General features: G+C 32.6%; 1 pseudogene; it reads left to right on the plus strand.

The window, feature by feature from the left end:
• The first annotated feature begins 17342 nt into the window (after window positions 1–17342).
• LOC149563420 (pyruvate decarboxylase 2-like) lies at window positions 17343–88028 on the plus strand (annotated as a pseudogene).
• Window positions 88029–144179: the final 56151 nt, after the last annotated feature.

The raw sequence follows: 144179 nt of genomic DNA on the forward strand, positions 1-144179 counted from the left end.
TTTATATGTTAAATCATTTATAAAGGAATGTTAAATTTTGATTTCTTTTCTAGATACTGACCAATCTGTCGCTTTCTATTGAAAATGTTAAAATAAAAGGTGGATCCCTTCTTTACCATAGCTTAATTTTTAGGCTCTATGAGTTTCACCATAATTTTACTCCCTAGATTGCATTATCCCCTGACCTTTCTATTAAAATTAACAAATTGATCTTAACCCCTATGTCATCCTCATCTAATTCCTTTTTCCTTCTATTTGTAGCATGAGAGTTAACCCCTCCCATAGAGTCAAATTAAAAATTCTTCTCAACAAGAAGAGACATTGTAAGTGTTAGACAACTCATCTTTGCCTTCTTCTTCATCTATAGAGTATACCTAGACCTCTAATAATTATAACCCCAACTTGGTTTGAAATACACCCTTGACCACGTTCTTCCTACCTCCCCTAAAAGCTAACCTAATCATCCTCAAGACCCTCAAATTCATATGTCTTCTATCTCTATCCAAATTATTTAGTCAATTGATGGTATTGATCACAAGGCCCTTCCCTAAAAAGGGGATGAGTATTGATCACAAGGCCCTTCCCTCAAATTCATATGTCTTCTATCTCTATCCAAATTATTTAGTCAATTGATGGTATTGATCACAAGGCCCTTCCCTAAAAAGGGTATTGTGCATTTTCCACAACAAGCTCATGACTCATCTTCTAACACAAAAATAATAGAAGGAAAAATCAACTTGAGTTGGAAACCTTGATGAAGGCTAAGCATTAAGTAGAAGATTGGATTAAAGGTAAGAGAGATGCTACCTTATGAGAGGTTAGGAGATATTTCTCTAAGAAGATGCATAATTGGAAGATTCTATAAGAATAAGTCATGAAAATTAGGGATGAGGTTCCCTAAAATGAAGAAAATAATGAGATTTTGATTGCCTCATCTTTAAGGTAAGAGTCCTAGATGAAGTGGTTGAAAAAGTTATACATTTGGGTAGTCAAAAAAATAAATCTTAGGATAACATGGAGAAAGATATTGGGGGAATTCGGGCCGAGTTGGAGGAGAGAAATAAAAAGAGCAAACATACAGAGGAAAGTCTTAACAAAGAATAGGGTATGTGCAAGATCATGGTCAACCAAACTATGGCTTTAAGTGGCAATGAAAAACCAGCAAATCAGGATTATGTCAACTTGACACATAATTTTAAAGTGGTTCTACACTTTATATCAAAAATTTGTAAGAAAATAATCTATAGGAAATTGAATTTAGTTTCTAAACTACTAGGCCTTATCTAGAGAAAAAAAAACATTAATTGGTCAAAAGTTTGGATCTTAATGCAATACTAAAAAAATTTCAGGGTGAAAATAAAAAGTAGGTGTATGTCTAACCACCTTAATCAAAATCAAATGATAATATTTTTTAATATGATTATAGATATAAAAAGTAGACTCATGCCTGGATGTGACACATATTTTTGGGTATTTTTATTTCAAATAAATTATTAAATATCAATTTTCTACTATAACTTTTCCAAAATAAAAAAACTCCCATGTCTAACCACCTTAACTAATTGAAAACTTTACGAAATTATTTTTATTTTTTTCCTTATACTAGGTGAAGCATAGAATGTGACGCAACTTTTGGATTTCAAAAATGTTATACAATTTGAAAGTTATAGCTATTTTGCAATCGGTATGTCAATTAGCACTTTACAATCATCTTCATTAAAAATTAACTAATAAATAATTATCAAACTTATAATTTGATAGCAATTATATCGATGGAATCTTGAGAGTGTTATAAAAAAACCCTTTTCATTTCATTGAATTTCAATGAAAATAATATTGTCAAATGGCTATTCGAAATTTGAATGTTAGTGAAACCTTTCTCAAACACATTTTTTGAGTTGACCAAACAAGTTTGGTAAATACTAAGCCGAATCGGGTACATGATTTCAAATCGGGTATCTAATTTTAGATTGGATACCCGATATGAAATCAAGTACCTGAAAACTCTAAATTTTCCAATTTTTGAAATTTTGGAGGGAAACAAGAATTCGAGAAGTGTGGGCATTATTATTATTATATATGATTATGATTATTATTATTAACTATTATTATTATATATGATTATGATTATGATTATTATTTGTTGGCATTATGTTATTTTTTTCATTAGTGATAACACTTATTCGATTCTAAATGGCTATCGAGCTCATCACTCAATCCACAGTTTATACCAAGCATTCAATGGTTACATTGTAAGTTTAGTAGTTAAGCAGTTCACACCAAGTATTCTTGAAGCTACCAAGTGAATGTGCAATTCAATAGTGTTTACCTAGCTTACAGTGTTCACCGAATAGATAATATTTATCGAGCTTTACAGTATCTACCGCATCATCAGTTTGCATGATATGAAGCAAGTTTCTACCGAGTGATGGATCTGTAGTGTTTACCGAGTGACAACAAGGTAAATGAAGGATTTAGTATTTATAGAGTGACACTATATTTACTGAGTCTCCAATAGTTACTGAGTTCCAAGCTACATTATGTGATTAGTATGGACCGAGCTTCTACTTCTACCGAGTGCATGAGGATGCCGAGTTATGCAGTGGATGCTGAGTATCAAAAGGTCACCAAGTCAGCTTGAAGAGCTTGAGTTTTCTACTATTTGGTTGACTCAGTAATGTTTTGTTTACTTGTGTTTTAGCCGACCTTGCAATTGTAAATATTGAAGTGGTATATATGTAATGTAATGCATCATATGAAATGCAATATTATGAGTATGTTAAGGAATGGACATGTAATGTTTTGAGAAGAGTGAATACAAATCAGCAGTAGAGCAGAGTATCCAGCAAGGTCATTAAGGAGTAGCAAAGACATATCAGTCACAAGAGGTGATCTGTACTTCAAGATCTATTCAGCAATTAAGTTGTAAGTGAGATCTATTCTTTCATCCTAATAGGTGAATCAATTTTCCAAATCCTTTAATAGGGTAGACTTAACAGTCTTTGTATAGATCTCCTAACAGAATGCATAATTCAATGTATGTTTGTAAAACCTCTAACAAGGTGGATCTAGCAATCCAAATTGCTCTTAACAAGATCAACAAAAGTGGTCAATGTAAGCCCTAACAGGCCAACTTTATACTACAATAGTGAAGTTTTGTGGGTATCATCCCCACCCTAGTTTTACTTTCTATTTGGAAGGTTTATGGGTCACCAAAATACTATGTTCATGTGTTATGAATGTTTATCTTTTCTCATGCATGTAGTTGATCAGATAAATTAATAGTGAATGATTTATATGGTTAAGTGCTAAATTGATTTAAAGTTTTTGAGGCTACTAATTCACCCCTCCCCTCTCAGTAACCTAGCTAGTCTTGATTATTTTCAACAATTATTATTATTATATATAGTAATATTATATTATTATTATATATAGTAATATATATATATATATAATAATTATTATAACTAAATATAATCTAGTAATATATACGATAATTATTATTATTATTAATTATATATAGTAATATCATATCATTATTATTATTATATATAGTAATATATATGGTTATTATTATTAAATATAATATAGTAATGTATGATTATTATTATATAATATAGTAATATATTTTTATTATATTAAAATATACAGTATTATATTATTATTAAATATAATATTATCATGAAATGCATCGAAAGAGGTCATAGGTTAACCTATGATCCCTTTCGACTCATTTCATGACAATATATGTCACCTATGACCCCTTTCAATGCATTCCAAATGGGTCCCTAGGGGCCCTAGGGCCCCTAGCAACATATGTTGTCATGAAATGCATCGAAATGGGTCATAGGTTTTTGACGCATTCGAACCAATCAAATGGGTCCCTAGGGATCTTAGGGCCCTTAAGGACATATGTTGTCATGAAATGCATCAAAAGAGGTCATAGGTTAACCTATGACCCCTTTTGATGCATTTCATGACAACATATGTCCCTAGGGGCCCTAACCTATGATCCCTTTCGACGCATTGGAACCAACCAAATTGGCTAGGACCCCTAGGGACATATGTTGTCATGAAATGCATTAAAAGGAGTCATAGGTTAACCTATGACCCCTTTAGATGCATTAGAACCAACCAAACAAGTCTTTAGAAGTCCTAGGGTCCCTAGTGACATATGTTGTCATGAAATAGGTTGAAAGGGGTCATAGGTTAATGTATGACCCCTTTTGACGTATTGGAACCAACCAAATGGGTCCCTAGGGGTCCTAGGGCCCCTAGGGACATATTTTGTCATGAAATGCATCAAAAGGGGTCATAGATCAACCTATGACCCCTTCAGATGCATTTGAACCAACCAAGTTGGTCCCTAGGGGCCCTACATATGTTGTCATGAAATGCATCAAAACCCCTTTTAACACATTGGAACCTACCAAATTGGTCCCTAGGAGTCCTCAGGCCCTTAGGGACATATATTGTAATGAAATGCATCGAAAGGGGTCATAGGTTAACCTTTGACCCTTCTCAAAGTAGTGGAACCTACCAAATCAGTCCCTAGGGGTCCCAGGGCCCTTAGGGACATATGTTGTCATGAAATGCATTAAAAGGGGTCATAGGTCCTTTTGATGCATTTGAACCTACCAAATCAGTCCCTAGGGGTCCTACGACCCCTAGGGACATATTTTGTCATGAAGTGCATCGTTTGATGCATTAAAACCAACCAACTCAGTCCCTAGGGGCCCTAGGGCCCCTAGGGACATATGTTATCATGAAATGTATTACTTTCAATGCATTTGAACCTAACAAATTAGTCCTTAGGGGCCCTAGGGCCCCTAGGGACATATATTATCATGAAATACATCGAAAGGGGTCATAGGTTAACCTATGACCCCTTTCGATGCATTTGAACCAACCAAATGGGTTCTTAGGGGTCCTAGGGTCCCTAGGGACATATGTTGTCATAAAGTACATTGAAAGGGATCATAGATAAACCTATGACCCCTTTCAATGCATTTGAACCAACCAAATGGGTCTCTAGGGACCCTAGGGCCCCTAGGGACATATGTTGTCATGAAATACATCGAAAGGAGTCATACATTAACCTATGACCCCTTTCGACACATTTGAACCAACCAAATGGTTCACTAGGAGCCTTAGAGCGCCTAGGGACATATGTTGTAATGAAATGCATCGAAAGAGGTCATACGTTAACCTATGACCCCTTTCAACACATTTGAACCAACTAGATTAGTCCATATAGGTCCTAAGGCCCCTAGGGACATATGTTGTCATGAAATGTGTTGAAAGGGGTCATGAGGTCATGAGGTCATAGGTTAAACTATGACCTCTTTCGACACATTTGAACCTACCAAAACTATCCATCATGAAATGCATCAAAAAGGGTCATAGGTTAACCTCTGACCCCTTCTAATGCATTTGATCCAACCAAATCGATCCCTAGAGGCCCTAAGGCCCCTAGGAAAATATGTTGTCATGTGAAATGCATCGAAAGGGGTCAAAGGTAAACCTATGACCCCTTTCAACACATTTGAACCAACCAAATGGGTCCATCGGGGTCTTAGGGCTTGTAAGGACATATGTTGTCATGAAATACATCGGAACCTATGACCCCTTTCGACAAATTCAAACCAACCAAATGGGTCTCTAAGGGCCCTAGGGCCCCTAGGGACATATGTTGTCATTAAATGTGTTGAAAGGGGTCATAAGTTAACCTATGACACCTTTCGACGCATTTAAACCAACCAAATGGGTCTTTAGGGGCCCTAGGGCCCCTAGGAACATATGTTGTAATGAAATGCATCAAAACCTATGACCCCTTTCGACACATTTCAACCAACCAAATCAGTTTGTAGGGGCCCTAGGGCCGCTAGAGACATATCTTGTCATGAAATACAACAAAAGGGGTCATAGGTTTCATAGTTTAACCTATGACCCCTTTCGACGCATTGGAACAAGTCAAATGGGTCCCTAGGGGTCCTAGCACCCCTAGGGACATATGTTGCCATGAAATATGTCAAAAGGGGTCATAGGTTAACCTATAACCCCTTTTGACGCATTCAAACCAACCAAATGGGTCTTTAGGGCCCCTAGGGACATATGTTGTCATGAAATGAATTGGAACCAACCAAATGGGTCTTTAGGGGCCTTAGGGCCCCTAAGGACATATGTTCTCATGAAATGTGTTGAAAGGGGTCATAGGTTAAGCTATGACCCCTTTCAACACATTTGAACCAACCAAACCAGTCCCTAGGGGCCCTAGGGCCCCTAGGGACATATGTTGTCATGAAATGCGTCGAAAGGAGTCATAGGTTAACCTATGACCCTTTGGACAAATTAGAACCAACCAAATGGGTCCCTAGGGGTCCTAGGGCACCTAGGGACATATGTTGTTATGAAATGTATCGAAAGGGGTCATAGGTTAACCTATGACCCCTTTCAATGCATTGGAACCAACCAAATGTATGTTGTCATGAAATGTGTCAAAAAGGGTCATAGGTTAACCTATGAGCCCTTTCGACATATTTGAACCAACCAATTTGGTCCCTAGGGACCCTAGGGTCCCTAAGGACATATGTTGTCATGAAATGTGTTGAAAGGGGTCATAGGTTAACTTTTGACTCTTTCCGACGCATTGGAACCAACCAAATGGGTCTCTAGGGGCCGTAGGGCCCCCAAGGACATATGTTGTCATGAAATGCATCAAAAGGAGTCATAGGTTAACCTATGACACCTTTCGACACATTTGAACTAACCAAATTGTTCCCTAGGGGCCCCAGGGGCCCTAGGACATATGATGTCATGAAATGTGTCAAAAGGGGTCATATGTTAACCTATGAACCTATGACCCCTTTTGACACATTCGAACCAACAAAATGGGTCCCTAGGGGCTCTAGGGACATATGTTGTCATGAAATGCATCAAAGGGGGTCATAAGTTAACCTATGACCCCTTCTGACACATTCAAACCAACCAAATGGGTCCCTAGGGGCACATATGTTGTCATAAAATATGTCGAAAGGGGTCATAGGTTAACCTACGACCCCTTTTGATGCATTCAAAACAACCAAATGGGTCCCTAGGGGCCCTAGGGACATTTTTTCATTAAATGCATCAAAAGGGTTCATAGGTTAACCTATGACCCCTTTCGATGCAATCGAACCAACCAAGGGACATATGTTGTCATGAAATATGTCGAGGGGGGTTATAGGTTAACCTATGACCCCTTTTGACGCATTTGAACCAACCAAATTAGTCCCTAGGGGTCCTAAGGCCCCTAGGGACATATGTTCTCATGAAATTACTATATTATATTTAATAATAATAGTAGAAATCATAATAATATAATATAATAATTATATATATATATTAATATATTATATTTATATCCAATAGTGGCATGTTGTGATGGTTCAGTTGTTGTGTTGATATCCTTGCCATCAAGGTTCAAATCTCATGGGGATGAGGTCCCCATTTGTGGCCTCACTGGTTCATAGCTCCAGGTCAAAGTGTTTACCCCTCTTATATATATATATATATATATATATATATAATATTTATAGGTCATAATAATAATAATATATATTACTATATTATATTTAATAATTATAGTAAAAATCATTATAATATAATATAATAATAATATATATTAATATATTATATTTATAAGTCATAATAATAATAATAACAATAATAACATATATTACTATATTACATTTAATAATAATAATAATCATAATAATATAATATAATAATCATATATAATAATCGTATATAATAATAATCATATATTAATCATATAATAATCAAATTTGTTCACATTGCCCACCAAATTTGTTCACTTCCCTCCAAAATTTGGGCATCCATTTTGGGTACCCAATCTCATATCGGGTATCCAATTTGGGATTGGATACCTGATATGAGATCGGGTACCTAAAATACTGGCATGATTTTCCCAACATATTCCCTATCACTACACACCCGACAATCACGTAATCACATTTTTTGTGGGCCGTTGTCACAGGTGTGGAGAAAATTGATTTTTTGGGGCCCATATGATCAAAAAAGGTTCTATAATATATGATTAGGTGTCTGGTATTATTTTCTGAATGGGGAGCAGTAGTCATCGAAAGGCTAAACACAAAACGAATGTATCAAATTGAGACATTGCAGCATATAGGGAAAGGGACAAGCTAAATCACTGAAGGAAGAGACAAGGTATGTCAAATGTGAGTCAAGTTGACGATGTATTGATCGAAGGTGAAATCATAGAGTTAGATAATGAATATATATTGTTGGCGAATGAAAATGTACCAATTAATAACAATAGCATCGGGATTGAAAATTTAGAGAATGAAATGCTACTAGGTCATAATGTAAATTACATGATTGACCATGTCAAAAATGACAATGCACAAGAATGTTACATATCTCCTAATTATAATCGACATGAAGGTTCTAGAACACCAAAATAGATAATTGAAATTGATGAAATGATTATTACTAATTTGGAAGGGAAAAATTTAGAAATAACTATTCAATTATGGGCTTCAAGACTCTATAAGATGTTTTTCAACAACAAGAAAGTGGTGGAGCAATATCAACTTTTTATGCACTTAATAAAGATGAAAAAGATGAGACCTATGCTTTCCAAATTGAAGATTTGTGTCAATAAAAAATTGGAAAGAAATGTCATTATTGTGAAGAATCTTTTCAGTGCTCTCAATAACATTGGGAAAATAGCAAGGAGAAGGATAAGCAAGTTGCTTGAAGGGTTATTATAACCTCTTTGGTAAGTGGCCATTTGAGAAAGATTTTATATATGAGACAAATTTGTATTGACTTGAACCTAAATTATACTACTTTGAGAAGAGCACTTAGTAGACGAGAGAGAATTGATGATCCTCTTCAAAATGAAACATGGGCTGTTGGTGGGAGATTTTCACATTTTGATAAGAAGCTATTCGATGATGTGAAGGAAGAAATTACACAATTTTGGCACTCTAGCTCAAGAGTATCACCCAATGCTAAAGATGTGTTAAAGTTGCAAATTGGCATCAGAGACTATACGCCACATCCTAAACATTATTTGGAGGTAATTCAAACTATGTTGTTCAAAAAATTTAGAGAGTCATCCAAGATTTCATATATCACAAAGGGCTTTGGAATCTTTGAAGCCACTTTATTGTGTACCACTTAAAATTTGAAATATATGTTGTTGCAAATATCATGTTGAGTTTTTTAGGCACCATGAACTATTACGCTCCATCCGTTCTATTTTACATAGTAAAGAAATGTTTGAGAATTTTAGTGCTAGTGATCTTCCAAAATCATTAAGAGACTTGCTAGATCAACTTTTATGTTGTAGAGTTGGTGGTTGTTTCTTTTATAGAAATGCTTGCTTAAATGAGAAGTGTTCATAATGTGTTGGCTTATCCATGTTTGACACATGTTTCCATGAGGGGTGCGAACAAGATCTTGGGAAGAAAATAGTAAAAAAAATGGTATATGAAATGACGAAATACACATTGAAGAGTGGGGGTGAGGGCTTTAGACGTGAGTTGGTTGCACAAGAAATTAGTGTGGCTAGTTTTATTTCAAATTTCAAGACAAATATTTTCTACAAGTATGCAAGACATAGTCATAGGTCTCAGTGGTTGGATCAATAATTTAGAATGTGTAAAGAGACTTTTCCCATTAGCACTATTATATCAGTTATTGACTTTGCTGAGAACTACACATTGCAGCCTCAAAATGAGAAACAATCTTAGTATTAAAACTCCATTCAAATTGTTATTTTTGTCCACAACATTTAGACATGCCCCTGATAGTGCAGAAGATTATTAGAGAGTACCATATTTATATGAGTGATGATATATCTCACTCTTAGGCATTTGTACAACATTATTTTGAAAATTATTTTGATTTCTTATAGGAGCATGCAATTGCTATGGATAGACATATCATTTGGTCAGATAATTGTACAGGTCAATTCAAGAATGCTTGTATGTTTTATTGGTTGTGTAGGATGCATGTAGAGAGGTGGGTGCCTCATATTTTGAGTTTTTTTGAGTCTAACCATGGGAAAGGGGAACATGATGGAGTAGGGGCATGTGTGAAGCGAGCTCTAGTTAAGGAGCAATTGAAGATTTTAGGAGCAGAGCTTCTTGATGCTCATATCATTGTTGATTGGTGTAGTTTAGCATTATCACAAGGGGGGACTCTTGATTCAATAGTACGCAAGTTCTTTTGGTTGTTTGAGGAAGGGTTCATAGGTGATAGATCAGATTGTGCTATAGTGAGAGACTCATCAAAAATGTATTCATTTTGAAGCTCTAATTCTAGTACATGGACCATTTGGACATGATAACTAGCTTGCTTTTATCCTAGTTGTTTTCAGTGTGATTGGACATGATAAGGCCTAAAATAACCTATCTCATTTTTGAGAGATCACATTCTATTTGAATTCAGCATAGTAGTCTTGCTCGATGCCAAAACTCGTAGTGTACCTGAGTTCATAGGTGCATCATAGCATAACTTTGAAACCACTAATCTTGGCATCAAATTGCTGACACCATTAGCTTTGGATGGGTAGGTAAACCCTAGTGATAGCATTTTTTTGGTCATAGAGAGCCTCCATCATTCACGACCATCCTGTACCAAAGAGTCTCCAAGGTGCTCTAAGTGCGTGTCGAGGTCGATCTTCTAAGGGTCATAACTCAGAGCTCATGGGGGCTATCGATGAAATGTAAAATGCTATAATACCTTCATGCCAAGGCCTAAAATAATCCATCTCATTTTTTATAGATCAGATTACATTTGGATTCAGTATAACAATCTCGCTCGATGCCAAAACTCGTAGTGTGCCTTAGTTCATAGGTGCATCACAACGTAACTTTGAAACCATTAATCTTGACATTGAATCATCAATTCCATTAGCTTTGGATGGGTGGGTAAAACCTAGTGACACCCTTGTTCCAACCGTGAAGAGCCTCCATCATTCATGACCACCTTGTACCAAAGAGTCTCCAAGGTGCTCTAAGTGCGTGTCAAGGTTGATCTTCTGAGGGTCATAACTTAGAGCTTGTGGGGGCTATCAATGAAATTTTAAATGCTACAAGACAATCATGTTGAGGCCTAAAATAACCTATCTCATTTTCAAGAGATCACATTATATTTAGATTCAGCACAATGATCTCACTCGATGCCAAAACTCACAGTGTGCCTCAACTCATAGGTGCATCACAGTCTAATTTTCAAACCACTGATCTTGGCATTGAATCGTCAGCACCATTAGCTCTGAATGGGTTGGTGAACCCTAGTGACACCCTTTTTCTATCCACAAAGAACCTCCATCATTCACGGTCACCCTGTACTGAAGAGTCTCCAAGGTGCTCTAAGTGTGTGTCGAGCTCAATCTTCCGAGGGTTGTAACTTGGAGCTTGTGGGGGATATCAATGAAACATTGAATGTTATACGATGATCATATCAAGGCCTAAAATAACCTATCTCATTTTGAGAGATCACATTCCATTTGGATTTGGCACAATAATCTCGCTTGATGCCAAAACTTGTAGTATGCCTTAGTTCATAAGTGCATTACAGTGTAACTTTGAAACCATTGATCTTGGCATCGAATCATCAGCACCATTAGCTTTGGATAGGTTGGTGAATTGTAGTGACACCCTTGTTCTAGTCGCAGAGAGCCTCCATCATCCATGGCCACCCTGTACCGAAGAGTCTCCAAGGTACTCTAAGTGTGTGTCGAGGTCAATCTTCTGAGGGTAGTAACTTGAAGCTTGTGAGAGGGATATCGATGAAATGTCAAATGCTACATGACAGTCACACCAAGGCCTACAATAACCTATCTCATTTTTGAGAGATCACATTCTATTTAGATTCAAAATAGCGATCTCGCTCAATGCCAAAACTTGCAGTGTGCCTCAGTTCATAGGTGCATCACAACATAACTTTGAAACAGTTGATCTTGGCATCAAATCATCAGTTCCATTAGCTCTAGATGGGCAGGTGAACACTAGTGACACCCTTGTCCTAGCTACGGAGAGCCTCCATCGTCTACGACCACCTTGTACCAAAGCGTCTCCAAGGTGCTCTAAGTGTGTGTCAAGGTTGATCTTCTGAGGGTTGTAACTCAGAGCTCATGAGAGTTATTGATGAAATTTTGAATGGTACATGATAGTCATGCTAAGACCTAAAATAACCTATCTCATTTTTGAGAGATCACATTCTATTTGGATTTAGCACAACAATCTCGTTTGATGCCAAAACTCACAGTGTGCCTCAATTCATAGGTGCATCATAGAATAACTTTGAAACCACTGATCTTGACATCGAATCATCAGCACCATTGGCTCCATATGGGTGGGTGAACCCTATTGACACCCTTGTTCTATCCATAGAGAGCCTTCATCATCCACGGCCACCCCGTACCGAAGAGTCTCTAAGGTGCTCTAAGTTTGTGTCAAGGTTGATCTTCCAAGGGTGGTAACTCGAAGCTCATGGGGGCTATTGATGAAACTTCTAATGCTACATGATGGAGATTTTGAGGCCTAAAATAACCTATCTCATTTTTGAGAGATCACATTCCATTTGGATTCAGCACAACGATCTCGCCTGATGTCAAAACTCGCAGTGTGCCTCAGTTCATAGGTACATCATAGTGTAACTTTGAAACCACTAATTTTGGCATCGAATCATCAGCACCATTAGCTCTAGATGGGTAGGTGAATCCTACTAACACCCTTGTTCCAACCACAAAGAGCCTCCATCATTCACGGCCACCTTAGTGCCGGAGCACCTAAGTAGTCTAGTTTGTACTTAGTGTTTTTTTCTTATCATTTTGGCTTGTAGTTATGCTAGCCACATCACTAGTGGTTTAATAATACCTATTAGGTCCTTATGTAAGGTTGACTTAGTTGCTAAGTGATTTTTTGCTCCTAGGTTGTTGTTATGCCTATAAGTTGCTCAAAAGGAGTTAGTTTGACCAAAGTGGTAGAAAAGTTTACCAAGGGTTAAAAACCATCTTGGAATGTCTAAATTAACCTAATAAGATCCCTTACCAAGTTTTATGAACTCGTCTAATTAAGAATTTTAAGTTATAGCAAAAATTGCTCAAAATTGCAAAAGTTGCAAAATTGTTGCAACTTTTTCTTGCAAAGTTGAAAATGAGTGCAAAGAGTTAGTTACAGGTTTGAGCATGACCATAAAAGGCTGGAAAAACCTATATAAGATGTGAAATGACCATGCTATAATTGTGATTTTAATGTGCTAACAACATCTAGTTGAAATTTTTTTGAGATATTGATTTTTAGTTATTGTAGAGTTATTGGTTGATCCAAACTCATATATATCAATGTCATGATGTTGCTGGAATCCTTGAATCTTTCTTGCATTTCCAAAATCTCATGTGGGCTTGGTAAGCCGAATGTGTTGTAAAGTCTCATAATAGCACTTGTTCTCATTTTTCTTTGTAAAGTTGATGTACCAGGGTGAAGGAGGTGGATCTTAGTTGGATCCAAATTGAAAGAAGCAAGAAGAAAACAACAAGGTCTTGAAATTGGCCTTTGGAAGTCCTAAGAAGGACAAGTCGGTGTGAGCAAGCCTTGTAGTACATCACACCCCATACCGAAGAGTCTTCGAGGTGCTCTAAGTGTGTCTCTAGGTCGATCTTCTAAGGGTTATAACTCAGAGCTCGTGGGGGCTATCGATGAGATGTCAAATGCTACAAGATGGTCATGTCAAGCCCTACAATAACCTATCTCATTTTCAAGGTGCTCTAAGTGCATTTGGGTGAGTGAACCATAGTGACAACTTAAGGGATTGTAGAGATCATTTCAAATTAAACATATATGATAGCATTTCAAATTAAGCATTGCATCAAAATTTGATAATAAAGGTTGTTAAAATGTTATTCACAAATTATTTTATTTGAATTGAATATAACAAACATTATCAAAATGAATGATATTCCATAAATATGAATAATACACATGATCCATGATAAATTGAACAATACTAAATTAATATGTATATCATTGTGTACATAAATGACAAAAATATATCAAAATACATGTATCCACAGACAAATTACACAAATATATATCAAAATACATAGATCCATATACAAAATGTGGCTGACTATGCCATCAGAATGTGTATAATATCAATGTTTCTATAAACAACGTGGCATATGCTATTTCAAAATGTCTCATGACGCATCCTATGACAACTATACTATCCTAGGCTACTGGTGGATGATCAAAATGTAGCCTCTAAGCTGCACTAGGTGGATCGGATGCCTCCTACATAAACAAAAATGAAAAACCCAAAGTTAGACTACTAAATTTATATGATTCTATGTATCTAACATTGAATTACTTAAATGCATAATAATCTTTTTTTTAATGAAGATTTATAGTATTAAACTTTCATCATAAATACCTCTCTCATCAACCTTGTTAGAGCTTGTAATCTTGGTCATCCCCTAATAGGTTTTGGTCCCAATTCTTCCCTTACAAGTTGAACTTGAAGTCATAATTTACTTCAACTTTAGGTTCAAAGTCTTGTTGGTCTGCCATGTGATAAGTGCACTAGTTTATCGAGTTGAACTTTGTAAATTTGAAGTCCAAGTTGATGTTGAAGCCGATCACTCAAAACTTCAACTTCAATTTCAATGTTGATTTTGTCCGCTAACAATTTTTGTATGTAGATTAAAGATTGCCGAGCCATTCCAAAGTGGGTCCCAACGTAATATTCTTCCAAAGCACCTGAAGTCATATGCAAAGAAATTTAAGGCAGCACGTATTCAGTTTGGGCAATACTTAATGGAGTATTAATAATGTCATTTCATGATTACTTGTTATGGGAAGGTACGTGCTAACAAGAACACCCACGGCACCTTTTCCGATGAATGTCACATGAATGAGCAATCATGATTTTTACTTGCTAAATCTATCCCACAATTCTCGTTCCATGTCATTCCTTAAATTCATGCAATAAGCCTTTCCCACTCATCTCATTTTCTCTAGAAAAATCTTGGCGCTTTTGGGTAAGAAAGGCGAATTTCGAGCTATGTCTTTGTCAAACTGTAAGTGCATCTCCATTCCCCTTTGCATTTCGGTTGTGCTTTGCTTCATTTTAAAAGTATTTTAAAACCTGGTCCTGTAGATTTGTTGTCATAATGATCATGACGCTTTTTTGGCCAAAAATGCCCAAATTAGAGAAGCCGCCATTACTCAGTCTCTTGCCTGAAATTCATGATACATTTTTGGTTAATAGAAATTTGTCTGAAGTTGTTGAAAGAACCAAAACTACTCTGTCAAGTCCCATTTTCCCGAGGCTAGTTGATAGTTATTTATTAGAAGCCGCAACTTTTCTCGCTGCAATCCCATGCCCAGAGCTCATCCTCGAATGTGCAAACCACTATGGCCCTGTTTCAAGATGCATTAAGAAAGCCTCAGGGGAAGTAGTTGTCAAAATTAATAGGACCAATGTCAATTCTGCCCTCAAGATTCCTCATAAAGAACCCTATGAGCCATGGATGTTTGAAGAAGCTGAACACATGTATGCCGCAAACAAAAACAGCTATGACACCAAGATTGCTCATTCCTAGCTCTTGAAGCCTGCAAAAGGAGGTTCTAGGTTGCCTAAACCATTGACCATCGAGCACTTCATCAAGGAGATTGCAGATATTGTATTCTTGTTGAATAGAATTAAGGGAAACGAACATGCTTTCCATTGGGAGTCTTGGATGTACTTCTTCATACAGAAGATAGTTGAAGGTGTCAAATTCATCAATTGGTCAAACCTAATGGTAGAAAACCTACATAAGGGCTTGATAGATGTTACCAATTGCGGTCCATTTTTCTTGTCCTCTTACTTGATTTACACCCTAGCTGTGTCCAAAGATTGGGATTATCTTCCACATATACCTTGGGTAGATGACATGCCTATCTACCAATATTACAGAGATCTTCAAGAAGATATATCATGCAAAGAGTTCAAGAAGGTCAATGATGTTTTTCTAGGGAAACTGGTTTTTGAACTACAAGGTCGAGAAAACAATAGGATGTCAGAGGAGGCCATGCAGGTTGTGCAAATTTATGGTTGTTATTTCATCCAATTTCCCAGATTTACCTATATTAGAGTGGGTGGTTTTCTTGGTGAACCTTTGAAATTACCACGCTATTGCTCAGATTCTCTAGTGTTGTCAGAAATGTGTCGGCAGTTTGCTTCCCTTGTTGAGTCCTTTCAAATTTCCAAAAAATCCTCTTCAGTATTCTTCCCAATTGAAATTGGACATTACAGGTGCCCCAGTTTGAAAGAAGCCATATTATTAGCTAAATCTTTAACCCTCTTATGTCTTAAATCTTTCACCTCTCGGTTAGATTTTGACTACATCGGCTTTATTAGAAACAATGTCAAAAATGCAGCTTCTCTCTTTCATTCCCTGCAACTAGAGGATTTTTGGGCGAACTGTCATGATGAATTTGAAGTAAGGAAGAGACTATGGTCATGCTTAACCATTAAACAAGTCACCATGTTCAATGTGGAGTTAGATACCTATGGGTTGAAAGATGATGATTCTGAAGGTGTGCTTGATCAATTTTACATGGATCAGATTGAATGCATGCCTATCCCTGAAATCAATTGGGAGAAAAGGGAAGAAAATGATATATATGCCCGTACCAAGGATGTAATAGTAAGAACTGCCAAATGGATAAAATCAAAAGTAGTGGCTACTCCAAGCTTTTCTGAGAAGTCTTCAAAAAGCAAGGGTAAAAGGACTGCTCATAAGAAAACTAATCGAAGTGTCCCTGATTCTATTGCAGGTACACTTGAAGTTGAACTTCAAGCTGTTCCAGAAACACTTCAACTTCAAGTTCAAGAAGAAACTCCAAAAGGAAGGAGAGTAACCCGCTCAAGCACGAAGAAGGCATTAGCTATCAAAAGTAAAAGCACCATAATGGTGGACTTGGAGATAGCCAAAGACCTATCTATGGCGGATAATGTACCTGAATCCCAGAATTCTCCAATGGATACAAGAAATCAGGAAAGTAATCTCCCCTTAGTTAAATGTTCCCCTGCTACTGCAAAGGATCAAACTACTCCTAAATGGCTTGAGAAATCAATTGCCTCAAGATTTCCAAATAACAAAGGTTGATTTGGGAAAAGGAAACCGTGAAGTTGATATGAGATTCTTTGAGGTATCCAATAAGAAGATCGCAAAGAGAGTGTGGAAAGATGGGCAAGACAAGCAAGAAATGAAGGAGACAATAAAGAACATGGCATAGTACATTAACACTATCATGCATCCTAAAGCAAAGCTGATCCATGAGATGTTAGCCATTGTTGACGTATTCTCTACAACCAATCAGCAATCGTTGGAGAATCTACACAAGTGCAAAGCAGTAGCCAAAGTAGCAGGTGAATGGGTACAAGATGTTTTGCTTAATACTATAAAACACATTGGACATTTAGATCACACCTCAAAGGAGATATCAACTATTACTAAAAAGGTGGAGGTAAGTAATGATGGATATAAAAAAGAGAAGAATACCTGGGCAAAAGTGGTAATATCGCTAGAAGATGTGCAAGAATTTGGGTTGCAAAAATTTCAAGCTGAATGTCCTGTAGTAGGTCTTGATGAAAAAACTTTGTACATCATAAAATATTGCATTGAATGGAGAAATGGAGCACTAGCACAAGGAGTATCTAAAATCAAAGAAGCATTACAAAAACTTAAGGTTATACATCAGATTATTCAGAATAACCTTAAGTGGTTTGTAAAATAGTTCATGGAAAGAGAAGATGACTCTGTTGCCCAATCAGATGAAATAATCAAAGAAGTCCAAAAGAAATTTAAGGAATGGTAGGACAAGAGGAAACCATCCAAGCAAGATTTCTCCAACGTGGCTCACACTGAAGCTATGTTGATTATCAATCTGAAGCACTTGGAGATGCACGAGGAAAAGGCTGTTGAACTGAAGAAGATGAAGGAAATTTGGAAGCAACAGCTTGCCTACATTGGTCTTCCACATCAATCTGTTATTTTTGCCTTTTCAGCTGCCTACAAAACGTGGAAGTTGGCAAGAGGAGCGGTTGGTGGCGACAGTGCAACCTGATCAAGAACTGCTTGGTTGTAGTTTCTTTACCATTTGGTTTTCTTGCAATTTCAGTTATCAGTTATTTCCAAATGACAATTAACTCCTGGCGGGATAATTTTGGCTTAAGTCCAGCCCCATTCCTATAAATGTAATAATTAGTATTGTTTAGGGGGTTCAAATTTCTCCAATAAACTGATAGACAGAACTACTTTTGTTTATGGTTTTATTTCCAGTTTAGAAGTAACATTTCAAAATCTCAGCAGATACTTGAAACTCTATAATTTGAATTTGGGTTGAAAGCTTTGTAAGTGGACACTATTGTCTACTTATTTTTGGTATTTCTATAGATACTATTTAAGCTTTTAGCTACACCTGTTATTGATTTTGAAACTGTGAACTCTAAATTTGAAAATTCTGTGGGAAATTAGTTCATGAAATTTGCCTGCTCGATTATTTAATTATTCAGCTATGTGGATCATTTTGATAATTAATGTTGAGTGGTTCTTCTGCATTAAGGTTTGTTTCATATTGATGAGATAGAATAATTTGTTTCAACATCTCCAGCAGATTACATTCTTGGAAAGTTATTTTGTTGAGTTTATTTAGTTAAAACTTTCAATGCAATAAAGGTAGCTGCACCTGTTTCATTTGAAGAAATTTTAAGCAGAGAATTTATAGGTTCTTCGAATAGGAGTTCATTTGTTAGTTTACATTATTTTCTTAGTTTTGATATATGAACATGCATGGGAAAAATTGTTCACTAACAAACCTCATGTGCCAGTCAGGCTTCCTCTCATATGTCCTCAGAAATGCTTGAACCTTGTTGATTGTGGCCTGTGTATGTTCAAGTATGTTTGTCATATGAATCTACAACTTAAACTATAACATTATAATTCATAGCATGCTAAATTTATAACATATAATCAAGAATTCAAACTACAACTTACCTATGTCAAATCCTCCTCTAGATATAATAGTTGTGTCAGCAAAGATATAAAACTTTTGCATCCAACCTCCTGTGCACTAGGTGTTTCCTATGAGACACAAAAAACTAGTTGTTAATATCACGAAAATTAGTTATAAATTTATTTTTAAAAATAAGGAAAAAAATAATAAATGATACTTATACATATGATGGGGCTCTCAGTGCGAATGAAAATGCCAGACCATCTGCGACGTTGAATCTGCCTGGACTCATCACCAGTAGCCATGCCCTATACAATAAAGAATGTATATAAATTTCACCACCACAAACATTTTACAAGAATGAATTGATATTTAATCAAATATAAAGCACCTAATTACCTTTCCCTTGTCAATGGGTTGTGCCTCATCCCCTGCACTCTGCCCCCAATTGACAGGTGATACCTACAAGAGAAAAGAAAGATTAGAAACCATATATGCTACAATATCAAATATAAAAATAATGAGAATACAACATAATGTACAATAGATGTCTCAAGGCCAAATGAAATAGTCAAGAGCATGAATTATTAGCCTATATAAGCTCATCCTCAATTATCAACTAAATATAAATGAAGATCACATACATGTATAAGTCAGCATGGGTTAAAAATTATTAACTTTAAATCGCATATGTCATAAAAAAAATTTATAAACGTACCAACACGAGTCCATGCCTTTGCATTCCCCTCTCTCTTATGCCAAGGTGTGTAGCCTCTATATGCACATCTGGTGTATCCTCCTTAAATACAAACTGATACTCAAAAAGATCACCTATGGGACCTAGACAAATATTCTTGCACATTATGCAAGTATGGGGCACACAAACATGTGATGAGCTTGTCAATGATGAACTTGCACCAGCATCATCAACATGGGGAGGCAACACTAACCTAGCCTAGGATATCAATAGGTTACTCAATCTATGGATGGCTCTAATAGTCTAAGAGCTGGCCTCTACAATGATATTAGGATGCTGCACTCGAGGAGGGGGGAAGACATCAATAGGGGGGACAAAAGTGCCAACTTTCTTCCACTGGGCAAAGGGTCTATCTTGAGGAGCTCCTCCTCCTACACCCATGTTGGGCTTCATACTTGAATAGTTCACCTTGAGGCCCAACAAAAATTCTGCATACAATTTTCTAAGGAAATAAAATGGCACCTCTAAATTTTTGTGTAGAGGGCTGTCAAAAACCATCGACCAGAAATCCCAAAAGTTCTCACACATAGCCTCATTTGTGCACCATTTAATTGATAGTTTGGGCTTTGTGTGTTTTTCTTGTTTACCAATTGTTGGGTCCACAAAAAGGCTAACCAAATCATCTTTAGTTTTATTTAGGGCCACAACCTCATCATAGTCCAACCCCTTATCAAACATGGCATGCATTTGGTCATGCTAGGAAAGCGTGACATTTTGTTCATTGGTAAGTGTTTCAATATTATCCACTATGGTGTTTAATGTGGATAACATGGCACTAGTACATTTGAGGTGATTTTGCAACCAAAATTTGCGACCATTTATTAAAATGTTTTAGATTGGTCGCAATATGGAAGGAAAAATCTCTTTTTTCTTAAATCCATGCCTGTGTTGGTCAAAATTTTGACCAACACTTAGTTGAACATAGAAAAATGAAAAAGGGCATTGTGCTCGCCCATTTCATTGTTTTGTGAAATAGGGAATTTAATGTGTTGGTCAAAATTTTGACCAACACTTAGTTTTACATGACAAAATGAAAAAGGGCATTATGCCCACCCATTTCATTATTTTATTTAATAGGGTTTAATAGCCGCCCATTTCATTGTTTAGTTAAATTGGGAGGCAGTAGATTAGGGCAGAGGGTGGGAGGTATATCACTCATAGGGCATGTGTGCATGTCAATTTGGATGTGTTATTATGCATGTGCGGGGGAGCTGGACAAAAAATTTAGGAGAAGAGGCAGAAATTGAGGAAGAGGCAAGGAATCAAGGTGCTTATCACATTTTTCTGCCATTTTTTGTTCAATCTTAGCCATGGCACCCATTAGGTCATTTTGAACAAAGTTTTTCTCTGCAATCTCTTTAGCAATTTCTGCCACATGTATATCACGCTTCATTGCCAATTGATGCTTTCCTATGTATGAGCACCCAATTCGCTTAATCAACCTGCTACATAAACTTTTCTAACTCTTCCAAGCTCATGTATGGTTGAGAAAAACAAAAATATCTCCTATATCATTTTGGACATTTATGGAGTCTTGGAGTAATGAGGGGGCCAATCAGAACCAATCGCTAGTGTCCCCTACAATTCTATGGGGCAAACTCTTATTCCTTCAGTAGTTCCTAGTCGTATAGCAGGGAAGCACCATCCATATAGCCTATAGAATAGTAGGGGAAGCACCATATAGTATAGCATGGATACATAAGAATAGTGTTCTTGATGCTTTCTCATCCCCCTACTATTCTATAGGCTTCTAGTTGTCACAATCTGATTGAATCCTAGGGTCTTAGCGTGGCCCCTTCAGAATAGCTCTGTTGCTTGAGCCCACTAAACCACTCCACTTTTGGATGGTTGTGTTGCCTTCCCATATCATACCCGCTGCCTTTCTATAGTACTACAGTATCTACAAAATTCTTCATAAAACACATAAATCCTTTTGTTTCCTAGATATTTCTATGAATGGGCACTAATTCTAGCTAAAAAGGAAAGGTTTGAAACCCATCGAGTCACTTTTTCAATCATCTGGGATTCTAGCCTGAACAATTGAGATGCCCACTGGGCATTAAATTTTTGATAGTTGATATATGGAAAAAATGATAGTAGTTATATTTGAAGGTTATGTTTTTAGTATTTAATTGTTAGATGGGTTAAACTATTCAAGTGAAGGGATAAGTTTCCCTATACAACTAAATCCAGAAACTCTTGTATCAAATCTTTTAGGTATGTTTTGCTTTAGCACCACATAGGTCACATAGCATCAACTCAATGAATATTAAATATTATGAGTTAAATTTTTAAAATAGAAAATTTGGTACATGAAAAATGAAATGGCATTTCAAACACCTAAACAATTGATGGCAAGGAGTCTATTCCATCTAACAACGAGCCTCCTTGGCATCAATGTTTTGATTGTTGATGCATTGCATGAATGGCAATAGCTAGATTTGATGATTATGTTTGCAGTGTCATAAAAGCAAGTGCAGGTGGAGCAACACCCCTGCCTAGTGAGTGATCCTCTAATGAATGAAATAATAATGTATAAAGTCATTTGTGGTTCACATCTCTAAAAAGAAACAAAATGTTTGATAGGTTCTTGAATCTTTATTAATGAAACAATTAAGTTATAACATAGGTATGATAGCTTCAATGACTACACTTACTATTCTTGGTGTTAGGATAAACCACAGACAGAAATAAAAAATACATGCAAATATAACCAATAATAGAAAATAATAGATCACACCAAAAAGAACACAAGGCACCAAGATTTAACGTGGTTCACCCAATCCCTGGGCTACGTCCACCAAATAGCAAGTCTAATCTTATTACAATCTAGTGATTACAACCTGATTACAATCTGTAATCCCTTACAGCTCAATACCGCTGCAAGAACCAATTTCGCATCACAACATAATGAAAAATACCCAACCCTAAACCCTTTTATACAAGTATTAAACCACTTCAGGGTTATAACATGTCGGCCATATGTCGGCCATAATATGTCAGCTACCATGTTGGCCATAATATGTCAGCTACCATGTCAGCCCGAACCCCACTATTTATGAAGTATGTATAGTACTTTCCTGATTAGTCACCACAATCTAACAATCTCCCACTTGGGGACTGATCAGGCTCCACACTAAACAAAAATCTCCCACTTGGAAACTAATTCTGTAGCAATACCACTACTACATGGGGTCCCACTGGATCAAACCACCCTGGACTCTGCTTTTATATTATTCATGTTCAGTCAAAAAGACCAACCGAAGCTAAAGAGGAGTTTAGCTTCTCTTTTGTTACAACCTTTGTCAACATATCTGCTAGATTGTCATTGGTATGTATCTTCTCCAGCTTTAATTGTCCATCCTCCAAAACTGACCGAATGAAATGGTACCACAACTGTATGTGTTTGGTCTTAAAATGCAGAGCTAAATTCTCAGCAAGATGAATGGCACTCTGACTATCTATGAAAAAATTATTATCCTTCTGAGGAAGTCACAATTCTTCCAAGAAGAACTGAAGCCATATCATCTCCTTGGCTACCTCTGTAGTAGAAACATACTCTGCCTCTGTAGTGGATAGAGAATTAATCTTCTGTAACCTAGAAACCTAGCTCATGGCTGCCCCACCAACAGTAAAGACATAACCTATAGTACTCCGCCTGGTATCAATATCCCCAGCCAAATTTGAGTCAACATAGCCCTATAAATCAATAGTAGAGCCCCCAAAATGTAAACACTTATTGGATGTTCCTCTCAAATATCTGAGAATCCACTTGACAGCATTCCAATGCTCAAATCCTAGATGACTCATATACCTGCTAACCACTCCCACTGCATGTACAATATCTTGCCTAGTTCATACCATAGCATACATCAAGCTTCCTACAGCTGAAGCATAGGGTACCTTGGACATCTTATCCTCCTCTTCATGTGTCTTGGGACACATCTCCTTAGTCAATTTCAAATGACCAGGTAAAGGTGTGCTGACAGCTTTAGCATTCTCCATAGAGAAATGTTGCAACACCTTCTCAAAATAATCAGCTTGAGATAGCGTCAATGTTCTGTTCTTCCTATCTCTGTAAATCTTCATACCAAGGATTTGTTTTGCTATCCCCAAATCCTTCATAGCAAATGCATGTGCTAACTGGCATTTTAACCCCTTAATATGATCCATGTTAGACCGAGCTACAAGCATATCATCAACATATAAACATAAAATAATGTAGCTATCATCATCCAACCTCTTAAAATAAACACATTAATCTGAATGACACCTGTTATATCCATGCTCATGCATAAACCTGTCAAATTTTAGATACCATTGTTGAGGTGCTTGCTTCAAGCCATATGAACTTTTCTTCAATTTGCACACTAAGTTCTCCTTACCTTTGACCTCAAAACCCTGTGGCTAAGCCATATATATTTCTTCATCCAAATCACCATGAAGAAAGGTTTTTTTTAACATCCAGCTGCTCTAAATGCAAATCTTTAGTAGCCACAAGACTTAAAATAGTACGGATAGAAGTCATTTTAACAACAGGAGAAAATATCTCATCAAAATCAATTCCATGTTTATGTGCAAATCCTTTTACAACTAACCTAGTTTTAAATCTTTTCTTACCTCCTTCCTCTTCTTTCAACCTGTAAACCCACTTATTTTGTAAATCCTTTTTACCTGCAAGCAACTTGCATAAATCCCATGTCTTATTTTTCAACAAAGAGCCCATTTCATCTTTCATTGCAGACTCCCACTGAATCTTAATATCCACCTGCATAGCTTCATCATAACTTTCAAGTTCACCAACATCAGTAATTAAAATAGAATACAAAGAGGGAGAAAACCTTTGTGAGGTCTAATTTGCCTCATTGACCATCTAACATTCACTGGTGTGTGTGGTATTTTTTGTTGCAGTTTTTGCACAACATGAGGAATGGCTGGAACATCAGCTTTTGGAGTATCATCCAGCACTACATAATCATCTTCTTTCTTCTCATGTTGCTGCAACAGATCTTTGTACAACACTTTCTCATTGAATATGACATCTCAACTTCTAAAAATTTTAAGATTTTCAAAATCCCAAAGCCTATAACCAAATTCATTAATGTCATATCCAACAAAGACACATTTCTTTGATTTAGCTTCTAGCTTGGTTCTATTTTTAGAGTCTATATGAGCAAAAGCTTCACAACCGAAGGTCTTGAGAAAAGAATAACTCACCTTCTTACCAGTCCATGCTTCCTCTAGAATACCACAACCCAAAGGAGTAGAGGGACCTCTATTAATCAAATATACGATAGTATTGACAGCCTCCACCCACATGTGTAAGGGTAACCCAACATGCAACCTCATGCTCCTTGCGCGCTCCATTATAGTCCTGTTCATGCGTTTAGCCACTCCATTTTTCTGTGGAGTCCCTAGAACAGTTTTCTATCTATGAATACCATTAGTGGAGAAATAATCTTCAAATTCATGATTGCAATACTCACCACCATTATCAAATCTGAGACATTTTAATTTCTTACTAGTCTCATTTTCAATCAAACATTTCCATTTCTTAAAATTTTGAAATACATCAGATTTCTATCTAAGGAAATAAATCCATACTTTTCTAGTTGCGTCATCAATAAATGTAACATAATAATGAGAGCCACCAAGGTAAGATACCTGAGCTGGTCCCCATACATCTGTATGCACAAGCTCTAATTTCTCCTTTTTGTTTTCCTTCCCAGTCTTTACAAAACTCACTCTCTTTTGTTTTCCATACACAACTTTCACAGAAATCCATATTCACACATTTTAGACCTAGTAAAAATTTCTTTTAATGAAGTACTTTCATACCTTTCTCACTCATGTGCCCAAGTCTATTGTGCCATAGCATTGTATCAGAATCTACAGCAACTATTGGTTCTCCCTGCTCAACTGTAGCAATTGTTCCTGAACATTCATTTTTCTCTGAAACAATCAAAGTAGTAGGAAGAATATGACTTGTACAAAGATATAAAGTACCTACTTTCACACCTTTTGCTACTACAAGAAAACCTTTTGAAACCTTCCAAATTTTATCATTAAAAGTAACTACGCAACCCTCATCATCGAGTTGCCCTGCTGAAATTAAATTTCTACTTAGTTTTGGAACATGTCTTACCTCATGTAGTAGCCAATGATTCTCATTCTGCAACTTAATCTTAATTTGTCCCTTTCCAACAATCTGACAGGGTTCATTATCCCCCAAATAAACAAGCCCAAAATTTCCTTGGACATAATCAATGAAATAACCTCTATGAGGTGTAGCATGAAATGAAGCACCAGAATCTAAAACCCATGAATCATCAACACTCTCTAAAGACAAAAGCAAAGCATCCTCTTCGAATTTTTTACTTACCACATTTGCCTCCTTGTCTCCATTTGATATATCTCCTTCATTTTTCTTTCAATTCCAGAAATCTTTCTTTTTGTGCCCTGGTTTCCCATAGTACCAACAATCATTTGGTCCTCTCGATTGAGACCTCCTCCCCTTTGACTTTCCTCTTGATTTTCCACGATTTTCAGAGTTTCTTCCTCTTTCAGTTGTTCTGCCCCTGCTTTGTGCATTCAAAGCACTTCCTGATGTAGATCCACCTGAGGATTTCCTACGAGTTTCCTCACTCAAAACAACACCGATCACATCATCATATTTTAGGGTACTAGATCCAGGAACAGAATTACTCACGGCCATTACCAAGCGATTCCAGCTTTTAGGCAAAGAACACAAAATCAAGAGAGCCCTAATTTCTTCATCAAAATTGATACCCACAGAAGATAACTAACTAGTAATAGTATTAAACTCATTTAAATGATTTTCAAAAGATCCACCTTCTGCCATTTTCATATTAAATAAACGCTTCATGAGAAATACCTTGTTTGAAGCAGAGGGCTTTTCATATAGTGTCGCTAGGGTTTTCATCAAATCTTCTATCATCTTTTCTTTTGTAATATTAAATGCCACCGATGGTGCCAAGTATAACCGAATGCTTTTGAGTGCCTTTCTATCCAAAAGATTCCATTTAGCCTCTAACATAGTTCCCTGATTCTTGGCTTTGCCTTCCAATGGCTTCCATAAATCCTTCTAATATAGATAGTCTTCCATTTGCATCTTCCATAACTAGAAGTTCTGCCCATTAAACCTATCAACCCTCAGCTTACCTCATCTGCCATCACTCCCACTCAACCATGAGACTTTCCTGTAGAGGATAACTGAAAGACAACCTTGCTCTGATACCACTTGTTAGGATAAACCACGGACAGAAATAAAAAATACATGCAAATATAACCAATAACAGAAAATAATAGATCACACAGAAAAGAACACAAGGCACCAAGATTTAACGTGGTTCACCCAATCCCTGGGCTACGTCCACCAAACAGAAATTCTGATCTTATTACAATCCGGTGATTACAACCTGATTAGAATCTGTAATCCCTTACAACTCAATACCGCCACAAGAACCAATTTTGCATCACAGCATAATAAAAAATACCCAACCCTAAACCCTTTTATACAAGTATTAAACCGCTTTAGGGTTATAACATCTCGGCCATACGTTGGCCATAATATGTCAGCTACCATGTCGGCCACGGCCCAAAATTTTTTTATGAAGTATGTACAGTACTTTCCTGATCAGTCACCACAATCTAACGCTTGGTTTCCTAGTTAAAGGTTCATCATTGGATGAAATGGACTCCCTACTATCAATACTTTAGGTGTTTGAAATGCTAATTCATCTTTCATGTACCCAATTTTTTAATTTCATTATTTCTTTAAAAACTTCATATTCATTGAGTTGATGCTATGGAGCCTAAGTAGTGCTAAAGCAAAACATAGCAAAGAGATTTAACTTTTGAAATTTGAGTTTTTAGATTTAACAGTATACGAAAATTAATCTTTATAGTTGAATAGTTTACCTACCTAAGAATTGAATTTTGATTCCTTTTCCATGGGCTCGTTAGCATATTCTACCATTCCATCAGGTGTTCAATGAGCAGATTCAATGGTTATCTGCAACACAACTAGAATTCAAATATCTTAATAAAATGTGTGGTACCAAATATTGTTGCATTCCATTCACTTAAGCATTTCTTAAAATTATTATTTAAGAAATTGTGTGCAATTCAAATAGGATTCACAAACCAACCTCATATGAGACACTAAATGATTTGAGAATTTCTACAGCAGCTATCATGACTGGCAGATTAGAATCTGAGTCCATTATAATACCCACTTCTGGGCTACCTATAAGAAATAGACAAAAGGAAGAAATCTTAAGACAGTAGTCTATGTATGTATTGAAATAAATCATAGAATGAAAAATAAGACAGAAAATAGTAATGCAGAAGAATAGAGATATTGGAACTACAAAATCAATTGGGACATATGCCTAAAAATATTGAATAAATAATAAATAGTCAATTCATAAAAATGCAAGCATATGTCATGATGAATGAGTTGATATTGGTGTACATCATGGGTCTAATACACCAAGATGATGGAAATGAACTTAAACATATTCATCTGTCAACTGGAATTGCTCCATTTTGCTGATCTACATGCTGCTAATCCTATGTATTCAAGGTATGATACATTAAGATGTTAGAAGGGAAGTCAAGCTTGATGGATTGTGAAGTCTGATTTGCAGTCTATGTGAGCTATTATCATCCAAAAAAATACCCCCTTTCATTCATCTATCCATGAGCTATTTCTTGTGATTGTGATTGTGATTGAGTTTGTAACTCAATGACCTACTTTGGTTGCTAGTGTAGTTTTAGTCTTTTTCTTACTTAGATTCACTCCTCTATCACAATGTAATGTCCCCAAATCTTATTTGATATACTAACAGATTAGATCTAACAGAGTAAATATTATTCTAAATAGAATAGGAAAAGGTCGATTATAATTAACGAGGACTATCATCAACATTTATTTTCCAAATATAATTTTCAAGCCTCTTGGAGCATGCAGGGGAAGAAGCTGACATAGCTTATGAAATTATGCTATGCTCTTATTCTACGGAACCAATTTTTGTTGAGGTTGGACACCAAACATATTACCTCACAACCATGTTCATGGTTGATAAAGCAATGTTAGAGAAGATTTCTCAACATATTCATTTTGTTAGAAAAGAGTCAATGCACAAAAAAATTCATCAATGCACATAAAAATTCAAAAATCATTCCTAATGGATATAGAAAATTAAGGAAATAAGGGGAATATGATCATATTGTGTGACTTATGAAGATAGATATTGGAACCCTTAACATGAACTAATAGACTACTATAACCTTTTTAACATGTTTTTTTTTTACAGCAGATGATCTGTGATGCAGCCACATTGTTCTTCGGCATTGAGATCCCAGTTATGTTTGGAGGCTTCATAGATCAAAATTTAGAATTATTTTTGACTGATCTTTGAAGGATTCATAGATTAATTTACAATATTTTCAATAATCTTCAAGGGCTTCAAAAAAAAAATTCACTTTGTGTGATCTGTGAAGCCATCAAAGATAAAGTCATGATATTTTCAGTTATCTTTGAAGACTTCATAGATAGATATGTCAAATTTTCCTAAGTTCAAAGATTTCAGAATTTATGTATTTCATAGAATTATAAATCCCACGGCATAATTATATTGTTAGTATCTATTTTCTCATAAACTAATTAGAGAGGAGTATATCATTGAATATATAGATTTTAGTGGCTTAAAATGAAATTCCATGTGGATGCATGGTCAGGATTGATATAATGCCTAGATATCCAAAACATCTCGGGGATAGGGGTATTGCAAAATGTAATGACACAAAAAATGATTACCTAGAGATTCAATATTAATAAATGAGTGAAAGTCTCAATTAACAGGAGTAACAAACCATGTCTAATAAGGATAAGATTGAAAACTAAGAAAAGATGACAATTAAAAGAATAAAATAATATTCCAATCAACTAGAATGTTAAAAACTTTCAGCAAATCCAATCTAATTGGATAAAATGACTCACCTCTAGATTTTTGAAGCAATGCTGGAATAGAGCAATGCCACCACCAGCCATGACACCCATTCAAAATGCAATTCGAACCTGCCAAAATTGTAAACCTTACAGAAAATCCAATGCAAATGGATATTGGATCCACCCCTGAACCTCATTTGAAGCTCAATTTTATGAGGAAGAAAAGAAATTATACATACCCCAATTCTCTCCCATTATACCTACATAATCAAAATACAAATTAAAACAAAACATTAAGATCAAGATTCAAGGATGTGGAAGTCAAATCACAAAAAAAGCATTTATAATAAAACCTGGCACTATAATCTTCTCTAATACGGATATGTATCTACCAAAGGATTCAGTCCACAACATAGCTTTTTTGCTTTATAAACAATTATCCAAACCAAAACTACTCTCATAAAGAAGATAGGGCTCAACCTTTTAGACCAATAATTACATGGAAATGTATGTGAAATGTCTGATCCTATAACCCACTTCAATTTCCTGATCATTTTTTTTTGTTCTCTCTCATAAGATTTGGCAAACATTTGTTGTTTTTGTGTCTGGATGAACTAATTTTAGATGTTTACATTACAATATTTGTGATGTGTGCTGGAGAGTTAGAAAGTGCTTAAAACACTTTATGACCTCTTGAACTTCTCAATCGAACCAAGAGCAGGTTTTTCAAAATTGGACCATTGAAAATAGGTAAATACAATGGAATTTTGTATGAACCAATTTTAATTATATTTAGGATTATGAAATAGACAACAAATGGTTGTGGGCATCATTTCTTAACCTTGTTATTAGAGTAGCAATAGTAGAGTTTTCTATCTTCCACTCACCATCAAGCTTTTAACTATCCAAGGGAAAATAAGCAAGAGAATCCATTGATAAGGCATTGAAAGAGATCATTCAAAAGCCTTGTAGCATGGAAGGAGTAGATTGTGAAGACTTCTAGCAATTCTATTGGCTTACCAAATGACATACGTTGTTACTATCAGACATACTTTTCTTTGGTGGATGAGAAGTAGAAATCCTTAGGACATATCCTAAAGTTGGATCTCATCCACTAGATCCAATATGGATGAGAAAAAAGAGTCGGCTTCCCTTAGTAATGGAAATCTTCTCATCACTTTCCCATATGCCCCCTTGAGTTTTGTTTTGAAAGTGTTGCTTCTTAATAATTAGTAGATAATTTTTCATGTTTTGATGGGAATTGTGCCATTTAACTAACAGTTCCCACATGGAGTAGTGTCTGCCAAACTACATGTAGGCTTTTTATTTTCATCTTTTGAAGTTTTACCTATATGGGTGCATGTGTAGTTTTTAATGTGCATGAGAGTCCCTCATAGAAGACCTCAAGGGGATCATTTTTAAGTTTTTCAAGTTAGTAACTCTGAACTTTTGATCCTCTTTCTTCTCCTTATTATGTGACCATCTTATTCCATCAGCTTATGTGTTGGTCTAGGTCACAAAAGCCTCGGGCTTATCATCAAAGTAGTATTCTAAATCTCAGATGAGGATTTTTTTTATCATAATCTAGTATTATAAACTAGTATAGGAGTAGTTGTGCATATAATTTCATACATCTGCACTGTAATTTTTTTCTTTTTGCATGGTTAGAACATTAGCTATAGTTTCTTAGTTTAGGAATTGAAGCATTATATAAACAAGTATGTACAATGTAAATAATATTGACAATTTTTTTGCAACAAAGTTTTATGCAATTGTTGCTTCACTCATGGTGTGAGAATTCTTATATCTATGTCATTTGATTTTTTTCCACATCTTGTTCAAACCATATATTGCAATCTCATCTATGAAGTGTATTAAAAGCTAAGGGTTTGGAGTGACTCGTATACAATTCATTTTTTGTCATTTCATTATATAGTTTGAACAAGTGTGGAAAAAAATCAAATTTTTATTATGAATTTTCTGTTCACGAATCTATGTTATACTAATCAGCAAGGTCACTTTCCTAATACTTTATGAATGAGATTCTATTTGCAAGGTCATTTTCCTAATACTCACTATAGTACTTGCTATTTAATTGAGATAGACACGGCTCATTAGTTTGTTTGTATTCTCTTTGGATTTTGTTAAAGAAGACAGCTAAATGCTATATGAACTAAAAGTTCTATGGTGTCAATAGGCTTGTGCATCTCTTGAGCCAAATTACCAGCCCTAGTGACATTTTTTGTTGTTCAAAAGCGGCACCATACTAGACTATTTGCAAACAACCATGCAGATAGGCATTCTATAGATAGACTTGGGAACATCTTGCCAAGTCTTCAGTACATAATAAAGCAACTGAATTTCATAAATTGTTTTTTTGATATTTGATTTTTTTAAATATTTCCCATCAAAAATTTCTTAGTACATCTCATCTTTTTTCTGCACAGGAGCTTGCAATTCTGAAGAATCTAGTAGCGAAGAATTTGAAGAAGATATTGTAGCAAAGGTATATTTGGTGTTCTTTTTTAAGTGAAAATGTGATTGGAAATTTTTTATGTTGTCATATTTCACTTGCAGAAAGGTCAAATTGTAAATAAAGTTGAAGTTGTATAGATTTAAGTTTCTTCTTCATTATTTATAATACTCTCGATTCCTCCTTTTTAGCTGTAAAAATACTTGTGTATTTTCACCTTTCTAGATACCCTTCACCAGGTTCTTCAAGATTCTAAAATATATTTGGCTAACCCCACTCTAACATTTCCTAACTCCTACTTGGTTCAGAGACCTAACTCCTTTTTATATGTGTCTTCCTCTTACTACTCCATCTGCAGGTTGCAAAAAAATCATCCTTCTTCCACCAACGAGTCATTCCATTCAAGAAAGACCATGTCTGACGATATCAATGCATAAAGAAATAGGGAGACAATTGCTAGACTGTGGTCTAACTTAGAAAGAAAAGGTGATGGAAAATGTTATTGTCCTTGCAAAATGTGTAAGGGCTTAAAGACTCGAAGATATCTAATCACAATAGCTGAGCAACATTGTAGGCAACATGGTCACATTGAAGGGGGAAACGAGTATCACCCATTGGTATGTATTTTAATAGTTTATAAATTACATAAGACATTATTTGATGATGACATCATGGTCATAGTTAATATAAGGTCATCATTTTCATATAGGTCAACATCCCTGAGTTTCATGTTATGGACCATGACGATTCGGAGAATGCGGATTTCCAAACGAGGGAACATGGAGGTGTGAATATTGAAGTAGAAGGTAATGATACCATGGAAGAAGACTAGGATGATGAAGATCACGATGAACAAAATGATCACGATGATCAAGATGATGATGATGATGATGACGACGCAGAGCTTGATGTACCTTTACTTGAGAAGGCACAACAATCCCTATATGAAGGCTCCAAAACAACTCTTCTTGTCGTTGTATTGCTATTGGTGAACTTGAAGGTTATGAATGGTTTATCCAACATAGAAATGACACGTATGTTAAGGTATTCAATCATCTTTCATTATTTTACTTGTAGTTCCCTTAAAATTAACATTGGGTTCGTGTAGCAATTAATATTCTTTAAATTAAGAAATTATATTTTTGGTCATAGGTTGATAGGTGAGTGTTTGTTACCACCATCAAATGTTCTACCTCGCTCGTACCGAGAATTATCTGCCATTATGAAAGATATTGGAATGGAGTATCAAACAATACATGCATGTCCAAACGATCATATTATATATCATAAACAACATGAATTTGCAACACAATGCCCTACTTGTCATATTAGTAGATATCAATCAGATCAATTAACAAAAAAGGTGCCTCGCAAGGTTCTTTGGCATATTCTCATTATTCCACGTCTACAACGATTATTCAAGTGCAATAGCTTGGTACAATTTATGGATTACCATGCACGCAATAGAAGTCAAGATGACATTATGCGACTGTCTCCAGATGGTTCAACATTTAAGGAAATAGAGGAAAAATGGCCACACTTTAAAGAAGAACCTCGTATTCTCAAGCTTTCATTGGCAGCAGACGGTGTTAATCCTTATGGAGAGATGAGATCTACTTACTCGGTGTGGCTTTTTTTTGTTATCAACAATAACATACCTCCTTGGTTGTCCATAAAGAGAGAGCACATAATGTTGACACTGATTGTTCCAGGTATTTTTTTATTTAGTGGTCATCTAAATTAATTTATTATTACTAATCCATCAAATGGTCAAAATAATTATGTAATGTTTTTGCTCATTCAACTAGATAAGTACCAAGTTAAAGATATCAACGTATATATTGAACCCCTTATCGAAAAGCTAGTGGTGTTATGGAATGGGGTTACTATGTATGACATTTGTAGACCAATAGGACAAAGACAATTTCAATTTCATGCAATGCTTGTATGGACAATACATGATGCTCCTGGGCTAACACATTTTTGTGGTATGTTCTCTTCTTGACACCTCTTTTTTGGTATGTCAAAGTTAAAACATTTAATCCAATTATACATGATCTTGTAGGTCTTCAAACAATGTGTAAATTTGCATGTCCAGTTTGTGGTCCAAAGATGAAATCTTGTCATTAAAAAAGTTTAAGAAAGTAGGTGTTTGATGAGAATAGACACTTTCTACACAAAAATCATAAGTACCGAATTATCGAAAAATATCTTTCAATGGTCCAGAAGAGACTACATCAAAGCCACAGAGAATGACACCTCACCTATGGAAGTTGGCATACAATAAAATAAATCGTCGAGGTAATGTCATTTCATTTGATGGTTTTTGTTTCAAATTTATATTTCGATATTGTGTTTTGTTTACTGATGATGTGATTGATGCTTGTGAAGGTCATCAAGACATCAATGACCAACTTCCAAAAGGACTAAAAATTTATCCTACGCAATTTACTAGGTTGCCGTACTACGAGCAACTCCCAATTGTGCATTTGTTTGATCCTATGCATATTGGAAAGAATGTAGCAGAGACATTTTGGAAAATCTTGGATGGAAGGTGTGACAAAGATCAAATTGTCAAAACTTGTAGTGACATTGAAGAATCCAACCATGCAATGAAAAATGGCATTCGATCAAATAACAATGGAGACCAGATTGATACAAGTTCCCTTAGTTGGTTATTGTCAGAGCAGCAGAGCAATGCTATAAACGAAGTCATAAAAAAAATACGATTTCCCACAAGATTTGCTACGAACATAAACAATGTCATATCAAATAAAAGTGAATTTGGGCCAGGGTTGAAAACACATGATTGGCATACATTTATTAAGGTAATTCATGTTATTTTGTATTCACTATATATTTATATACTGCATGTAGTTTCAATTGCATTCTTTTATAAATATTGACAAGATCATTTTACAAATATTGCAGTACGTTCTACCTCTATCTCTCCCACACCACTTCACCAACAATTTCAAACAGGTTATATATGATCTTGGAAAATACATGAGGTGGTTGTCATCTAAAGAAATCAATAAAGAAGATATAAAATATTGAAAGAGAAAAATTCCTCTTCTGATGTGTGAAATGCAAAAGTGTCTACCTCCAAGTTTTTTCAATGCACAAGAACACTACCTCACACATCAAGTTAAGGAGATTGAATTGTGTGGACCTGTACCAACCAGGTCAATGTGGATGGTTGAGAGGCACTTGAAATTTTTGAAAGGCTTGGTTCGACAGAGAGCACATCCCAAGGGTTCTATGGTGCAGGGATATATGGTATACTAGACCATGGTGTACATTAGTGAATATCTTCCTAAGTTTGCAGCAAAGATCCATGTAGATCGTATTTGGGATCCCAACTCAATTAACAAATTCAAAGGGGAGTACTTGATGGGAAAAGGTAGATCAAGGAAAGTGAGAGGTAAATATAAGATGTTATTGTAATTAATTAATTCTTATAAATCTTCAATATAAGTTATTTTTAATTGGTGTTTTTTTTTGAAACATGTGGTCAAGAGTGGGATGCAATAAATTTTTATATTGCAAACAATCTTGATTGGATGACAGAATGGATTGAACGATGTCAACAAAATGGTTTCTCATTAACATGGGAAGGTGTTGCTTCATTGGTTACAGAAGCTCATCGTAATGGAGATTCCAATGTTATGCCGATGGTAGTTGATCTAGTAAAGGGTTTAAGAGGTGGAGAGGTACGTAGAAATTTATTAATGATCATAACTCAACATATGTTTCATATCAACTCACGATGAAAATAATTTACACACTTCAAAAATTGTAGGTCAAGCATCACAAAGCTATGTACTATCATGGCCACAAATTTCACACAAAAAGGTTGGATGACACAAAGAAAACCTGTGATTCTAGGATAACTGCAATTTTCGAGGTCACCAATATATCATCTAGAAATGACATACATCCTCAACAATCTCAAACTCAATACTATGGCATCTTGGATGATATAATTGAGCATGAATTTAACACCTTCAAAGTAGTTCTATTCATAGTCAAATAGTACATGTTACGATTAAATCAAAATGATCCAGATAGAACGGTTATTCAACATGATAATGGATTTACAATGATCAATACAAGGTCATTTGAATTAGTTGGAGATGAGCCCTATGTTCTTCCAAGCCAATGTGAGCAAGTGTTTTACTCAGAGGTTCCGCATAAACAGGGTTGGTCATTTATTGTTAGACATGATCCAAGAGGAAGACCAATAAAGTATAATGTTATGGAAGAAGAAGATATTGAAGATGATGAAGATCAAGATGATGATGATGGTGATGGTGACGGTGATGATGATGATGATGATGGTGATGGTGATGATGATGATGATGATGGAAATGGTGATGATGGCGATGATGGTGGTGATGATGGCGATGATGATGGCGATGATGACGATGATGATGATGATGATGAAGAAGATAATCAATGACTACAAACATTGTCACCCCTTCTATTGATGATCTTGCATTCCATATATTAAGGTAAATTTGTTCATGTTTACGATGATGCATATTGTTCATTTTGTCTTCTAATTTATTTGTAGCCTACACGTATCATGTAATTTTTAGCTAACTTAAGATAAATGATTAACATATGCAACAAATTTGATTACATATTTATTTTGTTCATTTCTAATAATTACAACATATGTTATTTATAGTTACCAATGTTTATGTTGTGTATGATTATGACCCTTTTTGTAAATAGTCAATTGACTACAGGTACATTGTCACCCCTTCTGTTGACGATCTTGCATTCCATATTTAAGAGAAATTTGTTCATGTTTGTGATGTTGCCTATTGTTCATGTTTTCTAAGTTATTTGTAGCAAACGTGTATCTTTTAATTTTTAGCTAACTTAAAGTAAATGATTAACATATTCAAGAAATTTGATTACATATTTATTGTGTTCATTTCTTATGATTACAACATATGTTATTTATAAATTACCAATGTTTATATTGTGTCTGATTGTCACCCTTTTTGCAAACAGTTAATTGACTACAGGAAATTTGACCCGTTTGGTGTGGATTGTGCACAGTGACATGGATCAACAAGTATAAGTCAATAAATAGACATAATTATATTATATTCTTCTTGTTTATCATTGACCACGTATGTTATAAATAGACATATTATATAATCATATAATGTATATATAGAAAAAGAAGGTCCGTATAGAAATATAATTGTATAATCACTTTCAACTTACTACATTTTATATTTGTCACTTTCACTTTCCATTTGATGGATTGCAAGACCCACCAAATAGGTACTTGCCAAATCTATCTACATCGAATGAGGGAAATGAGGAACTGGTCGATGAAATCTCTACATGTAGTATGGCTAAAATAGGGAGATCAACTAGAGGTCAAAAGAATAGAAAAAAAAATTGATAAACGCATGCAATTTTTCGTTGCTAATGAGGGGTCATGTTCTTATGATGATGAGACCAAAGGTGACATCAAGGTGTCCTTTCGATACTCACACATTGAGAAAGAATGGGTACCCACTGAGCTACCTCCAATTAACACAAATTTTTGTGTTAATGAGAGGATATATCGCATTGCTCCATCCTCATTACATGGTTTGGGCCTATTTTGAATGGATGGGATAAAGGTAGGTTACAACAAAGTTGTCAAATTGTTCAAGTATGTCAGTCCATGTTACAATTACAATGATTGGATGTGGATTGTTTGGTATAAAAAAAGTATGTGTAGATATGGGGTATCAGCTAATTATATACAACAGGAAAAAAATGATCAAAGTAAAAGATTTGCTATGTACATTGATGGAAGACCAAAAGCAATAGGTAATATTGCAGGTTTTATAAATAGTATGCGACCTTCTTCAACTAGTAAGCAACCCAATTGCATATTTGAGGCGCGTGAGGGGAATGAAGTTTTTGTTTGTGCAATAAAATCAATAAGTGTAGGGGAAGAACTGCTAATCGATTGCCATTTAAATCGCATAGATACAAACAAAGTTACTATCATGAGGGCTGTAAGTACTCTTTACCATTTTGTTAATAAGTTTTTTTTTTTGCTGTCTATTGCTTTCAGTTAGCTGAATTTTTTATGTTTAATCTTTGTGACAGGACGATATGGATCCGACAGATGATAGAGGTCACCAGGATGCTACTCCCACCCCTTCTTCAGCGAGGGTAAACCTTTTTGAAATTGTACAAATTAAATAGTTGAAAAATGTTATATTATTATGTTATTTTATTTATGGTGTAAGTACTATTTACCATTTTGTTAATAAGTTTTTATTTGTTGTCTATTGCTTTCAGTTAGCTGAATTTTTTATGTTTAATCTTTGTGACAGGACGATATGGATCCGACAGATAATAGAGGTCACCATTATGCTACTCCCACCCCTTCTTCAGCAAGGGTAAACCTTTTTGAAATTGTACAAATTAGATAGTTGAAAAATGTTATATTATTACATTATTTTATTTATGGGTTTTTAGTTTTTATGATAGTTTTACTGATATTTCTCTCACAATTTGATGTTCAAGATAAGGGTAAAGCAGTATCACTAAGTGTCGAGCCACTAGCTACACCTTTTGATGAGGATATTGTTGAAACTCTCGATTTCATAAAAATGTTGAAGAAAAAATTTAAAAAAATTAATTTAGAAGCAATGAAAATTTTGGATGAGGCAAATATGGAATCTGAGGAGATGATGAAGAGGCTATCAGATTTGAGAGTGCAGGCTCATTGTTATGAAGTAAGCTCCAATGAATATTTAGTTATAAGAAAAGTTTAATAAAGATTTGTATTTTATAATCTTTTATATTGTGAAGTAAAATATGTAATATTGGCAAAAATACTTTATTGATGCAATTTTTTTAAAGAGTTGTAAGAAACTTTAACTACTAAATTCTTGTTATACAGGAAATTTTGGCAACTGATCCACAACTTGGTCAAGGACAACGCGGTGAGGCCGGTAGTAGCAGAGCTTCGACTACCACTGGTAAAATAATCTTTTAGTTGACAATTTAGAAGGAATTTTTTATTTCAAACATTCAAAACTTTTTAACTCTTACTTTTATTATTTTAGAATGTCTTTGCTAACAATGTATTGTTCAAGTCATCCAGTGCAGGAGACTCCTAAGAGGTTGACGGATGCCCGTATGAGATTGCCGACTGCAATGTCGGAAACAAGGGGATGTCTAGCTAGTAAATCCTTGTTTTGCTATATTTGGTTTTGTGTTAATTATGAGTTGATAATATGTACTTTAGTCTTGGGTGCATCACATAGTGTATTGTTTTTTTTGTGGTAGGAGATGCACCATCTAGTACTCTGCCAAATGCAGATTATAGTGCATGTATTGGTGATAATTCACCGTCATTTGCTGGAGCTACCCGTATTTCTAGCACGGGAGCTATGCAGACATCGTTGTTGATTGATGATGATGAATCAATGCCTTTGAAATGTCCTAAGATTCCAGGTACTTTAAATAATATTGTTATATATTGTAGTAAGGATTTTCTTGCAAGACGTGAACATGATAGGAAGTGGTTTGGTAGGATCATCTGAATTATCAATGACCTTTTGTGTATACCAGTAATTCTCTAGTTTAGTAATTCGGTACATTGCAATTTCATGCTTTTAGTAGAAGATACTAACCAATTTTTGTATAGAGAACGAAAAGTGGGAGTCTTCTTTCATATTCAGTGTTCAGTATTCAATGATTTCCCACATCATTGCTGTTTCCTGTTAGAGTTTTAGAGTGCTCACTTTCAGCTTCACTATCTATTTTAGCAATATTTGTTTTCCGTAATATCCCAGGTATGATCAGTGACAACATCAATTAAGAATGACAAAAAATGAAGGTCATGGCAAGTTATATGTATTATGCACTATATTTTTTTTTCAAGGTATACTGATTAATATAGTCACAGTACATTTTTTAGTTTCAGAACATCAGCAACAAAACCTTGGTAGAGTTTGACTAGTTTTAGACATTCTAAATTTTTTTCCAAACTTCTTTTTTGGTCAATTTTGGTCAAGTTGATCCTCCAACCCTGAAATAGATCACTAAAAAGATGAAATATATCTCATTTTATGTATTTTTTATTCACTCTAAAAAGTATTCTTTGCATGATTCATTTTAATGGTTCTTACTATTAATTATCCCATGACATTTTTTGCAGGAAATGATACATTTTATAGGAGGCTTTATGACCTCATGCTGCAAAGATTTGGGCCCACCATACGTAAAAGGTGGAACATCATAACTAAACTAATTTTATCCCACTTTTTTTTCATCTCATTAATTGGTGCAACATTTTTCCTTTCATTCGGGTCTTTTCTTATACTAACTATATCTAACAATTTTGTGTTTTTTCTTAAAAGGTGGAACTACCAAGATCAAAAATTAAAAGATGAGCTCATCAAAGATATAGAGCATGAGTTTGGTAGTAATATTTTTTATCATAAGAAATTGTTACAAAAAGCTTCCAGACATCTTAAGGTTGTGAGGGACACATATAGAAAGAGCCTCGTCCTAAACCCAAAGTACGAGCGCCCTCCCTTTGTTTCAGTGAGGGACTGGAATGAGTTCATTTTGGATGCAAAGGAGAAAAGGGAATGTCCAAAAGAAAGTACACCAAAAAATCTAGAAGAAAGTACACTAGCAAATCTGAAAAGGTATGCAATAGTATTAACTACTGGTACATTAATGAGCAAATTTAGGGTTCAACTTCAGTATCAACAATTTCAACTAGCTCAATTTAATCTATCTGTTAAGGAAAGGTATGTAATTCATATGCTGACACAATTGCTCATAAATCTCAATCTCAATCTAGGCATAAATCCTACATAAGATATAATTGACACAACTGCTTATAAATCCTAAATTCATATGCTGAAACAATTGCTTATAAATCTCAATCTCAATGCTGACACAACTGTATATATCTCAATTTGGGCATAAATCCTACATAAGATATAAATAGTGTGCTTATAACTTCACATATAGCTATATCATGTCTTGAAAATATAGTAATGCTCAACTACATTTACCATAGTTGTATGTGTTAGCAGTATAGGTGATAAATGATATTCAGTAATTGTAATGACAAGTAAAACTTTTTTGAAAAACTTTGCAAGAATTTTACTAATGGTCAATCTCCTAAAAGTAATAAGCATCACGTTCAATGCCAGAAACACAAGTTAATGACAACAATCACGTTCCTATCTTTGAGGACTGACAGCAACACTTGTAGATTTATATTTATTGGTATTGTGGAGAGATGATCTAGCCTACACTAGGTAAGACAAACTATTTGAGACTTCATTTGGATGACATTATGTATGTTACCTATAGACCATGGCTAGGCATAGAGCCATAAGATGATGTCTTCTCCTAGCTAGGATTCATGTTGGTATCTTAGCCACTGAATGGCCATTCTTCATTGAAGATAGAGAGATTTCCGCTAACCCATGTCTAGAGACAGTTCAACTATCAATACAATATATCATAGGAGTATTGTAGTTACACCTGCTTCACCAAGGAGGTAAAGAAAGGTTGTTCTCCTAGATTGGACCCAATTAGATGTATGGAAGATGTTAGTGGCCTTACCATTTATAGGTGGGACTACTTTCTAGATGTAGTGAATGATGGTGTCACTCCCTAGTACATAGAGCATTTGGCCACACATTCATTTCCTCATATAACTAATCCTATAGGGGTAGTTCTTCAGGCACCACACCCTAATGTTTAGCAACCACAAGAACATCCTTTGAGGGAGGAGAGACCATTATAATGGCCACTAGTAGTTCTTGTGACAATTCCTTCTCATACTGTTAGATTGGATCTTAGATCGAGCAACAATGAATAGGCACATAGGCCTACTCATGTGAGAACTCATAGAGAGATAAGCACCATGGGTGTAGTAGGAGGTGATGCCAGGAGACATAGGGTAGAGGAGCCACCACAATAGGATGTGGGTGGAGGAGGGGATGATGACATGCCAAATTAGCCTCCATAGGTTTCACCCATAAGAGATGTATTAGCACAGACTCAAGATTCTCTATGACATGTGAGGGAGAGATTGAGGACTTCTCAGAGGTAGGTGGGCAAGTTACAGGTGCAAGTTATAGTTAGAGAAGCATGACTAGCCAGAAGAGGGAAACTGTGAGATAGTAGATCTATGGTCTGAGATCATAGGGCTAAAGAGATAGATAGAGTTAGAGCGATATGATACCTATCATCATACCTCTCGGGTTGCTCATGTCAATGATATATATATGACAATGGATGTGAATTGTCAATGATATATAACTTCACATTTAGCTATATTATGTCTTGAAAATATAGTAATGCTCAACTACATGTACCATAGTTGTATGTGTTAGCAGTATAGGTGATAAATGATATTCAGTAATTGTAATATATAATGATATATAATAATTGTAATATAATATAATAATCATACCTAAGACTTGTAGTTAGAGTGAGATGAGACCTGTCATAATACCTCTAAGGCTGCTCATTATTATGTAGTATATCAAAATGCAGTACCTCTAGCTCAACATGTCTAAAGGTTCTTTGATTATGCTTGAGCTTCTGATGGTGTAGTGCCTCCTGCACGTGCAGATGTTACTCCTCCTCCTCCTCCTAGTGATGAGGGGGAAGGTTGTAGTTAGGTCCATGCTATCTTTTGTTCCTTTTTGTATCTTTATATTGATCATGAGATTCATTGTATATTTGATGTATCATTTTGAGACTTGAGATATTGATAGTGCTCTGATTAGCACTTAGTTTTGATCTTTTGATTGTATCACCCCTCTAACATGTCAATGATATATATATGACACTGGATGTGAATTTTCCACTCTTAGAAAGCATTAGAATTATTGATTGCAGTTTTCCTAGTAAGATAATGGTGAGCTTCTGTTTACCTAAATGTCTCTATTTGGAAACTGACACTCAACTTCTGGAACATTTTGCAAAAGTGAAATCAATTAGGAAAATCACCTATTCTGATGATGAAGATTTTTCTAATGTCAAAGTTCTACAATGCTTTCCTTATTTGGAGGAGTTGTGTGTGCATTCTCCATTATTGGCTGTGTCCCCTACAAGTGTAAGCATTTATGTTATTTTAATCTGCATGAAAGCATTTGTTTGCAAGCATTTAAAGTTAGGAATTTTTTTTGGAAAAATCTAACCCAAATTTCATTCTTATAAATAATGCTGATAATTTCTGCTATTTCTTTCCACTCTATGAAATTTACTATTTCTTAAACTCTTTTACCTTATTTATAGGATCAAAATTATGTGGCATTATTAAAGTGAATGGTTTAAACATGATCACATACTAATTTTCTTAATTTCTACAGTAAAAGTGTTAAAGTTGACTTTTTATTTTTTTCTATCCTTAATTCTTCTTTTACTATGTGACTTTTAAGAATAGTTGAAGCTTATCTAAACAGTTTTCTATCCAAGTGTCAGCTTTTAAATCATTTGTTCTGGATGTAGACTATACAAAACATCCGTCAAACTATGATGTAACATTTCTGATCTTCTCAAACATTCTGAATGGTGCTCCACTACTAGAAGCAATCAAAATAAACATAGATTAAGACAAATCTTAAGTCATGAGTCTTCTGCTAGAACAATGCTAGGTAGTTCCTGTTAGTTGCTAGTTATCTTAGCAAATCAGTGGGGATTTTGTTTCAGTTACAACCACCATTTATAAAATCAGTTCCATGCAGTGTGGAGGCTAAAGAAGCACTTGATGCACAAAGGTGATGTCTTTTAAATTGAAAACAAAAAAATACTTACTTTTCAGCTACGGGTAAAAAGGAATGCTAGTAAAACAATCTAAAATCTGACATTCGCCCTCAAGTTTATACCTATTGTAGCCTTGGGGATAAAAACACTTTGAGTGTGGAACATAGGGATAAAAATTTAATCTATAAAATCTACTAGCTGTTTCAACTTTTAGCTTATCGTTTACTTTGTGTGACAATGGATAATATAGACTGTCAAAATTGATGTGTAATTTTATGGAGAGGCATGTTAGAATATGGATAAATACTTAGCATGAACTCCATGGGTAAATAGCATGATTACACATGTCAATTAAAGGTATGATGCTATAATTTCTTCCCTTTCTTCATATTTTTGGTGGAACATGCTACTTTATGCTAAAACCTTCATACCATATAATAATCCACTATTTAGTACTTATCTTTATATCTATATCATCTAACATATTTCAAACTTTTCATAGGTTGTAGGACACATCAAAGGCAACAAAGGTGAGGCTGGAAAAGGTGGGCAGCATAGACTTGGCTCTAGGGGATATTCAAAAATCAAAGCACGCATTGTAAGTAGCAATAAATGAATTGAAAAGAAAAATGATTTATAAAATACAAATAATTTTGTTAATTAATAAAAAAATGCAGGGCACTGATTCTAATCTGGAGGCCACAGAAGAACATAAAAAATTGCCTTCAAGCAAGGCTATGCAGCGGTGGCTGAATGCCTATGGCAAACTTCCATTGCCCCAACCGAACAGTCTCCTAGATCATGTGCACAGGTAAATATGCCAACATATATATTAGAAATTGAATACTTGAGCAACAATTTATTTGATAATAATGTGCATGACATTGCAATGCAAAATGTTAATTGTGACATAGATCATACGCAACATCATGAAGCCCCTAATGTGCATTGTACTATTGATGGAGGTGCTCATTTGTTATTTAAAACTAATTATATAATTATTAATACAATTTAACATCTTTAATTGAACTTGGTGTAACCTTTTTGTGTTGAGGATATAGAATCATGTCGTGCTGAACGAGTACCAGAGGATGTTCAGACTAATCAGCAGGTAGATCATGTCGCACATTCAGGCAAAGAAAATCTATGTTTTTGTTCTTTTAAATTAATTTATTGATTTATAGTTCTTTTACTTAAATAAAAACTCGTAATTCACTAATATAAAATGGTGCGAATTTAACTCATGGAGTACTTGTTATTGCAGCGGACCCCCCTTTGGTGCAACAGCCTCATGATGTTCCTGAACGGATGAGGAGGAGACATGTGTTAGAACCAGTACAGGAGGGGGATGACGAGGACATTGATATTCCTCTTAGAAATTTTATGAAAAAAAGAAACGGCAAGAGAGAAAAAAAGAAATGATTATTCATGAATTACTTACTCTTGAATATTGTTAATGAATATTGTGTTAATGAATATTATTCATTAATGTTGGGTTTTAATGAATTATTTAGGAATGGCTTACTCTTGAATGTTGTGTGTTAATGAATTATTCACGAATGTTGTGTGTTTATGAATTTTATGTGTTAATGAATGTTATCATGTGATTATAATGATTGAATGCTATTTTTAAAAATGGATGAATTGAATGTTATTAAATGTTAATGGGGATGACAAGGACATTGATATTCCTCTTAGAAATTTTATGAAAAAAAGATACGGCAAGAAAGCAAAAAAGATATGATTATTCATGAATGACTTACTCTTGAATATTGTTAATGAATATTATTCATTAATATTGGGAATGAATATTATGTTAATGAATTATTCATGAATGACTTACTTTTGAATTATTCATGAATGTTGTATGTTTATGAATTTTACGTGTTAATGAATGTTATCATGTGATTATAATGATTGAATGTTATATTTAAAAAATGGATGGATTGAATGTTATTAAATGTTAATAGGGAATTTAGAGTGATGGGGGGGGGGGTGTTGGAGGAGGCCCAAATGAGTTTCCACCTTCACGTGGTTGGTCCTGTTAAGTAGAGAATATTTAATTATTCTCGAAACCAAGTGAAGCTCAAACTTGAAAGATAAGCTTATAGTTAATAGTGACAACCAATTAGCAAGTCAAAATGAAGTTCTTCGTTACAAGTACCTTTTTAGTTTTTAAAGCACAATATCATGTTTTAATATTGTATAGTTTTTTTTCTTAAGTTAAAGTATTCTTTTACTATAAAAACATAATTTATGACCATTTTAGTAACTATTCTAACATCGCTTTATGATAAATCTTGTTTTGGCAAAGATGGCGACACGTGGTGCTGTCTATTCCTTGGGAGATTGGATTGCATAGGTCTATATCTCAACATCAACATGGCAAATGGTGTGAAATTGCACTTTCCTAAGTCGTGGTTGCATACCTACTGCACTCTTTCATTTGAAAAATGAATAGAAATACCATATCTAGCAGCTTCTCTATGTTGTATTCATTTATTGGTAATGATTCAATGTCATGCCATTTGATGGTAGCTTCTAGAGTTTCATTTAGTTGTAAGGTGTGCCTTACCTTTACAAGTTTGTATACTCCATTTGGTAGTTTGGTATTAATTGATGATGTATGGGATCTTCTACCTTCATTGTAGTCTTCATCATCATCCAACTTGTTGTTTGGTATTTTCCATGTTATCCTCCATTTCCATGGTCTTTAGCATGGTTGTGTATTTGATCTATCTAGTTCAAAGACTATATGTGCCTAAGGTGGAAGCCATTTAGAACTAACAGTTGGAGAGATTGTGTTTCCCCTTGTAAAACTAGAAAATCTCACGAGTTTAAGGTGAAGAAGGAAGAAGTCGTCACATTTTGAGTAGAAAAATATGCTTAAAATTACATATTTAGTTGATTCTTTGGTGAAGTTTCTTATTTCAATTCAATTGATTTTGGTTGTCAACCAAATTCCTAACTCTAGTGTATATTGTATTTCAGTGCTACATTTTCATAGGGATCTAAGTAAAATGAAAGTTGACTATTATTTATATTTGAGAATTTGTGTTGTGCCTTACTATGATCCTCTGATAATAGATGACAAATCAATCTGAATTTGTTTCTCATGTCCCTTGTTCGATGCTTCTTCTTGTGTAACTAACCAATTTTGATGTGGGTTATGATCTCTAATGCTAGTATGCTATTACACTACCATTTATTATAGAGTAGATATAATAATTATCTCTGAATATACTGTAAGGGTCTCTAAACATGAGTAAAGCAGTATTACATAACATAGATCTGAACTCAAAATTCATGATGTTTTCCACTCTGGAGAAAGAGGGGAACTTAATATACTCATAACAAACCCCATCAGAAGAGATCCATTGGATGGTTTTTTTTGGCGTTTGACTCTCCTGGTGTAGCGCTAAGCTAGGCTTCTAGGTGCTAGGATATTTGCTCCTGTTGGTGGTTCTAGACCCACTGAATGCTCTAGATAATTGTCTGTCAAATTTTGGTTGAAGGATTTATGCTTGGGCTGTCAAGTCTTATGCAAAGTTTGTCCTATTTTGTGGTGATAACATGAACTTTTATTAGTGCAAAAATATGGTCTATAAATTTTTAGAGTCTCTAGTGCCTCTAAGATTTACACTATTGGGTGACTAATTATTTGAAGTCCCTAATGTTTGGTGACGTTGAGCTATACCTATGTAAGTTATGTTTGGGTTTTCCTTCCTCATCTTCATTTCACTTTTGTGAGTTTTTTTCCCGAGGCCATTGGAAATTCCCTTTGCTAGTTCCTAAAATTGGATGGATCTAGTACAATTTTGGGCTATTCTATGTTTGTATTCTAGTTGAAATAGAGATCTCTCCACAATCATGGTTGATGAGAGGCCACGAGTGAAGCATTGAATATGATGGTTTTCCATTTTGTTGTAGAGATTGCATCTCTATAGGATACATGCCTAATGATTGCCATTTTGTGTTGGATAGGTGTTGTCACTTGATGGAGGGCCGTGGAAAATGACCATTTGCAATTAGAGCTTCTGACTCTATTTTAGATTTTCCTTTTGAGGACTTGTTTTCTAATGAAGAAGAAACTTATTTTTATTATATTGATGCTTCTTATGCTGTTGATCTGAGGTAGACTTCTATCGCTTCCATTCTTGTCACAATTTTGGATGTTAGACCGTATTTCAAGTGCGATGCCCGCTAGCCTTGTGGCCTATGTTGTTGAAGTTACTGCTCCCACTTCTGTTTTGAACAAAATTCTACTAATAATGCTGACTCTTAAATAATCACTCTTGGGCCTTGTTGACAGGTTGTAGTGGGGAGACTTTTGTCCAAGTGCATAGGAAAAGGTTTATTTTGTTGTGTTGTTGATGCCCTATGTTTATGCTTTCATCCCTTGTTTGTGTAAAGATTAACAACCCCTTATTTTGGTTGTTATAGAAAAACAACATATCAATATCATCCTTTCAGATTGAACAATACTAGACGAGTAATGATACTATCTTGAAAAATACAAGAAGCCAAGACTACAATATACACTTGTTTGATGAAGAAAATAAAATCCTTCCAACAATAATTAGTTAGAACTATCAAAGTGAATTTTTAGGATTGTATAAACACAATTGGAAAATGGATCAAGAAGATTTCATGTCTTTCTCATGAGTGGAAACTTTGGTTATTATGTGTAAAATTGGCCTCATTCTTTTAACAATTATTTTCATGTTATCCGTAGAATTTTTTTTTATCATTTAAGTTTCTTGTTCTTGCAAGATGAACTACAAGATGCAGTGTTACTGGTGTTTGCAAATAAGTAGGATATTCCCAATGCAATGAATGTTGCAAAGATCATGATAAACTTGGGTTGCATTCTCTTAGGCAGCGACACTTGCGAGTATTACATTCTTTATAATTTTCAATATTAAAAATTCTAGATACTAATCATCTATTATGTTGCACTATTTCTACTTTGCATATAGTTTATCATCACTCTAGTAAACGAGAAAAAAATTGGAATGTTTAGCGTTGCTTTTGAAACAGCTTCTATCATGTCCTAAGGTATATACAAAGCATATATGATTGTTTGTTAGAAATAAATCCTTTTATTTTAGTTCTTATGGCTTTTGTTTTATTTTGCAGATTTGAAAGATTACAGTCGAAGAGGGTTCAAGAATTTTGTATTACAAAAACGTCTTATTTCTTTATTGATACAAATAGATTGAGGAGGTAAAATTTCAGTTTTGATGCATACTCATATGTAGGATGCAAACTTATTTTGATGTGACATTATGTGTGTTCTCTTTCACATTTTACTATCAATTTTCTATCCAATTTAATGACCCAAAACTACTGAGAAAAATTGTGAAGGTACTGATCATGCCATTTCTGTAGTGCTTATTGAGAGTAAGCCAGTTTATATCAGCATTAGCTATAATCTCCCTGGCATTCCACACCATACGTTCTGTGATGAGCCTATTCCATTACGGCTCACTCCCAAATGGGCTGTTTTCTTCCTTTTAGGTAAATTAGTTTCTTCTACATGGACTTTTTGTTTTGATTCTACTTTTTTTAGCATCATTATTTAAAATCTCACTCTTTGATCCATCATCAAAATGTAAGAACATAAAAATATGTAAAATGTATTTTTGTAGTTGCAAATTGCAAGTTTTTTCTCATATTACATATTTTGTATGCTCAGACAATGGATCATAGTATGATCTAAACCATTGATATTAAAAAATACAAAATACATACACAATCAAAATAGAAAAGCCATACATAATATTCAAATAGACTGTGGAATTTTGATTAGTTTGGAATTAGTTTTAATTTTGTACTTGTACAATGTCCTACATGTCTAAGTATTAAATGTGTGAGTTCTTCATGTTGTGGATCTCGGCCTCTTGTTTTCGACTGAAAATTTTCTTTTGAGGGGTGATCAAGATTTTTTAGTCTTTGCCCTCCTGTCTTTTTTGTATTTTCAAGATCTTAATGTCTGTAGGTTTACTTTGGTTTGATTGATCAGCATTTTCATTTGTAGAATCAATGAAACACATTTGAGGTTTTTTTCATTCATATTATTTTTAATGTTGTTAGATTAGTTTTCCCCTAGTTATGCTTAGGGCTCAAGCTAAGTTGCTAATTGACATGTATGTCCATGAGTTCAATGCTTAGCTTCAGAGATAATTTATAGTAGTAAACCCCGAGAGATTTACCTCTGCATATCCAAGATGTGGCTCTAACTTACTATTATTCTCATTATACTATATTCAACTCTTCCTTAGTTGATCTAGTGTATATCTTTTAGCATGCAAGGTTCACCACACACATTATTTCCAATACTTTGTTTGACAGTAGTAAGGTTTAAATTATCATTCAAGACATTGGGTTGATGTGTAAACTTTATTCCCTTTTCATTGTTTCTTAATGTGTGTGTACCCTTTGCAAAATGAATTTAGAAGTGTAATTTTTGTTTTGTTTCACCATGACATGTTCTTATAGTTTTCCAATGTTTGAAAGGTCTTGGTGGGTCACAAAATCCATTAATTAAATTGAAAGCAAGGTTTGTATGTCATGAAATTCTTGCATTGCTCATTGCATTTGAAGCCACTTGTAACTTGTTTTTTTAAATAGTTTTTTTGGTTGGCATGAACTATAGGCTAAGCAACCAAGAAGTTTGGAAGTAGCTGTGGAAACAACTATAGAGTTCCTAAATGCAACAGTTAAGCAGGTGTTGGTTAGGGGTCCAAAGCTGAGGGTTGTTAAGGCAAAAGATGCATTTACGGAATTGAAAAATGCTTCAGGTTATGTTGTGGCCGTAATGCCATCGACTAAGGGTAAAGTTTCAAAGACTCTTCCACATTTCATAAGAACTTACTAGGGTGTAGTCAATACTGCATTTTGTGCTGAAATAATTGAGTCTATAGATGTTTACTTATTTGCAGGGCCCATTTTTAATGAATATAGCTCAATGGGATATTCATTACTCTTGAAGAAGGAGAAAGCTATAATTGTGTAGCCTAATCTGGTAACTATCACCAATGGACCTACTTTTGGGTGTATATTAATGAAAGACTTCTTAGAAGCCATCACAAAGAAGTTGAAGCACAATACAATGGCCTTCAATAATTATTAGCATATATTTGTGCCTCACGGTGTTCCCTTGAAAGGTGCTTCAAACGAGGCTCTTAGAGTCAAATTGTTATTCAAACACATCCAGGTAAAATTATTGAGAATCACTACATATCATAAAATGACTTATGGTTCAGTTGGTACTTCAATCCTTGGTTTTGTTGTTGTTCCTATAGATTAATGAGTAAACACTTCTTATTTGTAGGCCATGCTATCAAATGAGATAGTTGTCATTGCAGAAACTGGTGACTCTTGGTTCAACTTCCAGAAGCTTAAACTCCCAGAGAAATGCAGGTAATGCAAAATCTCTTGCAAAAGTTTATATATTTAAATTTCTGACTCATTTATTTTGATGATGGATCATAGTGTATGATTTAAAATGTTGATCTAACCAAGAAACTATTGAACAACAAAATTTTGAACAACAAATTTCATAAAATTATAATACATGATTTGTCTGATTGACTAGCTTGTTACCTGTAAGTCACAAATTTGCGATGAAATAGTTCCTACAATTTATTGCAATTATTTATGCCCCTATTTGGAATTGGTTATCAGGTTTAGTTTAAAGAATAAATAGAATAATTGTTTAATGCGAAGACTAAGAATCTAAAATTTAATTAGGGTCTTGTGTAGAATAAAATTTCCTTACATTCCCAATAATCTTGTTATGCTTCAATCAATGCACCATGGTCCATATTAAAAAACACTTTATACTACTAGGGGTTGTTGTGAAAGTCAATATTCTATTATAATGATATTGTGACATTGTTTCCCTTAGAAAGGAAATCTTGTTCAATAACCAACTGTAATATATACTATGAAATGGGAGCCCTTGGTTTGAAGAATCAGTAGTTTGTGACATTATTTTTCTTAAGGCTTGTGTCAATTTTGAATGATTCATTCTAATGTTGATTTTGTAGGTATGAGTTTCAGATGCAGTATGGATCAATTGGTTGGTCTGTTGGAGCTACACTAGGATATGCTCAAGCATTGTACAGGATGAGTTTAAGGCCCAATCCCATCACCTTGAGAGGATTGTAAGGCTTGTATTCCATCTTCTTTGATATTCCCCAAAACCATTTTTATCTCTACTAGCATACTTCATTGCAATAGTCTTTGAATATCCATTCTTGCTATTACAATCAATGTTAGCAAAGCTTTAACACACAAATCCACTCAAAGTTTCAAAAGAGAACTAAGGTTAGATTGAAGGATGTGGAATTTCTTTCTCTCTCCAGACCATGTGGCAACAATTTTAGCAATTTTGCAGTACCACCTAGAATACTTAAATGATGCCCTAATTCTTTGTCATTGCTTATTCCACAAAGTGCTCGTAACGTAGAACTTTGTATAACATAGTGCCCCTCATAACCAGTCTATGTTGCACTACTATTAACTATGTACATAATTCCTCCCTACTACTCTCAACCCTTAAGCATACTTGGATTTCTCAATGGTTGCATAGTACTTGCAATTAAATCAGTTTTAATAAGTGTCTATTGACTGCACATCTTTTCTTGTGTTTTTCTACAAACACAATATTTTAGAATAATTTCTAAATCCATTTGCAATCCCTGAATGATACATGATGTCCAAGTTTCAGCTATTTAATTGTAATTATTGAGTTTCTAAAGGATCCATGTAATTCATCATTTTATGAAAGGTTTAGTTAGTTTACTAAATATTTCTTTCTAGTTGCAAAAAAATGCAATAACTATATGCAAGAATAATGAACTGAAAAGTGATCCAAACTAAATTGAATCAAATATCAACACACCTAACAAGAAAAATGACACACATTAGCACTAAATTTTTCATCCAATAAAACAATAAAATAAACACAATTTCTATTAAAATCTTGTACTACCTTTTTATGTTTATCGCTTACCTATCTGCAACTCCACAATCGATATTGACAGTCTCTTGCCCTCACCGTGCAATTGAATTACTTTAGTTTTATTGATGCAGCTGAACTATGAGTGCCTTTTGTGTTCTTGACAAATTTTAAGCTTTCAACTTTTGTGAAGCCATTATGGATGCAAATGAACAACTGGTGAGGTGTCAATTTTAAGGCAATTTTTTGTTTCTATAATGTACAGTTCAATTGCTAGAAATATTTCATCTAGATTGTTAATTGATAGATTGTTAATTTTTCATGTCATTTTCTACTTTGGTTGGGTAGTTCTCCTTGCATTTGTAAATCGTAAATCTTGTTGTAGTCTTTAGCCTAATTACAGTTTGGTATTACATCCAAGGTGATAACATAGTTGACTTAAAACTTTGCATTAAAGAAAACATCAAAGGATAATATTTGAATTGTGGATATTTGTAAATTATGTTGGTTTTAGACATAGTTATAGTTATATATGCGCTCTTATTATGATGTGATTGGGACTGTAAGTTTTTTTTGTCACGTTTATTTGTTTGAAAAATAGATGAAATTATTGGCTTTCATTCCTGATAAATAATTCTTTCCTAATTTTATTCTTCCCTGTAGGAACCAAAATTTAGACGTGCTGTGCCAATTATTGCAAAGGCTTTGCTCTCATAGGAGCCTTTTAAACTGCAGAAAATTTGAGTTCTAAAGCATAATTGCTTGGTGGAGACTCAGGATATCGTGCACATTTCTTCCTCCTTCCCATTGTTTTGTATGAAATAAATCATGTGACAAATGAAACAATGGTGTGGAGGTAGAAATGTGCACGATACCTTGACTCTCATGCACCAAGCAATCATGCTTTAGAATCAAGTTTTGTGCAGTTTAGAAGGCTCCTATGAGAGCAAAGCTTTTACAATAAATGGGATAGCTCATCAAAATTTCTACATATCTTCGTCTCAATTTTGACATAAATGCAATATTTTGGTCAAAATTTCAACGTAAAAATGGTGTGCTTTGGTGTCATGACTATGGCACTGACGAAAAAATATAAAGTGCTTTCGTCACAATTTCGATGAAAATACAATATTTTGGTCGAAATTTTGATGCAAAACTGGTCCACTTTGGCGTCGCGTGTATGCCACCAGAGGAGAAATGTAAATTGGATTCGTCACAATTTTGACGCATTACTATGAAGGTTTACATCAAAATTTCAACGAGCATCGCTGGCAAATGAGGTAATATCACTTCAGCTTGGACCAGGGAAAGCGACAAAATTTGTGTCGGTAAGTCGACCTTTATGTAGTTGAAATTTCAACACGAAATTTATGTGGCAAAAAATTGACCAAAAAATATTGACGGCAAGCTTGGTCGCCTTATCAACCTACTCTTGTCGAAATTTTGACCTTTTTGTGTCAAAATTTAAGCCTAAATTTACTAGTGTGGGAGCCAATGCAAGTATAGTATTATATCTAGTTTGCAAAACCCTCAATTTGGCAAGATTTTCAAATATCAAATCTTCAATTTGAAGAGGGTTTTGAGGGGGTAAGGGATCGTTTGGTGGAAAATTTTGAGGGGGAATTAGATCGTTTGGTGGAGGGTTATGAGGAACATTATTTCTTTCCTCGGTATCATCATTTGGGTCAGCCATACCTATTAATTTGCAAAACATCATTTCTATTAAAAACAACCTAAATTTCAATAATTTCTATTAAAAAACCTAATTTTTAACAAATTCAATTAAAAATAATTAATTTATAATAATATTCATTCAAAACATTAAAAAAAACAAAAAAAAACTTACTATTATCATATACCCATCCTGAGATCCAATACCGGAATAGAGGGAACTTTTAAACACAAAAAAACTGCAATGTGAAAAGAGCCCTTGGGTTTTTTTTTTTAAGTCAATGTGACAGGTATCGAGTATCCGATATGAAATCAGATACCCAATAAGGCTTGGTCCTAACTTTTAGCTTTGGTATCAGGATGGGTGGGAAAAATTCAGAGTGGATTTTGAAATGCTTTTAGACGTTTTCAAACTCTCTTTTTTTCACATCGCCACTTTTTAGCACACCACGATCCTGCATATATCCAAGAGACTCCTCAATTGGTGACTAAGTATGATGTGACACCAAAGGATGTAGCTTTTTCCATGCCTCTCAAGTAGGCATCATTTATGGAGAAGCTCAAAGATTTTGGAAAATAGTGGTCATAATTTTAGATTATTTGGGTTCTATGTGCTTTTGGGAGGTTGTTGGTCTCTGCTAGTTTAGTTTAGTTTCTTTTTTGTGGCTATTTTGTTGGGTTTCACTTCTTGTGAACCCATTTTTTAGTTATCTATTAGACTTGATGTTATATTTTGTTCATTAAGGGTTCAAGCCCTAACCCACTTTATATAATCAGAACTAAAAGTAAGTTATACTCCTACCCCTAAATTAGGAATTGTCCTTCTAGGAAACATTACAAAAAGTGAAAGATGCTTCTTCTAATTTTCTGAAAATAGAAAAAAAAATACTCAAACTACTGTCCACTACTCTTCGCATCCAAAACAAGAAGTTAGTTTCTACGTAAATGCATATTTCCCAAACAACCAAATTTTTTTCCTTTTTTAATCAAATTTTTTGTAGGCACTGTAATGTTATTAAATTGATCAAGATTATTTTCAACCTTAAGAAATCAATGCTATGTTTGATTATTTTTCTAAGATGTTAACTTTAATAATTGAAGAACATGAAAAAATAAACCTTATTATTAGATATCATCTAATCACGCGATAAAAGGTAAGGTTAAGATTGTGATAAGACCACACAAAGTATCATGAATATATTCCTCACTTAAGATTATTATTGAATTAATTATTTATTAATATCTTATTTATTCATTAAAAATGATAAAAAGTGTGAACTTTGAATTTATCATCATGCATAGAATTTCTACATGATGTCTGTGGGGACCATATCATAACACACAAATTATAAAAATGATCTCATCAAAGCATCATATCATGTAAACTATAGCATCACTATGAATATCAAATCATCTATAAGCATATGATCATCTAGTCTAGCAAGTATTTACTAACAAATCAAGAACATGATAATTTGAGATATATAAACATAAGATTATCAAAAGTTGATTGTACTACCAGCCAAAATAATCACTAAATGTCTAATTCTAGAAATCACAATGTCTAAACATATAGTGATATTATTCTAATCATATCAACTAAGTACAAAAAATTCTAGAGTGTCACAAGGGTTCTGAAACATTTAAAATCTATAGTTTGAGTTATGAGACCATATTTGTTTCCTTTCCTAGAGATCCTTGGTCCTAAACCCAATTCTTTTTAGTGCTCACTGGAGGCCATCTCAATGAATCTTACCTTGTTGACTTGGATCACCATTTTGCATCTAATATCCAACAATAATAGAGGAGTTCTAAAAGTCTGCACTACTATGATGCACATCTTGGCTAATTTAGCATCATTCTAAATATCAATCACCACCTATTCACTATGAGGGAATCTTAAGGAAAATCCTTGTTCATTTTGGATCAAATTTATTCATCATAAAGGAAATAGATCTCTAAATAAAATAAGTTTGAGATGTTATAAAAGTTTGGTTATGGAGAATTTAAAGTATTGCAAATTCTTACTTCAATTTATCTCCTAATTTATCTTTTTCACTAAGATTGTTCCTTCTCATTTTACCTCTCTAGGAATGAATGATTGACTTTAAAACCCTAAAGGTCATTTCATTAAAGGGTGCAAAAGATCAAACTCTTTTGAAATATCCTAAATTCCCTTATTTAGGCATCTAACTCTTAGAGATCAAGAAATAGAAGGTTCATGAATAATGTATTCATGTCCTCTTCATGTAAAGTGCAATTCATATTTATGGGGCCACAATTGTTGGAATCAATATGTTTTTTTTAATAATAGGCTCTCCTATTATACTCACCTTTTATACCATATCAAAATTTAAATATCATTTGTGACCTGTCTAAGGATAGGCACCACCTATCTTGGTTCTTAAAGCTATAGATTAGAAAATAACATAGAAGAAAGGGAGCTTTGTAATTAATATATCTTGGAAAATATTATAGCTAGGACATGTGTGTAATGTCAATTCCAAAAAAATATGATCTCTTTTATCTTAACAAATGTAATATCCAAGTATACAACTTCTTTGTCCACAAGATAAATATTTGATGCAAAGGGGATGATCACCTTCTTAGGTATAACAATTTAGTTAATGCTTGAATAAATCATGTAAATTTGGACTATATTATCTTTGATTGTTAAAGGTAGATTAAAATTTTATTTATATTACACCAAATTAAATTTTATTTATATTTAAACTCAAATTTTCTTTTAACTATGTATTTATATTTTGATAAAATTTAGCAAATTAAAAAATTCAAACCCTATATCTCAAAGGATCACAAAGAAATTAAAATCTACAATCTAGACATTAGTTGTATTTAGTATTCATGCATTTGAGTTCGTGAACTTTTTCTCTCAGCATTTTGGATCAAACTATGTGATTCGTTTATAGAAATGAAAAATAAAGAAAAGAAATGATAGATCATGAAATTTGATATGGAACATGGAGAAAAAGTAAATCATCCTATCAAATCTAAAGGTAGTAGATACTACCATTTAAAGGTACCTGTAATAAAGAAATTATCACTCCATAATTATTAAATTAAAGCCTCCTACATGAAGCCGCTATATAAGTGATGAACAGTTTGCTCAATCCTTAGAATTTATAAGATTTGCTTCCTTACTACAATTGAGCTCATCTATAAGGTGTTCCTTGGTTATTTGGATTTTTTGAGCACTTCTGTAACTGTTTAGACCAAGGAGCATTACAAATTAGGTTGGGTGGATCTGCTCTATCTTTCTCAGTTTTTTGTTTGAATTGATTTTGTGTACCATGGCAATTTTTGGTAGCGATGAATGCAGAATTAACATCAATAGTAATGAAGAAATTAGTTGCAATGAGTCTCGAAATATGGGAGCTTATATTCTTGCTCACATTCAGCATGATAACAGTCTCTAGATATTGAGTAGAGAATATATCACGCATGGCATACGAACTGAAAATATCCCTTCATGGTTGAATAAAATATTATTTTGATTTTCATATATTAGCAATTAATTAATGATTGATGTACAATAATCATTTGCCCTTTTATACTATTTTAAAAGTATTTAATCCTCATTATTATAATCCTATGTCTTACAATAATTAATTTAAACTTATTAAATACTTTATCTATTAGAGTAATTAATATATCATTATATTTTATTGGGATTTTTCTTTGGGTTAGATTTTTATTAGGATAAGTGTTATAGTAAGGATTTAAGAGTTTGGCATTTAGGATTAGGTTTTATCAATTATTATTAGGATTTAATATTTATGATTACAGTAACCATTTTCTATGATAGAAATATGCTTTCAAGGTGGATATTAGGCATGTAACATTTAGCATGAGATATTAAGGTTTGATATTTTGTATTTGGGTTTGCCATTTAGGCTTAAGGTTTATCTTAGGATTTTGGATTCAAGTTTTAGCTTTTAGAATCAGGATTAGGATGAGGGTTTAAGATTTAGGGTTATTATTAGGTAGAGTATTATGGTATGGGTATGCATCATAGTTAAGGTTAGGATTTATATTAAGGTTAGTTTTTATGGTTAGAGTTAAGATTAAGCATTAGGGTTTTGTATTTAGAATTAGGAATTAGCATTTAGGATTAGAGTTTAACATAAGGGTTATGTAATGATTTTATGCAATGACTTATGATTTAACATTTAGGGTTATAGTTTGACTTAGGAATTAGGGTTTACTATTTCGAATTAGGGTTTAGTAGTTGAGCTTAGGATTAGAGTGTATCATTTAGGGCCCGTTTCTGGCATAGGAATTGGAAATGAGAATAGAAAAATGGAATGGGAATGGAATTAAATTTTAATTTTTTTAATAAAAAAATAGATTGGGAATAGGAATGGCTATTCTAGTTCCAACTTTTTTTGGCATAGACATATGCTATTTTTAGGGGCAAAATTGGAATATGTCTTCCTATTCCCAATTCTGATTGAGCGTACCAAACAACAAATATAAAACATATTCTAATTTTCTCTACCTATTCCAGTCCTATTCTAGCAACCAAATGGGCCCTTAGGGTGTAGCATTTAGGACTAGGGTTTAGAATTTATTATTAGTACAAGGTCTAGGATTAGGACGTATGGGTAGGGTTAGAATTAATATTTAGAATTTAGGGTTTAAAATAAATCTTGGGATTAAGATATGAGTTTACATCATAACTAGTATTATAGTTATGGTTAGAGTATGAATTATGTTAGAATTTGGGTTAAAGTTCAATATTTAGCATTACAAGTCAATAATAACGGTTAGGTTTAGGGTTTGATGTTAGTGATTAGGGTTTATCATTTACAAACATAATTTAGAATAGGATTAAGATAAGGGTTTTCCATTTACAAATTAGTGTTAGAGAGATTTAGAGTTGAGGTCAAGGTTAAAGTTATGTTTTTCTATAAAAATAATCTTTATAGTAAACATAACTACAATTGAACTACACTGATAATCTTAACTTTGAACTTTAATGAAACATCATTATGCTTATATAAAATTCCACCTCTAATGCGAGAATAATAAAAACATAATCATAACCCTATTTTGATTGATATTGCCATTAGAGTTTTTGTTTATAATGGGTTTAAGGTTAAGGTTTAGGCTTTTCAATTCATATTATAGTTAGGATTATTGGTAAGATGAGGAATATATCATAGATAATATTATTGTTGAGGTTAGGGTTTATAATTATGATTAAGCCTTAGGTTTTAGCATTAGAATTACAAATAGATTTATTGTTACATGTACTGTATATTTCAAAATAATAATAATTGAGAACCCTCTGCACCTTGTGTATGTGTTTATGTATCATGTCTTCTTACTTTTTTCCTACAATGACATAGTGCATAAGTTTAATTTTGTGCAATGTATTTCATTAGTTTCGATTTTTGTGTGTTTTTCTTTATTCCATGATTGTTTATTAGAGTTTAATTCCACTATACTCCTTCGCATACATTTCTATAAACCTCTCCAATTAATCACCATATCTTCTTAAAATTAAATTATATTTTGTCTACCTCACAAGATTTTACAACATATCTATTATCTTTTTAATATTTTTCTTAATATTCATAAAAAATGAATATTACATATTTTCATTTGTCATATAGTATTTATATAGTTTTTTTATTTTCTATCTAAATCATAGTTTGTTTATTTTAATATTAGTAACCATATTTGTCCTTCAATAATAAGAAAAACAAATTTCACTAACACCAAGATAACTTATCATTAAATTGATAAACCTCCTTTGAATTGAGAGGTTAGCTCCCTCTTAAACATGTACAATCAATGGAAATGATGATATGTTTTTTACTAGAAAGTGATGCAGTGAGAATTCAAGAGTACCCCTATTGGGGTAATCTAGATCCCTGCAAATAACCACATAGAGGAAACACAACAACAATGAAACAATAATGCAAGATCTGATACCAAACCACAACTCTTTATTAATATATAATTGATTGCATGCAAAATGCCCGACTGTAAGGACTTTCAAGCTAGGGCCAAATACAACAAAAATTACAAAACAATTTTGGAAGATTCCATAAGATCAAACATACAATCCCAATATCAGCTAGTCCATATCCACACTCTGGTAAAAACCTCCAAGGAAATCTAAACTTGAGCTTACAAGAACATTAAGAAATCTCCTACTTTTCAAGCCGTGGCTACTAGCTCTTCAAAGTTTGCATCCTCTTCTCCAAGATGGATCACAATAATTCCTTAAGACTCTACAAAACTCCCTACTTATACCCAACTAAGCCACAAGTCGGCCTAGTTCATTAAAAATTAAATTAAAACCCAAACATTAAATATATGTTGAGCCACATCTTGACTAAAACACAAATTTAATACCCAAAGTCAACTACAACATGAATTAAATAACCAAAGTTGGCTTACAAATAACCTAGCATCTATAGGAACCAAGACTAGATTGAGTGTTAGGAAAAACCAAGCCAAGCATCAACCAAACCACAAGCATCACCAAGCTCTTAGTGCATGTTGAGCTCCTAGTACATGTTGAGCACATGGAGAGTGTCAAGCAACCACCACATGTTGAGCACTACAGTAAATGCCAAGAAATTTGAATCTATCAAGCTCCTTCAATGACCAAGCCTTTTCAATGATTGGGCTCCTCAGCCACAACTACACCCTTCAACAACTGAGCACCACTATTTGGTGACTGAGTCCACAACTCCTAGCCAAAATACCTCCAACATGCAAGATTGCTAAAAACCTTAGGATGCTCTTGCATCAGACACCCTAGGTTTGAAAAGATGTTCTCAGTAGCTAGAAGAACATCTTCTAGGATTCAACACATAAATCCTAAGCTGGTTCTTCGCATATATATCATCCAAGTCTTCAACTTGCACACTCTTTCCCTTTCTCTTCTTCTTCTTTGCATCCATCCTAGGTGTGTTATAGGTCTACTTTCCATGTTGATCTCCAACCTTCTATGAATCCCTCAACTCAACGTTGCTACCAATACTTAGGTTCCTCGTACCAAGCTCTTCATTATACAAAGGAATTGGGGAATGCTTCCAACCACCTTTCTTAACAATAAACACATTCTTGACACAATTATGCACAACCCTGCAATCATACTACCAAAGTCTACCAAGCAACACATGACAACTATTCATGTCCACAATATCACACAACACTTGATCCTTATACTGCCCAATCTAAAAATCAACAAGGCATTGCTCCCTCTCCTCCAAAGCATGCTCACCTTGCAACCAACCAATCCTATAAGGATAAGGATGTCTCACTCTCTTCAAACCAAGTTTTTAAACCATCTCCTTAGCAACAAGGTTATCAATACTACCACCATCCACAATCACCTTGCAGACATTACAACTAGACTTACAAAAAGTCCTTAACAAACTAGTCCTTTGACAAGAATCTAGTTTCCTCAGACCAACCAGTACTCACTGAGCCAACAAACTCTCTCTTTTCTCAGGTTGATTGTCATGGACTACAACCTCATTCAAAATAGAAACTTTCCTACCATGAGGACATTCAAAAGATCTATGCCCTTCTTCACCACATCTGAAACAATTACCACTAAACCCACCTCTACCTATCCTTCTTTTCTGATCAACAAGTTTTGGTTCTCCCTCTACACTCAGTTTAGCCATTTTCAAGCTATCCTACTTCTCCTTCCCTCTAACATTACCTTGACTTTTCCTCTTTAACTTATCTTCTACCTTCAATTCATACTAATAAGCATCCTCAACAAAAGAAATATTCAACATACCAACCTCATCTTGAATATTGAATCTCAAACCATTAATGTACCAACCTACTTCCTCCTTTGAAAATTCTCTATGCCCAAACTGAATAGTCAACTTGTAGAACTCCTCAGCATAATCTTTCATAGGCATATCCTTCTTCATATTCTGCAACCTCTTAAACAACTCAAGTTCATAATTAGCATGAATGAACTTAGCATTCAACTTAGTCACTATCAACCTCCATCTAGTGATCTTAATTTCACCTTCATCTTCTCTGTCTCTTTGCAGTTCTTTCCACTAAAGAGTAGTATGTTCTTTCAACTTAGTTTGTGCCAACCTCACTCTAAGTGGATCCTCAATACCCTCATGCTCAAAGTATTATTCCAATTCACCAATCCAATCAATCAAGTCTTCAGGAGTCAAAGTACCTGAGAAATTAGAAACCTCCATCTTATGCTTCAGCCTCAACTAAGATCTAGGTCTAGCAAACTAACTAGCCCTAGTTCCAATAGGTCTCTCCACATGATCAATTTTTTCCTCACCACCAAATCTAATAATTTCAAAGTCTACAAAAAATTTCAAATAACCATCTTTAGTACCCATATGCCTAGGTACACCACCTAAAGTACTCACAATTTCAGCAATCATGTCACTCTTCATCAACGCAATCTCAGATCTAAATTATTCTTTAATCTTCTATGAGATCCTTTCCTCCATACCATCACTAAGATCATCTGTTGCCATAGGGTCCAATCTTCTTGGAGGCATCGTCTAAGATTTTCATAAACCCTTTGCAATAGATCCAAAAATCTAAAAGATCAATTAGCTTCAATAGATCAACCTTCTCTTCTAGCCTTCACCCAAGACCTAGTGCAAACTGCCTCAACTTTTATGATCTATCTATATTCTCAAGAACACCTTCATTTTGATACCACCTATTGTAGCAAGAATCTGAGGGTACCCCTATTGGGGTAATTTGGATCCTTGCAAATAATCACACAATAGAAACAAAACAATAATGCAACAAAAATGCAAGATCTGATACCAAACAACAACTTTTTATTCATGTATAATTGATTGCATGCAATATGCTTGGTTATAAGGTCTTTCTGGTTAGGGTCAAATACAATAGCAATTACAAAATAGTTATGCAAGTTCCTATAAGATCCAACTTACAATCCTAATCTCAACTAGTCCATATCCACACTATGGTAGAAACCTCGATGGAAATCTAAACTAATGCTTGCAAGCCCATCAATTAATCTCCTATTTTTTCAAGTTATGGCTACTAGCTCTTCAAATTTTGCATCCTCTTCTCCAAGATGGATCACAATAATTCCTAAAAACTACACAAAACCCCCTACTTATACCCAACTAAGCCACAAGTCATCCCAGTTCATTAAAAATTAAATTAAAACCCATACATTAAATATAAGTTGAGCCACAAGTCAACTACAACACAAATTAAATACCCAAATTAGCAACAACATGAATTAAATACCCAAAGTCAGCTCATAGCCAACTCAGCACCTACAAGAACCATGACTAGATCGAGTTTCAAGAAAACCTAAGCCAAGCATCAGCCAAACCACAAGCATCGTCGAGCTCCTAGTTCATGTCTAGATCCCAATACATGTCAAGCACATCGAGATTGTCGAGTAACCAACACATGCTAACCACTACAGTGAATGTCGAGCAATTTGAATCTGTCGAGCTTCTTTGGTAATCGAGCCCCTTTAATGATTGATTTCCTTGGCCACAACTACATCCTTCAACAACTGAGCACCAATTTTAGATGACAAAGTCCACAACTCCTAGCCAAAATACCTCCAACATGTAGGATTACTAAAATGCCTAGGATGTTCTTGCATCATAAAGTATTAAAGGAAAATAAACACGTGTCTATAACCATGGATGAAATGCAAATGACTCACCATAGTAAAATGGATGACGATAAATAAAAGGTTTTTTAATTTTAGAAATAAAGATTTGAAATGTCTTCATGCATACAATCTCTATGATAGAGAGATACAAATTAATTTCCTTGGAGCCTCTTTTCTGCAGTACACAAGCAACTAAAAAAATAAGAAAGAGGGATTTTAATAGAAAGAATTTCTCTTTTATAGATAATTGGCAATCCTTCCCAAAACTAAATAACAACTTCTTGCTTATTTTTAATAAATTACTCATAACTACTACTTTCTATCCTTCATAACTGATTTTTGATATAGATAAATTAAATAATTTCTCTTTAACCATTGCCTTTCCAACCAATTAAGAACTTTTCTTTAAAATTGTTGCAATTGATAAAGTATTCAAACAATATGTAATGCACATTTTAACTATTATAAAAAATAAATTTATGAATATTGAAGGCAAGAATAATAGATGGGTTAGTGTCAAATTCAAATAGCCAATGACTTTTTGAACTCTTAAACCACATTGAACCTAGTTTAACCACTTTGAACCTATGAACTTGGTTGAGCCACTTTGAACCCATTGACCCCGATCCAAATAGCCAACAACTTCTTTTAATGCAATTTTGGACTATCTAATGTGTGCACAAAAATTGACTATCATGTTGAACAATTGAACTTGTTTTAACTCTTGAACTACATTGAACTTGGTTCAACCACATTGAACCTATGAACCTATTTTTAGCCAATTTCAACCTGTTGAAACCTATATAACTAGAATGAACCTGTTGAACCTATTTGAACCACTCTGAACTTGTTTAAGGAGTTTCAATAACTTCTATTTTTACTTAAATAGAATTTTAACATGCTAAATTTTAAGCGTGAATGGCTATAGAAGCATGACGTGCAAATATAGGGACTTGGATTTAAAAAATGAGGGACCATAAGTGGTTCAACAACTAGCTCTATCTAGGGACTAATTTATCATGCAAAATAGTGGAAAACTTAAGGAATAATGCATTAGAATATAAACATGTCAAGACTAAGTAGAAGGAACTTGTTGCAAATGGGTGGGGGTGAGAAAGGTATAACCGAGAAATAAAAACTAACTCCAAATTGGACACCAAAAAAACTTTCAAATTTAAAATTTAATTACAAGCATATATAAAGGTAGGAAGATCCTACCTCGATAAGTAGGGACAATAAAAACTTACCAAAAACCATTAAATAGAAGGTATAAGGATTAGTCTTTCTTGAATAATGGATTGTGCTCAAGCAAAAAAACTCAAAAGAACCATCATTTGGTGGCTTCCTCAATGCTAAATAGTAAATAAATAGTATGCATTTTTTTATGAAAAAACATTAAGAACCAAAAATCCACCATAATTTTTAATTTTTTGGGATCTCCTACATAGTGCTTCCCAAATAATTTTCTATTTCTACTGAAAAACTAGTTCTATAATATTCCTTAAAAAAGGTTGGAACATCAACATGGTCATTGCCATTAAAACCACCCTTGTTAAAAGAAATTTTCAGCATTTAAATCTATCTTGGAAAAAGCATGAGCTACATTGAGTATAGGATCTTTTCTATCTAATAAAGTTTCATGTTTCTTTACTACAACTAAATCAAAAAAATTATTGTCAATGACCAAGACTTGAGAAGAATTAATTCATGATCCTTTTCTGCTAAAAAAATATTGTTTCCTAGATGACAAAAATTGACCTATAATCTACCCCTCATGGCAAGAAGTACTTTGTAGGGTGATTTCCCCTTCTTGAGGTTGTAATACCTTATTAGTCTTTTTGTCACCTTGTTTTAGAATATATAGTCCACCAATATAATTGAGAAGGGGGGTGAACTAGTTATCCAACTAATATCACAATTATCAACCTTATTAAACATTAACCATATGAGTAACATAATCAGAAACCACAACAGGATACTCATGCACAATAACACCATATATGTTTACTAGGGAGCCCCTTGATTAGAGGGAAAACCCCAGTAGGGATGGTACCCACAAGATGATGTACTAGTATAAATATTCCTTGTTGAAGGATGGACCCTGTTAGGAGTCTATAACATCATTTAGTGCATATCAGTCCCTGTTAAGAGACTTTGAATCCCTGTAAGGAGATTGCAACCCTGTTAGGAGTTGTGGAAGGCAATTGGACCCACTGCCCAAATAGCTTCAAGGGCAAGACCAATGAACCCACTATCCAAATGATCTTTTTATTATTCTTTGCAAAATAATAGAAATGAATTTTACTTCCTCTTTCTTTGTCCTATCAACTGGACTCCTTCTCCTTCTGATCTTGTAACCATATCACAAAACTCGCATCCAATAATCCCTTGGATCGCTTACTCACATTTAGTAAACACTCTGCTCCTATTCGCAATTCAAACTCAATACTTGATACAACACATTACAAACAAGGAAAACATCTTTTCTTTATACCATATCTTTAAAATAATTCCTTGAGTCAGCCTTGATGTTTTTTTGATTAATTATAATAAGATAATTAATTAATTTACAATTATAATGGCACTGTGGACTCACAGTATATAAAAAAATTCACCCATATGACTTGAGTTGATGCACACTTGCTAACATCACCATCAGACTATCCTCTGTCACTAGCTAACTACACATCACCAAATGATATTATTGTCAAAGGATATAATGCAAACATCAAAAATGGCTTCTTAGATACTCTTTCTATGTACTACTCTCTATAAATCAAGTAAAACTTATGTACGTCTTCGAATTACATGTTGTGTATTAAACCTTGTCATCAGGACATTGTATTGAACATGTCCATGAAGACACATCATTATGTGTTGCACATTAAACCTCATCATTAGGAAACTGCATTGAACATATCCATGAATGCGCATCACCAGACACTCAAAAATCTTGTTCGTACAACTAAAATCCTTGTTTGTTACTCTATCAATCTTCACAAACTTACTATTATGTTGACATCAATGAAAAGCACAATCATGAATGCAAAATATCGATACTCTTCAATACTTAGTATACTCCCCCAAAGTAGTATCATTAGCATTCATGCTAACAATATCCCACTTTGGCATTGATGGCAACATAGATGAAAATTATCTAAGTTCCATGAATACCAAAATAGTACTCTATTTTTGTTGTTATTGTTGTTCTCATCTTCTCAAATCCTCTTCATCAATGAAATTTGAAATCCTCTAGAACATTGCTCTATTCTTCTTCTTCTTCTTAGGATCAGCAATAGTTGTTCACACTAAACAACTCGCCATACATCAAAATGCCTCATACTGCATATCTCCCCCATAGAGATATTTGTTCTTCTTTACATGAAACTTTATAAATCTCCCTAATAAAGTAGAGAATTCTGTGCACTCTTCTCCCCATACACATTTAGATATTTTTCATGCATATTCTCCCCCATTGACATCAATGACAATGGCCTCATTATGTCAATTAACTACTCCAATTCTTCAACCAGCTCAAGTTTCCAAAGACATTGTTCAAGACCAAATACCAAGAGTCTTCAATGACTCGGCTCATAATGAATACTCCCCCATTCAGGAAGCATCAGCATTTAGTCCAATCTAACAATAGTGCTATGTACCACTGGACTGATGCAATCTCTGCATCATCTACTCAGAAGTAGGTAGGGGCATAACCCCAAGCATACCTCTCAAGTACTCAAATGTATCTTTAGGTAAGGGCTTCATAAAGATATTTTCAATCTGATCTTGAGTACTCACACATTCCAATCTACTCTTTTTTTTGTTGCCTTCTCTTTCAAGACATGATAATAGATATATGATGTCTTATAATGCAATATAGGATTATTATACATACTTACTATACTTGTGTTATCACAGTAATGATAACAAGTTCTGCAAACTCAATTCTGATATCCTTTAGTGTCTATTTCATCCAAATAACTTGATTACAATTGTTTGTTGCTACAACATACTCTGCCTTAGTTGTACTCTAGGAAATACAATCTTGTTTCTGTCTCATCCAAGAAACCAATCTTCCTCCAAGAAAAAATGCTCCACCACTGGTGCTCTTTGTGTCATCCATATTTCCTACCCAATCTACATCAATATATGCACATAGTGTGAAATCACTCAATCTATCATACCAATTCCATAGTCGGATGTTCCTTTCAAATATCTAAATATCCTCTTCACTGATATATAATGATACTCCTTAGGATCAACTTGAAATCTAGCTACAAGCCCAATTGCATTTTCTATATCCGGTTTGGTGTGAGTCAGATACTACAAACCTCTAATCATGGATCTCTACTTCTTCTACTCAACTATGGGTGTCTAATCCTTACTAGATAACTTGTGACCAGTTATCATAGGTGTACCAACAGGTTTACAACTTTCCAATCCAAATCTCTTCAACAAGTCTTTCAAGTACTTAGCTTGTGAAATGAAAATACCATAACTATTCTACACAATCTACACTCCTAGGAAAAACCTAATTTCTCCTATCATGCTCATCCCAAACTCATTCTTCATCTCTTTAGCAAACTTATCACTTGCTTCATCATTTCCTCCAAATATGATGTCAACAAATGTTACTATTATCAGCAAACCATTCTCAAATTCTTTCAAAGATAAGTTACTAAATGTCGTACCTTTAGCATATCAAAGCTTTGCCAAGTTACTATAATCTTCATAGGAAAATTTATCATTATAATATATTTTCTATTCTTCTCTTTTATTATTCCATAGATTCAACTAACAACTAATAGATGCTACTTGACTCATAGTGTTCTCAAGGATTGTGCCAATTGTGCCCTACCAGTATTATTTTGAAGCAAATTCTTAAATCTCCTAATAATAGTTTCTAACTCAGTTCTCCTTCTTTCAATTTAATTCAAAATTTTCTTGGGTCTCTAGAGGAGGTCTTTTGATTGGTATTAGAGGTCATGGAAGTGGTTTCTCTTCATTTTTAGGATATTTTCAAGTTGATTCTATAGAGGGTTTGGTGGATTTTGCACTGGATTATTTACAAGAGGGTTAGGTGGTGCATTTTCTACATTACTGGATAATTAAACAATACTCTTTGTAAAAACTTAAAAAATTACCCAAATAAAAATAAAAATATAAAACATTAAAAAGCACAAAATTTAGCAAAAAGAAGAGTTATGATTCATACCAATTTGTGATTTTAGATGATGTGGAACCATTTTTTATGCAATTTGGTGTTGATTATCACTTGCAATGTAGTGTGTTTGCAATCTTTAGATAATAAGTAAGATACCAAAATGCCAAAAAATAGAGAGAAATGAGGGGAAACCCTCTCATTTTATTTATTTATTACTTTGTCAACAACACAATTGCACTACCTTTTCAATTTCACAAGCCCAAGGTTCATCCCACCCAAACAATAGTGTGATCACACTATAGTACTATAATGTCCCCATCTTTTATTTAATTAATTTAATTAATTATTGTGTTACAAGGGAGAAGCTTCTAGAGTGTGTATTAATTATTGGAAAGGGGGAAGCCTCTAGTAATTTAATTTTCTAGAAGCATAATTAATTATTGTATTGCAAGGGAGGAGTTTCTAGAGAGTGCATTAATTATTGGAAGGGGGAAGCTTCTAGTACTTGCAATTAATTAATATTTGATTCCCTTGTAGAAGGGTGTAGGAAAAGCATAAATAGAGGTGGGAAATTCATTGTTGAGCACCAGATGTTGGTGAATTGCATTTGATAGGAACTTGGGTGTAGAGTTTTGTCTTAGCATTAAAGGACGTTCATCCTCTCTTGTGACATTCTAGATGTCATTCCCTTGGGGTTTGGCCTTTGGAATAAATTACTATGTATTTGATTTTATCATTTTGAGAACTAATATTATTCTAGCAGTTGTTCAATCTTCAATTTGCATAAATTCCTTCTTGCTCATGATATGTGGATTAAAATCTAAGAAAAGACATTAGTTGGTTTAGTTATTGGGCATTTCCAGGGCTCCCATTATAGTGGTATTTGAGCTTGCTTGCAAAGTATTTCATGAAGTTAGAACTAGTAAGTTCGCATTACAGTGATATCAGAGCCATCCACTATAGTGGTATCAAAGCTTCCCATTACAGTGGTATCAAAGCTTTCTTGCAAAGTATTTCACAAAGTTATAATTGGTGGGTGCCCATTACAGTGGTATCAAAGCTATAAGTCCTGCCATCCCATAGAGGTCTTATAGGGAATTTAGAATAGCCAGATAGAGGGAAAAGTGTTTGACAAAATGCTCAAATGGTTACTGGGTACATTAGAGGCAGGGAAACATTTGCAACAGGAGAAAAATAGGTAGCTGGATATGATGTTGCAACTTATGGCTAGACAAATGGGCATCAATATTGATGATTATATGGTACTCCAATGTAGGAGGTAGTTGATTCCTTAGATGGGATTGAGACACATATAGTGCCACCCAATTGTGATGTTGGTGATGTGGGTGTTTTAGCAAAGTTAGCGGATGTGGATTTACGCTCTAGTATTATTGATTCATAATCTATCATTGAGTCATCTGTATAGAGTCGAGAATCCACATATGAAGCTTTGTTAGGAGATGGTGATACAACAATAGTGGGATTAGGAGAATGTGAGCATATTGTCATATCAATAGCCACTTCTATGTTAGTTGAACCATCCAATGAGCTATTTAGCAGTATACATGTAGTGGTTGATGTGTGTTCTAATGATGGTACACATGTTGATTATGAGTTTTCATCAATTATAGATTTGGTTCAATTTTTTGTTGCAGTAGTTAGTGTTATTTCTATGTCCATATATTTCAATGTGACTACACATATTGTTGATACATTTATCATGAGTGCATATGATTCACCTATAGCTACATCTTTTTCAATACATGTTGGTGATGAGTAGGATACCACTATAATAACCCCAACTGGTTATAACTTCTTTTCAAACAATGTACAAGCAAACTCTAATAGCACTATAATGTAATGGCTATAATGGGAAGCTCTGATACCACTGTAATGGGCACCTACCAGTTATAACTTCGTGAAACACTTTGCAAGCAAGCTTTGATACCACTGTAATGGGAACCCTAAAAATGACCAATAACTGAACCAACTAATGTCTTTGCATAGATTTCAATCCACATATCATGAGCAAGAAGGAATTTACAAAAATTGAAGATTAAACCACTGCTAGAATAATATTAATTCTCAAAATGATAAAATCAAATACATAGTAATGTATGCCAAAGGCCAAACCGCAAGGGAATGACATCTAGAATGTCATAAGAGAGGATGAACGTCCTCTAATGCCAAGACAAAACTCTACACCCAAGTTCCTATCAAATGCAATTCACGATCATCTGATGCTCAACAATGAATTTCCCACCTCTATTTATACTTTTCCTACACCCTTCTAGAAGGGAATCAAATATTAATTAATTGCAAGTACTAGAAGCCCCCTTCCAATAATTGATGCACTCTCTAGAAACTCCTCCCTTGTAATACAATAATTAATTATGCTTCTAGAAAACTAAATTACTAAAGGGGAAGCTTCTCCCTTGTAATACAGTAATTAATTAAATTAATTAAATAAAACATGGGGACATTATAGTCCACCCTCCTTGAAATTTCTTGTCCTCAAGCAATCCAACAATACAATGAACTCCAACCTCCACCTAAATCCCAAATGTAGTAGTATCTGACACCTCTATGGGCATTCAGCCAATTGCAAACCAACATCATCAGGACCAACCATATGTCTTGTAGCCTAGCACCCAAGACTTGTGCTGATGATGTAGAAGTTAGAATGTCACTAGAAGGAAACTCTGGAGAAGATTGATGAAAAATCTTCTTCCCTATATTTACCCACATAATAGATATTGGACTAGAATCATGATCATCACCATCATGCATTGAAAAAGATGTAGCTTCAGGCAAGGCATATGAACGTATGCTAACTGTATCAATAATAGGTGTAGCCGCATCAAAATATATGGACATAGGAACAACACTAACTGCCTCAACAAAAAATTGAACTAGATTTGTAGTTGATGAAAACTCATAATCATCAACATGTGCACCATCATTAGAAAACATATCAATAACTACATGCATATTGCTAAAATCCTCGTTGGATGGTTTAGTTGACACAAAAGTGGCTATTCATATGGCAATACCCTTGCATTCTCCTAATCCTACTATTGTTGCATCGTCATCCCCTGACAAAGTCTCATATGTGGACTCTTAACTCTGCACACATGACTCAACACTAGATTGTGAATCAATAGTACTAGAGTATAAACCCACATCTACTGACCCTACCAAAATGCTCTCATCACCAACATCATAGTTGGGTGGCTCTATCCATGCCTCGGTCCCACCGGAGGAATCAATTACCTCCTGCGACTAGAAGATCATCATGGCATGGAGAGAGTAGTGTGACAGAGAGAGAGAAGAGGTTAATGTTGGGACACAATGTTGAAGTTGCAAAAGCACTTCCATTGGCTACATTTGCATGGTTGGTGGTGGAGATCATAGCAAGGGTGGAGCATGTGGTACATGTCATAGAACTAGCTCACTATAATGGCAAAATTCAAGCCTTCCAATCATTTGTTAGAAAAAGAGGCTTTTGTCATAGCTTCTGCTACTTCCACTAATTTACTCAGAGACCCATGAAATTTGGAAGAGTGCCAAAAAGATGTGTACATATCAACAATTTTGACTGATCGTTCCTTTCAACTCACCCTCTATTCCTATATTCATACCATTCCTCTGCTACATTGCTATAGTTTTGTTATTAGATCTTATGTATTAATTTTTTATCCTATTTTATACTAGTCTCATTTTTGTCTCTGAGAATTGTCATATCACCTTGCTACACCATCAGTTGCTCATGATCCCAATCTTTCTAGGTATAGTCTAATCTCATTAAAAAAAAAAACCAAAAGAAAAAAAAACTAAAGAGAAAACAAATTTAAACTTTCCTTTTTCAAAATTCACAAAATACAGTGATTTTTTATCAAAAACTAAAATTTTCAAAAAAAAATTATGATGTTTTCTATCTTTTCAAAATTGGTCAACTATACATTTTTGTGGGAGGATAGCCACTTCTTTCTTAGGAGAGGACACATCTTAACAATCACTAATAATTAAGCTTAAAAAATTAAGTTAACTTTGACTACTTAATAATAAAGCTTCAGTGTGTGATGTTTATGTCATCTGCATCTGAACTTATGCATCTCTAATCAAATAATATTATAATTATTAAATAATTAATTTTAAAAAAACATACATTATCGTGATATTGGTAAACTTTTTAAAGAATATAGAGTTGTAACATCTACTTACAATCTTGTTTGAGCTGATTTATCCATCATCAGTCCCCACTATTCTATGTCAAATAACAATTTTGATTTGTACTTCTTTCTTATTCACTAATATCTGGTACTCTTATTTATCCTTCCAATTGTAATCTCATCACATACTCCTATATAATGACTATTCTTCATTTGTTTCCACTATCTATTTCTCTCATCACATACTCCTATACCATGACTATTCTTCATTTGTCTCCACTATCTATTTCTCTACAACTCTCTGCATTACCTCTTTGAGACCATTACCTCTTATGTTCCAACTATTAGATGTACATTTTTTATTCATGACCAAAAGTATTTGTGGTAATCAACAATATTTATTCAAAATATTTCAAATTATAAATGATTGTTCTTTTCTTTCATACCTATTTCTCTTAAGATATGAATATCACTCTTCTATCAAATGTTCCCTTTATAGCATCATCATTTTAAGATATGTAGTTCTATTTTGTTTATGATTATACCAAACTAAATTTAGAGGTAAACTTAATTAATTATTATTAATCATTTTTGTTTTAAACTAAGGTAAAATAATTCTAACCTTTTATACTTGGAAATTGGTGTGTAGATTGCTTGGGCACATTTTTTTTAGCACAAACATAGAAGGTGTGCAATGTAACTACAACCATAAATAGTAACAACCTAGGAAAGAATCTTCTTGACTACCTATAAATGAAACAATGGAAAACACTAAACAAATAGTAAATACTCAAGTGTTGAAATCAATTGTTTTAAATATGATGAGTAATTTGAATAGAAAGATATTTAGGGAACTAGGGATTCATATTTTACAACTATATAAAGCACACCCACAAATATTTACATTCACACATTTGTAGAGGTTGAAATAATTTCATCATTAATGTGTGTGATAACAGTTTCATGGGTTCAAAAGAAAAGAAAAAATGTTATATTTGAAATATTTGAAAATGTCATAAAATTTATTGGATACTTATTTGGATTTGGGGTTTACTTTTTAGGATTATTATTTAGTAATTGGGCTTAGGATTGGGGTTTAACATTTATGGTGTACCATTTACAACAAGGATTAGGATTAAGGCTTACAATTCAGAATTTATTCAATAATTTATGGAACTAAGATATGATTTTACATCATAGTTAGTATTATAGATATGAGTAGAGTTTGAATTAGGTTAGAATTTGGGTTAAAGTTTAGTATTTAGGATTATGATTCAATAATAAGGGTTAGGATTAGTGTTTGATATTAGTGATTGAGACTTACCATTTATGATCATAATTGTAGGTGAGATTAGGATTAGGCTTTAGCAAATAGGACTTAGGGTTAATAAGACTTAGATTTAGGGTTAAGGTTAAATATATATTTTTAATAAAAATAATTTGAACCATTAACCTAACTATAATTGAACTATAATGCTAATTCTAACCATAAAATTTAATGAAAACTTTTAATCCTCATGGTTACATAAAATTCTGCCTTTAATTGTAAGAATAACAAATAAACAAATCATAAGATTAATTTATTTAATATTTTTGTTACAATTATTGTTTGGGTGTTTAAGATTGGAGTTAAGGTTTGGGGTTTTGTATTTAGATTATGGTTCTGATTAGGGATGCATCATAGTTAATATTATTGTCAAGGTTAGGGTTTATAATTAAAATCAAGGTTTAGATTTTACCGTTAGGATTGTAGTTAGGTTTACTGCATTTTAAATAAAATAAAGTAATTAAGAACCTCATCTACTTTGTGTATTCAATTATGTACATGTCTCCTCACATTTCTCTACGATGACATAATGCATAAGCTAAATTTTGCACAATTTATTTTCTTAGTTTTTTTTGGTATTTCCCTTAAATTCATCCTTGCATTTATTATAATTTAATTTTAGCACACTTCCCTCACACATGCTTATATATTTCCTCAAATTAATCACTAGCTCATGTTATAATTAAATTTTATTTTATCTACCTCACAAAATTGCAAAACATATCTATCATCCTTTTACCTATTTTATTTTTATATTTTTCCAAGTAATAATAAAAAAAAGTAATATGTATTTTTAACTATCATATAGTTTTTATATATTTTTAAAAATTCTATCTAAATCACACATTGTCTACTCTAAATACTTATTTGAAGTACTTTGTTGCCAATTTCAGCGACAACCTCAAATCATTAGAGCAATATGGTTGTCAATTGGGTGAAAGGTACATGTTTACATTTCAAAAGTTTCACAAAAAAATGATAAAGTTATACCTATGCTTACTTTTGATCTAATTTTCAATATAATAGAATAAAGGGTAAACTATGTACATAGATTTAAAAACTTCAAGTTTGGTGGCTAGTTAGCTTAATACCTTAGAAGAAAAGGATTGGACATCCTTTCACAGTTACTCCATGATTAGAAAAAATCATGTCTTTTCCTAAAAATAACATACTGACTTCATTTTATTTTCTCAACCCGGATGCCTAAGCTTGAGATGGTGGCTACAAAGTATATGCTCTAAGTCTTCTTTAAGTCATTCTAGCTAAAACAAAGGGAATGCTAAAGGAGACTTAAGCTAGAAACTGAAACAACATCTTAACTTAGACCTTAGAGTAATGTTGTAAATAGTAAATAGATCTATGCACCTATGTTGCAGGAATAGTTCACTGAGTCTATTATCAATGGATATAGGAACAACAAAATTCTACCTTACAAAGAAACAAACAAGGAAATGAAATCTAGTTTAATAGAGAAATTTACTTACCAAGTGGGTCCCCTTGGATGAGTGAACAGAAAAGATAATCAAGATAGAAGATGTAAACTTGAACTTTGTATTCTATTAATTCATGGTAAGGGATTACAATGATTAAAAACAAGATTACACACTCCTGTTATGAAAATTAATCTATTCCACATTCCTTCCAAAAAATTCTTTCAAAGCTGTAGTAGGCATTATTTAATGAAAAACTACAACAACTTCCTAACTCTATGATTACTCTATCAAGAAGGATCAATTACAGATTCATAAATTTTGCAACAGAAATATCATTAACTATGATTAAATCCTCCAAGAATATAGTAGGTTGAGGAAACTATACTCATGCATTGTCATAACAGAAAACATTTAATATCTTGCTTGTTTGTGATAGTTTAGCAATCTGGTCACCTTTGACTTAGTATTGTGGTGCTAGCTTTGAATATACATGTGGTAGGTACCTACCTATCATTGAATGCACACAACTCCCACATACACATATTCATTTCATCATTGATTTTAAAAAGGGCATAATGTTTAAACTATCATTCTTTGCAAATCCTATGACTGTAGGAAGGAATCTACCCAAACATAGCATGGATGAGGAAACATTTATTAGCATGTAATATTCCTTCATTATAACATAGAAATCTATAGATTCAAGAAAACATAGCATATTTGAACTATCTATACTTCAATCTTCATGTCTTAACATATAGATAACATATTCATAAAAACATAAATTCATTTGTTTAGAACCATAGAGTCATAACTATTTTTGTAAGATAACTATCTAAAAACAAGATAAAAAAAGGATCTCAAAATAATGGCCTTTTAGAGAGGCTCATCATTCGACATCAAAATAATGATCACTGTCAAGCATGTCTAAATATTAAGTCTAAAAAAAGGCCATGAAAAGTCATAAGACAATCAAAAAATAAAGAGTGACAAACAATTCACATATACAAAAAACACATCTTGTCGATAACAAAGCATTAACAAAGATACAATTCACATGAAAGACTAGTCCCATGCACCAACAATATTGTTTTTTCTTTTTTATTTATTTGTATCAAAAGCACCAAGTAGAGGATCTATACCTTGAGGAATGTAAGTAGTAGTCTTCCGTCATGGGCCTTCCTTGTTCCCCTTCTATTGGATGGCCTCATTCTCTTTCTAGATATCAATGACTTTCTCTTTACTGAAATATCTTAAAGCTTTAGATTCTTCCTGATTCAACATGCCCAAATAAGTGTCAAAGAAATGAGTTGACTATATACCATCCTTATACAAAATTATTGTTCCCTCCCTAATAAGGACCATGAAGTGGTCCTTTGGGATCTCTAGACCTGTAGATACTTGTGACATACATTGAAGAAGGTGAGTTTAAGCATAAACCTAGTAAGCTCTCTCTTGATATTTTTGGGAGACTTCCTCATTCTTATTTTTCTAAAGATACCAAAGAATTTAAGTTAGTAGATAGAGAAAACTATAACTTATCAAGCACATTATCAAATATTGTTGGAAATACCAATGGGAAAGTAAGTTCTGAGAGGGGCGGGGGAGGAAGGTAATCCACACTTAAAACTTTGACCTTAAAAACAATTTGACATGCATCCATCTCATAACTTTGCATATAAATTGAAATAACTAACCATACATCACATCCATATTATAAAGTAAATAACACATAACAGATAACACATAAGATTTTGGTTACCCAAAAACCCTCCAAGGAAAAGGTAAAACTAGGGTGGTGATGACACCCACAAATCTTCACTACTGCAGTTGTAAAGTGTGGCCTATTATGGCTACAAAGTTTTGATCATAAGCTATGATCTACCCTATGAAGGGTCTACCCTATTAAAGGCTTAGAAGACTATTAGGTGTCACCTTGACTAAAGGATTTCAAACTCACAATTAAGTCAGCACTCTATTAAAGATTTGCAATAGCCTGTTAGGACTACTTTGTTAAGAGATTTACTCTGCATCACCTATTAGAATGATTCAACACCTAATCCTTAGGTTAGCACCTTACTGCTTGATGTCATATCTCATCTTTACTATTAAATCCTTGATCCTTGTAATTAGGTCTATCCTTTCACTGCTTATTGCTTGTCTTTGTTCCTCTTAGACTAATTCTACTTTGCATAACTCTATCATAGCCATCATAGCCACCATGAATGTCCTCTAACCTCTTAGCATTCATCTTCTCATGCATGGATAAACTCTTTGTGGTTTAGATCCTTAAATAATTTATCAGCCTTGTCCACTTCTTTTGTTTCCTTCATATTGGACCCACATTGGTATGTTCACCAACATAGGAGTTCTACAATTCTAGGGTGGATATGGAGTCTCAAGTTTCTATCATGAAGGTTTTCATTGTACTTAGGGTCTTGAGAGATTCTCTTGTGATGTTTCATTTGTGCATTATTTTTCTATCTCTTTTTGGAGTAGAGTTTTTCCCACAGGGTTTTTTCTATTTCTTCATTTCATAGATATTTGATTGTGATTGGGTACGTCATCAAGCTTTTTTGTTGGGACCCAATTTTATTATTCACATTGTAGTTTCCTTGCATTTTTTGTAGCTACATTGTTGCTAATCTTAAGTGGGGTTGTTAGAGAAAAGGGTTAATTTAGTTTCATTAATTAAAATACCCTTTCTCCCTTCTTAAGATTTCACTTTATGCACTTTTTGCATTCTCATTTAATAATTATTAAATAGAATTTACTTTTTAGGTTACCCTTTTTAGATTTCAATCTCCTACTTTAAGGATAGATCATTTGTAATTATCTTACATCTTTTTCATTTCTGAGAATACAATTTTCATATTTTTAGAGCAAACCCTTGCCTCTTCTTATCTTTTTCTTCTTTATGAAATGTTTTTACATGGAGGTATTCATTGGGCTTTGTGGATTTGTATTATGTATTGCTCAAATACTTCAACCTTGCATTGAAGATTGACCTTGTATAGAGGAAGTTGAATGAATTTTTTTAGTAAGGACATCTTATGATAAATTTTCTTACACATATTTAGATGTAGTGGAGATAGCATCATATGCTTTATGTGTAGTTTTGAGTGTGGAAGATGTAGTAAAAGACAAATGAGACATGGAGTTCACCATGCTAAAATAGAACTTTGGTGACTATTATAAAAATCTCTAGCCAACATCAACCATGAATGTAAAATAATAAATTTTGATCTGTATATGTGTTATTGACACCTTTTCCATTGATGTCAAAGGGGGAGAGATAAGGAAAATTGTATATGTGTATAAAGGAGAATTAAGGTATATGTTAGGGGAGTAATGTAATGACCAACACTAAACTCAAAGGGGGGGTTATAATGTAAATACCTGAGATATAAGTAAATATAGTAAAAATGTAATTATCCACAAGTTTTGAATTTTGAAATTTTTGATAAGCCCAATTTTGTAAAGTTTTAATGCTATAAGTTTTTAGGACTTGGCCAATTTTCCCATATGTTGCCATCAATGTTAAAGAGGGAGATTGTTGGCAATTTGGCTAAGGTAGATATTGAGTTTTGTTATTTATGACAACATATCTTTGGTATGAAGAAGAAAAACATTTGAGATCAAGTTATGGCATTCATACTTAGAAAACTTTCTAAGTATCAGTTAGTTTATCTAGTAGAACATATAAAGTTTTGACATGCACAGTTGATAGAGACACTTTTGATACATGAATAGTTAGGTACAAAAAGGAAAGAGTGTTAGGATGATGTATGCAATTGTGTAAGTTAGTATGGATAGTACTTAACAAGTTATGAGTAAATTACCAATCATAGAAGAGAATATGCAAAACACAACATGACAGGAAAGAGATGCTTATAGATTAAGGACTTATTTTATTTACAAAATAATTACTAAATTGATCAGGGATGACATCCTATATATTAACCCTATGTCAAGAATTTGTAATAATATATTTTGTAAAGTGTGTGAAAGCTTGAAGGCTGACTAGACAATATTTTATAAATTGTAAAGGTATATAAGAATATTAAAATATGTGAAGTTAGGTGTTCTTGTAGGGAAGACTATGAAAACTATATGTGATGTGAATTTTGATGTGTGATTAGAGGAATAAAAATTTTGTGAAGAGAATCTAGAGCTATATCATATATTGAAGATATCAACAACAAACAAAGCGGTTTTTGTATCTATCTTTTTGTATCAAGAAACTATATTATATATTGTATGTTTGGATAGTGGGCTCTTCTTGCATACATTTTGTATATGTACATAACAACTCCTAAGAAGGTTGAAGCTTCTTACAAGGACCAAGACACTATACATACATGTAATAGACTTGTAATAGGGTCAATATCTTTAACTAGATACTTTTGATAAGTGGATCATTTTGTGGGTACCATCCCCACCAGGGCTTTCTCTTGGCCAAGGTTTCCCTAGTTAACATAATATGGTGTTATGAGCTCTCTTATTGCATAGTTATGTTTATTGTTCAGCATAATTAGTTGTCTTACATATGCAAGTTATAAGGTAATTAAAAATTCTATTTTTGGGCTAAATTTTGTAGAATACTGATTCACACCCCCTCTCAACATTGTCCTCAATCTATTGTATGTTACTAAGTGAGGAATGAAACCATTGTCCAAAGCTCTTTGTGATGATAGGGTTGCTACTACCAATTGAATTGATTTATGAGATTTTAATTGTAAAATTTAACTTGAAACTTTTTTGTTGTATCACATCCTTCCATGAAACATGCTTGCAAGACTCTTCTTAACAATGTCTTCCAGTAGACGTCTATTGTACAAACAATTGTGTGTGAGATTCTAGTAACAAATATTACAAAAGCAGAGGAAAATAATATGTAGGTGGCATATTGCATTTGACTATGCATAACATGAATGACATGTGGATAATGGTTGTTGATGCATGGATAAAGAAACATGACTAATTCATTTTATATGGTTTGTGCATTTACATTAACCGATACTACCATTGATGGTAAGAAACTGTAGGGCTTGTCACATAGAAAATGGTACCCAAAAATGGTGGGGGCTTCTTTGAAGTGGTATGACCACCTGTGCAAGGAAATTTTGAAAATAATAACAAACTACATGATGTTCTTTGTGACTTGCAGATGGAAGTGTAATATTTTTTAATGTTCTTTGTTCTTGGATAATTTGGTTTTAAAATTTAATTAAAAAAAAATATTACTTTAATATGCTCACCTCCAAACCTTATTTTTATTGACTAAAATGTGTACAACAAATTTCAAGAAAAATATACAGTTGTTTGAATAAAGTGCTAATATTTATACTGATATTCAACATTGAAATTTAATATATACATAATAATTAGTAGAAAATAGGACATTTAGATATGAAAATCTTAATATAATATTTGATATAAAAAATTTAATTTATTAAAGTTATTGCTTACTTCACTCTATATTCTTGAAAATAAAATAATATATTTTCCAGTCAAATACATTTATAACTTCATGATAAAAATTAAATGCTAACAATTATATATTGATATACATCATCAAAATATGTAGAAATTATCGATCAGGTATTAAAAGTCAATTATTAAAAGAAAATATAGAATATAAGAATATCTAAAATATTATTGGTGCAGGAGCACCTAGTGATCATAGTCAAAGGTCCTAGAACTTTTGGCTTGTAGGTGATTTTAGCCAACCAGCAGGGAATAAGAGCTAAATATGAAGCCCCAAATGTATGTAATTATAGTCATGTGTATAAGTAGGTGAATATGAGAAAGTGGAGAGTCAAGAAGTGTCCTTACAATTGTTTTAGTTGCTTGTAATTGCTTGAATGGGTCAAGGGTTGGTCAATCTTTGACCAAAAACAAAGCTTTGAGGTCTATAGATGGTCAAAGTGCAAATTTGTACAAAGTTGCTCAAGTAACTTTGTATTTTGCAAAAGTTGTGCTTGACAACATTGACAACAATTTTCCAAAATGAAGCAAATTACAATTTTTCTCTTATGGCTTTGTATAGGAAGATGCCACATGTAAAAAAGGGGTATAAAATGTCATTACACACCCAAGAGAAGGGTTAGTATTCAAATTGTGTAGATTTAACTTTGAATTAATATCAAACTTTAGGCATTTTTTTTGTTACAGTCATCTTGCATGCTCAAAATCCAAATGCTAATGGATTGATTAGGTCTATTGGTTTACATGTATATTTAGGGTATTGAATGTATAATTATTTATTTTGATTTTGGTTCTTGATTTTTTGTTCAGGTAGGTCTTTTAAATCAATTTGTAACTATATAGTTCACTATCTTGATTGGAGTAGCATTGAGAATAATGGATTGCTTTTGAAGTCTAATAGTCAAATCCCTATGGACCTTTGGAATCAAGAAGATAAATGTATATAATGTATATATTCATTTTGAATTTTTTAGGAGATGGTTTTCTATGTTTAAAGAAAATCCATAGACAAGTAGGAGGCTACCCAGCTCGGTGAAGTTCAACAAAACAGAGAACAAAAGTATAGTAGATGGATTGACATGATCAATCCAGTTGTTTGGATGGAAGGAGTAATAAATGAAGGTACCCTAAGCTAAGGAAAAAATCTTGAGTAATTTATCTTCAAAAGGTTTTGAATGACCCTAGCAAATTGTTGTTTGTAATCCTTAAAACCCTTGAAAATAGTGATAAATTGGAAAGGGATTGTGCAGACACCTTGGTGACCTAACACTTTGTGAATATTGGAGTACTTTGAAAAGGGTATCCTAATTTGGATTTTTTTCTACAAATCCTTTGGAGAGTTTTGAAACTAAAATCTAAAAATTCAATTAGGAGGCCTAATTCCTACTAGCCCTAGTATCCCTCCTAAACAAGGAAATCTTAAGATCGTATGTAAACTAATGATTCAAACCTCTTCAATCACCTTGAAGATCATTAAATGCATGATAATAGAATCCCTACAAGTCATGGAAACTTGGTGAAAGTCTTGGTTCATCCTATAGTGGACCTCAAGACAAGGGATGTAGCTTTACCTTGGAGTTTGTGAAGAGTTTTAAATTGATGGGAGTTGAGTGGTAAAGTAGGGGAATAGAGGAATAATTCCCTTAGTGGTAGGGTGAAAAAAAGACCCTAGGAAGGTTATAGAAGAACCTTGAGTGGCTTGGTGGATAGGCTAAGGTAGAGTAACAATCCCTCCTCATCAATTATATATAAGATACTCTCCAAACTTAACTATTGTATTAAAAAAGTAAATTAAACTAATATATCTTGTATATGGATGAGATTATATTTTTTAAGATTTAATGTTGTAGAACTTGTAGGATATGTGCATAATGATTTTGTTGAGAGGAAAATATGAACTTTTAAGTAATCCTTATGAGAAACATGATATTAAGAACTAAAATTATTGTAGGGCATGCACAACATGAACTTTTAGAAAATACTTTAAAGACTTCAAGGAAAATGCTGTTGCAAATGTAAAGCTAGATTATGTCACTGATAAAATAGGATCATTAGAATCATCCAAACATCATCAAAATATGACTTGGGTAGTAGTAAATTCATGAGATCAACTAATTTTTTATAGCAGCATACATAACCATCATTGCTTCATTCAAAAGCAAAATAAACATTGATAACGCCCAAGTTGTACACTCATTTTCAAGATACACTGACAATAATAAAGATAAGATCAATTTTATACATTATATAAATTATATAACAAACAAGCTTCTAATTTGAGCCACACATTCATTTTTAGAATATTATCTATTATTAAATTAAAATTACTTAACACTTATTTTAATATAATATTTGTAGGAACTAGAAAACCATTCAAAGTAGAAACAATATTAAATCATTGCTTCATCAAACCAAATTTCTTGTGCACATAATGTTTATTTTCAATATTTATTTTCAAGCTACCCATGCAAGACAGCTCTATATTCTTTATCTATGGCTATTTAGCTAAACACTTGAACACATACATTACTTTAAAAAACTTTACAATTTATGAATATGTCACCATCACTAAATGTTCAAAATTTTAAATGTACAATTTGACTCCACTCTTACCCCAAAAACCACCACACTAGAGGCAAGAACTTTGGTGCTTGCAACCCTTGTTAAGATCTATCATATTCAATAGTAGTATACAATAATAATATATGATTGTTAAGTTTTGGTGGCATTCAATTTAATAGTGGTATTGTATGATAGTTAAGTTTTTGTGTGGTGTTCTCCTTACTATGGATCAAAATCTAACAAATAAAATAGACCTATTTTTTTCAATAATAATAATATTATTATTAATTTTAGGGTTTACATATAATCCTAATTGAAAAAGTGTGAACAAATTATAAAAATATAATTGAATGTGAATCATTAATTCAATTTGTTCAATTTGAACTTATAATTAGAAATTGAATAATATCTCAATTGTAATTTAGAGAATGTTAGACAAGTTATAGATTTCTAGCAACACTATTAAAAATAATGCATAGTGTACAATTTATTATCCTAATTAGATGTCTTCTTTACATTTCCCTCACCAATTGTCAACTATTCATTAGAACTTGATAACAATGTGCTTCTTTTGAATATAATGGACATGGCTAGGATTGAATTAATTGGGGGTGGGCGACGTTCCTATAGAGTTGTCTCAAGTCCTAATAAGAAAAAAAGAGTGGAAAAATATCAAAGCCTGAAAGAGTTAGATTCTAACTCTAAGTTTGAAGAAAGTGAGGAGAAAGGGAAACATGCAAGGAAAAAATAGAAAACTAGGAGGTTATAGTGCATCAATGATGATGACAAGGAAAATGTTACTAAGTCCCCTTGATTATGGAGGAAGTTTTTCATTATAAAGGTATATCTCATGTTTCAACTAGTTTCAGTTTAGACAAGCTGGATCTCATAGGTCGTTCAACCTAACCACCCATATAAAAAGCTATGAGATCTAACTTGTCCAAAATGAAACTAGCCAAAACATGAGATATATCTTTATCCTGAGAAACTTCCTCCATCTTCAGGGGGATTTAATAACATTTTCCTCTTCATCATCATGGATGTACTGGAACCTCCTAGCTTTTTGTTTTTTCTTGCATGTTTCCCTTTCTCCTCACTTTCTTTAGACTTAGAGTTAGAATCTAGCTCTTCCAGGATCTCATTGTTTTCCACTCTTTTTTCCTTATTAGGGTTTAAGACATCTCCACGGGAATGTCTCCCACCCCCAATTAATTAATTTCATCCTAATGTCACCCAAATCCACACCTTGAAATGCCTGAAATAACATAACTAAAAGTTCTAGTTTTACATCAGAGAAATGTGGACATGTGGAAGAAAAGAAAGAGGGAAAAAAAGATAGCTTAGAAGAGATAGACTCAGATTTTGTGTTTAAGGGGATTGGGAAAAAAGGAACCCATGATGCGAGGTAGGAGTAGGAATCTAGGAGGAACTTCTATTAAGGAACAATATGATATAATCCAAGATACTTAAAAAGCTTACTAGGATATAGACACCCATGTTTTGGCTAGCCTTAGTATGGGCATGGTGGATCTCATGAGAAATGATGATAACCTAGGCACAAATGATAACTCATCCATGACAACTACTTCCCCTCTCAAGAGGCCTAAGGGGCACCTCCTTATTTCCCCTTCCCCTAAGAGACCCCTTGTCAAACCCCCCGACCCCTTTTATTCCTCCCATGCACCCCTTTGTTCAAGACCCCCTCCCACCCCCCAATTTGGATCAAACTACTTTCGAATAGGTTGAAGCTGAATTGAAGAAATTGTGGATCGAGATGAAAAAACAAAAGAACCTACCAATTTATTTGAACATGAGGTTCATCACTCAGGTGGATTTTTTTGTAAAGTTTATGCATTTTGTAGTAACCATTCTCTAGCTTCTTCAATCAATGAAGATGGGAGTTAAGGTGGAGGAAGATGAGGAGAGCACCAAAAGACTCTATAGGTTCCAGTCAGATGACATGTTGAATGTGCTACAAGAGAAACCAACCCCCTAATGAGAAGAAAGAATGACAACTTGGCCTCATTCAGTTTTAATTTGTTAAAAAAAATTATGATGGTTAAACTTTGGTCTTGTGTGGCTAATATGGAAACTTTTTATATGAACCTTAATGCTGGTAGCTTAATTAGTTTTCTTACTGGTAACTCGTATGACACTATAGACTATAATGGTTTTGATAGTAGATTGATAAACTCTTATAGGTACTTATTTTTTATGATAATGGGTAGCTAATGTGTTGTTTATGATCCAAGTCAATGAGCTGTCTGTCAGGTGATAGTGCTTCCATGGTGAGTCACCCATTTTGGACTACTCGCATTATAAAAGACAAATGTAATATCAAATATGCAACTCCTTTAGCCACATAATAATATTTGATGCTAAGGAGATGATTGCCTTCTTAGGCATAATAAATGATATAATGCCTAAATTAATTATGTGAAGTTGGACTCTATTATCTTCGATTGTTAAGAATATATTCAATTGTTATTAGATTAAAGACTAAAGTAACTTTTTCTTAGATTTAAAGTCAAAATTTATTTTAATTATGTATTTATATTTTTATAAAAATATTAATAAAAAATTTCAAATACTATATCTCAAACTACAACAAAAAAATCAAAATCTACAATCTAGCTATTGGTTACGTATATTATTTTTAGATTTAATTTTGTAAGATTTTTGCATCAACATTTTGGATCTGACTATGTCTTCCAATCTTAGAAATGAGAAATAAGACAAGACAAATAACAAATCATAAAATTTGATATAGAACACCTAGGAAAAAAATCATCCATTTAAATCTAAAAGTAATAGATACTACTCTTTAAATCTTTAAAGATTCTTGTAATCAAGAATCTATCACTTCATAATTATTAAATTTAAAGTCCCTTACATAATACCACTTTTTAAGTCATTCTTGACTTACTTGATAGAATAAAGACTATAACCCATCATACATAAAATAAGAAAAGAGAAAAATAAATCATACAATTTCATCCAAACCTCTAAAAAGAGCAATCTATAGAAAAACATTTAAAATTCTAAATTCTAAATTTATATATATTCTTATTAAAAAAACGATAATCTAAAATCTCCCTACAATAACTTTCAATGAAAGACGCTTAAATTTCTTTATACTTGTTTAAATTTTATAAGATTAGATGTTTGCATATAAATAATAATAATAATTTGATAGATCATAAAATCTAAATTCCATTATATGAAAATAAAGTAACTCAATCATCTCCCTCTCCCTCTCTGTGACAATTATTATCTGTCATTAGTAAAACAAGAAATGCACAGGCTGATACATTCGAGCAGTCGAGTTTTCTCTCTTCCATCTTGTACGGCAACCGCAAGAAGAAATGATCCGCTTCCCGAACCTCAGAATTTATAAGATTCGCTTCCTTACAATTAAGGTGCTCCAAGATTTTTGCTAGGGTGTTCTTTGGATTTTCTGAGCGCCTCTGTAGCTGTTCAGATAAAGAAACATTTTAAATCAGCTTGGGCAGATCTGCTCTATGTGAAATTTAAGCTCTTGTATCTGAATTCTGATTGAATTGTCATCCATCTCTCTTTCTCAGGTTTCGGTTTAAATTGATTTTGTGTACCATGACGGCTGTTGGCAGCGGCGAATGCAGAATTAACATCATCACTACTGATGAAGAAATTAGCTGCAACGAGTCTCGAAACAGCGGAATTCTAAGAAAAGTTTGGTTAAATATAAGCAATGTTGTGATGGGGTGGTGTAGAGAGATAATGGATGTTGGAAGAGAGGATCCCAGAAGGATTACGCATGCCTTCAAAGTTGGGCTGGCACTGTCATCGGTCTCTCTGTTAAGTCTTTGGAATGCTTTATTCCGCAGGATGAGATTTGGTAACTATGCAATTTGGGCAGTCATGACTGTCGTTGTCGTTCTCGAATTTTCTGCGGGTACGAGTTTAATCTGATTTACCCCTTGTTCGATTGTTTCTAACGCAACCATCTTTTTCTAATGCCTGTTGTTTCTACTTGAACAGAGGAATTGGAACCATGGTGGCTGCATTTCTTGCCTTCCTCGTTTGCCACGTGTCAGAGGTGGTAGTGCTAGGAAAGGCGTTTGTAGTGGGATCTTCCCTCTTCATCGTGGGTGAGTATTTGTGCTCTCTATCTTGGAATCACCTTGTTGCATTCACCAAATCTCAATTAGTTACACTCATTTTGCAGGAGCGGCTGCCACGTATGCGCGTTTCTTCCCTTCCGTCAAGAATAAATTTGACTATGGAGTGCTCATATTCCTGCTCACATTCAGCATGATAACCGTCTCTGGATATCGAGTGGAGAATATATCACGCATGGCATACGAACGCTTCACCACCATACTCATCGGATGTGGAGTGTGCTTGGTTGTAAGTCTGCTGATCTTCCCCACCTGGGCTGGCGAGGATCTTCACAATTCCACAGTCAGGAAGTTACAAGGCTTGGGGAAATCTCTGCAGGGTAAAAATCATCGTTTTGATAGTGATAAAAACATAATGTTATCTTCAACATGGTAATGGGCATATTATGTTTAATGCCAGGATGCGTGGATGAATATTTCAGTGGGTGCCGTAGTGATGAGAAGGTGGAAGATGAATCAGAAGATATCATATACAGAGGATGCAAGTCTGTGCTGGACTCAAAGGCTACCGACGATTATTTGGTAAGCCGAAAAATTATATATGACATCTTTTAATACTAAACGGATCGCCTGAAAGCATTGATTGTACATGCTAAACGTGAAATGGGCTTTATGCAGATGGCATTCGCTAACTGGGAGCCAAGGCACGGTCGATTTCGATGCCGGCAGCCATGGAAGCAGTATGTGAAAATTGGAGTGAAGCTTCGTTATCTGGCTTATTCTATTGTGGCCTTGCACGGATGCCTTCGATCCGAGATCGAGGTATACATGCTTTGCACACTTTGATACTATCAAATTGCTTTTCAAACTGCTGCTAGATAATTCATTTCCTGTGGTGTCATTAGTTGAACTTTACAAATTATATTCAATATGTTTTCGCATATGTGGCAGACCCCTCATTCCCTTCGTTCAGTATGTTAGAAATAGTCAAAAACTCATGTTCAGTATGTATGAAAATGTTTTATTGGTTAAAGGATTGGGGGTGAATCTTATTTCAGTATACAAAATAGTTCAAGCTGGATATGAGTTTGATGAATAAAATTTGCTTCTCTCTTAAGTGTTTATTTCTGTTTTTTACATTGCCAAGTATTTGTGCTTATTTCAGATCTTAGTAAATCTTAGATCTCTTATTTTTATCATGGTATCAGAGCAAGGTTTAGCCAAGTTCAGCTGGAGATTTATTTAGAAATTCAGCTAGAAATATTGCTAGAGGGTTTTGCTACAGGCAAATAGTTTGCTGAAAATAGTTTGTTTGCAGGGCTGATTTTTTTGGAGTGATATTTGGTTGCAGGGCTGTTATGCTGCTGGAGTATTGCTAGATTTGTTTGAACTTGATTTTTTTGCTAACATGGGTTCTTCAAATGAAGTTTTGCCTATCTTTGATGGAAGTGGTTTTGCAGATTGGAAGATTGCAGTCAATAATGCTCTAAGAGAGAAGGCTTTATGGAGGATAGTAAATAAAGAAATTGGGAAACCTCAACAAACTGATAAAGAAAAGGAGTTGTGGAAATGTAAGTTGGAGCAAGCTAGAGGTATTATTGGTAAAGCTTTGAGCCCCAATCTCAATAGAAGATTTGTTGATATTGATAACCCAATAGAGCTATGGGAAACTTTAGAAAAAGATTATAAAGATGCAGACATGGCTAGCATGTTTAGTATAGAAGAAAAATTGATGAATTTAGATCCATCTTATTTTGAAAAAAATGTCTGATTACTTCAATGAAGTTACTTTTTTAAATACTCAGCTAAAAAAATAGGTGTTGAATATGCAAAAAAAGATTTTCAGTTGATTGCAATGGTTAAAAGTAAGCTTCCCCAGCCATATAAAGTTTTTAAGGAATCAAGGAAAAGGGTTCTTCAATTAAATCCCAATAACCCCTAACGAACTTTTGATCAATTTTGCAAATCTGTTTTAGATGAAGAAGTTCAACTTATTAAAGAAGGGCATATTAAAAAGAATCATGCATATACAGCCAAAAGTAAATTCTTTAGAAATGATGGAAAAAAGAATTGGAAAGGAAATAATAAATTTTGAAATCATGAAAGTTCTAATCATTTTTCTAGAAATGATGGTGCAGAAAAGCAAGCTAAAAGAAAGCCTTTTATTTGCAGGTATTGTGGAGGTGAGAATCACATGGAGAAGTTTTGTTTGAAGAAGAGGGACAATGAAAGGCAGCAATATAAGCCCAAGCAAGAAAGGTTTAAGGATGGAAAGAAGGATAATCATAATTTCGTAGCTATCTCTTTAAAAAGGCAAGAGAAATCAAATGAGGAGGTAATTGCTACACCCAAAAGTAAATCTAGTGTTAAGGGGGGATACTTTGCTTCAGATTCTAATAAAGAATGGATTTTAGATTCGAGGGAATCATCTCACATGACTGGGGATAGATCTTTGTTTATTGATTTTTATGAAGGGAAGAATTCAGATCACGAAATTTCTATTGGCAATAAAATGAAACTTTTAGTTTTAGGAACAGAAATTGTTAATGTAACACATGGGTCTTTGAAAAATGTTTTATTGGTTAAAGGATTGGGGGTGAATCTAATTTCAGTATACAAAATAGTTCAAGTTGGATATGAGTTTGTTGTCAATGCTGATCAAGTTATTGTTAGAGATAGAAAAGACCCAAGCAATATAATTGCTATTGGTAGAGTTGATCATGAAAAGAATCTATTTAAATTTGTGGGGTTTCTCGATGATAAATATACACTCTCTCATGCTTTTATTGCTCAGACTGATTATATGTCACAACTTTGGCATGCTAGAATTGGATATTTAAATTATAGAAAATTACAAGATATGGCTAGAATGGATATGATTAGAGGATTAACAAAAATTTCAGCTTGTGAAGGTGTGTGTGAAGGAAGTGTGTTAGGAAAACATCATCGAGATCCTTTTGATTCAGGTAAAGCATGGAGAGCTAATCATCCATTGCAACTTATTCATAGTGATTTATGTGAACCAGGATATCCTTCACTTTCAGGTGCTAGGTACCTTCTCACTTTTATTGATGATTATAGCAAGAGAGTATGGGTTTATTTTCTTGAAAGGAAAAAAGAAGTGTTTGAAGTATTTCAAAAGTTTAAGGCATTAGTTGAAAATCAAAGTGGCAAAACAATTAAATGTTTAAGAACAGATAATGGGGGTGAATATTGCAATTATGCTTTTGAGTCATTTTGTGAAAATTATGGTATTAAGGTGCAAAGAACAATTTCTTATACTCCTCAACAAAATGGGGTTGCTGAACGAATGAATAGAACTCTTTTAGAAATGGCTCGTTGTATGTTGCATTTTAAAAGTTTGCATAATAAATTTTGGGGTTTGGCTATTTCTTGTGTTGCACATATTATAAATAGAATCTCCACCAAAGCTCTCACAAATGTCACCCCTAAAGAAGCATGGAGTGGTAAGAAACCTCACATTGGATATTTTAAAGTATTTGGGTGTATTGCTTGGGCACACATTCCTGATGCACAAAGGGAAAAGTTAGAACCAAAGAGTCATAAGTGTTTGTTTATGAGTTATAGTGAAGAATCAAAGGCTTATAGGTTATATGATTTGACAAAAAACAAGGTCTTTGTTAGTAGAGATGTGAAGTTTGATGAGCATTCACAACTTATATCCACTCCTTCTCACTCTAGAACAACAAATGCTTCTCATTTTTCAAATATTTTAGGAAGAAATGGAGACTACATTGATGAGGATGAGTTGTGCACTTCTAAAAATGATGAAAATACTAGTGAAAATAACACAACTAATGCTTGTAATCAGACATTTTCTGCAGGTAGTAATGATGAAGAAGATAACTTTTCAGCTAGCCAAAAGATAAGGAGTGTTGAAGAAATATATAGGCAAGGCTCAAAGATCCAAGGAAGGAATGGTGGTGCTCTCATGGCCAAAGTATTACAAGTAAATGACACAAGATCATATGAGGAAGCTAAAGGAAAGAAAGAATGGGAGCAAGCTATGGAAGAAGAATATGATGCTTTGGTGAAAAATAAAACTTGGGAACTTGTGCAACTTCCCAAAGGTAAGAATGTCATTGGTTGCAAATGGGTTTATAAAACAAAATTTAAATCAGATGGTGCTATAGAAAAATTTAAAGCTAGATTGGTTGCTAAGGGATTTAATCAAAAAGAAGGTGTTGATTATGAAGAAACTTTTGCTCCTGTCATTAAAATGAATACAGTTAGAATTATTCTTTCTTTGGCTGGAAGTCTTGGGTGGCATATTCATCAAATGGATGTAAAAAATTCTTTCTTAAATGGAGATTTATATGAAGAAATATATATGAATCAACCACCAGGTTTTGTAGATCAACAACATCCTAATCTTGTTTGTAGATTAAAGAAGTAACTTTATGGGCTTAAACAAGCACCAAGAGCATGGAATGAGAAGATTGATAGGTATTTTCAACTTCATGGGTTTCAAAAATGCAAATCAAATCCAAATCTTTATGTGAAGAGAGTGCAAAATGAAATTATTCTTGTTGCAATTTATGTGGATGATTTACTCATAGCTGGACCAAATATTGGGTTAATTAGTGATTTCAAATCAGATCTTAAAGGGGCATTTCATATGAGTGATTTGGGTGAGCTGAATTATTTTCTTGGCTTGCAAATTAGTAGACTTCATGATGGGTTATTTATCTCTCAAGAAAAATATGCTTTGGATCTTTTAGATAAATTTAACATGCTTGAATGTAAGCCAACCCCTACTCCTTTTCAATCTGGAATTAAGCTTACTAAAGAATGTATTTCCAAGAAGGTGGATGCTACTTTATATAGACAACTTGTTGGTAGCTTGGTTTATCTAACACAGTCTAGACCAGACATTTGTTTTGCAATCAATTTGGTATCTAGATTTATGCGGGAACCAAAAGAAACTCATTGGTTGGCTGCCAAAAGAATTTTATAATACATTTGTTGCACCATTTACTATGGCATTCATTATAGTTACAAGTCTTTAATTTCTTTGACTGGCTTCACGGATTCAGACTGGGGAGGTGACATAGATGATAGGAAATCTACTGGTGGTTATATTTTTCAGCTTGGGTCAGGTCCAATTACATGGAGCAGAAAAAAACAAACTACTACATCATTGTCCTCATGTGAAGCAAAATATAGAGCAACAAAAGAAGCTGGAAAGGAAGTATTTTGGATTCACAACCTTTTATTTGAGCTTGGTTTTGCACAAAGTTCAGCTACTCCTTTGTATTGTGGTAATCAAAGTGCTATTCAAGTTGCAAATAATCCTATTTTTTATGCTAAAACAAAACACATTGAGATTGATGTTCACTATATTCGGGATCTTGTTCAAGAAAACTTTGTTAATCTTCTCTTTTGTCCAAGTGAAGACCAAGCAACAGATATATTTACTAAGAGTATGCTTGAGGCCAAATTTCTGAAACTACGAGGCATGCTCGGCATGATTGAGGCTAATATTAAGGGGGGATAGTCATGTCATGTTCCCCTGTCTTTCTTTTTTTGTAAATAGGTACCTAACAAGGCTGAATGTCGGGACCTATCCTATCTATATTTTTTATTGTAATTTCTTCCATACATTATCATTAGTGGTAGAAATTAAGGGAGGATGTTAGAAATAGTCAATAGTCATGCTATTATAACCAAACAACAAGTATGCCACACATTTCCTATTAAATTGGCAACAAGATAGGAATGTCCTCCATGAAACTAGGTCATACAACATTATCCTAAGAAGATATGAATGTCCTCCATGATACTAGGTCATTTAGCATTATCCACTTATCTTCTAGAATCATCTTCTATCAATACCCTCATCTCATAGGCTCTCTATATATAGAGACCATGTAACTATTAAAAAAAATATCTATTAAATGTAATTAGATGTCTTCTATTAAAAAAAATGTAGTATTCATGTAACTATAAATCTCTATATTTTCTCCAAACATCTAGAAGGTTAAATGCTATAATTCATAAGAAACAATAATTTTCATGATTTGAAGAAAATAAATAATGTAAAGTGAAGAACTCAAAAATTGGGTGTAAAAGTTGTTTAACACACCACAACTATTGCATTTAATTTAAAAACTAGTGCAAGAGAAAACCTAGGTCATTATATATTGAATTTACATAAAGAAGCCCATTTAGGAATTATCCAAAATTAGATTTGTAGGTGTATAAAGGTTGCATGGAGAAATTATTTGTGGAGTTGTTTGCAATGAGAGAAAGTGAAAGCTCCGCAACAAAAACAATGTTTAATACATGTTGTATAGGTCTAGTGGTTGTATTGGCCATTGGTAAATCTATCTTTTGGTGCAATAACAATCCTAACTTATAACAAGTGTTATCAGAGCTTGATCACATGTTCAAATCTCCTTAGGTAATGTTACAGGGGGGATCATTGGACTAACAAAAAATGTTACCCTTAAAGATTTGTGATGTGGCTTATTTGCCTCTTGTGTTTTATAAGTCAAATTCTTGTATCAAACATTGATGGAGCAATCTTTTGGTTCAATAGCAACCCTATCTTGTAACAACATGTGGTGCTAAAATGCCCTAATTACAATGACTGGTAGCAACTAACTACACTATTTATCTTCATTTTATTCTATTTTATAAGTTTTTTAATTTGGCTTAGTTATAGTCCAATTAATATAGATTGAAACAAGCTTGAAAAATGTTCTTAAGATCTATGTGTCTACAAATTTAAAATCATAGAAGTTTTTTTTGAAAAGGGTATATGAATCAGGATTAAATGCTTACAAATGACTTATATGTTATTGTTAAGTTACACAATATTGGGTGTAAATAATGATGCACAAAGGAACCAATAAATGTAAAATAATGAAAGAACAAGATGAGTTATGTATGAGTGTTGAATGATTCTCTCATATTTCTATAGAATCAACAACTTTTTTCCCAAGCTTAGTAAATTTCACTATGCCAGACTTATATTTTGATTGTATCATTAATCTAATGAGTATTATCTTTCTTTGACACTTTTTGTGTGAACTCTTTCAATTGAAAAGGTCATAAATGAAATAAATGAAGAAGCATATTAGGTTGGAGTAGAACATTTTCATATTCTATCAAAGGTTCATGATCATATGATCAGAAGGCCAAATATGGATACTTGATTTTTACCCTTTGAGATTAGACATTGAAAACTTACGCTACAAACAAAAAAAATTTATAATTTCTCATTGTCAAAGTTAAATTTTAATCAATAATTTATTTTTTAATATTACTCTTACATTTTTTATGCTTTAGATTTGCCACTCTACAAAATTTATCACACATTATTTAATTTCAAAAACTAAAATTTTAATAATAATTTTATAATTATATCAATTTTAAATAATATAATATCAGCCAATAGTGGCATGTTGTGATGGTTAACTTATTGATTTTTTATCCTTGCCATCAAGGTTCAAATCTAATGGGGATGAGGTCCCCTATTTGTGGCATCACTAGTTCATAGCTCCAGGTCAAAGTGTTTACCCCTCTTTAAAAAAAATTTAAATAATAATAATAATATAAGAAAATTTAATATTAGTGTAAATTCAACTAAAATATTTAGAGTTAATAAATTTAGATAATCAATTCATAAAAATCATTTAAAAATCCACTTTAGAAATTTTAATACCAACTCCTAAATTACCTCAAAAATCCAACCTAACATAACCACATAATAATTTAATACTAATAATTAACATTCCTAAAACATAATAAAATTATTATTTGTAATTGATTCAATTTTAGTGCTTGACCATTTTACAAAAGAATTTAATTTAGAAATGTGTTGTATAACTCTAATTCATTTCTTTTCACCTACTTAAATGAAAAAAATATCCAACAAGATGTTGAGGGCACCTCAAATAGAAATATTTATTACTAGCAATCACACCTTAGTCTGCAATGGGTATGCCACTGAAACATGGAGTTACTTATTTTAGTAGTTTGATCACCTTGAACTTTGTTCACATTTCAAGTAATCTATCATATATAGATGACCCTAAACTTCATCAGCATAGAGAAAAACATGCTTTACATGAAACCTCCTAGTGCTAAATCATTACTTAAATTTCCAACTAGTCCACATCAATAGAACAAAATGATGTCATTAAAAACCATTATCCATGCCTTTACATAGTAACATATTACAAACAAGGTCAGTTACATATCATCTTAATTAAATAAAAATAACATTCTCATGAGGTTCCTATTTTCTCTTGCATTTTCATGAGGTTCCCATTTTATCCAAATATTTATGAAATGTGGAAAGTTAGATAACCCAACTTTTTTCTAGAATGATATCATTTCTTCAAATCTAGATTTTGTACCATCAGGACCCATAAAAGTAGGATCACCGTCATCTCTCGGGCTTAGATTATTTGGTCCATCAAAGAAGATATAAACTTGATTCCACTAAGTGGAAGGGAATTCTACATGCATAGCACAATATTGAATTTGACAAGATTGGTTTTAATGACATACTTATATTTAAGAACTATAGTTTAAGCTTTCTATCTCTTCTTTAAATAAGTTTTTAGTAGTGGTGCAAGTGTGTAAGTACCTGAAAAAACCATGGTTTTCTCCTTGATGGGCATTTGGGATACATTTGTAGCTTTTTATACTACACAAAAAACCATTATTTTTAATATGTCACCTCTAAGCCTTTAGATGTGGATAGATGAAAATTTAGACAACTTAATAGAATTTTTTTGAAGTGTCAAATGTAATCCCAAGTATTAGTTCCAGTGACCTATGTTCAAACTTTTATAACACTATTTAACCAATGACTATTTAATAGATCAAATGAATCATAATTAAGCTATTTGTCATTTGTTTCTCAAAATACACATTTTTTTTATGTTTCTAAAAATGTGTTTCCTTGTGAGTAATTAAAAATACATTACAAAACGTGCATCAATTTTAAAACTAAGGTTTTGTTTCCGTTACCATCTATAACATGCAAGGAGATCAAAAGCAATAGATGTTGCACTTGAAAATGGGAGATTTACAAGCAATAGGTGTAACACATGCATGAACATAAAAATGGTATTTCTTCTAAAGTTGATTTTGATACACAATTCTAAGTGCAAATGACAAAAGGATAGTTATTTTTAAAATAGATAAATGAACTAAGTTATTATATTTGATATTTATTTTTTATGACAACTTACAAGTAGAAATGTTTGGTTCAAATTTTAAAAATAAATTATTGTGTTAAAAAAAATTAAAATACAAATTACCAACTAAAAATAATTTAGGGCCTATTTGGCAATGGGAATGTGGCTAGAATAGGCATGTGTCTATTCTTGAATTCTTTGAATTCTCTATTTGGGTGCATCAGCTAGGAATTGGGAATAGGCATACAATAAGAATACAAATAGAAAAAGCATCTGTCTATTTTTGAAATCTTTGAATTCTCTATTTGGGTGCATCAGCTAGGAATTGGGAATAGGCATACAATAGAAATACGTATTATATTTTTTCACAAAAAAAAAGTATCTTAATTCTACCTAAATAGGTAGAATTGCAAAACTTATTCCTATTCCACTTTTTTACTTTGTTAAAAAACTCAAAATTTTGGGCTCATGAAAATTGTGCTGCTTATTTTCATCAATATTAGCTCTCAATATTTCATGATTTTTTGGCACTTCGTCATCAACTTGAAAGAAACTTGCAGGTGAAGTCAAACCTTTACACATGCAAATTCTAAGGTGGCATGTTAATTTTTATGCTGATGTTTGTTACAGTTCTTAGCCAAAAAAGAAGTTTTGATTTCTTCGCATATTTATAACTTGGTAAATGTGACACTCTCTCCCTATCATCCTCTCTATTTTGTGTTAATTTATATTGGCATGCTATCAGCCTACCATCCTTTCCAATAATAGAATCACTTTCCCAACAACATTGGCAGATGCACCATCGCCACTACTAGATTCCTCTAATTCCCACACATCAGAGTCACTTGAATTATCATCACATTCATCCTCTTTATTTTGTATTGTATTTTCTGCCACAACATCATTTGATTCTTTCATTGCAGTTTTATCAATAATACTGGGTGCACTAGAAAATGTGCCATTGGCAACATATTTCTCTAATTCATAGCAACCAAAATTAGTTGAGTCATCATCAGAATCATGCACTCTATATTGCATTCTATATTGGCTCCATTTCTTCTCAATTAACTTGAAATTATCAGAGTCATCATCATTGTGGGGCCTCTCCTTCTCATTCCTTCCCTAGCTTTGTAAGGACCAATTCCTTATCAAAATTTTGGTGAACCAAATAGAGAATAAGAATACGTATTCTCATTTTCTATTCTTAGATTAACAAATCTAGAATACGTATTCCTATTCTTGTAGCCAAACAGGCCCTTAATTGCCAAGTTGTTAGAGTTTGTCACAAACCTTCCAACATTGAGGTCGATTCCCCTTGCCTTCAACCACCCCACTTTAATTTTGTTGCTGGTTGTGCTAATGCAATGCCCATCCCTATATGATTTATAGTTCTTGTAAAATATGCTTACCCATTAACTAATAAGAGGTGGACAACAATATGTAAAAATCTTTAATAAAATTTAAAATTATTAAATCATAAGATACACACACACACACACACACACACATATATGTATATGTATGTATGTATATATATATATATATGTATGTATGTATGTATGTATATATGTATGTATGTATATATATATATATATATGTAAGTATATATATGTATGTATATATATGTATATATATATATATATATATATATATATATATATATATGTAGATATATATATATATATATATATATATATATGTATGTATATATATATATATGTATATATATATGTAGATATATATATATATATATGTATATATGTATATATATGTATGTATGTAGATATATATATATATATATATGTATATATGTATATGTACATATGTATATATATGTATATATACATGTATACATAGATATACATATATATATATATCCATATATATACATGTATATATATATATATATATATATGTATATATTATATATAAATATATGCATAGATATATGGATATATATACATATATACATACATATATACATATATACATACATATATACATATATACATATATATATATATATATGTATACATATATACATATACATATACATATATACATATATACATATATACATACACACACACACACACACAAGTTATCATTATTTCCTTCCCAGTTTTTGAAAAATATAATCTTAAATAGATTTTTTTGATCTAATTTGATCTCAATCAATCATTTATTATTTTCATTTCCCATTTCTATCTATCTATCTACCTATCTATTTGTCTATATATATATATATATATATATATATATATATATATATATATATATATATATATATATATATATATATATATAGATATACTTTTCTTCGTCCAAACTTTAAGGAATTATGTCTCTTGTTTAAATTAATTCTTTGACCAATAAATAGCATAATCTAAACATTCTTTATTCCTAAAAATAGATCAAGAAGTGCAATCTAAAATGACAATGCTAGAATTACAAAGTTGAAACCTAAAATTTGTCATTGTAAATGGTTTTGGGCCTACCTTGAAATTTGAAAAAGAAACAAAAGCATGGAACACAGTCTAGTAAGAGATCAACAAATCCATTGAGAATCTATATTATAGCCTCGATCTATCAATAATTTTACAAAATACATCAATTTATAAATATTTTTTAATAAAAAAAATATCTAGTTATGAAAATATTAAATATTCAAGTATATCCTTTATAATTAATATTATTTTTAAAATATACAATCTTAATTAAATACACACTATACATATATATATATATATATATATATATATATATATATATATATATATATATATATATATATATATAATTGTGTTGATTACTTTGCGTATTTGTTACATGTCTATCTTCATTCAAGATACCTATGTTGTTGATTTTGTGAAGGCATAGTTTGAGGAAAAAATAATATTTTTACTTATTAATTATTTAAGTTATATATTTATGTTCTAGTTTTTTTAAAATTAAAAATAATGATATATATAATTACCAATGGTGACTCCAAGATAAGACATCAAGGTCCTTGCAATTACTGCATTTGACAGAATGTACTCCATCAACAAATTTGCACCTCTCATATACATCACTAATTCACCATAGGAAGCACCCAAAAAATCCAAGATCCAACGGGCCCTAATTCATCATCAATTTGGCCAACAGAATCAAATCCACAACCTTGGAATCCTTCCTACATACAGCCATGGTTGACACATTAATTAGATGACAAGGAACGAAATCATTATTTTACCCACCCTGAATTCGATCCCTTACATTTTCTCCAACATACCCAAAATTGCTAAATTGGCGCCTAAAGAATGTTTGATGATCAAGACTTTGAAGGGAACTACCTACCTAGCTAAAAGATTGGGTATGAATTTACTATTCAATATTAATGTAAAATTATAAAATCACTAGTTTGTAAATTAATAAGAATTAATAAATTAAAAAATTCAACCATTTTGTCATCTGCATAGCCAATTTGACTTTACAATGCCTACAAGATCAAACCATTGACCTTGACAATCATAATTTGTAAGGGGTGGTAATGGAAGAAAGTCTAGTCCAAGAAAAATGAGAATGATCAAAACATGTTTCAAACATTATATCATCTTGCATAGAAATCAAACCATCGATTTTGAAATGAAATAGCTATCATGTCACCTTAAGTGATCACATCACCTTAAATCGTTAAATCATGACTGGTAAATCGTGATCAGGAAATAAACTACTTCTCAGGAAACAACCTAGTTCAATGGTGTGAGTCAATTTCTAATTAGAGTGAACTCTAGAAGGAAACCCTATCGACAATTATAGAAAATAATTAATTTAAAAACAATATACACTATTATGATATTGGTAAAAAAATTAAAGACTCTAGTTGTTAAACCTACTTCAAATCTTATTTGAGCTAATTTATCCTTCATCAGTCCCTACTCTTCTATGTCAAATAACATTTTTAATTTATACTTCCTTCTAATTTACTAATATCAATCTATATTATCTTCTATTATTATTTATTATTCTAATTATAATATAATCACATACTTTTATATCATGATTATTCTTCATTTGTTTCCTCTATCTATATCTATATCTCTATAACTCTTGACATTACCACTTTGAGGGCACTACCTCTTATGTTCCAAATATCAAAATATACATGTTTATTCATGACCAAAAATATTTTTAGTAATCAACAATATTTATGAAAAATATTTCATATTATAAAACATTGTTCTCTTCTGTCATACGCTTTTCTAGATATGTCAAATAACATTTTTCATTTTTACTTCTTTCTAATGTACTAATATCAATCCATAATACCTTCTATTCTTATTTATTATTCTAATTATAATCTCATAACATACTTTTATATCATGAGTATTCATCATTTTTTTCCATTATCTATATCTATATCTCTATTATCTATATCTATATCTCTATAAGTCTTAGAATTACCTCTTCAAGACCACTACCTATTATGTTCCAAATATCAAATATATGTTTATTCATGACCAAATTTTTTTGTAGTAATCAATAATATTTATTGAAAATATTTCAGATTATAAAACATTGTTCTCTTCTTTTATAGACTTTTCTCTTAAGATATCAATATCACTCTTCCTTCAAATGTCTCCTTTATATCATCATTGGTTCATGATATGTAGTTCTATATTTTGTTTATGATTATACCTAACTATATCTATAAGTAATTTTAATTATTTTTATATTTATTATTTGTTATTATTTTTTCTTTAAAATAGAGTAAAAGAATCTCAAACTTTTCTTTTTACTTAAAGTTGGTGTGTAGAGTGCTTGGGCACACAATTTAGCACAAACAAAGGTGTGCAATGTAACTACTACCAGCTACAAACAAAAAAATGGAAAACCCTAAATAAATAGTAAATATTCATGTTTTGAAACCAATTGTTTTAAATATGATGAGTGATTTGAACATAACGATTTATAGGGACTTAGGGATTCATATTTTATAACTATATAAAGCACATGCACAAATATTTACATCCACACATTTGGAAATGTTGAAGTGATGTCATCTTTAATGTGTATGCAAACAATTTCATGGGTCCAAAAGGAAAGAATAATAGATATGAAATGTATCGTAAAAATTATTTGAAACTTATAAAAAAATTGAATAGGTTCCTCCATGAGGATATTCAAGTCCTATTTATAGATTTTATTATTTAAGCTAGTAGCAACCATGATACAAAATGAAAAAAATGATTATTATTTTTAATTATAATAATCTCTTTGAGTAAAATATTATTTTAATTTTAATATATTTGTAATTGATTAAAATTTAATGTAAAATGATATTTTTTCTCAAAATTATTTTTGATATTTAGGGTTTATCATTTAGCATTATAGTTTGGATTTAGATTTAGGTTTTTTTTTTAAGGATTATGATGTAGTAATTGGGCTTAGGATTAGGATTTAATATTTAGGGGTTAGCATTTAGAACTAGGATTATGATTAAGGCTTAGAATTTAAGATTTATTTAGTAATTTATGGAACTAGGATATGATATTACATCATGGTTAGCATTATAGTTATGAGTAGAGTTTGAATTAGGTTAGAATTTGAGTTAAAATTTAGTATTTAAGATTATGATCCAATATAGACTAGGATTAGTGTTTGATAATAGTGATTAGGACTTATGATTTATGATCATAATTTAGGGTGGGATTACGATTAGGGTTTAGCAAATAGGATTTAGGGTTGGAGAGGCTTAGATTTAAGGTTAAGGTTAAATATATAATTTTTATAAAAATAATCTTAATCATAAACCTAACTACAATTGAACTATAACACTAATTCTAACCATAAACTTCACTGAAAAATCTTAATCCTTATGCTTACATAAATTCCACCTTTAATTATAAGTGTAATAATAACAAGCCCTAATTTATTGCATATTCTTGTTGTAGTTATTGTTTCGGTGTTTAGGATTGGAGTTAAAATTTAGAGTTTTGTATTTAGATTATAGTATGGATTATGGTTCTAATTAGGGATGCATCATAGTTAATACTATTTTCAAGGTTAGGTTTTATAATTATGATCAACGCTTAGATTTTACCATTAGGATTATAGTATGAATTATTTTTAGGTTTACTATATTTTAAAAATATTAAAATAATTGAGAACCTATCCATCTCATGTATGCAATTATTTAACATGTCTTTTTCCCTTTTCTCTATAATGACATTGTGCATAAGTTAAATTTTGTGCAATGTATTTTATTTCATCTACCTCACAAAATTGTAGAAAATATATATTATCCTTTTACCTATTTTTAATATTTTTCCTAGAAATCACAAAAATGATTAATATGTATTTTTAACTATCATATAGTGTTTCTATTTATTTTTAAATTCTATCTAAATCATACATTATCTACTCTAAATACTTATTGTAAGTACTCTTTTACCAATTTTAGGGATCACCCAAATTGGTTGAGCTATATAGTTGTCAATTGAATGAAAAGTACATGTTTCCATTAAAAAATTTCACAAAAATTGATAAAGTTATGCTCATTCTTACTTTTGATCTAATTATTTTAATAATATGATAACAGATAAACTGCATACATAACATAAAAAACTTTAAGTTCAACATCAAAATAATGATTACTATCAACCATGTAAGAATATTATATCTAAAACTAGACCATGAAATCTCATGGGTGAATCAAAAAATGAATAGTGACATTTTTACAATGCTTATCATATATTAAAAAAAGGTCATTGATAACAAAGAATAAAAAAAGATATTGTTTCACATGAAGGACTAGTCCCATACACCAACATTATTCTTGCTGGATTTTTCCTTATTTGTATCAAAAGTGTCAATGAGAGGATCTACACCATAAGAAGTCTAAGTGGTGGTCTCCCAAGAGGGATTGCCTTGTCCCTCTTCAATTGGATGGCCCCATTCACTTTTTGGATATCAATGACTTTGTCTTTTGTCTTTAGTCAACTATCTTAAAGCTTCATGTTCTTCTTGATTTAACATGTCTAAATAAATGTCAAAGAAATGGGTTTATTGTACACCATCCTTACATACAATAATTATTCCCTCATTAATCTAAATCATGAAGTGGTCCTTTGGGAACTCTACAACTATAGATACTTGTGACATGATATTGAAGAAAGTGGGTTTAAACATAAACCTAATGTGTTCCCTCTTGATATTTTGGAAGACTTCCTCATTCCTCTTTTTCTAAAGATACCAAAGCACTTCAATAGATAGAAAAAACTAGAACTTATTAAGCACATTTTTAAATTTATCTACATGACTAGAAAAGAATTATTTCCAACTTAGACCTAAATGCCCACTACCCACATTAGGCTACCAAAAAATATATTAAAAATATAATTGGAAACATTACAATCAAAGGAAGAACACATATTTAGTAGATTCAATATAATTACACATTTGATAGAAAACCAATGAAAACTCAAAAATAATAGTCACAGACCAAGTAGCAAGTTTTCTAAATGTAAATATCCATCTAAAATACATCTTCTTAAGTTTAACACAAGAATGCCACAAATTATCAAGAAATAATTTCTATACAATAATTGGCCAATTAATATCCCATCTTTGGTTAATTTCTAAAATAATTTCATCATCCTACTTCATCAAATTGTAAATTTTGTTAGTATATATCTCACTAAGTTTGGTACCATTGTTTGACTTTAATTGTAGAAGAAAATATTGACTATCCATTATTTTACTAGGAAAGAATGGATTAATTGCTATGGGGATCAAAGTAAATATTTTCTTTTGAGAATTGAAAAGACAGACAAAATATGCAACTCCTCCAAAGGTTCTAACTGATTGTCAATCAAGATGTCTCTAACCTAATAGAACCCAACAATATTCCATAGTTTAGCACAATCATGTAGTGTGATTCAAAATGGTGATGGTAAAAATCTTAATTGAATCAAATCAAGAAACATATTAGTACAATACAATGGATTGTGGAAATTTGATCTCATTAACATTGGAAAATGACAAGAAGTTTAGAGTTAAGTGAGACACCTCACAATAAGGATTTGTGCAGCATAGCATAAGAATGTGAGGTAGAAATAGCCTCTTTACAAAATAGAAATTTTCTCAAACAAAACCATGCCCTCCATAGCAACTTAAGCATAGGGGACCCACCTATTTTAATTTAAAAATATTCTACAACTAGGTCTAGCATAGAAACATCCTTCTACTAATTGTATTTCTTTATAGAATCTTGTAAAATATTTTGCTTGATAAGTACTTTCTATGATTCATTACCAACTAGGGCTTTATTGATCCATTTGGAAGCCAAATCTAAACCCTAGGTTTTAAGGTCCCTACAACCCAAACCCCCAAGATTCTTAGGAGTACAACACCATTTCCATCTTACACAATGTCTATTTTTTGAACCTAACTACAATTGATCTATAATACTAATTCTAACCATACACTTTAATGAAAAATCTTAATCCTTATGTTTACATAAATTCCACCTTTAATTGTAAGTGTTATAAAAAAATCGTAACCCTAATTTATTTAATATTCTCACAATGAATATTGTTTGGGAGTTTAAGATTGGAGTTAAAATTTAGTGTTATTTTATTTAGATTTTAGATTGGATTATGGTTCTAATTAGGGATGCATCATAGTTAATACTTTTTTATTGGTAAAAGACCGAAGCCTTTTGATTATATTAATTAAATAATAATAAAATACATCTAAGTATCTCCATTCAAATGGGCACTGGTAGGAAAGAATAGAGAAGAAAACCTCTAGTCTTTCTTGGGACTGTCGTCCTCAAATATTACATGTTTAAAAGGGGCATACCCTAGTTTTCAACTATCAATTTTAGTTTTTGGGTACAATATCAAAGCTTGATTGCCATTTCTATTAATACATTGTAAAATCATGATCCTAGTTAGCAGTTTTTAGGATCACAATTGTAACTAACATTATAATATCATGAATAACATATGAAGTGTAGTCAGATGGGAGAGAAAAGCGAAAGAAAGAATCATCCTAGAATCTTTTTTTGCTTGCAAAAGCTCTGCTATCTTTATTGATATAAAAGTTTCACCATGTTCACCTGCTACTAAGAAAAGCAACTTAAGAGTGTTGTTAGTTTAGTTAGAAAAAAACTCAAAAATCATAGCCCTTATTACTAGATTTGTTTAATTTTAATTGAAGAGATATATTTAGATTTATTAGGGGTGTTTTCAAGCCATAGTTAGGGTTAAATATATAATAATATTGAAAAAATTACTAAACACCTACCAAATGAATCCAATAATTTAAGGCTTTCCTGAAAGGGTTAAAGCTAATTCAAGATTGTCAACCTAAAATCACCAATAAACAAACCTCCATAGAAAAAAAAAACCAAAACCATTTTAGGTTGAATAGGAGTCAACATAGATTAATACGATAAGCTTAGCAATACAAAATTAGAGAGAATACAACATGCCAATAAAAGGGGTCAAGCCCAAGTACACAAAGTTAGATCAGATAACCCCTTGAAAAGATAAATATAGATGTAATATTAGTTTCATATTCATTTTAAGATAGATAAACATCGAAACAAGATATATAGGCAAGAACTAGATAAGCCAAAGAGCAACCCACTGCTAAGAACCAACCAGAATAAGTACCCATGAAAAAATGAAAAAAATCCTAATATTCACAAATATAAAAAGTATATAAAAAACACCACAACCCTATCTAAATATATTTAACTAAATATGACCCAAAAAGCATGAAGAAAACACAACCCTAATGCCAAACCATACTAAAAGAGTAGGAGTCTCCTCAAAATTGAGAAGCTTTAGAAACACCAAAAAAACCCATCAAAGCTAGACCAAAGACCCCATCTAAGGTCCTATATCCTCCTTTCAAAAAACCATGATGATTTTAGTCACTTCCCTTATATCTTTAGCCCTAGATCTAGGAGGAAATTCAAAGGTGTTTCTGGCTCTACTCAACTTGTTTAAATTTGGAAGGCATAACTCCACTACTTCCAAGTCTATGAAATCCACTTTTGAATGAATGTAAGAATTTAAGGAATGTAGATAATGCAAGAGCCAATCCTTATAGGGATCCTCCACAATACCTCTCCAACATAAGAGGAACTAAATGTTGGCTTCCATCCTTGGCCATTCTCAAAAGAAGGGGATATTATCCTGGATGACCAATGAAGAATGTCTATGTACAATTGCTAGCTCAAAACTCGATGACTGAGACATATAAGCTTCTGAAAAAGGAATTTTGAGCTTTTCATCAATGTTGAATACCACCTTTTCTAGTCCTACCAACCAGACAAGATTGCAGACGTTATAGTAGAGCTGGATAATATCCCATTTCCTAACATTGGCACTAACTAGGTATCCAATCTAAGCACCTAAAATGTCACTATTTTTTCTACATGAAAAATCATAATTAAAGAAACCTTCACCTAGCACTCTACTAATGGCTACATTGCTAATATCATCTATAGGATTGAGTAAGTCATTCCATCTCTCAAGCTTCACATTACCTTGAAAAGCCATAGTATAGACCTCTATAGTATGACATAGACTGATATTAGTATCCATACTGACACCTACCCTAGCCAATAACTAGACACTTCATATTGAACATAGAGGTAAAATGACACAAGACTGATTTATAGAAGCTTTTTACTAAGTTGGGAAAGATCTAGAAAGAATTGAGCAATGACGAAATCGAAATTCATATGGGTAATGATTAAAACAATGCGAAAGATTATTGATTAAAATTAAATTCTTGATGGTCATAGGTTTTATAAGTGATGAGAGCTACTAGTAATGAGAACAAGTAACTCAATTTGCATGTTATGAGATAATCATATAGCCTAGTGCTAAAGGAGAAAGATTTAAAAGGTCTAAGATTCATTATTACCTAAGAGAACTAAATTTTGATGAACTAAATGAATGTTTAATCCATTTGTTCCTTTATTAGCCAATAGGTCTACCTCTATATTACCTTCTTTGTATATATGTATAAACCTTACTTCTTCAAATTTATCCAAAAGATTGGTAGTTTTTTCTAGTTTTGAATTTAATATCCAATTAGGGGTTTTCCCTTTTCTATGAGCATTAAGGATGATCTGAGAGTCTCCTTTGATTATAATCTTCTTGATTTTTAATATAATACTCCATTTTTCCCTTCATGTATTGCTTCTAATTCCTCTATATTGTGCAAGGCTATTCCCAAGGGCTTAGCTCATTTTATTATCCAATTTCTAGATTCCTCGTTGATTATACACCCTATTCCTACTACCAGGTTTGGGTTTCCTCTTAAGGCTCCATCAAAATTAACTTTCTTCCATCCTTTAGGTGGGGGTGGCAATCTACATTATTTTCTAGCTATTCTATTTTTTTAAATAAATGAGAGGTGGATTAATTAGATATTGGCAATTCTTTTTCATTTCTGCATCCCATTCTAAAAAAGAACCTACTTCTTTTGTAGTTTTTCTAAGATTGTAATTTATAACTTCTACCATATTTGCTTCAATATTTTTAAGGAGGGATGGGGCTTTGGGTTCTTCATCATTGAAGATCCATCTATTTCTTTCCTTCCATATCTCCCATGCTAGGATGGCTAGGGTGATATTCTAGAGTTTTCCATATACCTTTTTATTTGTTTCTTTAGGCAACCCTGTGAGGTGGTGTTGCCACTTCCCAGGGAGTGGGGTTGTCCAATTTGGTTTAAATTTAAGCCATTCCCAACATTCCTTAGTGTATTTGCATTGGTACAAGAGATGCTCTATAGTTTTGAGTTTTTTTTTGCAAAGTATGCATCTCGATGGGCCTTCAAATTCCATTTTCCTGATTCTATCTACTATTAGGATTTGATTTTGGAAGGCTTCCCAAATAAAGATACCTACTTTAGGTAGTCCTATTGGGTTCCAACATAGGTTTATTGGTATATTAATTTCTTTCCACCTTTTTGAATTAATTTTTTGGTTATAAGCCTCCTTTACTTTGTAAGTAGCATCTTTGGATGTTGCCCAAATGAGTTTGTCTTCCCTATTATGATAGTTGATTAGGTGCTCTCTAAGAATAGGTTTTAGTTTCTTCCGGTCTGCTAGATTAAGACCTCTATTTGATAGGGATTCCCATCCCCATGGGGCATCTTCATTTGAGGGATCATATAGGATATAGTCCACAAATCTTCCCAAAATAGGGATTTGTTACCCCCTACATATATCCCATGTTACAAATTTTAGCATAAGATTTGGATTTGTCACCCCTATATCAAGGGGGAAAATTTTAGCATAAAATTCCATGCTATAGAACCTTTTGTGGGGAGGGGGGGTGGTTCCTAGTTCTCAATAAATATGTGCAGTCTGTTGCATTGAGATATTTATTATAGAAAATTCTTGGCCATTTACTGTCTCTTTCTTGATACATTCACCAGACTTATTTTGCACCTAATGCTTCATTTTGTCATACTATGCTTTTAATTCCTAATCCCCCTACTTCTTTAGGCCTACAAATTTTTTCCCACCTTATTAGAGTTGTCTTCTTTTTATCCTCTATGCCTTCCCAAAAGAAATCTCTCAGTTTTGTTTCTCTTTTCTGATTGATATTCTTAGGTAGTTGAAGATATGATAGTTGGTAGGTGGGTATTAATGATAGAACTTCTTTGATTTTTTCTTCTTTCCTAGCTTTGGTTAACCTGTTTCCTTTCCATGCTTCCATATGGTTGTCTATTATTTCCAATGTTTGCTCCTAGCCTTGATTCTTTTTAGCTCTTTTTTCTAGATTTATTCCTAGATACTTGAAAGGGAAGGTTGCTTTCTTGTATCCTAATTCACTATATATATATATATATATATATATATATATTCTTCTCTTTCTAATGGTGTATTAAGGAAGAATTTTTTTGATTTTTTTGCATTAATTTTTTGCCTTGATGGTTTTGTGTAGTTGTTTTGAATTATTTTAAAATTATTTGTTTCTTTTTTTAGTGATTAATCTAGCTAATATTGTGTCATCTGTGAATTGTTGATGTGTGGTATTAGCAACATTCTTTGTTACCTTAATTCCTTTAATTTTCTTTTTAGTTTGTGCTATCTTTATTAGTCTCTCGAAAGTTTTCAGCCATAATGATGAAGAGGAAGAGATAGGTAGAGTCACCTTGATGGATCCCCTTAGAAATACTAAAGAAACCTTTTAGGGTTCTATTTATAAGAAGTAATATTTTTGGGGTAGATATACATTGATAAATAATGTTAATCCATTGGTGTGAGAATCCAAATTCTTCTACGATTTTGCAAAGGAATCTCCAATCCACTTGCTCATATACTTTCTATATTTCTAGTTTTAGTAACATGCATGCCTCTTTACTCTTTGCTACCAAGTGGATGATTTCTTGAATAATTTAGATGCCATCTAGAATGGATCTCCCAGGTACAAATCCTATTTGTTCTTCTTATATTAATTTTTGAAGATATTCTTTAAGGTTGTTTGCTAAAGCTTTAGATAATATTTTATAGATCATATCGCAAAGAGCTATTGGTCTAAAGTCTCCTAGTTCTTCAACCTTAATTTTTTTGGGATTAGAGTTAGGAATGTGTGATTAATTTCTGATAGTAGTTTCCTCCCATTTCTTGATGCATCAATTGCTTTCCACAAATCTTCTCCTATAACTTCCCAATATTTTTAGAAAAAGAATGCTTGAAACCCATCTAGTCCTGGTGATTTATCCAGATAAATATTAAAGAGAGTTGTTTTAATCTCTTGCAAAGAGAAAGTTTTATTGAGATTTTTATTATCTTCTTCTATGATAACCTTAGGAATTTCTTTCAAGATTTTCTCTTGTGCTACTTGGTTAGAGGATTTGTAATTATTAAGGATATCTTTAAAGTAATCAACAAATATCTTTGCAATTTTGGTCAGATTGTCTGCTAAATTTCCCTCTTTATATTTAATTTTTGATCTATTGTTTGTAGCTCTATGTTGTAAGACACTTGTATGAAAGTGTTTCATATTACAATATCCTTTTGATAACTATGTCTCCCTAGAATTTTGTTTCTAGAACACCTCTTATTTAGCTAAAATTTCTTCTTGTTTTGATAGTTCTTTTTCTTGTGTGTAGGTTTCATTATTCATTCCCTTTTTAATGACTTATTTATTTGATTTTTCCAACTTTACTTCTATATCTAGTTTTTCTTTATATATATTGTTGAATTGTGATTTGTTCCATTTTAGAATTTTCTCTCTGACCATCTTTAGTTTAGATAGCATAACAATTTGTACCCTTGGACTTGTCCTTCTTGCCACCAATTTTTTATTTTATCCATGAAATTTGTGTCTAGGAACCACATTTTTTTCACATTTAGACAAATTTCTAGTAGGTTTAGATGGTCCTATAATATCTATTTTTACTAGAAAGTGATTTAAACCTACCAATGGTAGTATTTCTACCTTGATTTCTTTGTCTAAGCTGCTTAAGTCTTCTTTAAAAAAAAATTGTTTGGCCTTTCTGCTATATAGCTAAACTCTTTTCTTCTATTATTCCACGAATATGTTCCATTCTTGGTTGGAATATCTATGAGTGAGTTATTTTTCTACCCATTCTCTCAAATCCATTGTTGCTCGTAGAATTGTCAAGATACCCCCATATTTTTCTTCTCTTTTTAGTATTGCATTGAAATCTTCTCCAATGATAAAGTGCTCATTCTGATGATTAATTATAAAGGTACTCATCTCATTCCATACTATTAATTTATCTACTATTTGGGTAGGCCCATAAAAATTTATCACTATGATATGAAGATTACTTTTTAAACTTGAAACTCTATATCTCATCCAATTACAATTAGTAGATATTATTTTTAGATTGATCTTATGATTGTTGCATAGTATTCCTAGTCCACCTAAAGGTTAATTCAACTCTTTAAATTCTATTTTCCATAGACCTAACTTCTGTCCTAACTTAGTTATTTTTTCTTTATTTAATTCTATTTCTTGAGTCAATAATATTTTTGTTTCAAATAATATGAGGTTACACTTAAGAAAGAATTTCTTTCTAGGGACATTTAGGCCCTTAACATTCCATGTTGTTATTCTCATTGGTCCTTGGGAAGGATCTTTCCCTTCCCAACTCATATAATTTCACTTATCTTAGTTTTTTCCTTTGCGTTCCTTGCTATCTCCCTAAGTTCTTTTAGTGATTTTTTTCCTCTTTTTATTTTATTTTTTCCACAATTAGGTGTTTTTAGACCTTCCTAATTAATGTATATTCTTGGATTTTCTAAATTTCACTGATGTATGATTGTTGTTGAGTCTTCTGACTCTTTTGCTTCCTATTCTCCTTCTGTTAAAAGCTCTATAATCATTTGATTGTTTATTGGAGTTTCTTCTTCTTCTTCATTTTTACCTTCCTCCTCAATTCTTAAGTTTTCTACTCCTTCCCTAGAAGCTTTTTCCCCAAGATTCCAAATTCTTTCCAGTTTGTATTATCCCTTTCCTGATTTTCCTAAACTTCTTTTTGTATGCTTGATTGACTATCATATTATGTTTAGCTTCTCTAATTAGAGTTTTTATCTCGACTAGTATCAGAGGCTCTGTAGAAGTCTTGTCCTTTGTCCTAATTTCCTCTTCCTTATCCATGTCAAAAACATCCTTCCATTGATGGGTGTCTACTAGAACTTGTATCTTTTTTTCTTTGATTTTTTCTTGATGGTGACATTACTCCATTGAGTTGAATCTATAGCCTATATGCTAGGATTTTGTCCTTGATTTTCAATTATTTCTTCTTCTTTGTTTGATAGGCTATGTTCTTGAGTTATATGTTTATCTATTTCCCCAATTTTCTCTCATTTGTTACAAACTCCAACTTTATTTTTGATGCACCTTGTTCCACATTTATCTCTTTTGATTCTTTTGTCACTATTTTGCATACTCCTTTTGCACTCTTTTCTAATTTTGATCCCATGACTAACTTGCCTTTGTGTTCCATATGATTACAATCTACTAGAATAAATTGATCTTCTAGATCATTTTGGAGGAGCAATACTTCATGAGCAAGCATGATCAATTTTTTCATATTTCTCCTAGGATTTCCTTTTCTTGTCTACACTCTTCTCCTAGGATTTCCTTCTCTTGTCTACACTCTTCACAATTTTTATATTTTTCCATTATGAATTGATAATCCATGTTTTTCTTCCTCTCTACCTTTGGATCTTTTGTTATCCTTATATTTTCCCTGTTTTCTTCTTGCATTACCTCTTTTTCCCTCAAGACGTGAATGTTTGGAATCTCTTTGTCAATTGATTTTCTTTTTTCCTTGTTGTCTTATGCCTTCTTCTCCCTCTTTTTGATATTCATTAAGTAGCTTCTTTCATATTGTTCTTTATGTTTTCCTTTCTAAAATTTGCTCCAATTATTTCATCAATTTATCCTTCATATTTAGTGAAGGTTAATTTTTATATTTATCTATGTGTTAATATTTTTTTCATTATATTCTCATTTTTTCTTATTTCATCTAAACTAAGAATCTAATCTTACTTGATTTATAATGGTTTACTTCAAAACCTATAAGATTTCCTAAAGCTTGCCCTATTCTTTTTATGATGTTAATGTGATGGAAGAGCATCAAGCTTGGATTTTGTTGGAGTTATACTTTTCATGCTTAGTGATGTGTTGGAGATACATTGGATAACCTTTTCTCATTATTGCATAGAGATTGGATGGATTGAGTTGAAGTTTGAGTTGTTTGTACCTTGCTATTGGAACTGTATTTTCTAGTTTCTAGGTGCCTATTGTAGACCGTGTAACTAATTTTTTGCAATGAATGAGATGATGAAATTTTCAAGAATTGAAGAGGGTCTATATTAATATCTTTGGTTAAAGGAAAAAGTTATAATTCTTTATAAGTTTGGAGATATGGTGATTCTCCTGGAGTATCAATTTCTAGATATTTACACGACAACTTTTTGTTAATGACTTCCAGGATTGATGTGAAAATATCCTTGTTGAATCAGCCTTTTCACATTTCAAGGGTTGTACATGACCTTTAGTGCTACCCTTTGTTTTAAATGTGAGTTCTAATTCAATCAGAGCTAGGAGATATCACAATTTTTCTCAGGTATCAATTTTTGGATAGTTAATTTCTATTGGAAGCCAACTTGTGTCTCTTCAAGTATTCAAAATGTTAGTTTTTAGCATTCTAGGCTGACTTGTGGTGTAGATTGGTATCAATAGGGGTTGTGGTGAAGTCTTTATTCATTCAATGATGACATGATTCATTTAGAGGAGGATGAGTGAGTGTGGAAGCAGTTAAAGGGTGAGTTTTCCTGAGTCTATGGAAAAAGTGCCAAATGTGAGGAAATTTATAGCAGGATTATGATGAAGTTGTGAGTGTATGGACAAAGCACAAAATGTGACGTAGTTACACTAGGATCTTAGATAAAGTTGGAGGCGAGCTAGAGCTATGGCTAGAAAACAAGGAAATTGCTTATTGGGCTTGCGAGCACAAGTTTATATTTCCTTGGTGGTTTCTTCTAAATTGTTGTTATACATTTGGGCTAGCTAGGATTGGTTTGGATTGGATCTTAAGGGATCTTGTAGAACTACTTTTTTAATTGCTATTGTATTTGGCCATAACTAGGAAGGCATTATAGCCTAGCACATTGCATGTAATCTATTATATCTTTGAATAAATTATTATAATTTAGTATTAGTTCTTGCATTGTTTCTTTTTGTTGTTGTGTTTCCATGTGTGGTTATATAGCTAGGGGCTAGGGTATCTCCTTTAGGGATACTCCTACCTTGCACTACATCAGACGATATCATAGCAAAGGTTGTTCCTGAATGTGTAGGTAGATCACCAAAGTTGAGGTAGTTTTCACCAAGACTTGGGTTGGAGAATTAGATCTGAGTTGATCTTGATTTGGTGGTGAATTTTTTCTTTTTGGAGTCATAGATCTCTTGGTTGCAAGGTGACAGATTATGGTTCTAACTTGCAATTGCAAAGGGCTTACAGATGGATCAATGGATGCAAAGATGGAAAACTAATCTTGTTGAGGCATGATTGTAGAGAGTTTGTAGATTGTAGATCCGTGGTCCTAGACTTGTGATTTGATTCCTAATTGTTCATGCGAGGTGGTAGGTTACAATCTGACTTGTAAACAATTTGGTTTTATCACAAGGAGCATGGGAAGGATTTGTTGTAGAGGGTTTACAAAGATCTTGGCAGATCGCTCTAAGAGGATTGGACCTTGAGATGATTGCAAATCTTCGTGGTGTGTTGGAAAGGAGGTTTTCTAAGATGTCTTTTCAAGTTGAAGCTAGTTTGGCTAATGAAACTAAGGTGGTTGCTTAGTTTGAAACTAGTTCGGTTGATCAAGATAAGGATAGGATGAGGAAGGAATTCTATAGATATTTGTAGAGCTGGAGTCTACCAATTTGGAAGAGAGTTGTCTATCTTTTTAAGAGACTTATTCATGAGAAGATGACATGACAAGGTCGAGGTGGAAAAGGTTGGTTATGTGGATCAATTTGTGAAGTCTAATAAAGAACCTGTAGAGAAACTTGAGGTTGTTGCTGAAGATATTCCTAACCTTGTTGATACTAGGATAGACATTGGATTTCATGATCAGTCAGTTGGATCTGACATGGAAATATCAGAGCACTTGGTCATGGATGATCTAGCTATTGTTGGTGATGAGTTGTGTATTGTAGAGAATATTCTTATGAGAAATGAGGTTTCTAATGTTGAGATTTTGGCATATGCTATTGAGGAGTTACATATTTCTTGTGATATGGAGTTTGTTGTTGCTAGTGTGGATTTACTAGTTTTTTATGTGGACGAGGATTTGTTGATGAAGCATTATGTTTAGTTTATTCTTGGGTGTGATTATTTTGATTAGATTTTTTATATGTATTTTATTCTAAGGTTTGAGTGTATGAAGCATAGATGGTTGATTTTTAGATTTTTTCTATTGACTTTGATGAAGTGGAAGCCTTTGGTAAAGTTAAAGTAGGTTGCAGATCTTTCTTTAGGCATCAAAGTATGGGGCATACTTTTCTATTTAATTGGGGAGACAAATGAAAGAGAATCAAGCTTGGATTTTGGTGGATTTATGCTTTTAATGGTTATGGATGTATTGGAGATACATTGGAGAACCTTTCCTCATGATTGCATAGAGATTGGATTGATTGACTTGAAGTTTGAGCCCTTTCGCTAGAATTGTGTTTTTTTGGTTTCTAGGTGCCTATTGCAGGCTATGTAACTAATTTTGTGCAATGGATGAGAGGATGAAATTTTCAAGGATTGTAGAGAGCCTAGAATAATATCTTTAGTTAAAGTATAAAGTTCTAATTTTTTATAAGTTGGGAGATATGGTAATTCTCCTGGAGTATCAATTTTTGGCAATTTACACAATAGGTTTTGTGCATGACTTTTAGGATGGATGCATAGATATCCTTTTTGAATCAGCCTTTACATATTTCAAGGGTTGTAGAGGACCTAAAGTAACACCCTTAGTTTGAAGCATGAATTCTAATTCAATTGGAGCTAGGAGATATCATGATTTTTCTCCGGTATCAATTTCTGGATAACAAATTTATGTTGGAGGCCAACTTGTGGCTCTTCAAGTATTTAATGTTAGTTTTTAGCATTCTAGGCTGACTTGTGTCTTATATTTGTATAAGTAGGGGTTTTGGTGAAGTATTTAGTTATTCAATGATGGATTGATTCATTTAGAGGAGGAGAAGTGAGTGTGGGAGCAACTAAAGGGTGAGTTTTCCTGAGTCTGTAGACAGAGCATCAAATGTGAGGTAGTTTACAACAAGATTATGATGAAGTTTTGAGTATATAGATAGAGCATCAAATGTTAGGTAGTTACACTTGGGCATTGAATAAAGTTTGAGTAGAGCTAGGGTTGCAGTTAGAAAACAAGGAGATTTCTTGGTGGGCTTGTGAGCACAAGTTTAGATATCCTTGGTGGTTTCTTCCATATCACTATTATAGATTTGGGCTAGCTAGGATTAGTTTGGATTGGATCTTGAGGGATCTTGTCAAATTTATTTTTTAATTGCTATTGTATTTGGCCATAACTAGGAAGGCCTTACAGCCTAGCACATTGCATGTAATCAATTATATCTATGAATAAATTATAATCAATTATATCTATGAATAAATTATTGCAATTTGGTATCAGATATTGCATTCTTTCTTTTTTTTGTTGTGTTCCCACCGTGTGGTAATATAGCTAGGGGCTAGGACATCTCCTTTGGTGATACTCCTTCCTTGCACTACATCATAATGTCATTTAGTTCTGGAGGAATATTTGAGCATTCCATCCATTTTTTTATATGTAACTTCTAAATATTGTTTTCATTGAAATTAGGTTGCATGCTATAAATTTGATTAGGTGCCCTTTATAGTAACAATGTTGACATTTCCACAAGCTCATTCCTAGTTCTATGATCTTGACATTGAAAATACGAAGAGTGATTATCAAAAGGGGTGATGTTACCTACCTTGACACAATAGATCTTTATTAGGTTCTTTTCCAATTTAGCTTTGCATCTTTTTTAACTTTTCTAGATCACATATACTCCTAATTTAGAGCATTACTTCCATTTTGCTTCACTATATTCATTACTAATTATGATTGTATCACTGCATTCAACATAGTTTATTATTCTAGGGTGATGGTTTTTAGATTCAATTTTCTTGTTTATGACAAGTTGTTTCTTCTTATGTTGGGGATATAAACAAATGGCTTGGGGGTAGCTATTCTTGTCTTAATCAATCTATCAATTGGGTTTTTGGGAAGAGGGGACAACAATTTCTTATTCCCAAGTTCAATATTATTAGCAACAAGACCTTTGTAGGTCAAGAGATGATTTTTGTAAATAAAGGCTTGCAATTACCCTTTGTATTGTCCTTTTTTTCCTAGAATCCTTCAAATTTTTTATTTTGGTTTGTCTGAAGAAGACTTTATGGTTCTTCAAATGGTCATCTTCTACTTTTTTAATGCTACTTGGAGCTAAAGTGAATGTGGTAGGTCCTAGTCTTTTGTTTCTTCAAGTTGTGACCTTCTGCAATTCATCTTTGTTTTGCATTTCATTGTTTGTTTTCTAGATGAAAATGGCTGCATTTTGACTTTTATGAAGCTGAACTAGAGCTTTACAACTACTAGTTTTTGCTGGATGAATTCGTGCTACTAGTTCTAGGGCTAACATGTTATATAGGTTGTGTATTTTAACATTGTTGACAATCTTTGATCTTCCCGCTACAAGTTTCCAAGATCATTTAGGGCATATTCCATGTTCTAAAATGTTTGTTTGAGAGAAATAATTAGCGTTTGAATCTACTTTTTGTAAATAAGCTTCTTTTCTTACATAGTTCATCATTTTCCAATATGCATCATAGTTAATAATTATGATCAACTCTTAAATTTTACCATTAGGATTATAGTTAAAATTATTTTTAGCTTAAATACATTTTTTTAAAATTAAAATAATTGAGAACAATAAAAACCTTATGTATGAAATTATGTATCATGTCTTTTTTGTTCTACACTGACATTGCGCATAAGTTAAATTTAGTGCAATGTGTCTTCTATGTTTTTATTTTAAGTATTTTCCTTAAAGCCATACTTACTTAAAAGAGTATAATTCCACTACACTTCCCTTACACGTGATTATAAACTTCCTCCATTTAATCACTAGGTTGTGGTAAAAATAAATTAAATTTTATGTACCTCACAAAATTGTAGAACATATATATTATCCTTTTCCTTATTTTTAATATTTTTCCTAGAAATCATAAAAATATTTAATATGTATTTTCAACTAGCATATATAGTATTTCTATTTTTTCTTAAATTCTATCTAAATCATATATTGTCTACTCTAAATACTTCTTTGGAGTCCTTTGTTACCAATCTTAGGGACCACCTCAAATTGGTTAAGTTATATTTTTGTCAATTGAATGAAAAGTACATGTTTACATATAAAAAAATTCACAAAAATTGATAAAGTGATATTCATGCTTACTTTTGATATTATTTTTTTAAGAATAAGATAAAGGGGTAAAAGGAAAAACATGTGTCACCCTTTTGGATATGTTAGAGGGTTGTGATCAAAAGGGTTTTGACCATAACCCTATCAGCCATACATACATGGCACTTTTTCAGGTTGACATGACAGCTAGGGTTATAGCTAAAACCCTTTCAACCAAAAGAGTTATAGCCAAAAGGGTACAAGGCAATACAAAATACATTGAAATCTCTTTTGGAGATCATTTTCAGTGTTGCAGTTTCCAGATTCTAAGAAGCAAGTTAGGGTGTTTTAGTCGTATGTGGTAGATGGTGTTTTTTCTTGTTTTATAAAGTTGTTTTTAGTTATTACATGTGTACTATTAGTTAAATTAATTTTATAAATTTAGTTTTTTAGTAGTTAGTTATTTAAACTAGTTAAAATTTTTATATAGTTAAATCATATGTTAGATAGAGTACTATAGTATTTTTTAATTAAATATCTACTTAATCATAGATGTAGATTTTACATCAAACATAGAAAATTCCAGTTCAAACCTAGATAACTAAATTAATTACATTTCAAAAAAATAAAATAGTAAACCTATATAGATAACTAACATGTACTGAAACACACACACACACACACGCACGCACACACACACACACACACACATATATATATAATAGACCTACATCTACATGGAACTTAGAAAACTTGTTCAGACCTATAGCTAAAAAGTAGTTACATTTTAGAAAATATTAACATAGTAAACCTATGTACTTTAACATGTAGTCAAAAATTAGGTAGAAAGTTATGTTAATTTTAAATTAGTTTTTTATCACACATACATGTGCATGTTTTTTGTTCACATACATGAGCTATACATCAAGTTGATATATATTCAACATGTGTGTTAACTAAAATGGTCTATATTTTTTATTTTTTAAACTTTATACATATATATACATACATGTTTTAAATTCAATTTAACTTTTTTTTTTATATACTTACATATCTTAGCTCTATATTTATGGACATATCTTCTTTTCATATCATACATTATGGCATATGGTACTAGTGGTGCACCTACATCCTTGGGGGAGGCTAGCATTCAAAGAGGGGTTTATAGTGTTGAGTTTGGTACAAAATGTAGACCGACATCATCCACTAAGGAGAGAGAGCATTTATTTAGAGACATAGTTGCTAGACTATCTCATGCTATTGAGTTACTAAATTCTACACTTTTCACTTCTACTACCCTCCCTAATAGGGAGAAGATTATTAATATGAGAGATGAGTTATGTCATGTGATTCAAAAAATTGAGTCAGACAACCCATATGATGACATTAGTATTACAACTTTTTACTCTTCTCTTTCTCGTAGTGTCATTGGCACTATGAAGTATAGATAGATTGATATAGATGTCTCCACATCTATGGTGAAGAGAATGTTTCCCTTTTTTATAGACATGTCTAGGGTTAGAGGTTATTCAGCTGTGAACTATATAGATTAGCTTGTTGCACCATTTATATATCCTCACTAGTTAGTTGCACATCATAGGTGGCCACAAAAGGATGAGTTTCCTGTCTATTTCTGCAAACAATTGTTTGCAAATTTTCATTTACATAATGATGTAGATTATATAGATTTTCTAGGTCATTGTTGATAGTGCATCAATAGACTATTAGAGATATTTAGACCTACAGGTACCCCTATGCCCATTAATAAACTGGCAATGATGGGCCCGAGCCTTTTGGTCATGCTAAGAGCTCCATAGATGGCTACTACGGCTATGATTGTTCCAAATGGTATAGTCAAGACTCAAATCTATTCTAGCATCACCACAGTTGTTATGTAGTTATAGGAGATGTCTTCATATCAATGCGGTAGATATATTTTACAATCTTGTTGTACCATTCCAATAGCTACATCCTCTAGCATAGGAGTTGATGATGTGTATGGGATGGCAAATATACTATCTCCACTAGAGGTTTCTGCTATATTAGATGTGGATGCATTGCATTGTATGGCATCCTATTTAGCATCTAATCTTCTTGGTTCATATCAAGCATTATTGAAAGTAAAAAGGATTCCTCTTAGTGACATTGGTGGAGAGATCAACCATATTCTCTCATGCAGAGTAGGATCATAGGGTTCATAGAGACAAGAGGATATTCTTGCACCTTCTATAACACTTGTTCCTACACAAGGCCCCACAACAACTACCCCCACCTCCTTAGGATCCTATAGCACCTCCTACAATACACTCTCATACTTAGGCCCCCATAGAATGACAACATCTATTTACCATTATGTTTTCAGATGAGATAGTCGACTTGGACTACGCTATTTTATCACTACATAATTCATATATTAGTTAGATTGGTAAAGCATTACATGATGCTATGGTAAATATATTTATATGTTTACAAAATTATTTGTTACTATATTTTACACTTATAAGTTTAACATACTTGATTTTAAATACATGTACCTAGAGACATACATATATTATTGATTCAATCTAACTTGTGTAGATACTTATATTTCACAATTTATTGTAGTTATTATAAAATAAAATAAAAAATAATTTATTTTATATGAAACCACCAATGTGATTTCTATTAGTTTTTTTGCGTCAACAGGGGTTATGACTGAAACTGTTATAGTCGAAAGGGTTTTGGCTGTAACTATCTATGTGGCATCCTAAGTGGTAGCCACACAAGCAAAAAATTCAATTTCTCCAAACTTTTCAATTTCAAGGCTGATTTCTCCATACAAAATGAAGTTTTTTCAAAAACTAAAAATACCCTTTTGTAGATCTCAGAATCAAGATTATGGTCATATAAATTTTGTAGTATTTTGAGTATTTATAATATGCTATAATTTTAAAATATTACAAGTAGGTATTTTAAGATTCAAGAAGATGTCTATTCAAAAAACAAAAAAAATAATTAAATCATGTTCAAAAAATAAAAATTTATATTTACCTCTAGAGGAGAAAGTCGTCTCAAGAATATGTAATTTATTTTTAAAAAATATGTAGATTTGATAGAAAAAGTTTGGCAGGAAAAAAAGTCAAATTCTAATAAGTTTGAATTCAAACACTTATAACTTGAAACATATAAGTCCAAAATCAATTTTTTTTGTCCATTAGGTATACATATCAACTATAAGATATTAAGAAATTAGACCAAAATAAGATCATTTGCATATATTTGTTTGGCGGGAACAAAACTCTATATTTTCAACATTTAAAAAAAGGAAATTAGACTTTAAAAAGTAAAAAAATGATAAAATTTTCACTCAATTTTTATAAAAATAATTGTAAGAATAAACTTCTTCAAATTTTACACATTTCATTGGTTTACATCATCTTCAAATTCTAAACACAAATTTCCCTTTCTGCCATTAAAGTTGAAAAGTTTAAGTTTTGATATCCTTTTCCTTTATAAAAGGTGAAATAGGTTTGTGCTTTTAACCAAAGGATAATCTTAATACATAGCATAAAAAACTTGAAGTTCAACACCAAAATAATGATTACTATTAACCATTTCATAATATTAAGTCTGAAACTAGGCCATGAAATCTCATGATCCAATCAAAAAATAAATAGTGGCATGTTTACAATGCTTAGTATATATAGAAAAATATCTCACTAATAACAAAGATTTAACAAGAAGATGTTGTTTCACATGAAAGATGAGTCTCATGCACCAAAATTATTCTTTTTGGATTCTTCTTTATTTGTATCAAAAGTGCCAATGAGAGGATCTACACCTTTAGGATTGTAAGGAGTAGTCTCCTAGGTTGGGCCTACCTTGTCGCTCTTCAATTGGATGTCCCCATTCACTTTTTGGATATCAATGACTTTCTCTTTAGTGAACTATCTTAAAGTTACACATTCTTCCTGATTTAGCATGTTTGAATAAATGTCAAAGAAATGGTCTAATTGTATACCATCCTTATATACAATCACTATGCCCTCATCAATCTAGATCATGAAATGGTTGTTTGGGAACTCTACATCTATTGATACTTATGACATGACATTGAAGAAAGTGAGTTTAAACATAAACCTTGTAAGTTCCCTTTGATATTTTGGAAGACTTTCCTATTCCTCTTTTCTAAAGATACCAAAGCACTTCAATAGATAAAGAAAACTAGAACTTATTAAGCATATTGTGAAAATTATCTACACAACTAAAAAAGACTTATTTCCATCATAGGCCTAAATGCTTACTACCCAAATTAAGGCTACCAAAACATATATCCCAAATCTAAACATTACAATAAAATAATACATGCTCAATAGATTCAAGATAATTACACATTGGATAGAAAATTGATGGAAACCCAAAAAAAATCACAGACCCAATAGAAAGCTTTTTAAAAGTAAATATCAATCTAAAATACACCTTCTTAGGTTCAACACAAGATAAAGATAATTTCAACATCCTCCTTTGGTTAGTTGATAAAATAATTTCATCATCCCATCTTTAATTACTTGATAAGATAATTTCATCATCCTACTTCATCAAATTGTATATTTTCTTAGTAGATATCTCATTAAATTTGATACCATTGTTCCACTTTAAATGTAAAAGAAAATATTGACTATCCATTATTTTACTAGCAAAGAATGGATTAACTACTCTGGAGATCAAATTATATGTTTTCTTTTGAGAAATTGGAAAGACATACAAAATACACAACTCCCAAAATTCTAAGTGATTTCAAATTGAGGTTCCTCTAACCTAGGAGAGCCCAAAAATATTCCATTTTTAGAAGAACAACATTGGGAAATGACAAGAGGTTTAGAGTTAAGTGAGACACCCCACAATAAGGATCTGTCCAATATAACATAGGAAGGTGAGGTAGAAATAACCTCTTTACAAACTAGAAATTTTCTCAAAGAGCACCATGCCCTCCATAGCAACTTAGGCATAGGGGAACCACCTATTTCAATTTAAAAATATCCTAGAATTAGGTCTAGCATAGAAGCATCCTTCCACTATTTTTCTTTCTTTATAGAAGCTTGTAAAATATTTTGTCTGATAAGTACTTTCTTATATGTTTCATTACCAACCAGGACTTTATTGATCCATTTGGAAGCCAAAGCTAAACCCTAAGTTTTAAGGTACCTACAACCCAAACCCCCAAGATTCTTAGGAGTTCAACACCATTTCCAACTTACACAATGTCTATTTTTTGAACATAAGCCATTAGACTATAGGAATTCCCTCAAAATTCTCTTCAAAACATTAAATTAATAATTAGCAAAGAACTATCCTGAGTAAAATTATATGGCATCAGAGGAAAGAACCTTTTTTGGTAATTGAACTCTACTTTCAAAGGATAACACATGATTTTTCCATTGTCATGTATTGCATACTTTATTTGAAGCACTGAACTTTAGACTTTTCTAAGCCACAATTGTGAGTCTTTTACAAGCTTGTGCTAGGTAAAAGAGTTAATTGTATCTTGTATCATTTGAACAATGGTACCATTTCCTCTTTCATTTCAAGATAAAAAAAAAATCAATCTTCTATTTGTTATAGTAGGTCTCTTATTAAATATGAAGTTTCCATTTACTTTTTTATTCCTTTACATAGGGAACAATGTGCCCTAATAAAATGATATGTTCATACTCTGATTATATCTAATGCAGTAGCTATCCTTTTTTATTTTGTCTCTTGGGATCCTTATGAATTATTCCAATCATAATATAATAACTTTGATATGCATGTGAATCTCTATAGGCTTACATTTTTCTAGCTATGATACTATGATTTTTGTTTGTGATTTTCATGTATTTAAAATATGAAACTATTATAGGAATTTTTTTATTCTTATGTAATATTATATATTTTATCTTTTCATCTATCATGTAAATAACAAGGTAATTTATCTTAGCCATCAAGTCTACTAGTACCTTTATCTCTACTTATATTTATCCATGATAAACTATTTGAATCATTTTGATTCTTCCATCCTCAATTAATGTTAACTTTGTAGTTTAACTAGACATGATGTTTCTACTCCGTCTCCCCATTTATGCATTCATTCACTCCAAGTACATGTGTCCTTCTTGCTCTTGAAAGATAATATTATTTAGATTTTTTCATTGTTTATCTTTACAGCTTATTTGATTAATTCAATTTTATATTTCTATATTCCTTATGAGGAAATGATGACCTTTATTTTTCTTCTAATTTTATTATGATTTATCCAACCTCTGATATCTCAATCTTTCCAAGGAAAATCATATAGTATCTTTATTTGTACAATGAACAAAGCCATTAGATAAAACATGTTTCTATAATTGTTCTATTTTGATTCTTTGTGGATCTAAGTTCTGTATAATTCTATTAGATGTTCAATAATCTAGGAGTCAATAGATATTGGTGTAACTAAGATTTTCCATTTCTTAGTCTCATGTAGATGAACCATCCTCTTAGAAGTTTGCATCTACATGTTCAGAAGGAGCACCTCGACAACTAACTAGCGAAGAATGCTACTTTTAGTCTATCATCATGCTTAGGAAATGACAAATATTTACCTTACCTTTGTTTCTTGAATTATTAATCATTGGGAATTTAATTGTATGGTGTATCTTATACACAAGTTGTGTGGAATACTTTAAAATAATTTTCCATTTGTAAATATTTTAAAAAGACACTGAATTGCAAAAAAATATTGCACTTTTTAAATATGGATTTATATAACATTTTTTAATATGAATAAAAGGACATATCTTTTCATGAATAAAATACTAAATATTTCTTTTAAACTTTGTATATCTCATTATGTCTTGAATGTTTAACCCAAATAATGCACAACACACATCATTTTAAAATTTCCAATTGTACTAATGTATCCTAGCTATAAAGGTCCATATAGGTTTGCCAAATTTTAGGAAAGTGCTAAAAGTTGGTGCCAAGTACATATTGTAAAAAAACTTAATTTCCAATCTTCCTTACCAACAAATTTGTCTATTTATGGATTTTGCATTGATCTTAATATGAACATGTTCTCACAATAGTTGAGTCACTACCTTAATGGGTTATAAATGATTGTGAGGATTTACCTATCTTCACTAGTTTGAACAAGTTATAAACATATTTTTTAAAGAAAATATTAAAGGTCCATTTGAATTTAGATGAAAATCATCAAAAAAGTTCCAATGAGAATTTTGTACATGAGATAGAAAGCTTTGTCACATGTACAACATTCTTGTTGGAACTTTTTGAATGGTGTCCATCAAAAGTTAAATATTAACACATAACATGTTCTAGAGAAAACACACTTGTGTAGATCTATGGGTGAGTTTCGACATTTTGGTTTGTGAAGTGAAATTTCAATAATTCAAAGATAAACAATGTTCCTCACCATGGAAGATGCAAAGGAATGGACAAAGTCATCATGAGTTCATCAAGATTCTAAATTTCAGGAGCATTTAAGTTTTTTCTTTTCATGATACATATGATTATGAGAATCAAATATTTCAAAAAAATTATTGTCCATTAAGTGATTGGCACTAAAGAGAAGAATTGCTAAGAGTTATTTCACATACTTTATTGGTTTAGTTTTAAGCACATTACTTGGAATAGTAAGAAGACTTTTCTTCTAAAAGTTTTTTCTAGAAAGATATATTTGAGAATAGGGATGAATGTCAAGTTAAAGTTTCAATTTCAAAAGAATGTGTTAGTGCATCTATTGTAGCCTCAAAAAAATGTGTTAATGCTTATATTGTAGCTTCAAAAGAATGTGTGAAATGAATAATATTCATGAAGAAAATAAAGAATTATGAGGATGGGCTCTAAAATAATGTAAAGGAGAGAGATGAAAAGATTATCTCCTACTTGGAGAAGATAAATGATTTTACTAAGAAAAGGAACATGGAGGGTATTTAGATAAATGTGGATCTAGGTAGCAAGAAAAAGGAAGAAAATATTACTATCAATCATTTACCTAGAAAAAGAATAAGGGTGAGTCTTAACAAGAGAGTATTTTCTTCTTCCAAAGGCATGAATCAACCTAAAGATCCCATGAAGGAGGTCACTACCATTGGGGACTAGGCTACAAAATATCTTAAGGAGATTGTTTAGTTTTTTCTCTTTTGGTTTTGGGGGTTTGTCCATAGGGTTTTTTTGTTATTTCTACTTTGTTGGTCTTTATTTCCTATGATTTTTTGGGTTGAAGGATTCAAACATAATCTGCTGAGTGTGGCATAGTTGAATAACATTCGATTCAAGGTAGAATTTAAGAATGGGAAGGCCAAGATACTAGATGGAAAAGGAAATCTAGTTGGGTCTAGTAACTGCAAAAAAGGTAACTTATTCTACCTTAATCTTAGTGAAAGTTCATGTTTTATTGCTTAAGTTGGAAAAAGTTGGTTATGGCATAAAAGGTTATGTCATGTGAACTTTGACAACTTGATCAAGATAAGAAAAAACAAAAGAGTAAGAGGTATTCCTAGTTTGAGGAAACTTGATATGGGCCTATGCAATGATTGTCAAATTGGTAAGATGGGAAAAAAAAGTTTCAAGAGAAAGAACTTGTTGATATCTAATTGAAAAGATCATTTGAAAGGAGTATTATTAAGTAGGAGATTTTTGAAGAAGACTATGTGTTTCAATCATTGTTTTGCCACTGATGTCAAACCTGTTATTTGTTGATAAAATAATTTCTTATATGTTTCAAGTACTATCACTTAGTTGATTGATGAGGAGGATTTGATCAATAAGATGCCAAAAAAGTACCTAGAGAAAAGGTTGAGTTATGATTATGTAATAAAGTACAAGGATCAGTTAAGATAGTGATAACATAATGTATTGATGATCTACTTGAGGTTACAAAATGGCTAGCTACACTTAGAAAGTTTAGAAGAATAAATTAAACAAAGTTCATCTACCAAGCTTGACCAAGTGGATAGTAGGTGCCAAGAAAAGTTAGTTCAAGCCGAGCAAAAAGTTAGTTGCAGCCGAGTGAAAGCAAATTCTAGTGGATGCCAAGCAAGATAGTAGATGCTAAGTACATTTCAACTGATGTTCAGCACCAATAAAATCCAGTTGATGCCGAGTGATTTTACAATTGATGTCGAGTGATATAGTATGTGCCAAGCATAAGAAGATTGATGATGCCAAGCTATTGCATTATGACAAAGATTGAAGATTGACCAAATAAAACCTAACAAGTTTGTTTTCTTAGAACTTGTGAATCAAGAGGAAGATAAGATTGATGAGATGGTTGCACAGAATCTTATGTAAATTACTTTGGAGGAAAATTTTAATGGATTCTAAGAGAATTTTCTAGAGAGGACAAGATATGGGGTAGATACATAGTATCCTACCTAATCCACCTAAAATCCTAATTTAGATGAGGGATGATGAGCAGAAAAATGTTTTAATTTCCTATATATAGGAATGTTTGGTCATGAAGCAAAGTGAGTTAGAGAGTTTGGTGTGAGAACCTGAGAAGGAGAAGGAGAAAGGGGTTTTGCTTCATCAAGTGACCTAAGAGAAGATTCTGTAATGGCATACTAAGCAAGAAGGCTTAAGAAGATGAATTCTTGAAGGGTGAACAAGCTATCAGAGCTACAAAAAATGGAAGCCAAGCAGAATTGAGGACTGAATAGAGATCTATAATCTGCAAGTGAAGTTGTGAGTTTTATCAGATCAAAGCTCTATTGTTACTTTCTAGCAATTGTATCAATCTAGGGTAAATCCTTTAGAGTAAGGTTGACTTAATAGTCATTGAAAAATCCTTTAGTAGGGTGGCATTCAAAGTGAATGGCCTAAAGTCCTCTAACAAGGTGATAGAAATCCCTTAATCGAGTCATATTTTACAGTGTGTATTGCAACTTTTAATAGGGTTGACCTTTCACAGGGCATCACTTTAGAAGAGTGAAAAAGGAGTATCATGTTACTGGTAGTTTTTCTCAAAATGGGTTTCCATGTTAAATCATTGTGTCAAATGTACTAATGAATGTATTGTATTTCGTGCTTTATATTTCTACAAGATTGACTTGACAGTAATATATAAGTTTTAGTAGGTGCACAATGAATACATGAATGGGTATGAATGTTTTATGGGTTCACTGAATTGTGAGAAAAGTTTTATTTGTACATCTGGACCTTGAATAACTAATTCACCCTCCCCTCTTAGTTATTCTAAAATAATTCTAATAATTGGTATCGGAGCCATCTACTTAAGAGGATTAGTTTTAAGGAACTAGAAGCACAAAGATCAAGATGTCAAAAAGAGAAGTACCCAAGCTCAATAGAGATAACTTTCTTGCATGGTAAAGTTTGATGAAGCTACACCTTGGAGGACTTGGAGATCATGCACAATATTCCATTAGAGTGGAGCAAGTTGATCCAACAGAAGCCCTAACTATTGAAGATGTGAGGAAAAAGAAAGAACACAATCAAGCAATGTTGGAGATTGCCTCTACTTTTAGCTATGATGAATTTGATGATATCAAAGGATGTGACAGTATAAAGAAGATGTGGAATGCCCTGGCCACCATATATGAAAGAGACAAAAATGTTCAAAGAGCCAAGTCAAAGAGTCTCAAAGGTAAGTTTGATGACATGAGAATGGAAGAAGGTGAGAATATTGCTCAATATGTTCCTAAAATAAAAGAAGTTGTTAGTGTAATAAAAGGTGCTACTGATAAAATAGAGGATGATACTGTGCTAAGTAAAGTCTTAAGGACATTACTGCCTATTTATGCCATCAAAGTTTCTGCAATCCAAGAGTTAAGATGTATACCAGGAAATGGTCTAACCCTTGAAGGTCTAGTAGGTAGACTCACTACTTTTGAGCTATCTAATTTTGACAACTATAAACTAGAGAGTATTGAATTAGCTTTATAGTTTGTAAATAATAAATTTTTATTATAAATATTGAAACATAAAATGCATAATAGATATAATAACAGTCTAAATTGTAAATAATAAATCATAGTAATAAATGTTAAACCTAATTATAAATCTAATTAACTTCACCTTGATCATCTATTATTCAAGTGGACCCTAGACTAAATTGACCCCTAAACAAATTTCAGATTAACCTAAATTGTAAACTAAAGTTTATCCTTAAATAAGTAAAATAAAATAAAATTAGAAAAAATAAATAGACAAACAACAAAGCCCAAATTCTCAACTATCAGAGTTAGAGCAAAGAAAAAATAATCGTTACTAAAAATATTTTCCTCAAATATTCATTTTAAAATCATTTGTACCTACCTAAAACTTACTAATTTAACAACTGAATTTTTTTAAAAATCTCAGAAAATATAAACATGTAATACCAATTGATGAAATCAGACTAAAATTCTGCACATTTGCTCCATTTTTACGAGTCCAAAAGTCCTTCCAATAGGAAAAATGCATACACAGAGATTATGATGACTGTGCCTGTACTTCAGACTAAAAAAGGAAAGGGAAAATTATAGGTAATGCTCAGACAAAATTTTCCAAACTAGGCGCCCAATTACAACAAACAACCAGCCTATCAATGCTGAAATCAAATTATTTAAAACATTAGATAGTGTTGCCTGGTTATAAAATTCTTTCAATTTTATAAGTCGTTGTTAATTTTAAAACTTGCCTGGTTTTAAGCCTTAAATGGATCATTCTATCCATGAAATTTGTGAGTCTTTAAGCCTCCACGTCTCCGGCTCGTTCCCAGCTCCGCGCAGCATTTGAAATTTTTAAAATCCAACTTCTGAGCCTCCAGATATAAAAGGTTAATGATTGCCGCCTAAACACATATTTCTTAACCTTTAACTTCTTAAAAGGTTAATGTTAACCATCAAAAACGTGTTTTTCTTAACCTCCAAATAAAAGGTTAATGTTAGCCACCAAAAATACATTTTTCTTAACCTCCAAGTAGGAATATGGGGTATAGGTGGTATTGGTAAGACCACAGCCGCGAAGGCCATGTATAATGAAATTTATGGTGATTTCAAAGCTACTTCATTGCTATTTAATGTCCGCGACACTAGCCACACAAAGCTGCAGGGGCAAATTCTATCGGACTTGGCCAACTATGATGAAGAACTGCCCAATGTGGAAAAGGGCAAATATTTGTTGACAGATCGTTTAAGAGGAATCCGTGGGCTTGTCATCTTGGATGACGTGGATGATCGCGTTCAATTGGACGCCTTGGCTGTGGATTCATTGTCCCCTGGGAGCCGCTTAATCATAACTTCTAGGGATAAACACATTCTCAATTCTGCTCACATCTCATCCGAATGCATTCACGAGATGCGTGCACTAGAAGAAAGTGAAGGTCTACAGTTGTTTTGTTGGAACGCCTTCCTCAGGCCATCCCCAGTTCACCGTTATGAAGAGCTCTCAAATAGAATAGTGGAAGCCTACAAGGGGCACCCTCTTTCTCTGGAAGTCACAGGAGCCTTCTTGTATGATAAGAAGACTGACACTGACATTGATTGCTAGATTGAAACTGCTCAAAACATTGTAGGCAATAGAGACATTTTGAAAACACTCAAGATCAGTTATATTGGTCTTAGTACCAAGGAAAAGGAAATATTTCTGGACATTGCCTGCAATTTTATTGGAGAATGCACAACTTCTCCCCTTGTCTTCTGGAAATCCATGTACAAGAATGTGCACACTGCTATCATCAATCTTTCAATGAAGCTGCTCATAAAGATGGAGGAGAAAGGTGTATTTGATATGCATGACCTCGTGCGAGATATGGGTCAAATCATTGTTGAGGAAGATCAAACTCGGCAATGGGAGACTGTCTAGTCAAGCAGCTCATTCAACAGTGCTAGCAATATCAATATCTCTCGCCTTCGTCTTCATCAAGGTGATTCACGGTGCCTTAAAATGTTGTGTACACCTAGTCTTCGCTATCTACATTTGGAGCAAGTGCACATAGAAGATATCTTAGATAGCCTTCCTCTAAGTTTGAGATGGCTAAAGGTGGAATCTTGTTCCTTTGCAAGCACGTGGTATAGCACAAATTTGTTCGAGGAGTTACTTTTAGCAATAAAAAAGAAATCCTCTATTTTAGGCATGAGATCACAATTGAGGATCATGGACTGGACTAATTGTAGGTCCTTACGAAGCCTCCCAGACAGTGTTAGTCATTTGTCACATTTGCAATCTTTGAATTTGTCGGGATGTCACAAGTTGGAATGTCTTCCTAACAACATCTCCGACCTCTCACAACTACAATACATGAATTTGAGCTACTGTGAAAATTTAATATGCCTTCCTGACAGCATTGGAAACTTGTCTGAGCTGGAGTACTTGAACATGACTTGTTGTAAATTCTTGGTCAAACTTCCGGACAGCATTGGCAGGCTATCACAGCTAAAGCAGTTAAGTCTGAGCTGGTGCAAAAGATTGGAAGGAGGCTTTGGAGACTATATTAGGATGTCTGGCCCCCCTCGCCCACAACATGATTAGATGGCAGTCCGAGCACAATTTTGAGCAACAAAAGGTTGTTCTTAGAACCAATGTCCTTTTGTTGCAAACAATCTATTTTGCAGATCAATCAAAGATGGAGGCGATGATCATGAAGAAGAGTCTTAACAAATGACACAACAAGTCAGTGATTCGACCATCTGAAGACATGTTCCAAGCTATACATTTCAATCAATGGTCATTGTTATGTGAGGTTAATTTTCTTGAGGTTAATTAACCTTCCAAAATTGCGTATTTTAGAGGTGGTTATTAACCACGAAGAGGTAGTTATTAACCTCTATGTCTATATAAGGACACCTATTGGCTTTGTAAAAAGGGGGGGGGACTTTTTGGTTAGAAAAATAAGGGAACACTATGCTGAAATTTTGATCCAGGGATAAAATTTGGAAAGTATGTACACTTTTTATTTTCTGAATTGAAAAATCTCTATTGCTTTCTTGGTGCAAGAAAATAATGGAATGTGCAGTTTGAGTTCCCTCTTTTCGAATCTAAATTGTTTCAAATGTTGATTCTCTTTGTAGTGAGCATTCTCACGGTATGGTGTAGATGCTTATGAATCTGTGGATTAGCGTTGTGCTAGTAATAGTTTTTCAAGTGTAGATCTTGATCATTGTTATTAGCAATTTTAAGTTAGTAGTTTGAGAAAGCTTTGAAGTCGTGTGGTGCATTCGTCGTCATGAGCTTTCTCCCCTTTCAATTTTAATTTTATATCTATTTGAAAAGCTTCAAAATTATATCATACGAGGGAGCTGCCCCTCTAAACGCAAAGGAAGGCCGCATATCAAGGGCCTATCCAACTGTTGTAAACGGTTTGCCACACACTCCGTTGGGCCAATTCTACTGCGACAAATCTGTTTACCAACAGATAGACCGTGCATAAAAAACACCAAAACTCACATAATCTAGATTATGACCAAAACTCACATAATCTAGTGGTAGCGGCAGAAGAAGAAGCACAACAATTGGAAGAAAAAAAAAAGCTGATATGGTGGCGCATCGGTAGCTAGCCACTAATTAACAGGGCAGTTTTGCTGCTCACAAGAAATGTGAGGCCCGGTTGAGATGACCCCACATAATTATAGTACCATCCGTTGTGCGAATCTGTGCTATTAGAGAGAAGATCAATGCTGCAGATCGGGACATTAAGGCAAGCTCGCTGAAAATTTGAAGTTGTTACAGATTAAAAGAATGTAAATACATGTAAAAGGAAGCTAAATAGAGAGAAACTATTGAGATTGCAGTGAATACAAACTTCCGGCCGTAATGGACTCCAATCGCACTCCTGTCAGATATGATCCAGTCATATTATGTCCCCAACAGTCCACAAAAGGTTCACACTTTGCCCATTTCCTCAAAGCGCACAAATGGTGATATTCTGTTGTGGCTGGCGACACTCCCATCTGAACATACGCATTGTTTGCCCAGCAATATGCCTGCCCAGAGCCCTCCACTCCACACACAAATCCATCACCGCCGATCAGCCCTATGAACACCATTCTGAGAGGTGCTCCGTACACGATCGTCGCATCTCTTCCAAAGCAAGTCACGAAATGCAAACCATTGGTGCTCAATCTGCAGAGCGTCCGTCCATTTTCTCCATAAGAAGCCGCTAGAGAATTCATAGAACTGACCGCCAAAACAACTGTTAATTCAATAGCCAGGAAAACAAAGAACGCCACTACATTTTCCATAATCTAAACCCATATAGGATTATGGTAGTTGGCTGAGATAAATGCGTGTTTTTGTTGAAGATGCAGATCAAACATGTACCATACAAAAAAATTGGAGAGGACGACACTTGTCAGACGGTGATTAAAGAATTTCATATTCTGAAAACACTAAACGACAAATGTAATAAAATATTCCAAAGATTACACTTGTCTATTTTCATATTTTGAAATTAAGGTGGTTTTATAGTCCACGACACTATGCCATAGTTTTTGGGTTTACATATGGTGACAATGATATGGGACTACCTCATACTCTTTTTCGAGAGGTGCTTGGCACTACGAACGAGGTGTACATACCCTACCCCCCAGTGGGATTTGAACTTGTGACCTCTCTTTCAAGAATACAAGTTCTCCACCACTAGGCCAACTCAGGCTGTACTATTATATTGATTATTGATTTTAAAATGATATTTTGAGACTTAAGAAAAGGGACACTTCGGCGTAATAACTAATATAGATATCAATTATAAAATAATTAAAATTTAATTTATTATAGTCTTAAAAAAAATTATTTAGTTGTATTTAGATTTTTTTTTATTGACTTTAGTTTTTTATTTTGATTTTTAAAAACATTATCTTCAAACCTAATAATTTTAGCAACTAATATCTTTATTTTTAATGTTAATGTAATTAATGCCGATAGGCATTCTACAATAGCAGAACAAGGAGTGAGACAGTGTGAGTGTGTTAATGTTAACTTTTATTCTTCTAAGTTAAATTTGACAACCACCTACATGTCAAAAGTTTAAATCTTGTTATAAATAGAATATACTTTTAATAATAATATAATAAATAGAACATAAAATATCCGTTTAAAAGAATATTTGTAGATATAAATCATCCATTTTTAAAGAAATTAAAATAAAAAGCTTAAATTAGTAAAAAACTAAATAAATGGAGATAAATAAAATATAAATAATTTTAGATGTAGTAAATTAAATTATAATTATTTTGTAGTGGATATCTATCGGCATTTCTTTAGATAGATTTATTTAAGATATCTATACTAGTTTATTAATGTGTTAGCCATTCTACAATGGCAGAATAGGTGGAGTGGGATGGTGTGAATGTGTAAATGTTAAATTTTATTCTTCTCGGTTAAATTTGACAACCATCTACATGTCAAAAGTTTAAATCTTATTATAAATAAAATATATACTACTTGGAACAATTGAATACCACATAAAATATTTGTTTAAATTATAATATTTGGAGATTCATTTTTTTTAAAATAAAAATAAAAAGATTAAGTTAGTAAAAATTTAAATAAATGGAGATACAGGAAATATAAACAATTTTTGATATAGTAAATTAAATTATAATTATTTTGTAGTGGATATTTATTAAAATTTCTTTATATAGATTTATCTAAGTTATCTATGCTAGTTTATTATTATAATGAACATTGAAGTTTTGAAATGTAGATGATTGTCAAATTTAAGCTATAAATGTAATTGTTAACATTAACATGCTCATACTATAGAATGTTTATCAACATTAGTTATATGAAATAATCAATTAAAAAACAATTTACTTTATTATGATATTGGTAAACTTTTTAAAAAATTATCATTTAAAATCTATTTGTTACACCTAATTCCAATCTTGTTTGAGTTGACATATCCTTCATCAGCCCTCGGCCCTGCTCTTCTAGGTAAAATAATAATTTATTTTCTTCTCTTATTTATTATTCCTATTATAATGCCATCACATACTTTTATACCATGACTATTCTTCATTTATTTCGACTATCTATATCTCTACAACTCTTGAGATTACCTCTTGGAGACCACTACCTCTTATATTCCAAATATCAAATATGCATTTATTCATGACCAAAAATAATTGTGGTATTCAACAACATTTATTCAAATTATTTTCTATTATAAAAGATTGTTCCTTTCTTTTATACCTATTTGTCTTAAGATATCAATATCACTCTTCCTTCAAATGTCCCATTTATAGAATCATTGTTTCATGACATGAAGTTCTCTTTTGTTTATGATTATACCTAACTACATTTAAAGATAAATTTAATTACTTATATATTTATTATTATTTCTTATTTTAGTTTTAATATAGAGTAAAATAAAATCCAACCATTTGTTTTACTTGGAAGTGTGTGTTATGTGCTTGGGCACATTTTTTTAGCACAAAATAAAAGGTGTACAATGCTACTGTAAAAGCAACATTTAAGAAATATTGATGAAAATACAAATGATTAAAAAAGTAGTAACAATCTAGGAAAGAATCTCGTTAACTACCTAGAAATGAAATAATGGAAAATCCTAAACAAATAGTAAATATTCAAGTTTTGAAACTAATTGTTTAAATATGATGAGTGATTTGAACAAAAGTATTTCTAGGGACATAGGGATTCATATCTTACAAAGAACACACAAAAATATTTAGATCCACACATGTACAAAGGTTGAAGTGATGTCATCATTAATCTGTATGCCAATAGTTTCATGGGTCCAAAAGAAAAAAATAATAGATTTGAATTGTTGAAAAATGTCATAAAATTAATTTTAAACTTATTTAGAATTGAATAGGTTCCTTGAGGAGGATATTAACATCCTATTTAGAGATTTAATTTTTTTAAGCTAGTAACAATCATGATGCAAAATTGAAAACATGATTATTATTTTTAAAATTATAATAATCTCTTTTAGTATAATACTATTTTACTTTTAACATGTTAGTAATTGATTAACATTTAATGCAAAATTATAATTTTCCCAAAACTATTTTTGAAGTCTTCAAACCTCATTATTATAATACTAAATCTTATATTAAAATTAATTTAAATCTATTAAATACTTTATAAATTAAATTAATTTTAATATATAGGATTATACTTTATTAGGACATTTGTTAGGGTTAGGTTTTTATTGGGAAAATGGTTAAAGTAAGGATTTAAGGGTTATGGTGGAGATTAGGGTTTGACATTTAGGATTCGGGTCATGATTTAACATTCATAATTAGATATTAGGATTAACTATTCAATATTAGGGTTTACCATTTAGATATAGGGTTTATCTTAGGATTTAAGATTCAAGGTTAAGCTTTAAATTTAGTATGAGGGTTTAACATTTATGGTTGTTATTAGTTTATTATTAGGTTGAGGGTTATGGTATGAGTATGCATCATAGCTAAGATTGGGATTTATATTAAGGTTTGGTTTTACAATTAAAGCTAGGATTTAGAATTAGGGTTATGTATTTACACTTAGTGATTAGCAGTTAGTCTTAGGGTCTAGCATAAGGATTGGATAATGATTTAGGGTTTATCATTTAGGATTATAGTTTAGATTTGGATTTAGGATTTAGTTTTTAGGATTATGATTTAGTAATTGGGCTCAGGATTAGGGTTTAACATTTAGGGTGTAACATTTAGAACTAGGATTAGGATTAAGGCTTAGAATTTAAAATTTATTTAGTAATTTATGATGTTGCATCATGGTTAGTATTATAGTTATGAGTAGAGTTTGAATTAGGTTAGAATTAGGGTTAAAATTCAAGATTTAGAATTATGATTAAATAATAAAGGCTAGGATTAGTGTTTGATATTAGCGATTAGGACCTACTATTTAGGATCATAATTTAGGGTGGAATTAAAATTAGGGTTTAGCAAATATGATTTAGGGTTAAAGAGACTTAGATCTAAGGTTAAGCTTAAAAATATATTCTTAACCATGAACCTAACTACAATTGAACTATAATACTAATTCTAACCATTAATTTTAGTGAAAATCTTAATCCTTATGCTTATATAAATTCTACCATTAATTACAAGCGTAATGAAAAAAATCATAACCCTAATTTATTTGATATTGTCATTACAATTTTTTTTGGGTGATTAGTAGTAGAGTTAAAATTTAGGGTTTTGCATTTAGATTATAGTTTGGATTATGGTTCTGATGCTAATCATAGTAATATTATTGCCAAGGTTAGGGTTTATAATTATGATCAAGGCTTATATTTCACCATTAGGATTATAGTTAGAATTATTGCTAGGTATACTACATTTAAAAATAGATAAAATAACTGGGAAGACTATCCACCTCATGTATTCAAATATGTAATATGGATCCTCAATTTGTTCTGCAATTCAAATTTGTGCACAAGTTAAATTTTGCACAATGTGTTTTCTTAGTTTTTATTTATGTTATTTTCCTTAAATCCATGCTTACTTATTAGAGTTTGATTCCACTACACTTCCCTCACACATATTTATAAATTTTCTCCAATTGTCATGTTATAATTAAATTTTATTTAATCTACCTCACAAAATTGTTCAACATATCTATTATCCTTTTACCTATTTTTAATATTTTCCTAGAAATCATAAAAATGAGTAATATGTATTTTCAACTACCGTATAGTATTTCTATTTATTTTTAAGTTCTATCTAAATCACACATTATCTACTCTAAATACTTATTTGAAGTACGTTGTTACAATTTTAGGGACCACCTCCAATTGGTAGAGTTATATAGTTGTCAATTGAATGAAAGGTACATGTTTACATTTCAAAATTTTCACAAAAATGATAAAGTTATACTGAAGCTTACTTTTGGTCTAGTTTTTTTTATAATAAGATAAAGGATAAACTTCATACATAGCATTAAAAAGTTCAAGTTTAGCATGAAGATAATGATTAATATTGACCATGTTTGAATATTAAGTTTGAAACCATGCCATGAAATCTCACGAGAAAATCAAAATACAATGAGTGGCATGTTTTTGATGCTTAGCATATCCAAAAAAAATTTAATTGATAATAAAGTATTAACAAAGCATTAGCCATTTTTATGCACCTTGTACTTCGAGTCAGCCCCATTTTGGCTACTTTTAATTTAAAAAATAAAGCATTAATAAAAAAGATATCATTTCACATGAAAGACTAGTCCATGTACCAATAATATTAGTGTTGCATTTAACTTTATTTCCATCAAAAGAACCAACAAGAGGATCTACACCTTGAGCCTACATTGACCCTCTTCTATTGGAAGGACCCATTCACTTTTTGGATATCAATGACTTTCTGTTTAGTGAACTATCTTAAAGTTTGATGTTCTTTTTTATTTAGCATGTTTGAATAAGTGTAAAAGAAATGGGTTGACTGCATACCATCCTTATATATAATCATTGTTCCCTCCCTAATCTAGATTATGAAGTAGTCCTTTTGGATCTCTACAATTTCAGATACTAGTGACATACTATTGAAGAAGGCAAGTTTAAACAGAAGCCTGGTAGTAAGTTCCCTCTTGATATTTTGGAAGACTTCGCCTTTCCTCTTTTTCTAAAGATACCAAATCACTTCAGTAGATAGAGAAAACTATAACTTATTAAGAACATTGTCAAATTTATCTACATGGCCAACAAGGACTTCTTTCCAAGATAGATCAAAATGCCCATTACTAAAAATAGAGCTCAAATCTAATTGGGAGAAATATTTGATCAAAGAACACATGCTCAACACTTTCAAGATAATTACACATTGGATAGAAAACTGATGGAAACCCAAAAAGAAATCATAGACCCAGTAGCAAATTTTTGTAAAGTAAATATCCATCTAAGGCACATTTTCTTAGGTTCAACACAAGAATTTCACAAATTATCAAGAAATATTATCCATACACTAATTGGTCAATTAAGGTCTCATCTCTAGTTAATTTCTAAATTAATTTCATCATCCTACTTCATCAAATTATAAACTTTCTTAGTAGATATCTCATTTAATTTGATACCACTACTTTAACTGTAGAAGAAAAGATTGACTATCCATTATTTTACTAGAAAATAATGGATTAACTATTATGGAGATCAAGGTATATGTTTTCTTTTGAGAAATTGGAAAGACACAGAATACATTAAAAAATCCTCCCAAGATCCTAAGTGATTCCCAATTAGGACATCTCTATCCTAAGAGAGCCCAACAATATTCCATGTTTTAGTAGAAAACCAATGGGAAACGACAAGAGGTTTAGAGTTAAATGTCCAAGATAGCATAAGATGGTGAGGTAGAAATAATCTCTTTACAAACTATAAATTTTCTCATAGAGCACTATGCCCTCCATAGCAACTTAAGAATAGGGGACCAACCTATTTTAATTTAAATATCTCCTACAACTAGGTCTAACATAGAAACATCTTTCTATTATTTGCATTTCTTTATAAAATCTTATATAATATTTTGTCTGATAACTACTATCTAAGATTCATTACCAACTAGGGATTTATTGATCCATTTGGAAGCCAAAGTTGAACCCCTTATTTTTAAGATCCATACAAACCAAACCCCTAATATTTGTAGGAGTACACCACCAGTTCCAACTTACACAATGTCTATTTTTTGAATCCAAGCCATTATACTATAAGAATTCCCTAAAAATCCTCTCCAAAACATTAAATATATAATTAGCAAAGAGCCATGTTGAGGAAAAATATATGGAATGAGATGAAATAACCTTTTGAACTACTTGCACTATGCTTGCTAAGGACACCATTTGAGTTTTCCATTGTCATGAATTATGTACTTGATTTGAAGGTCATGTTGTGAGTCTTTTTCAAGCTTGTGCTGGGTACAAGAGTTAATTTCCTCTTGCAAAATTTGAACAATGAGACAATTTCCTCTTTTATTTCAAGATAAAAATACTCAATGTGCTCTTTGTTGTCATAGCCACGTTATTAAACATGAAGTTTCCATTTACTTTTTTCTTCCTTTACATAGGTAACAATGTGCCCTAATAAAATTCAATATGTTCATACTATCAGTGTATTTAATGTAGTGGCTATCCTTTATAATTTTTTCTCTTGTGATCCCTTTGAATGCTTCCAATCATAGTGTGATACTTTGGTATGCATGTAGAACTCTCTAGACTTACATTTTGCAAGCTACGATACTATGATTTTTGCTGTAATTTTCATGTGTTTAAAAAATGAAACTATTGTAGAAATTTTTTTGTTCCTATATATACTATTACATATAATATTACATATATTATTTCTCCTTTTGGACTCTCATGTAAATACCAAGGTAGTTTAGCTTTACCATCGAGTCTTCTAGCATCTTATTTATATTTATATTTATCCATGATAAATAATTTGAAGAATTTTGATTCTACTATCCTCACTTAATGTTGAATTTAAAATAGATAAACTAGACATGACGTTGATACTCCATCTCTCTGTTTATGCATTCATTCGCTCCTAGTACAAGTGTCCTTCTTGCTCTCAAGATATTTTTATTAACTATTCTACACTAGTTGTCTTTGTAACTTATTTGATTGATTCAACTATATATTTCTATATTAATCATGTGGGAATGATGACCTTTGTTATTCCACTAATTCTATTGTGACTTATCCAACCTTTGATATCCTAGTCTTGTCAAGGAAAATCATGTAGTATTTGTATCTACACAATAAAAAAACTCATTAGATAAATTTTTTTTCTCTAATTCTTCTATTTTGATTCTTTCTGGATTTTAGTTTTGTATAATGTCTATAATGTGATTGGATGTTCAAAAATTTAGGAGTCAATAGATATTTGAGTGATTGTTATTTCTCATTTGTTAGTCTCATGTAGACAAATGACCCTCTCTATATTTTGTAGCTACATGTTCAGAAGGAGCACCTCGACAATTAACTAGCTAGCTAGGAATGCTACTTTTAGGCTATCATCATGCTTAGGAAATGATACATATTTACTTTACCTTTGTTTCTTGACTTCTTCATCATTGAGCATTTTCTTATATTCTATAGCTCATACATGAGTTGTGTGGAATACTTTACAATACTTTTTTATTTCTAAATATTTTAGAAAGACATTTAATTGCAAAAAATTATTTCATTTTTTAAATATGGCTTTATAACATCTTTGAATATGAATAAAATGATATATCTTTTCATCAATAAAATATCAAATATTTCTTTTGCGCTTTGTATATCTCATTATGTCTTGAATGTTTAAACCAAAATGAAGCGCAACACACATCGCTTTAAATTTCTAATTGTACCAATATATGCTAACTATAAAGCTCAGTATAGGTTTGTCAAATTTTAGAAAAATGCTAAAAGTTGGTACCAAGTTTGATTCTCAAAGAGTTGGTGTAAATGGATTGGAGCTTTTGTTTTGAGAGCATGGTTTTTAGTTATAATCAATGGGGCACCAATGGGATTTTTTTCCATCTACACAAGGAGTGAGGCACGGTGATCCTTTATCACCAGTCTTGTTCATAATAATGGCTGAAGTATTCAATATATATATTCAAACTCAGCATGCTCTTGGATTTTGGCAAGGTATAAAGATTGGGGACTCAAATATTTTAGTCATTCATTCTCTATTTGGTGACAATAACTTACTTTTTGGGTCATCTAATGTTGAAGAAGCCAAAAAAATTATAAATGTTTTGGATCTTTACAGTGCAGTCTCTGGTCAAAAAATCAACAAGAACAAATAAAAAATTTACATCTTCAATACTAATCAGATTATTTCAAATAGATTAGTCAACATTTTGGGGTTTTCAGTGGATCACCTTCCTTCTGTGTACCTTAGCATACCTTTTTTCATGGGAGCTAACAAAGTAAATTACTAGTCATCTATTATTGATAGAATCAAAGCAAGGGTAGTAGCTTGGAAAGCTAGATGGATCTCACTTATTGGCTAAGTTATTATCGTTAAAATAGTCCTGCCAGTGATTCCTAATTACTACCTCTTAGTTCTTGAAGCCCCTCCCTCAGTGATTCAGAAAATACATAATCTGATCAAAGATTTTTTATGGTCTTGTAATATTGATGGTGTAAAGAGAATTCCTCTTATCTCACTAAAAGACATGGCTCAAGTGAAATCTTTGGGTGGTGCAGGGATACATGATCTGGCAAATAGAAATAAGGCCTTTGGCACTAAGTTAGTTTGGAAAATGTACTCCAAGCCCCACAATAAATGGTGTCAAATTATGCAATACAAGTACTTAGATAACAATAGGCCTTTAAGAGTTATCAATTCATGACCCCCAAAGGGGCTCATCTTTATGGGATTTTATGATGTCTTCAAGAGACACAATTAGGAAGTATATTTCATGGGAGGTGAACAATGGGAAGCAAGTTAAGTTCTAGAGAGACTCTTGGAATGGGTTCCCCCAACTAATCAAATTGGGGCTCATAGATGCCTTGGTTGACTCTATGGAAAGCT

Source organism: Cupressus sempervirens, chromosome 4 (assembly GCF_028749045.1).
Source record: "Cupressus sempervirens isolate cs-2001-9-10 chromosome 4, ASM2874904v1, whole genome shotgun sequence".
NCBI classification, from domain to species: Eukaryota; Viridiplantae; Streptophyta; class Pinopsida; order Cupressales; family Cupressaceae; genus Cupressus; species Cupressus sempervirens.